Genomic DNA, 118032 nt, shown 5'->3' with positions numbered 1-118032 from the left:
TAACTTATTTAACGGCAGAGTGTTATGTGGTTTAATTTTATAAACATATTGACCACGACAAAAAAGCCACGTAAGACAGTATTATTTAAGAGGAAATTGCCAAAAAAAAAGAACTTTAGGAGAGTTTAAAAAAAAAGACAAAGCTAGTAACATAGTGTTCAAAAATACACAAATAAGCACGTTTATAAAAGATGCTTTAAATGAACATTACATTGGTAACATAATATTTCAGACATTAAGTCAAACATGCATTCGAACTCATATATCTACATTTGAGCTTACTGATTATTTTTTGTAAAAAAAAGACTTGATCAACTTTTACAAATTTGTCAAATAATTTCATTACATTTACAGCAAACATGTTGGCGACTTTTTTTTAGACAGGAATATTCTGCTAACTGCTATAAAAAAGCAAAACATGAAGATTAAGATATTAAACTGTACATTAATGTTATTTTATATCACGGCACCTTGTTATGTGGTTTATTTTATAGACATTTTGACCTCAAGAAGTAGCTACGTAAGACAGTCTTATTTATAATAAATTGCAAATAAAATGGCGTTTTCTAGTTATAGACAAGTTTTTTAAAAGACAAAGCTAGTGACATAGTGTGCAAACTAACACAAATAAGCTCTTTTATATAAGAAGATGCGTTCAAAACAAATAACAAGGGTAAATTAACAATTCAGACAATCAGTCGTGAAAACATTTGAACATATACATCTGCACCAAGGGTAACTCATTATTTCCGTAAAAAATGAACTTCATTTTTGCTATGTACACTGTTTAATTTGTACAATTATTAGTTACTGCGTAAATATTCAAGTAATGACTATTTTTTATTTATATTTTCATGAGATTATTCGATTGTGTAGAACAGTTTCTTCAAATCAGAAGCATATCTTTTGGATGAACTTTTGTAAACAGGTATATTCAAATAACTGTTATTAAACATGTAAAACACCACGATAAAACACTTAACTGGACAATTATTCTTCCTTTGATAACGGCGCACTTGTATGTAGTTTAGTTTTGTAAATAATATTTCCTAAAAATAATTAATTGCAAATAAAATGTCGTTTTTCAATTGCATGGAAAGTTTTCAACTAATCAAAGCTGGTGACAAATTATGCCAAAAAAAAAGATAGGCACTGCTAACAATAGATGCTTTAAATGATCATACAATTGGTAACGTAATATTTTAGACACAAGAAGTTGCAAAGGCATTCGAACACATGTATCTGCATTCGTGGATATTGATTACTTTGGTAAAAATATGATTGATTTCAAAAAAAATTAGTATACACTGTTTTCTATTGTACATTGATAACTTACTTCATCAATAAACAATTATTTACTATTTGTAACTATTAATTCCATTAGAATTTCAAAACTTGAAGAACACTCTCAAAAGACAAGACGCAAAAATTTCGGCGACTTTTCAGACATGAATATTCGACTGACTGTTAGAAAAACAGCATTACATCAAGATCAAGATATTTAACTGTACAGTTATGTTATCTTATATAATGGCACACTGTTATATGGTTTAATGTTGATAAACATATTAACCTAAACCAGTAGCCACGTAAGACAGTATTATTTATAAGAAATTACGAATAAAATGACGTTTTTCTATTGTTTAGAGAGTTTTAAAAAAGAAAAACTTAGTGACAATTGTGCAATAAAACACAAATAAGCATTTCTATAAAAAGATGTTTATAATAAACATAACATTGGTAACGTTGGTTTTCAGAAAACTACTCGTACACGCATTCGAACACAGATGTCTACATTTGAGCTAACTAATTATTTTTGTAAAAAAAAAGACTTTATGAACTTTAACACATTTAGTGATCACTGTGTAATATTTCTTTAATATACAATCATTGACTATTTGCTACTATTAATTTTACTAGAATTTGAAAACTTGTCAAAAAATCTAATAACATAACAGCAAATATTTCGGCGACTTTTTAGACATGAATATTCAACTGACTATTAGAAAAACAGCATTACATCAAGATCAAGATATCTAACTGTACTTTTATGTCATCAAACATAACGGCCCAGTGTAATGTTGTTTAATTTTGATAAACATATTGACCTAGACATTAAGCCACGTAAGACAGTCTTATTTATAAGAAAATGCAAAAAAAAAACGTTTTTCAATTGCATGGGAAAATTTCAACACATCAAAGCTGGTGACAAATTATGCCAAAAAAAATATAGGCACTGCTATCAATAGATGCTATAAAGGAACATACAATTGGTTACGTATTTTTTTAGACAAGAAGTCGTAAACGCATTCGAACACATGAATCTGCATTCGCGGATATTGATTATTTTTGTAAACACGAGATAAACCTCAAACAAATTTAGTATACACTGTTTTCTATTGTTCATTTATAACTTACTTCATTAATATACAATTATTTACGATTAGTAATTATTAATTTCACTAGAATTTCAAAACTTAAAGAATACTATTAAAAAATAAGACGCAAAAATGTCGGCGACTTTTCAGACATGAATATTCGACTGACTGTTAGAAAAACAGCATTACATCAAGATCAAGATATTTAACTGGACATTTATGTTATCTTATATAACGGCACATTATAATATGGTTTAATTTTAATAAACATATTAACCTAAAAATGTAGCCACGTAAAACAGTATTATTCATAAGAAATAACGAACAAAATGACGTTTTTCTATTGTTTTGAGAGTTTTGAAAAAGAAAAACCTAGTGACAATTGTGCAATAAAACACAAAAAAGCATTTCTATAAAAAGATATTTATATTAAACATAACATTGGCAACGTCGTATTTCAGACAATTACTCGTACGTACATGCATTCGAACACAGATGCCTACATTTGAGCTGACTAATTATTTTTGTAAACAAAGACTTTATGAACTTTAACAAATTTTGTGATCACTGTGTTATATTTCTTTAATATTCAATTATTGACTATTTGCTACTATTAATTTTACTGGAATTTGAAAACTTGTCAAAAATTTTAACATTAACAGCAAATATTTCGGCGACTTTTCAGACATGAATATTCAACTGACTGTTAGAAAAACAGCATTACATCAAGATCAAGATATCTAACTGTCCGTTTATGTCATCATACATAACGGCCCAGTGTAATGTGGTTTAATTTTGATAAACATATTGACCCAGACATTAAGCCACGCAAGACAGTCTTTTTTATAAGAAAATGCGAAAAAATAACGTTTTTCAATTGCATGGGAAGTTTTCAACACATTATGGTGACACATTATGCCCCAAAAAATATAGGCACTGCTATCAATAGATGCTTTAAAGGAGCATACAATTGCCAACGTAATATTTTAGACAATTAGTCGTAAACACATTCGAACACATGTATCTGCATTCGTGGATATTGATTATTTTTGTAAACATGTGATTGATCTCAAACAAATTTAGTATACACTGTTTTCTTTTAAACATTGATAACTTACTTCATTAATATACAATTATTTACGATTTGTAATTATTAATTTCACTAGAATTTCAAAAAATGAAGAATACTCCTAAAAGATAAGACGCAAAAATGTCGGCGACTTTTCAGACATGAATATTCGACTGACTGTTAGAAAAACAGCATAACATCAAGATCAAGATATTTAACTGGACATTTATGTTATCTGATATATAACGGCACACTGTTATATGGTTTAATTTTGATAAACATATGAACCTAAAAAAGTAGCCAAGTAAAACAGTATTATTCATAAGAAATAACGAATAAAATGACGTTTTTCTATTGTTTGGAGAGTTTTAAAAAAGAAAAACGTAGTGACAATTGTGCAATAAAACACAAATAAGCATTTCTATAAAAAAATGTTTATAATAAACATAACATTGGTAACGTCGTATTTCAGAAAACTAGTCGTACACGCATTCGAACACAGATATCTATTTTTGAGCTAGCTGTTTTTTTTTATAAAAAAAAAACTTGATGAACTTCAACAAATTTCGTGATCATTGTGTAATATTTCTTTAATATACAATTATTGACTATTTCCTACTATATCTCTTACTAGAGTTTGACAACTTGTCAAAAAAATCTAATAATATTAACATCAAAAATTTCGGCGACTTTTCAGACATGAATATTCAGCTGACTGTTAGAAAAACAGCATTACATCAAGATCAAGATATATAACTGTAATTGTATGTCATCATACATAACGGCCCAGTGTAATGTGGTTTAATTTTGATAAACATATTGACCCAGACATTAAGCCACATAAGACAGTCTTATTTATAAGAAAATGCGAAAAAATAACGTTTTTCAATTGCATGGGAAGTTTTCAACACATCAAAGCTGGTGACAAATTATGCCCAAAAAAAAATAGGCACTGCTATCAAAAGATGCTTTAAAGGAACATACAATTGGCAACGTAATATTTTAGACAATTAGTCGTAAACACATTCGAACACATGTATCTGCATTCGCGGATATTGATTATTTTTGTGAACATGTGATTGATCTCAAACAAATTTAGTATACACTGTTTTCTATTAAACATTGATAACTTACTTCATTACTATACAATTATTTACGATTTGTAATTATTAATTTCACTAGAATTTAAAAAAATGAAGAATACTCTTAAAAGATAAGACGCAAAAATTTTGGCGACTTTTCAGACATGAATATTCAACTGACTGTTAGAAAAACAGCATAACATCAAGATCAAGATATTTAACTGGACATTTATATTATCTTATATAACGGCCCAGTGTAATGTGGTTTAATTTTGATAAACATATTGACCCAGACATTAAGCCACGTAAGACAGTCTTGTTAAGAAAATGCGACAAAATAACGTTTTTCAATTGCATGGGAAGTTTTCAACACATCAAAGCTGGTGACAAATTATGCCTAAAAAAATATAGGCACTGCTATCAATAGATGCTTTAAAGGAACATACAATTGGCAACGTAATATTTTAGACAATTAGTCGTAACACATTCGAACACATGTATCTGCATTCGCGGATATTGATTATTTTTGTAAACATGTGATTGATCTCAAACAAATTTAGTATACACTGTTTACTATTAAACATTGATAACTTACTTCATTAATATCCAATTATTTACGATTTGTAATTATTAATTTCACTAGAATTTCAAAAAATGAAGAATACTCTAAAAAGATAAGACGCAAAAATTTCGGCAACTTTTCAGACATGAATATTCGACTGACTGTTAGAAAAACAGCATAACATCAAGATCAAGATATTTAACTGGACATTTATGTTATCTTATATAACGGCACACTGTTATATGGTTTAATTTTGATAAACATATGAACCTAAAAAAATAGCCAACTAAAACAACATCATTTATAAGAAATTACGAAAAAATTTACGTTTTTCTATTGTTTGGAGAGTTTTAAAAAAGAAAGAAGCCAGTTGTAATTGTGCAATAAAACACAAATAAGCATTGCTATAAAAAAGATGTTTATAATAAACATAACATTGGTGACGTCGTTTTTCAGACAATTACTCGTACACGCATTCGAAGATAGATGCCTACATTTGAGCTGACGGATTAATTTTGAAAAAGACAAAGCTTATGACAAATGTGCAATAAAACACAAATAGGCACTCTGATGAAAAGATGCTTTTAATGAACATTGTGTTGGAAACGTCATTTTACAGACAATTAGTCGTAAACGCATTCAATAACACATATCTGCATCTGAATATTTTTGTACACATTTTTTTTTTATGAACTTAATTTAACTGCAATTTCTTAACTTGGGGATAGAAACTCGACTTACTGTTAGAAAAAAGCAAAACGTGAAGATCAAGATATCTAACTGTACACTATGTTATGTCATATAACGGCACAGTGTCATGTGGTTTAATTTTGATAAACAGTTTGACCAAACCACGTAGCTACGTAAGACAGACTTATTTATAATAAATTGAAAACAGAATGACGATTTGCTATTGTAGGAAGAGTTTTTTGAAGTACGAAGCTAGTGACATAGTGTGCAATGAACCACAAATATGAACTGTTAAATAAAAAAATGCTTTTAATAGGAATAACATTGGTAATTTAAGAGTTCAGGCAAATAGTCGTAAAAACATTCGAACACATATATCTGCACCCAAGGTAACTGATAATCCCCCCCCCCAAATAAAAAAAGAACTTTATTGTTTTTAGTGTACACTGTTTCTTTTGTACAATTATAACTTACTACATAAATATACAAATATTGACATTTTTTTTTTCTATTTTTAGGATACTTTTTGATTTCTTGGAATAGTTTCTTCAAATCAGAAGCATACATCTTGAACAAATTTTTGTTAAACAGGTATTCAAATAACTGTTAATAAACATGCAAAACACCGCTATAAAGACAACCAACTGCACATTTAGTCTTCCTATTATAACGGCGATCTTGTATGTAGTTCAGGTTTGTGAATAATATTTACTAAACGTTAAAAGTAAAATAACAAAAAAATACTTAACTTTGAGGAAAACAATTTGGAAAGTCCATAATCACATGGCAAAACATAATACCAAAACGCATCAAAAACGAATGGACAAGAACTCATATTCCTGACTTGGTACAGGCATTTTCAAATTTAGAAAATGGTGAATTAAACCTGGTTTCATAGCGGTAACCCTCTGACTTTGGTGACAGTCTCATCAAATTCCGTTATATTTACAAAAGCTTATTTTATGAGTAATTACAAATAATATGACGTTTTTTAATTGCATGGGAAGTCTTCAACACATCAGAGCTGGTGACAAATTATGCAAAAAAAAATAGATAGGCAATGCTATTAATAGATACATGTATCTGCATTTATGGATATTGATTATTTTTGTAAAACAATTATTGATCTGAAACAAATTTAGTATATACGGGTTTCTATTGTATTTTGATAACTTACTTCATTAATATACAATTGTTGACGATTTGTAATAATTAATTTTACAAAAATTTTAATACTTAAGGAATACTCTCATTAGATTTGACGCAAAAGTTGCGGCAACTTTTCCAGACAGGGATAGTCGAATGACTATAAGAAAGAAAGCTTAACACCAAGATCAAGGTATTTCACTGTACATTTATCATGTTTATGTTATCTTATATAACGGCAGAGTATAATGTGGTTAAATGTTGGGAAACATATTGATGAAAAAAAGTAGCCACGTTATACAGTCTTATTTATAAAAAATTGCGAAAAAATGACATTTTTTACTGTTACATGTATTAGGAGGGTTTTGAAAAGACAAAACTAATGACAAATGTGCAATAAAACACAAATAAGAATATCTATAAAAAGATGCTTTTGATAAACATTACATTTGTGATGTAATATTTCAGATAAACAGTCATAAACGCATTCACACACATATATCTGCATTTGAGCTTACTGATAATTTTTGTGAAGAAAAACAAATTATGAACTTAATCAAAAGTAATTGATACAAAATGAAACTTATATATTACGTTGTTGTATTAGTGAGAATACAAGGTGTTTATCACAAATGTTAATTCACCTGATTGGGTGGAGCTTACGTTTTGATTAACATAAGGACAGTCTATTTGAAGATGTGTGTGATAAAGAGGATTGCCACTTCAATTATTATTGATTTCTAATCACCTATCATGTCACCAAACAAATTTACAAACAAAATGAGTGTATGATGTGGACAGTTCATTGATGAGTGTATAAAACACCTATATATAGATGAACTAGTCTATTATGAGCAAACCGATAAAACTCTGCCCAGTCAAGTAAAAGAAATCAAGCAGTACTTGGTGCCATTGCAAGTTTTGCTATTGCGGCAGTATATTAGTGATATAGCAAGGTGTATACTTCCTGGTGTTGCAAGTTGTACTATTGGGAAATATGAATACTTCATCGATGTGTATTAGTCAGAATACACGATGTATACTTGCTGGTGTTGCAAGTCGTTATATTGTGGAAGTTTATAAGTGAAAGTCAACTGTGTTTAATTTTACCAGTTTGGAATATATTCATTTGGTTCAGATTCAAAGTGATAAACAGTGTAAAGTAAAATCACAAAACTACTGAGCTCCGAGGAAAATTCAAAACGGAAAGTCCCTAATTAAATGACAAAAAAACCCCACATCAAACGAATGGACAACAACAACTTAACAAACAGACATTACAGGTAAAAACTCTAATTCGAAAGGTCACATTCTCGAAAAGAGAACGGGATTGTAGTTACGACATACATGTTAGGAACATATCCGATATCATTAATATAACAAATATTTCATGACGGTAAACATACTTGTGATGGCGTCCGTTAAAATTACGAAGTGATGATTTCAGCTTCCCAATGCTTCACTATTGGGAAGCTGAAACCTACTCTTTTGACGTAAATCCTAATACAGTGGCAAAATCAATAGCTCAAACATATCAAACGAAGGGATAGTGTGTGCGTTTAGCTGTGTTCATATCAATTCATTGTGCATGGAAGCATTGTACACGCATCATTGTGTCATTGTGTAATTGTGGATAATTGAACATCCCAAGGTGATATTATAAATTGGTGGATATTGTTAATACATGTTGTATATATGTGTTAACGTGTTTATACATTTTGTGTGATATTTCTTGATGCGTATTGCATAGAAATTCATTGGTGACTTTTGTGAAATAAAGTGTCTGAGGCATGTTGAATAGTGATATATTAGTGACATTGTGGATAATCAGGCCTAATACCCTATCAATCATGATATTGGATTATTGTACAACTAACAAATTAGGTGGTCAGAATGATTTTTAAAAGATTTACTGAAATAACCATTCTGATCGGTCAAAAGAGAAGGTTTTTTTCCACAACATGAAATTTTGTGTCTAGAACATAGGTGGGTTTATTTCAAAGTAATATGATAAAATAACAGATCCACTTTTTTCTTTAATAAATAAGAAGTTATGATGTTGTACTATTAACGGAGTCCCAGTTAGTTTATAACACTACAGTCGATATTAAGGAATAACTTTTACCTTATTTGATGACAACTATCAGTTAATTATATATACAATGGGGGCCTAGGTATTTTGATAAAATATGAAATTCTGAAGAAAAAAAAAGAAAAAAGATCAAGATATTTTACTGTACAGTTATGTTAACTTATTTAACGGCAGAGTGTTATGTGGTTTAATTTTATAAACATATTGACCACGACAAAAAGCCACGTAAGACAGTATTATTTAAGAGGAAATTGCAAAAAAAAAAAGAACTTTAGGAGAGTTTAAAAAAAAAGACAAAGCTAGTAACATAGTGTTCAAAAATACACAAATAAGCACGTTTATAAAAGATGCTTTAAATGAACATTACATTGGTAACATAATATTTCAGACATTAAGTCAAACACGCATTCGAACTCATATATCTACATTTGAGATTACTGATTATTTTTTGTAAAAAAAAGACTTGATCAACTTTTACAAATTTGTCAAATAATTTCATTACATTTACAGCAAACATGTTGGCGACTTTTTTTTTAGACAGGAATATTCTGCTAACTGCTATAAAAAAGCAAAACATGAAGATTTAGATATTAAACTGTACATTAATGTTATTTTTTATCACGGCGCCTTGTTATGTGGTATATTTTATAGACATTTTGACCTCAAGAAGTAGCTACGTAAGACAGTCTTATTTATAATAAATTGCAAATAAAATGGCGTTTTCTAGTTATAGACAAGTTTTTTTAAAAGACAAAGCTAGTGACATAGTGTGCAAACTAACACAAATAAGCTCTTTTATACAAGAAGATGCGTTCAAAACAAAAAACAAGGGTAAATTAACAATTCAGACAATCAGTCGTGAAAACATTTGAACATATACACCTGCACCAAGGGTAACTCATTATTTCCGTAAAAAAATGAACTTAATTTTTGCTATGTACACTGTTTAATTTGTACAATTATTAGTTACTGCATAAATATTCAAGTAATGACTATTTTTTATTTATATTTTCAGGAGATTATCCGATTGTGTAGAATAGTTTCTTCAAATCAGATGCATATCTTTTGGATGAACTTTTGAAAACAGGTATATTCAAATAACTGTTATTAAACATGCAAAACACCACGATAAAACTTAACTGGACAATTATTCTTCCTTTGATAACGGCGCACTTGTATGTAGTTTAGTTTTGTAAATAATATTTCCTAAAAATTATTAATTGCAAATAAAATGTCGTTTTTCAATTGCATGGAAAGTTTTCAACTAATCAAAGCTGGTGACAAATTATGCCAAAAAAAAATATAGGCACTGCTAACAATAGATGCTTTAAATGATCATACAATTGGTAACGTAATATTTTAGACAAGTAGTCGCAAAGGCATTCGAACACATGTATCTGCATTCGTGGATATTGATTACTTTGATAAAAATATGATTGATTTCAAAAAAATTTAGTATACACTGTTTTCTATTGTACATTGATAACTTACTTCATCAATAAACAATTATTTACTATTTGTAACTATTAATTCCATTAATTTCGGCGACTTTTCAGACATGAATATTCGACTGACTGTTAGAAAAACAGGATTACATCAAGATCAAGATATTAAATGTACATTTATGTTATCTTATATAATGGCACACTGTTATATGGTTTAATGTTGATAAACATATTAACCTAAACCAGTAGCCACGTAAGACAGTATTATTTATAAGAAATTACGAATAAAATGACGTTTTTCTATTGTTTGGAGAGTTTTAAATAAGAAAAAGCTAGTGACAATTGTGCAATAAAACATGAATGAGCATTTCTATAAAAAATGTTTATAATAAACATTACATTGGTAACGTCGTTTTTCAGATATTTACTCGTACACGCATTCGAACACAGATGTCTACATTTGAGCTGACTGATTTTTTTTTGTAAAAAAAGACTTTTTGAACTTTAACAAATTTAGTGATCACTGTGTAATATTTCTTATAATATACAATTATTGACTATTTGCTACTATTACTCTTACTAGAATTTGACAACTTGTCAAAAAATCTAATACATGTAACATTAACATAAAAAATTTCGGCGATTTTTCAGACATGAATATTCAACTGACTGTTAGAAAAACAGCATTACATCAAGATCAAGATATCTAACTGTACTTTTATGTCATCAAACATAACGGCCCAGTGTAATGTGGTTTAATTTTGATAAACATATTGACCCAGACATTAAGCCACGTAAGACAGTCTTATTTTTAAGAAAATGCGAAAAAATAACGTTTTTCAATTGCATGGGAAGTTTTCAACACATCAAAGCTGGTGACAAATTATGCCAAAAAAAAATATAGGCACTGCTATCAATAGATGCTTTAAAGGAACATACAATTGGCAACGTAATATTTTAGACAATTACATATGTAGTCGTAAACACATTCGAACACATGTATCTGCATTCGCGGATATTGATTATTTTTGTAAACATGTGATTGATCTCAAACAAATTTAGTATACACTGTTTTCTATTAAACATTGATAAATTACTTCATTAATATACAATTATTTACGATTTGTAATTATTAATTTCACTAGAATTTCAAAAAATGAAGAATACTCTTAAAAGATAAGACGCAAAAATTTCGGCGATTTCAGACATGAATATTGAACTGACTGTTAGAAAAACAGCATAACATCAAGATCAAGATATTGGACATTTATGTTATCTTATATAACGGCCCAGTGTAATGTGGTTTAATTTTGATAAACATATTGACCCAGACATTAAGCCACGTAAGACAGTCTTTTTAAGAAAATGCGACAAAAAAACGTTTTTCAATTGCATGGGAAGTTTTCAACACATCAAAGCTTGTGACAAATTATGCCTAAAAAAATATAGGCACTGCTATCAATAGATGCTTTAAAGGAACATACAATTGGCAACGTAATATTTTAGACAATTTGTCGTAAACACATTCGAACACATGTATCTGCATTCGTGGATATTGATTATTTTTGTAAACATGTGATTGATCTCAAACAAATTTAGTATACACTGTTTTCTATTAAACATTGATAACTTACTTAATTAATATACAGTTATTTACGATTTGTAATTATTAATTTCACTAGAATTTCAAAAAATGAAGAATACTCTAAAAAGATAAGACGCAAAAATTTCGGCGACTTTTCAGACATGAATATTCGACTGACTGTTAGAAAAACAGCATAACATCAAGATCAAGATATTTAACTGGACATTTATGTTATCTTATATAACGGCACACTGTTATATGGTTTAATTTTGATAAACATATGAACCTAAAAAAGTAGCCAACTAAAACAATATCATTTATAAGAAGTTACGAAAAAAATGACGTTTTTCTATTGTTTGGAGAGTGTTAAAAAAGAAAAAGCCAGTTGTAATTGTGCAATAAAACACAAATAAGCATTGCTATAAAAAAGATGTTTATAATAAACATAACATTGGTGACGTCGTTTTTCAGACAATTACTCGTACACGCATTCGAAGATAGATGCCTACATTTGAGCAGACGGATTAATTTTGAAAAAGACAAAGCTTATGACAAATGTGCAATAAAACACAAATAGGCATTCTTATGAAAAGATGCTTTTAATGAACATTGTGTTGGAAGCGTCATTTTACAGACAATTAGTCGTGAACGCATTCAATAACATATATCTGCATCTGAATATTTTTGTACAATTTTTTTTTTATGAACTTAATTTAACTGCAATTTCTTAACTTGGGGATAGAAACTCGACTTACTGTTAGAAAAAGCAAAACATGAAGATCAAGATATCTAACTGTACACTATGTTATTTCATATAACGGCACAGTGTCATGTGGCTACGTAAGACAGACTTATTTATAATAAATTGAAAACAGAATGACGATTTGCTATTGTAAGAAGAGTTTTTTGAAGTACGAAGCTAGTGACATAGTGTGCAATGAACCACAAATATGAACTGTTACAGTACTTGCAACCTTAGGCGTTACTGTTTGACGTGAACTTGACTGATCGGTGAATGATCGGTGACGGATGTTTGACTGATCGATGACTGATCGGTGATCGGTGACCCATAGGATCCGTCAGATAAGTCAAATTACCTATGTGGGAGTTACCGTGACAACGGTCATCGATCGATCAGTAAATCAAATACATGCACGGATCGGACGGATACGTATATATATCAAACTCTTATGTAAACCGAATTCAACAGTGTTTACGATCCATGAACGCGGACCTCGACGAAGACACCATAATTTACACGTTAATTTGGTTGCAATAAAAAAGTAAAAATAGTATAACAGTTATATTAGATGCTTAATTAAAGCGTTAAATTGTTTCTGTTGATTAATAGTTTTGTATTAAATTGTAAACATTAGAAACATATATAATACATAATATGTCTCAGTTTTAACATGAACTTCTTCCTACGAAAATGCCGATAATCCGCCATTATACATAAACTTTTATTTTTGTGAAATAAGTATGCAGTTATTAATTTATTTTGATACAAATTATTAACCGTCATATGATTTCAGTATTTTTTGTACATCGCGATTGGCTGTTAAAATATGGTTACTTAGAGGAAACAGATATTAAATTTTTGTACGTGTTGCCTAAAATGCAAATATTTTTTTTCATTTTACTGAAAACTATTGACCACCATTGAATTTTTGTACTTTTTATAGTTTAGAATAGATTTTTTTCATGAAATTCAAAGAATGTCAGAGAAATTAAACTGAAATTTTATTTGCATTGTTTAAAATAACCCAAATTAGTCTTCTTTTTATTAAATATGATACTATTTTATTTGAAATCAGTTATTTTTACCATCTTGAGACAAGTATTCTAATCAGAATTGATATATAATGAGAATTAAAATACTTAAACTTTTATCTTTTGTGGAATAAGAATGCAGCTATTGATTTATTTTGATACAAATTATTAACCGTCATTTGATTTCTGTACTTTTTGTACATCACGATTAGCTGTTCTTCATCAAATATGGTTACTTTTAGGAAAAAAATACAAAATTTTTGTACGCATTGCCTAAAATGCAAATATTTCTTCAATATACTGAAAATTATTGACCGCCTTTGAATTTTTGTACTTTTTATAGTTTAGAATAGGTTTTTTTCATGAAATTTAAAGAATGTCAGAGATATCATACTAATTTTTTTTTCGCAATGTTTAAAATAACCCAAATTATTTTTCTTTTTAATTAAAAATGATACTATTTTATTTGAAATCAGTTATATTTACCATCTTGAGACAATTATTCTAATCAGAATTGAGAAATAATGAGAATAAAAATACTTAAACTTTTACTTTTGTGGAATAAGAATGCAGCTATTGATTTATTTTGATGCAAATTATTAACCGTCATATGAGTTCAGTCCTTTTTGTACATCATGATTGGCTGTTCTTCATAAAATATAGTTACTTTAAGGAAAAAGATACAAAATTTTTCACCAGGATTGGCTGTTCTTCATAAAATATGCTTACTTTAAGGAAAAAGATTTTAAAATTTTGTACGTGTAAAAATTTTTGACGGCCATTGGATTTTTGTACTTTTTATAGATTAAAATAGTTGCTTTTTTATGAAATTAAAAGAGTGTCAGAGAAATCATACTAAAATTTTATTCGCGTTGTTTAAAATAACCAAAATTAGTCTTCTTTTTATTAAAAATGATGCTATTATAATTGAAATCAGTCATTTTTACCATCTTGAGACAAGTCTTCTAATCAGTCTTTAGATATACTGAGAATTTAAATACTAAAACTTTCATTTTTGTGGAATAAGAATGCAGTTGTTGATTTATTTTGATATAAATTATTAACCATCATATGATTTCAGTACTTTTTGAACATCAAGATTGGCTGTTCTTCATAAAATATGCTTACCTTAAGGAAAATGATATTTGATTTTGTACGTATTGCCTAAAATGGAAATATTTCTTCATTTTACTAAAAAATATTGACCGCCATTGGATTTTTTGTACTTTTTATAGATTAGAACAGTTTTTTTCATGAAATTCAAAGAATTTCAGAGAAATGATACTAAAATTTTATTCGCATTGTTTGAAATAACCCAAATTATTCTTCTTTTTTATTAAAAATGATACTATTTTATTTGAAACCAGTTATTTTTTACCATCTTCAGACAAGTATTCTAATCAGATTGAGATATAATGAGAATAAAAATACTTAAACTTTTTTTTTTGTGGAATAAGAATGCAGCTATTGATTTATTTTGATACAAATTATTAACTGTCTTATGATTTCAGTACTTTTTGTACATCACGATTGGCTGTTCTTCATAAAACAGGGTTACTTTAAGGAAAAAGATAATCAATTTTTGTACGCGTTGCCTAAAATGCAAATATTTCTTCATTTTACTGAACATTATTGACCGCCAATAAATCTGCTTAAAATTATTAACCGCCATATGATTTCATTACTTTTTATTTATCAAGATTGGTTGTTCTTCATAGATTACGCTTACTTTAAGGAAAAAGATATTATTTTTTTGGTACGCATTACTTAAAATGAAATTATTTCTTCTCATATTGGAAAATATTGTAATTTCAATTGCAATCAGTTGTTATAAATGATTTTCATATTTTTTGAAGAAAATGTGAATTATCCAAGAATAAACCTGCTTAAAATTATTTCTTTCTTTTTAAAGAATTATATTTACCACCATTTTTGTACTTTTCATTGTTTAGGAGTAGTTTATAAAGGTAAAAAAAAGACAATCAGAAAAATATAATATATAATGTTGTTTGCATTGTTTGAAATTATTCATATTTCCTGTTAAAAAAACAGCATTTATTTTTGTAATTTGTTATTTTAACGGCTTCGATTGTGAAAGGAATATAGAAACATTTTTCAATAACCGATTCTTTCATGTTGTTTTTCCCAGAGTATGTTTGGAAAATAATAAAATCAAAATCGCGATGTAGACACCGTTTTAAAACTCGCCGGGTTTGAAAATATATTACCTAAATAAAACGAAAAAGACCATTCTTTAATAAAGATATTTTAATTCAGGTTTTATCTGTACATTTCTTTTCATTCCAATGCATAAAACTTTGCTAAATAATTAATAAACAAAGTGTATCATTGAACGTTCGATTTTCACGAGTCGCCATTTTTATTAAATTAAACGAAACTAAGATTCCGTAATTTGTATTAGTTTATCATGTGACGTATCCAGGTTCAATCCGTCATCAAGGTCGGTCGGTACTATTCGTCCGATCAGTCCGATCAGTCAATTACTTTTCCTATAAGTCTGACGGATTGCTGACGTGAGTTTGACGCGAACTTGACTGATCGGTGACTGATCGATGACCGCTGATTGATCGCTGAAATAGTAACGCCTAAGGTTGCAAGTACTGTATATAAAAAAATGCTTTTAATAGGAATAACATTGGTAATTTAAGAGTTCAGGCAAATAGTCGTAAAAACATTCGAACACATATATCTGTACCAAAGGTAACTGATAATCCCCCCCCCCCCCAAATAAAAAAAAGAACTTTATTGTTTATAGTGTACACTGTTTCTTTTGTACAATTATAACTTACTACATAAATATACAAATATTGACATTTTTTTTTTCTATTTTTAGGATACATTTTGATTTCTTGGAATAGTTTCTTCAAATCAGAAGCATACATCTTGGAAAATTTTTTGTAAACAGGTATTCAAATAACTGTTAATAAACATGCAAAACACCACTATCAAGACAACCAACTGCACATTTAGTATTCCTATTATAACGGCGATCTTGTATGTAGTTCAGGTTTGTGAATAATATTTACTAAACGTTAAAAGTAAAATAACAAAAAAATACTTAACTTTGAGGAAAATCAATTTGGAAAGTCCATAATCACATGGCAAAACATAATACCAAAACGCATCAAAAACGAATGGACAAGAACTCATATTCCTGACTTGGTACAGGCATTTTCAAATTTAGAAAATGGTGAATTAAACCTGGTTTCATAGCGGTAACCCTCTGACTTTGGTGACAGTCTCATCAAATTCTGTTATATTTACAAAAGCTTATTTTATGAGTAATTATAAATAATATGACGTTTTTTAATTGCATGGGAAGTCTTCAACACATCAGAGCTGGTGACAAATTATGCAAAAAAAAAATAGATAGGCAATGCTATTAATAGATACATGTATCTGCATTTATGGATATTGATTATTTTTGTAAAACAATTATTGATCTGAAACAAATTTAGTATATACGGGTTTCTATTGTATTTTGATAACTTACTTCATTAATATACAATTGTTGACGATTTGTAATAATTAATTTTACAAGAATTTTAATACTTAAGGAATACTCTCATTAGATTTGACGCAAACGTTGTGGCAACTTTTCCAGACGGGGATAGTCGAATGACTGTAAGAAAGAAAGCTTAACACAAAGATCAAGGTATTTCACTGTACATTTATCATGTTTATGTTATCTTATATAACGGCAGAGTATAATGTGGTTAAATGTTGGGAAACATATTGATAAAAAAAAGTAGCCACGTTATACAGTCTTATTTATAAAAAATTGCGAAAAAATTACATTTTTTTACTGTTACATGTATTAGGAGGGTTTTGAAAAGACAAAACAAATGACAAATGTGCAATAAAACACAAAGAAGAATATCTATAAAAAGATGCTTTTGATAAACATTACATTTGTGATGTAATATTTCAGATAAACAGTCGTAAACGCGTTCACACACATATATCTGCATTTGAGCTTACTGATTATTTTTGTGAAGAAAAACAAATTACGAACTTAATCAAAAGTAATTGATACAAAGTGAAACTTATATATTACGTTGTTGTATTAGTGAGAATACAAGGTGTTTATCACAAATGTTAATTCACCTGATTGGGTGGAGCTTACGTTTTGATTAACATAAGGACAGTCTAATGAGTGTATGATGTAGACAGTTCACTGATGAGTGTATAAAACACCTATATATAGATGAACTAGTCTATAATGAGCAAACCGATAAAACTCTGCCCAGTCAAGTAACAGAAATCAAGTAGTACTTGCTGCCATTGCAAGTTTTGCTATTGCGGCAGTATATTAGTGATATAACAAGGTGTATACTTCCTGGTGTTGCAAGTTGTACTATTGGGAAATATGAATACTTCATCGATGTGTATTAGTCAGAATACACGATGTATACTTGCTAGTGTTGCAAGTCGTTATATTGTGGAAGTTTATAAGTGAAAGTCAACTGTGTTTATTTTTACCAGTTTGGAATATAGTCATTTGGTTCAGATTCAAAGTGATAAACAGTGTTAAGTAAAATCACAAAACTACTGAGCTCCGAGGAAAACGGAAAGTCCTTAATTAAATGACAAAAAAACCCCACATCAAACGAATGGACAACAACAACTTAACAAACAGACATTACAGGTAAAAACTCTAATTCGAAAGGTCACATTCTCGAAAAGAGAACGGGATTGTAGTTACAACATACATGTTAGGAACATATCCGATATCATTAATATAACAAATATTTCATGACGGTAAACATACTCGTGATGGCGTCCGTTAAAATTACGAAGTGATGATTTCAGCTTCCCAATGCTTCACTATTGGGAAGCTGAAACCTACTCTTTTGACGTAAATCCTAATACAGTGGCAAAATCAATAGCTCAAACATATCAAACGAAGGGATAGTGTATGCGTTTAGCTGTGTTCATATAAATTCATTGTGCATGGAAGCATTGTACACGCATCATTGTGTCATTGTGTAATTGTGGATAATTGAACATCCCAAGGTGATATTATAAATTGGTGGATATTGTTAATACATGTTGTATATATGTGTTAACGTGTTTATACATTTTGGTGTGATATTTCATGATGCATATTGCATAGAAATCCATTGGTGACTTTGTGAAATAAAGTGTCTGAGGCATGTTGAATAGTGATATATTAGTGACATTGTGGATAATCAGGCCTAATACCCTATCAATCATTATTTAACGGCAGAGTGTTATGTGGTTTAATTTTATAAACATATTGACCACGACAAAAAGCCACGTAAGACAGTATTATTTAAGAGGAAATTGCAAAAAAAAAGAACTTTAGGAGAGTTTAAAAAAAAAGACAAAGCTAGTAACATAGTGTGCAAAATACACAAATAAGCACGTTTATAAAAGATGCTTTAAATGAACATTACGTTGGTAACATAATATTTCAGACATTAAGTCAAACACGCATTCGAACTCATATATCTACATTTGAGCTTACTGATTATTTTTTGTAAAAAAAAGACTTAATCAACTTTTACAAATTTTTCAAATAATTTCATTACATTTACAGCAAACATGTTGGCGACTTTTTTTTTAGACAGGAATATTCTGCTAACTGCTATAAAAAAGCAAAACATGAAGATTAAGATATTAAACTGTACATTAATGCTATTTTATTTCACGTCACCTTGTTATGTGGTTTATTTTATAGACATTTTGACCTCAAGAAGTTAAGCTACGTAAGACAGTCTTATTTATAATGAATTGCAAATAAAATGGCGTTTTCTAGTTATAGACAAGTTTTTTAAAAGACAAAGCTAGTGACATAGTGTGCAAACTAACACAAATAAGCTCTTTTATATAAGAAGATGCGTTCAAAACAAATAACAAGGGTAATTAACAATTCAGACAATCAGTCGTGAAAACATTTGAACATATACATCTGCACCAAGGGTAACTCATTATTTCCGTAAAAAAATGAACTTAATTTTTGCTATGTACACTGTTTAATTTGTACAATTATTAGTTACTGCATAAATATTCAAGTAATGACTATTTTTTATTTATATTTTCAGGAGATTATCCGATTGTGTAGAATAGTTTCTTCAAATCAGAAGCATATCTTTTGGATGAACTTTTGTAAACAGGTATATTCAAATAACTGTTATTAAACATGCAAAACACCACGATAAACCACTTAACTGGACAATTATTCTTCCTTTGATAACGGCGCACTTGTATGTAGTTTAGTTTTGTAAATAATATTTCCTAAAAATAATTAATTGCAAATAAAATGTCGTTTTTCAATTGCATGGAAAGTTTTCAACTAATCAAAGCTGGTGACAAATTATGCCAAAAAATAGATAGGCACTGCTATCAATAGATGCTTTAAATGAACATACAGTTGGTAACGTAATATTTTAGGCAATTAGTCGTAAACGTATTCGAATACATGTATCTGCATTCGTTGATATTGATTATTTTGGAAAAAATATATTTAAGGAATGACTGTAATAATTTTTCTCTCTATGAAGAAATAACATAAAAAAATTTGGTGTTTAATGAATAACGCGCGTAGCGGGTTATTTAACAGTGTGCACCACATTTTCATGTTATTTGGAATAGACAGAAAAAATAGTACAGTCATTTTTTATAATTTCATTCTAAATTCCATTTTAAACCTTAGAAACACATGAAAAAACGTTGAAAACGTTACGGACACATGACTAAATTATGTCTATGGGATCATAACAAAATAACGTCAGCCAATCAGAAGACGCGTTACATCTAAAATTAAATTATTTGAACGTACACAAATTTAGCATACACGAAATTATATTGTACATTGATAAATAACTTCATTAATATACAATTACTGACGATTTGTAACCATTAATGTCACTATAATTTCAAAACTTGCGAAATACTCTCACAAGATAAAACACAACAATTTCGGCGACTTTTTCAGACGGTAACATTCAAATGACTGTTAGATAAGAAGCATTACATATAGATCAAGATATTTAACTGTACATTTATGTTATCTTATATAATGTCACACTGTTATATGGTTTAATTTTGATGAATACATAAATCTTTAAAAGTAGTCAGGTAAAACAGTATTATTTATAAGAAATAACGAATGAAATGACGTTTTTCGATTGTTTGGAGAGTTTTAAAAAGAAAAATCTAAAGACTATTGAGCAAGAAAACACAAATAAGCATTTCTATAAAAAAGATATTTATAATAAACATAACATTGGTAACGTCGTATTTCAGACAATTACTCGTACTGTTTGGTGAGAAATTATGCCAAAAATAATTAGGCACTGCTATCAATAGATGCTTTTAATGAACACACACTCGGTTACGTAATATTTTAGACAATTAGTCGTAAACGCATTCGAACACATGTATCTGCATTCATGGATATTGATTTTTTTTGTAAACATATGATCTCAAACAAATTAAGTATACACTGCTTTTTATTGTACATTCATAACTTACTTCATCAATAAACAATTATTTACGATTTGTAATTATTTATTTTCACAAGAATTTGAAAAATTGAAGAATACTCCTAAAGATAAGACGCAAAAATTTCGACGACTTTTCAGACATGAATATTCGACTGACTGTTAGAAAAACAGCATACCATCAAGATCAAGATATTTAACTGGACATTTATGTTATCTTATATAACGGCACACTGTTATATGGTTTAATTTTTATAAAAATATTAAACTAAAAAAAAGTAGCCAACTAAAACAGTATTATTTATAAGAAATTACGAATAAAATGACGTTTTTCTATTGTTTGGAGAGTTTTAAAAAAGAAAAAAGCTAGTGACAATTGTGCAATAAAATACAAATAAACATTTTTATCAAAAGATATCTATAATAAACATAACATTTGTATCGTCGTATTTTAGACAATTACTCGTACACGCATTCGAACACAGATGCCTACATTTGAGCTGACTAACTATTTTTGTAAACAAAGACTTTATCAACTTTAACAAATTTAGTGATCACTGTGTAATATTTCTTTAATATACAATTATTGACTATTTGCTACTATTAATTTTACTAGAATTTGAAAACTTGTCAAATAGTCTCATAACATTAACAAAAATCATTTCGGCGACTTTTCAGACATGAATATTCGACTGACTGTTAGAAAATCAGCATTACATCAAGATCAAGATATTTAACTGTACGTTTATGTCATCATACATAACGGCCCAGTGTAATGTTAACTGTACATTTATGTTATCTTATATAATGGCACACTGTCATATGGTTTAATGTTGATTAACCTAAACCAGTAGCCACGTAATTCAGTATTATTTATAAGAAATTACGAATAAAATGACGTTTTTCTATTGTTTAGAGAGTTTTAAAAAAGAAAAACTTAGTGACAATTGTGCAATAAAACACAAATAGGCATTTCTATAAAAAGATGTTTATAATAAACATAACATTGGTAACGTTGGTTTTCAGAAAACTACTCGTACACGCATTCGAACACAGATGTCTACATTTGAGCTAACTGATTATTTTTGTACTTTATGAACTTTAACACATTTAGTGATCACTGTGTAATATTTCTTTAATATACAATCATTGACTATTTGCTACTATTAATTTTACTAGAATTTGAAAACTTGTCAAAAAATCTAATAACATTAACAGCAAATATTTCGGCGACTTTTCAGACATGAATATTCAACTGACTATTAGAAAAACAGCATTACATGAAGATCAAGATATCTAACTGTACTTTTATGTCATCAAACATAACGGCCCAGTGTAATGTGGTTTAATTTTGATAAACATATTGACCTAGACATTAAGCCACGTAAGACAGTCTTATTTATAAGAAAATGCAAAAAAATAACGTTTTTCAATTGCATGGGAAAATTTCAACACATCAAAGCTGGTGACAAATTATGCCAAAAAAAATATAGGCACTGCTATCAATAGATGCTATAAAGGAACATACAATTGGTTACGTAATATTTTAGACAAGTTGTCGCAAACGCATTCGAACACATGAATCTGCATTCGCGGATATTGATTATTTTTGTAAACAAGAGATAAACCTCAAACAAATTTAGTATAAACTGTTTTCTATTGTTCATTTATAACTTACTTCATTAATATACAATTATTTACGATTAGTAATTATTAATTTCACTAGAATTTCAAAACTTAAAGAATACTCTTAAAAAATAAGACGCAAAAATTTCGGCGACTTTTCAGACATGAATATTCGACTGACTGTTAGAAAAACAGCATTACATTAAGATCAAGATATTTAACTGGACATTTATGTTATCTTATATAACGGCACACTGTAATATGGTTTAATTTTGATAAACATATTAACCCAAAAATGTAGCCACGTAAAACAGTACTATTCATAAGAAATAACGAATAAAATTACGTTTTTCTATTGTTTGGAGAGTTTTAATAAAGACAAACCTAGTGACAATTGTGCAATAAAACACAAATAAGCATTTCTATACAAAGATATTTATAATAAACATAACATTGTTACGTCGTTTTTCAGACAATTACTCGTACACGCATTCGAACACAGATGCCTACATTTGAGCTGACTAATTATTTTTGTAAACAAAGACTTTATGAACTTTAACAAATTTAGTGATCACTGTGTTATATTTCTTTAATATTCAATTATTGACTATTTGCTACTATTAATTTTACTAGAATTTGAAAACTACTGGACGAAAAAACGTCTGTCCATACCAGTAACAGTCGTTCTAAGACTGATAATGTTTGTTAAAGTTGTAACAGTTGTTAAATTTCACTGCTGCAGTTATTTTGTAACTGTCCCAACTTGAAAAATGTTTGTCTACAACATAAATCGACTGTAACAACGCAAGAAATAACTGTCACGGTCATTAAAGGACTGATACAACTATTTCAAAGTTGTAACAGTTGATTTACAACTGTCCCAACTCGAAAAACGTTGCAACAGTCATAAATAAACTGACTAAACGCCTAAAGGGTTGTCACAGTCGTAATAAAACTGATGAAACCATTAGAAAGTTGTAACAGTCATTTAATTACTGTCCCAACACGGAAAACGTTGAATCAGTCATGAATAAACTTTTTAAACGCAGAAAAAGTTGTAACAGTTAAAATATGATAGCTACAACCATTGTATAGGCATAGCTAATTTATAAGCGTAGCAACTTCCAAACATTACTCTTCATGTACACTCACAAGTCGCGGATAGAAAATGTTTAACAGTCAGGGATAAAGGTTCAATTATTTGTAAAACAATTTTACTGTGTGAAATATGAGGTTGTGACAAAGAGAAACAACTAACACTCCCATTTATTACATTAATTTTAGATAGATATTGATTTAAAAAAAAAGTATTTTGAAATACTTGCCGCTGAACACATTTTTGTATTCGTCGGTTATTAAGTGAATGTGATGAATTTATATATATTTTTAACATTTCCTCGCCCTTATCTCTTCGAACAAATAAAATCGAAACCAGAACAACATACCTGCAATTTCACTAAATGAAAGATAACTACTATGATTATAAAAGAAAAATCGAAAAACGTTCCCCAATATATTTGTAACCAAATGTATCTTTATAACTGAATTAAACGTTTACAGTTTTTAATATTATCTAAATAACAATTTAATTATTTTTCATTAAATTAGTTAGGTGTAAAATCATTCATGCATACACGGTTGTTTTCAATACCCGTATTTTACGAATCACATTACTTCATAATAACGCTCAATATACATGATATACTCTAAACTTAGCGGGGAACTCCTAATACACACACTTGTCAAACTTATCCCCATATAAAACTGCTTTTTATTTGCTTGAGGGCTTATTTCACACACTTATTCTGAGCTTTTATTTGGGGCTACATTTTTGTCTTGTAAAATTAAAAATATTGCCGTATTAACCATTTTTATTTCTATACATGTAAATAAAAATTATCAGATATTTAACACATCTTTTGCAGCTATGGAAAACAAATCTTAAATCTATCTGAATTTAATTTATTTTATTTTATCGTATTGTATTTTTGAATAGTTCAATATTAACTCGACTTTGTATTGTATTTTATACGGAATGGTCTATTTAAAGTTCAATTGTAATTGATACACATGATACATGTAAATAGCACGTCAGCATTCATGATTGAGGTAAAAAAATATTATCACTCGCGAGATAAATTCATATTTTCAGCGGATTTTTCGAAAACAATTTACCATACATATGTAAATACTAGTAGATGGACGTACTGTACAAAACCCGACAAAATAACTAGTGCCAGTGAAAGTTCAAATGTTCAAAACAAGAAAACTCGCATTGTTTCAGACAGGGAAATCAGATCTTCTTTTGTTTTTTCACATCACGGTTTAGAACTTGATGTATTCTATAGACTCCGGTCTTATCAAATTCTAAACACTGACAACTTTCTCTTACAATGTATGTGGTCTCAGTTGATCAGATGTACTAACGTTTATCCAAAATATTTTCCCATTTCAAATTATTTAATCCTATAATTGCTTGTACAATAATGACTTATTATTCAATCAGTAACGAAAACTAACAATGTTACTAGATGCACAGACAATATTTTGGGTCCCTTTATAGTTTTTTGTTTGGTGTAAGCCGATGCTCCATGTTGAAGGCCAAGGGGCGGATCCAGCAATTTTAAAAAGGGGGTTTTTCTAACCCAGGACAAAGGGGGGGGGGGGTCCAATTGCATGTACCCATTCAAATGCCTTGATCGTCCAAAAACAAAAATTGTAAGGGTTCCGCGTCAATGAAAATATTCCACTTGATACTATCTTTTGATTGTGAGAAGCTTCTGTCCAAGTTTAGTAAAAATCTAGGATAGTTTATGAATCTAATAAATGTTTAAAAAGTTTAACTGCAGACTGTGTGTAATTTGAACTGGAAGAAAAATTAAGTCCATTTATAAGTAAAATACAGATACACAGGCATGACAGGTACAAAATATTAACAAAATTTCTTCTAAATACTAGCTTATGATCATAAACAAGCTTGTGTCTTAGTTTGGTACAAATTAAAAGTCGCATAAGAAAGTAATTTTTTTTTTTTAAATTTAACCACAGATCGATGTGTTGTTTCCCGGCAGAAAATCTAAGTCCTGGCATTTATAAGTAAAATACGGAAAAAATGGATTTATTTTTTTACAAAATTTACTTCAGTATATAAGCTTTTGATCATAAACAAGCTTCTGTCCAAGTTTGGTACAAACCCAGGAGTTTAAGAAAGTTATTAAAATTTAAAAAACCACAGAGTGTATGTAATGTTTCCACCATGAAAAACTAAGTCCATTTTTAAGTAAAATACGGAAAAAATGGAATTTTATTTTTACAAAATTTACTTCTGGATACTATCCTACATGTCCTATGATCACGAACAATCTTCTGTCCACGTTTGGAAGTAATTCAGTATAGTTTAAGAAAGTTATTAAAATTTCAAAAACTTTAACCACACAGTGAATATTTGTGGACGCCGCCGATACCTACGACGACGGAAAGTAGGATCGTTTAGTCTCGCTTTTTCGACACCCCGACCCCCCCCCCCCAATTCTGGATCCGCGCTTGAGGCCATACATTGACCTATAATGGTTTAGTGTGTTATACATGTACGACTTTGTAATGCTTATTGTGTTTATAGAAAACAATGGGAAAATGTTGCTTGACATCTTGGGAAACATATTTAGAAGGCATTTATTCAAATGCAGATAGAATGGATTTGTGTAGAAAAAACATGAATAAGGGCAGATGATCAACTATTATAGTACAAGTCTTTGATTAACCACAATATATTTGTCATCACTGACGTATCAATGTTGCTTTTATATACATGGTATAAAAATCAAACTTGGGTTTCTCATCTAAACTTGTTTACATCGTGTTACATCATCCAATATGGCTAGACCTGTTATAGGTTTTTCATTATCACACTTATGCGGAACTGAATTTGCTCATTGTTAAAGGATACATACAGTTACTAACAATTACATCACTTTGTTTACGGTTGATGGTTGTCTTATTGAAATTCATACCACATCTCCTTATTCTGGTTATCATACAGTATACATGTTATACCACTGTCCCAGGTTAGGAGCCGGGGAGGGTTGGAATCCTGCTTACATGTTTAACCCCGTCACGTTATTTGTGAATGTGCCTGTCCCAAGTCAGGAGCCTGTAATTCAGTGGTTGTCGACTCGTTTGTTTATGTGTTATATATTTGTTTTTCGTTCATTTTTTTACATAAATAAGGCCGTTAGTTTTTTCGTTTGAATTGTTTTACATTGTCTTATCGGGGCCTTTTATTGCCGACCATTCGGTATGGGCTTTGCTCATTGTTGAAGGCAGTACAGTTACCTATAAATGTTAATGTTTGTCATTTTGGTCTTTTGTGGATAGTTGTCTCATTGGCAATCATACCACATCTTCTTTTTAATATGTTATTCAAGACTACAATACCTAGTATTATCAAATGAATTATAAATGAATTATAAGATTTGTTTATAGTTGTCAGACTTTTGTTATCAAAAAGCAGCTACATCATGTACATGTGTATAATCAATATGGTAGACATGATCACTGGTGTCAGATGTAAACAAGAGACTGTGCAAATGCTGAAATGTCATGTCTGCTTTACCTACATGTATGAAGGTTTTACTACAAGTATCACACAAACTTTCAATTTTCATAAGCTTTGAAAATGAAGTTGCAGTCAAATTAACCATGCCAGACAGATGATGTACACCCTACAAACTGACATTCCATACCCAAAATTTAGTGATTTATACTGTCTGTGAAATAGACTTAACATTCTTAACATCCAAACCATGAAAACTAACTTATGAATATCCAATGATATGCCAAAAATAGTGATCCTATATATATATATATATATATATATGTCATGCATGTACATGTAGACTAGTTTATACTGTAGCATCTAAGAAACATTTGGAAATACATGTAGATCAAACCACAAAAACTAAAGATTAGATATAGGAAGATGTGGTGTGAGTGCAAATGAGACAACTCTCCATCCAAATAACAATTTAAAAATTAAACCATTATAGATTAAAGTACGGCCTTCAACACGGAGCCTTGGCTCACACCGAACAACAAGCTATAAAGGGCCCCAAAATTACTAGTGTAAAACCATTCAAACGGGAAAAACCAACGGTCTAATCTATATAAACAAAACGAGAAACGAGAAACGAGAAACATGTATATATTACATAAACAAACGACAACTACTGTACATCAGATTCCTGACTTAGGACAGGTGCAAACATTTGCAGCGGGATTAAACGTTTTAATGGGCCCAAACCTTCTCCCTTTTTCTGAAACAATAGCATAACATCACAACATATAAAAACATACGATAAAATATCAATTGGCAGACTTAACTCAATCAAAAAACGTATGATTGTTCATTTGAACCATGATATTTTCATTGAGGTCAAAGTCTGATGTGTCTTGCATTTAGACATATATTCACACTCATTTCATACACCAAATAAAGTTGACCTACTTTTCCTTCTGCTTGTAGTATTTAACATGTGTGAGAAACAAATTTGACAAATTACATGCAACTGAAGTAACCTTAATCACTGATCCATGAAATGAAGTCAGGATCAGGCCAACCCTGCCTGACAGACAATGATACATGTACACCTTTCAAGATACATGTACCATGAAAAACCTCAATTAATATACATTTAAGACTTAAAGTGTATTTCACTGTGACTGTTCAAGCAGTAATATTTTTTTTTCAAACATTTACATGTACATGTACATATGTACATGAAGTGTACCGTGAACTCTAGGTAAAGTGCAATGGACAAATCACTAACAGAAACTTCATAACATAAGGACGTATCCAGGCCTTTCAGCTTCTTAAATGTATCTTGTGAAGCTTAAATACAAAACGGTACGCTGTAGCCACTGCCAGATTGTATAAAAATGATAAATACATATTTCTTGCATGCATGTACTTCAACTTTTGTTGCAGGAGGGATAATAAAATTATACTTTAAAGTACATGCATGGTTTGTTTGCTTCAAATCCTGGCCACTAATCATGCTAAATAAGATTTTTATTTAATTCTAATTCAGACTTAAATAATTCAAGTACAGCAAACAGTCATGTGACACAAAACAATTGACACGGACTGCACAAGACCCTCATAGTTGGTTAAGATCTTTTTACACACCCTGGACATGCTGGCGGTAGTTAACAATTGCAATGCCAACATAAACTTCAGATGTGATATACATGTACATGTACTGTTTTGTAAATTTCACTGAAACTATATTAAAATGACTGATTATCCACTAATTAAAAGTATTCATGAATTCAGATATGATGCACTATTATTAGAGGTCGGTCATTTAAAGACGTATCAACCGTATCATATACGTTGACGTATCCGCATCTGCAGATATACCAAAAAACAGTATATGATCCCGAGCTTTAATTTTCTGTACTTTCAATAATACAAATGGGCGACTGATTAATTTCTAATGCAATAAGGAAATTTCGATTTTTTGTGGAATATGTTACATGGATAGTTGGAATAGTTTACAGGCACGATATGAGTGACTACGGTAAAATCGTTTGTTTGTGTATGAACTTGGGCTCACGTAGCATTGACAAAATTGAAATTGTTAATTGTTGAGTGATACTCAGTACTTTCTATTACCTTTAATGATAAAATCGCAAATGAACAATATTCAAAGTTCGTTACATGTATATAAGTAGTACATTTGATTTTTTTTGTATTTATTCATAATTTATAAGAACTTGAAATATTTGTTTACTATATTATTAGAGGATTGTATACGATATTCGTGTACCTGCTCTACATTTGCTCATTTTTAAGGGCATGTAAAAGTAGTTGATAGAACCCCTTATTCTTTTTTACAAAACACCACCATCACAAATATTGAAAGTGTATGTTTGATTGTTTCGAAGAGATTGGAATTAGTTTTTTCCTAAATAAAGTACGGTTTTATTAATAAGCTCGGGATCACATAATACTTTTTATATATTTGCAGATGCGGATACGTCAACGTATCTGATACGGTTGATACGTTTGTAAATGACCGACCTCTAGAAGTAGTATTCACTAAAACTATGCATTTTTATTATTCCAAATTGCTATTTCAAATGAATAATTATCCTGGGTATTCATGGAATTCAGAAACAATGAACATGTATGATTGCACTACATGTATTTTATTAATATTCACTGCAACTACGAAATTTTGTTATTCCAAATCTACAATTGATCATGATAATCCAAGGTAATTAGTCCTCCAGTAATGTGGTCCTCCTTTAATAAAATTTGTAAGTTTCCTATTTGTACAAGGCACAATTTTCTTCTTGTCCAATTTAATCAGAACATCACATCATCATCATGGAATAATGCTGCACGCCATGTTCATAATTTCCAAAAACAATAGATAACTAGCATTAAATAATGAATTAATCCATTGTTTCACAATTTGCAGCTATACGAGTGACTCAGTGACATCTACATGTATATTGCCTATGCATCAAAGTGCACGTTTCCTATGCATCAAAGTGCACATGTACTAGCAGGCGTCATATTCTAAGTGGGAATCATGGTCAAACCAATACATATTCAGTATGATTCTACAAAATAAAATATACATTTAGACTCTAGTACAGTAAATGTTGAACTATTATAAATATATATAATACTACATGTACATGCATATACATTGTGTGCAATAATAAGAAAGTAAATTACAATAACTGTATTTACCTAGATAAAACTAGCACTTCTCATTTCATTGACTGAATTTTTTTAGCACTAATACAATTCTATTTTCAAGTCACTATTAACAAGAAGAATAAATCTGTTAACATGGTTAAGGGGGTTTAAATTCTATATAGTGTTGCCTTTTTTCCTGCATGAATGATTTTTTAAGTGTGATTGTGTACTTTCATTGAAGGGTTACTATCTTTTTTAGGCTCACACCATACTTTAATTCATCAATTCTTTAAAGTCAGACATCATGGACATAGTTATTCCTCTCTAAAACAACACAACAGGTTATTTCTTTTGTTCAATTTTAATTATGTTTATAATTTAATATGAATTATATTGATACTACAAACATGACAAAGAAAAGTTTAAGGAATGAAAAAATAAATAAATAAAGAAATGCACTGTTACTATATACATGTACGAGATGATATTGACTTTACCTTTGTCCAGTGCATATAATGAATAAACCTTTGTGAAGTAAATATATTGTTCCAAGACTTAACCATCCCTTGCAGAAATAAATCCTGACATTTTTTTTAATCAGGATATCTCAAGATTATCCTGGGATATCCTGAAAATATCCTGTAAAGCATTTAGCCCTTTTTCTAGGGAAAAAAATAATGGGAGAATTTCAGGAAATGTCAGGACTTTCAAATCAAGCAGCTTTAAACTAGGGGAATTCTCAGGATATCTCAAGACTTTAAAAAATAAATATAATATAGACCAGGATATGTCAGGACTTTTCCTTCAACATTCATCCAACTTTCAGATACTTTACAAATTCTTTCTGAATGCAAAAAAAAATTAAAGTCCTGGATGATTCCTGGCATTGAGACTTAAGAAATAATATAATCTATATCACAAATTCAACTAAATAAGAAAGAAAATCTTTGGGATTTACATTATCTGTTGTTTGTTAAAAAAAGTATATATATTCTGACACATGAAAATAGTGTTTTAGCCAGGATTTGTGTAGGGTTAGACAATAGTCATTAGTGGGAAGAAACTAAAACTATTTTGTCAAACATTTTTGAAATACACAAGTTATTAATGGCATAGTGCAAAGATTATTGGTGTTAATTAAAGATATTAAACATATTTTGACAGTTAACTTATTTACACAGTTACTGCTTTTTTTCCTGTTCATGGAAGCATAACGAGGACAGTATTCCAAAATAGATTTTTGCAATAAAAACAGCAGGGTGTCCAAGAAACTCCAGAGCTTGTCTATCATAACATCCAATTTACTTCAGAGTAATCATTGGTCTATTAGCCTAAGCAGGTTAAGATGACACATCAATAATAAATCACATTCCGAACTATTTTGGAAGTGTTGAAAAACACATAATTTAGTCATTGCCGTATATATGCAAAGTGTTTGGTTTTATTTACAATACCGGTGGTACATTTTATTGTTTTAAAACTGGTAACACTGCGTGTGGGACTGTCACTGCCGTTACTGGTTTGCTGCAAGAAGGTTTTTTTTACTCTTCCTTTCCCTAAAGATGTAAATTCTAATTTTCTCCAAGTTCACATATGTGCCTTTCTATCAATTGTCGTCCGGCATATAAATAACTTAGAAAAATATCAGATCAATGATAGATAGGCCCAACGACAGACGTTTCTCAACGTATGTACAATGTAAACAAACCTTGACCTCGTGGTTTTAATCGTACTGAACAGTTCGACCCTAAAAATACCTTCCAAGTGAGTCCACTTGTTTATTAACATGCATCATGTGCCGTTTAAACTAAAGATTATATTTTTATTATACTTAATAAAACTGCATATTAATAAATATTTGTTTGCGACACCCTTGATTTATTTTCATACTTCCGTTACGGCACAGATCAACTTCTGGCCGATATTATCTGGGGCGAGATTGTCACAGTCTCAACGTCAGCGTAAGTGCACTCTTGGGTAATACGTCACCAAAATATAGATTACGCTGATGGAAACACGGAAAAGACATTTCCAGGCAGAAAGATTTCAGATAAGTGCATTACAAATTTAATTTAACATGACAGACATATGTATATTATAAAATATAATTTGTTGAGGAACTATGATTTTTGTTATGGTTTCTTTGCAACATCAGAAAGTCTGAAAGCATATTTGAAAATTTATTTTTAATTATATAAACAAAATGAATAATTGTTTCCACATATGATTATTGGTAGTTACCTAAAATTTATAGTTTTTGAATTGTTTGAATTGTTCTTTTGTGAAAATAATAAGTAGCCAGTTTTTTTAATCTTCAGGTTATAGAAAGGGGGAGAGTTTTGAAATGAATTTGATTCCTCAAGAGCTTCCGATGTAGTTTTTAAACAGGCAACAACATTTCAATTGAAATTTATTGCTTTAAAACATCTAGAACAATTGATTCTTTGTGGATTTTCTTTATACTTTTAGGGGATTGAATGATTAAATATCAAAATGGAGCTCAGCTGCCAGTTTTGATAGTAAAACAGATTCCGTGGAGATTTCAGTTACATTTATTCAGCGATTCTACTTGGAAGAACAGAGACAACAAAATATTACAGAAAGAAGCAGAAACTTTACATGTATCCTTTTATATTATTATATCTGACGCATAGTTAGGCCATTGAAAAATAATTGATGGTTTCCCCTAACCCGACCGGGTCATATTTTAACCGCCGGGTCATTAAATTTTATTGCAAAAAAAAAAAAAAAAAATATAATAAAAAAAAAAAAAAAAAAAAAAAAAAGAGACAACTTTTAAAAAGTGAAAAAGTGTTGAAAATAAGCAGGTTTATAGTTCCACTACAGAAACAATACATATAGATATAAAATTATGCATGGTAACAAAAAAAAAACCTGCCTGCCGGGTCTTTTAAATTTTCCCATGTTAGGGGAAACCAACAATTAATTTTCCATGGCCTTACTTTAGTTTTAATATTGGGTGGGTACTGCGGCAGATCCAGCCATTTTAAAAAAGGGGTGGGGTTCAAACTATGTACTATAAACCCTTTCAAATGCATTGATCTTGCTAAAAAAGGGTGGGTTCCAACTCCCCCCCCCCCCCCGAATCCTCTCCTTGATCCTCCACTGGCGTACCATTTGTATGCCCCACCTACGATAGTAGAGGGGCATTATGTTTTCTGGTCTGTGGCTCCGTTGGTTCGTCCGTCTGTGCGTCCGTTCGTTCAGGTTAAAGTTTTTGATCAAGGTAGTTTTTGATGAAGCTGAAGTCTAATCAACTTGAAACTTAGTACACATGTTACTTATTATATGATCTTTCTAAGACTTTTGACTTCAATTTCACCGTCCACTGAACATAGAAACTGAAAGTGGAAGTTTCAGGTTAAAGTTTTGGGTCAAGGTAGTTTTTGATGAAATTGAATTCCAATCAACTTGAAACTTAGTACATATGTTCCCTATAGTATAATCTTTCTAATTTTAATGCCAAATTAGATTATTACCCAATTTCACGGTCCATGGAACATGCAAAAGGATAGTGCGAGTGGGGCATCCGTGTACTTTGGACACATTCTTGTTATTGGTAATTTAAGATAACAATATGGGCATTAAGCAATTCAATATGACCAACAAGTTTGCTTATTAGTACTAGAATCTAATTTAATAGTTAAATAATCATTAAATACAAGGCATTTTTTTTAATCTGAACTTCAACAGCCTTTGAGATAAGCTATTTAACATGGCCAATACAAATACTCATTTGTACTTATTTTTCATACAACTACAATTCTTGCTTTAAATAAATAAATTGATATTTACTACATGTAACGTAATTCAAACAGTCAATTGGGGTTGATATCTTGCATTAAATAGGATAGTGACCGCCATTGACAGTAAAACCTCGTTCGACTCACTAAACAAGCCCCTGTGTACCAAAGCAAACATCTATCTTATCAGTGGCATAATCAGGGGAGGGTTCTAATTTTTTTTTGATAATCAATGCATTTGGATAGGGACATATAGCTGGATTCCCCTTTATCATGGGTTTTAAACCCCTTTTTGAAATGGCTGGATCTGTCCTTGATTAGAATAAGTAAATATGGATTTAAAATAATTTAAGAAAATATTTGCAATAGAAAAAAATGTGCATTAAAAATGATACCAGGGCAAACACCTACCTTATCAGTTGTGTATTCAGGGGAGGGTTCTGGGTTTTTTTTGTGGACAATCTATACATTTGAATAGGGACATGTAGTTGAACCCCCTTTTATTATCCAGGGTTGGGAACACCCCTTTTTGAAATGGCTGGATCTGCCCTTGTTTAAAATAAGGAATATGGATTCAAACTAATTTAAGAAAATATTTGCAATAGAAGAAAAATGTGCATTAAAAAAGGATTTTACTCAAATTTTGTAATTTCTTATAAATAGAATTCATGCAAGACATTTATTGGTCCTGAAGTAAGGACATTCTAAGGATATTCACAGGATATTCTCAGGATATACCAGGACCAACTAAATGCAAGCAAATCTAATCCTGACAAACTGAGGACATTGTCAGGATATTCACAGGATATACCAGGATTATCCCAGGGCTTACTCAATGCAAGCAAATCTGTAAATCCTGACATCAGGATAATTTCCTCAGACCAGGACCTGAGGAATCCTGAGCACAGGATTATCACAGGATTTTCTACTAGGATATTTATGGTCTGGACTGTCTCTGGATATCCCTGGAATATCCTTGTTCCAATACCGTCCCATGTTTAACCCTATCTCAGGATCAGGATATCTCAAGATTGCCCTGTGATTTTTCTCAAGATTATCCTGAGATATCCTGGGGATATCTTGTGATATCCTGCACCATTTTCGCAAGGGATCCCAGTTATAAATGTTTTAAATCCTCGAGTTTAATAATTTTAACATCTTTTGTGTTACCCTGAATACTTTTTACTTATTAATTTCTTATTGCAGCTTGCATTAAATAATGCTTTGCAGTTCATACAACACTTTTTGTTTATTCAATTTAGTAATTTACCCAATTTTATTTTAATAAATAAATATTCAAATTACTTTTAAAATTTGAATTTTTATATCCAAAATAATAGTATATCCTGCTGTTTCATATTTCTCTTAAATTATAATTTGGTTTGAAAAAGTTATCAAAATTTTGAAGAGGACAATTTTAATCATGATAATTTGTGAACATTATTATACCAATGTCATTATTAAATATCACCCCAGGGCAATAAACTATAGCATGTATAGTGTCTTTATTTGTATATTAGCTACATCATGTATATAAGAATTTCTTATTAATACCTATCAGATATCCAGTGTTAACATCCTGATTATTACCTATTTTAATGTCACATTTGCATGGTCATATTCAGTGTAAATACAAATATTTTAATTGTTTATTTGTTTTAAAATATTTTGAGCTTCATAAAATACTTTAAAAAGTTTATACCATGTTACCATAAAACAAATGCATACAGACATGACAGATTTTTTTGTTATGTTTTCCTGACATATTGAATTTTAACATAAAGTGATTATCATGATTAAGTAGAGAATGCAAAAAATCAGCAATCGTACGTGAATGCACATGATCAAAGGAGATGTGGGATATATCAATGATGCATCAACCCAACAGTTACATGTAGGCAACAATAAAGTAACCAACACATATTAAATTGAATGTGTGTCAAAAAATATGACTGGTGATTAGAAGGTCCTTAATAATTGCGGAATAAATAAAAAGACCATTGAATGTTACTAAGTTAGATAACATGTATGGCACAAATAAATTTTGAAAATTTTTTTTGCTAACAGGGCACAATTTATATAAAAATTTCACATGAAAATATATAGTTTAGGTTCAAAGTATTAACAAATTATAGTGATTTAATATAAATTCTATGTTAAATCTAAAAAGAATAAAATTATGATGCTAGCTTTGCTCTTTTAATATTTGTTTTTTTAAACAATGTAGTACATGATAAAACAATTACTAATTGAATTAGCACAATTTGTTTAATCAAAAGTGTTTAAATGGCAACTGTTTATGATTCTGTGCTTTGTTCCAGGAACATTTGTTTAATAATATTGTTTTATTTTAATCATTGTTAAACCATTTCTAAAATATCTATTCACTTTCAATGCCTGAGACTGCCCTGCTATTATCAAAAATATATATTTTAATGTTTTGTTGTCCATGATTTGAGAATTAATTAAAATCTAAATGAAAGTTGACACTTGCTAAATAAGTCATTATCTAATCGTAAAGTAAATAATTTTCATAACATTTTATGATCAAATCATATGTTTTTGTACTATGCATGTTTTTTTTAATGGAAATTGTGACATCACAATGCATTCTTAATCGAACAAAAACTATCAGCTGATAAAGCAAAACCAGGGAAATACTAGTAATCCAGCATAAGCATGATAAGAAACACATTTATATGGATAGGTACATGTAAAGATCGCTTGGTTGTTGGTTATAAAACGTCCAGTGACAAGTATTTCATGCAAATTTAGGACCTGAGTTAGCAATACATTAACATACAATATGTACACTTCATGATTTATAGGTCAGTGTTACATCCAGAACTTTTCACAAGGGACAGGGTCGCTGACTGCCCTTAGGGGCACAGATCCAGTCATGCTTGAGTGATTCCCTATATAATCGACCAAATTTTTCCCACAAAAAGGGGAAGATATAGAGTAACCTTTTCTGTATTCCACTCAGGGTGATGTATGCAAAATAATTAAGGGAATAAATGACATACACATGATAATAGGGGGAGGGGAACGGTGTCCTTTATGTCCGACTTTCAATGATTTATTTGATGCACAACTTTAACATTCATGACATTGAAGCTCAAAGCCTATATTTTCCGTGGAATATGCAACTTTGCAGGAGTGTGGTATTCATGGGATGTATTTATTCTCGTGTGTAAATAGAGGTGGTGGTTAATGTGTATAAACAATCAATATTAGTGCATTAACTGACAATATATATATTCACACTGAAAAGTGGGTCGTCTGATATAGGCGGAACAGTACAGACTAAACTAAAGTAAAGTAAAGTAAGGTAATATCTATAGATATAGCCTATCGGAGTATCTAAATATAGATTCCGTTGTATCAGTGGCGGAACCAATCATTTTAAAAAGGGGGGTCCAACTATATGTCCCCATTCAAATGCATTGAGCGGCCAAAAAAAGGTCAAATGTATTGAGCGGCCAAAAAAAGGAAGGGTTCGGACCCCCCCCCCCTTTTGGATCTGACAATGAGAACAAATTGTAAGATCTGTAAGCCGATACATGTGCACATTTTCACTTCAAAATTATGAATCCATGATTAATCGATAGACATGCTTTAAAATATTGATAATTTCTACTCACCGATTGTAATTTCCAGCTCAGATTATTGAACATGTGGTCTAACATCTGTAGCTACCTGTGTAAAAATAGTTTGCCGACCTGAAGTCCGGGGTTTTTTGCCGACAAAAAATTAAAGAGGGTAAATCGTTTACGGTGAAGAATTGTTTTCCGTTTTTAATGAAACTTGACAGATTTAACTAATTATTTTTTTAAATCATCGGAAATGTCCTTTTTGTTGTAATTCGAATTAAAACTGTTTGATTATGCTGTACAATATAGGCAACTTAGCCATAATCTTAAAATTTATTTTAGGTACACCCTTGTACATTTTTCTATTGCGCAGAATTTATCAAAACTTTGTCAAGTATAAATTTGAATGAATTCATTGTCATCTTCTCATTCACTGTTCTCATTCTTCTGCAATAATATTAAAATTCTATTTAAAACGATAGCTTCTGGTTTTCAAAACCAGTTATGAACGAAAATGTTATAAAACAGATATTATAAAATAAAAATTAAGGATACCAGAAGGATTATTTAAAGTCAAACGCACATTAACCCTTTCGGCGCCAAAACGACATTTTTGTCGTTTACCGCTAGCACGCCAAAACGACATTTTTGTCGTTTTTCAGTAGAACATACATACCATTAAAAACGTATATAAAAAACTTCATTTGACTGCCGAAACCATATTAGGTTTAAAGAAAAATAATTGACTTTGTTCTGTTATTCAAAAATAAACATAAAAGTCTCAAATTATTTATTGAATTTTGGGGTTGAAAACTATTTTTTTCTGAGATAATGTGCAAACTTTTACACAATCTATACTCCAATTATAAACTTTGTATGCCTTTATTTATTAAATTAACTGAATGAAATTAGCTCACATGGTTGACTGTAAAAAAAAAGTTGTTATTTTATTTTTAAATTGTAACGTTTTTCTGAATGACGTCATAAAAAATGATGCTGTGTGTGACGTTTATGCGGATTAAAGTGGCAGGTACTTGATATTACTGGAAACGTTTTGCAGTAATACCATTGAGTTTTTACCGATTTTTACAATGTGAAGTGTAACAGTTACAGATCGAAAATCATTCGACAATTTTTTTAATAGTTTGTTGTTTGTAAATTTATTCAATAAAACTGTTAGTTCAAATTTAGAAGGTTAGCTCTGCAAATATAGTCGGTAGAATTCGGGAATATCTCTTTTTAAATGCACTATTTTACCTATCAAATTTACCCATGTGGGGTTGGCTTAAACGTGGTTTGACTTCACTAGTTTTAAAAACAACAAATATTTAAGTTTTAACTTATAATGAATAACTTTGACAATGTCGGTCTTCTCATTGTAAAATAATATTCTGCTAAAACCAAATAAACTGGACCCGGATTTTTGTATTTATTATTCTAATACTTAATTATGGCATACAATCTGCATATTCCGCCTTATGTGTCCATGTGTCTCACTTTGTTGTCAATTCAATATTAGAATACATATTCATTTTTGAATTAAGATCGTGTTTTGATTTACCCATCACTTACTGAGTATTTTTGGATTTATTTTTGTCCTTTGTTACTGTGTTTTTTTTGGTGCTTGGTTCAATTTTGACAAGCAAAGCTCTTTATAAAAGTTTTTTTTCTATCTGTTCTAATATAAAACTGGTACCCGACAGTTCAAGATTAGAGGAGGGAATAAATGCCTACAAAAAATGCTGAGTTGTTCCAAAGCCAAGAAGAAGCCATTGGCAAAGTGGCTGTCGTATCACATACCTTTGTTTTCGTGTTTTTTTTTTTTTCGATCCTGCAATGCTTAAAGCTAAAACATGTCATGCTCATATCATTTGAAATGTTTCACATTGAATTATATAGTGACCAATCGTGCATACGAAAAGAGAGGTAAAAGATACCAAAGAGATAGTCAATATCACAAGTCAATGCCATCGCAAAAAAATAATACTGACCACAAGACAAGTTAAATTTACACAGAAAGAAAAGATTACTATTAAAAGACTGAACAACATCAAAAACTGGGAGAGATCATATATACATAACTATTGTATAAGGCAGTACGACGACCCGTAGCCTTGTAACCATAAGTACAGCTATCATGACTTATTATAACGAACTCTTTCAAATATATTACTGGTGCCAAAAGAAATATATTAGCAGCCAATTTATACTTTTGCTTTTAGTGTTTGAAATATCGTATAATGCATATGTCCGACTATCTTCTTCTCAGACTGTAAGTTGACCTCGACATATATCTTTGTAAATTTGTTTGTGTACTGGAGTTAAAGTCTCATTTTCACTGAGTCTGGCATGCATGGATCTCTTTTTAAAATTGAGAGAAGGGCTTTTAGTGTAAGTCGACCAGTTTGTGATTATAATGTGTGCATTTATTAAAATCAAATTCATTACTTGAAGAATTAATCACAGTAAAAAGGAAAGTACATCGTCCGTAATTATGATTGGAGTAAACTATTGGTATCAACATTTACCTCTTTTATTTCATTAAACTTCAAACTAACTGTGTACATGTACTAGTAATTAGACACTATACATCATGATATAGGAATCAATGAAGGAAAACAGTTCAAGTATTTAGGGCTATATCTATTTTAACGAAATCCCTAAATAAACTCTTGTCAAAAGAATGTGTCTATACGATGAGATAGTTTCTCCTCATTTCTGCCGATATGACACCAGAGAAAAAGGGTTTCATATCAGATTTTCGATGTCAACGATCGTAACAAGAAACAAAATTATTTTAGCGACAGGCCCCATTTACTGACATAACTGAGGTTAAGTCAGACATGTAATTAGCACAGCAAAGTATTTCTTAAACCTGTACCTTAATTGTACACTTTTTTTAAAACAGTATCTGGAAAAAAATCGGCTTTCTCTATATAAAAATGTCAAGACAGTTTGAACCACAGATATTAATACATTAAATTTAGACACCAAGTGCTGCATAAATAAATATTTAGTGAAATTATGAAAATTCGCATGCCGTTGACATGTAAAACATTAATTGATTTGAATTATAGAATACCAAAAAAATAAATAATTTTAGGCTATATAAAAAAAGTAGCAAAATGAATGCTAAATATTCACAACTACATGTACTGGTCTAGTCAGAAAAGTGACATTCTTCAAAACCACACCGGCAAATCAAAATGAAATATAAGTCACCCAATTGTAATGTTAAAGCAAACTTATTTTTCAGAAAAAAGATAGGTTATTGTTGTGTATTAATGAAATATTTGCCGCAAAGCAATTTATTACTCAATAAGTTGAGACTCAAGTTATATGATGGTTGAATTATTACAATGCTATATACTGGTATCCGTAATTTTGTAGAGATATGCAAAGATCTGCAAAGTGTGCAGTCGAACTTTTCATCGATGGTGCTTAAGAAAAAACAGACCTGCGCCAAGTATGAAGAAACTGAGAACACTGCTCGTTTTTTTTTAATCATTTGATGATATCAAATCTTACATTTGGTGATGCTTTATAGAGGGGAGTAAAGAGAGGGGGTAACTACACGAAAGAAGGCGAAATAAAATTGCCATTTAACGATGAACGAACAATTGAAACTATCTTGCACGTTGATCTTTTTACCGATTTCACAAATTACGATGAATAACGACAACCTTTTTCACGGCTACACGTGGAATAAAAATATCATAACATGTTGCACGAAAATAACCGTTTAGCACCCTCTTCATATCAAAATACAGAAATTAAGATATATTTTTATCAATATATCTTCATTGTTAATAATGATATCCATCTAGCTATAAAAATCTTCATTTATTTCCATATTATCGGGTGTTTCAAATAGTATTTTAGAAAAGAATAAATAAAAAAAAATAAACTTCGAATTCTAGCCTGAAAATTAAACAAAAATCACTGGAAATACGCATTCGCTACGTGAACTCAAGTTAATTCAAAGGTGGCCGGAGATATGGGACATTTCTCCGCATATATGAGATGTCCAATTAATCGATTAAGGAGGATAGCGTGCATGTGCTTGTAGGTAATGTGTTGACGTTACGTTACGTATCATTTAAGTAACGTCATTGAAATATGTATGGCAACGTAACCATGAAAAAAAACAACGGCAACAAATGGAAAACGACAAACAACGATCGCAAAATAAACGAATAAACAGCAAAACAAGTTTACAATCGCACAATAGACGATAATAGTATAAGTAATGGACTATTTCACAACAAAATCAAATCTTGAGAGCCGGGTGAGACGTGATTTGTTTTACACTGATGGCCGACTACCGTTACGCTTAAATATTTGTATTAAAACATTTACCGACTGTATCAACCTAAGAAGTGTTTGTTTTAAACATTTAACGACTGTGTCAACCTTTTATAAGTTGTTATAAACATTTAATGACTGTGCCAACCTTAAGAAAGTTGTAACAAATATTTAACGACTGTCCCAACTCTAAAAACGTTGTGACAAACATTTTTTGACTGCATCAACGTCTGAAAAGTTGACACAAACAAATTTTAACTGTCCCAACTATTAAAAGGTTGGGACGGTCATTATGCAACTGCCGCAACTATTAGAAAGACTGTAATAAATAGATTTTGACTGTGACAACACCGTAAACCACTGCAACAGTTCTGAAATGACTGATGGTAGCATTTTTTGACACTCACAACCCGTAGAAAAGTTGGGACAGACATAAATAAACTGTTACAACGAAATATGACAGATTTGACAGTCATTACTGGCCTTTTACAGACTAAGACAGTCGTACAACGACTGTTACTGGTATGGACAGTTGTTTTTTCGTCCAGTAGTGATACATTTTGGTGTGATATTTCATGATGCATATTGCATAGAAATCCATTGGTGACTTTGTGAAATAAAGTGTCTGAGGCATGTTGAATAGTGATTTATTAGTGACATTGTGGATAATCAGGCCTAATACCCTATCAATCATTATTTAACGGCAGAGTGTTATGTGGTTTAATTTTATAAACATATTGACCACGACAAAAAGCCACGTAAGACAGTATTATTTAAGAGGAAATTGCAAAAAAAAAGAACTTTAGGAGAGTTTTAAAAAAAAAGACAAAGCTAGTAACATAGTGTGCAAAATACACAAATAAGCACGTTTATAAAAGATGCTTTAAATGAACATTACATTGGTAACATAATATTTCAGACATTAAGTCAAACACGCATTCGAACTCATATATCTACATTTGAGCTTACTGATTATTTTTTGTAAAAAAAAGACTTAATCAACTTTTACAAATTTGTCAAATAATTTCATTACATTTACAGCAAACATGTTGGCGACTTTTTTTTAGACAGGAATATTCTGCTAACTGCTATAAAAAAGCAAAACATGAAGATTAAGATATTAAACTGTACATTAATGCTATTTTATTTCACGTCACCTTGTTATGTGGTTTATTTTATAGACATTTTGACCTCAAGAAGTTAAGCTACGTAAGACAGTCTTATTTATAATGAATTGCAAATAAAATGGCGTTTTCTAGTTATAGACAAGTTTTTTAAAAGACAAAGCTAGTGACATAGTGTGCAAACTAACACAAATAAGCTCTTTTATATAAGAAGATGCGTTCAAAACAAATAACAAGGGTAATTAACAATTCAGACAATCAGTCGTGAAAACATTTGAACATATACATCTGCACCAAGGGTAACTCATTATTTCCGTAAAAAAATGAACTTAATTTTTGCTATGTACACTGTTTAATTTGTACATTTATTAGTTACTGCATAAATATTCAAGTAATGACTATTTTTTATTTATATTTTCAGGAGATTATCCGATTGTGTAGAATAGTTTCTTCAAATCAGAAGCATATCTTTTGGATGAACTTTTGTAAACAGGTATATTCAAATAACTGTTATTAAACATGCAAAACACCACGATAAACCACTTAACTGGACAATTATTCTTCCTTTGATAACGGCGCACTTGTATGTAGTTTAGTTTTGTAAATAATATTTCCTAAAAATAATTAATTGCAAATAAAATGTCGTTTTTCAATTGCATGGAAAGTTTTCAACTAATCAAAGCTGGTGACAAATTATGCCAAAAAATAGATAGGCACTGCTATCAATAGATGCTTTAAATGAACATACAATTGGTAACGTAATATTTTAGGCAATTAGTCGTAAACGTATTCGAATACATGTATCTGCATTCGTGGATATTGATTATTTTGGAAAAAATATATTTAAGGAATGACTGTAATAATTTTTCTCTCTATGAAGAAATAACATAAAAAAAATTGGTGTTTAATGAATAACGCGCGTAGCGGGTTATTTAACAGTGTGTACCACATTTTTATGTTATTTGGAATAGACAGAAAAAATAGTACAGTCATTTTTTATAATTTCATTCTAAATTCCATTTTAAACCTTAGAAACACATGAAAAAACGTTGAAAACGTTACGGACACATGACTAAATTATGTCTATGGGATCATAACAAAATAACGTCAGCCAATCAGAAGACGCGTTACATCTAAAATTAAATTATTTGAACGTACACAAATTTAGCATACACGAAATTATATTGTACATTGATAAATAACTTCATTAATATACAATTACTGACGATTTGTAACCATTAATGTCACTATAATTTCAAAACTTGCGAAATACTCTCACAAGATAAAACACAACAATTTCGGCGACTTTTTCAGACGGTAACATTCAAATGACTGTTAGATAAGAAGCATTACATATAGATCAAGATATTTAACTGTACATTTATGTTATCTTATGTAATGTCACACTGTTATATGGTTTAATTTTGATGAATACATAAATCTTTAAAAGTAGTCAGGTAAAACAGTATTATTTATAAGAAATAACGAATGAAATGACGTTTTTCGATTGTTTGGAGAGTTTTAAAAAGAAAAATCTAAAGACTATTGAGCAAGAAAACACAAATAAGCATTTCTATAAAAAGATATTTATAATAAACATAACATTGGTAACGTCGTATTTCAGACAATTACTCGTACTGTTTGGTGAGAAATTATGCCAAAAATAATTAGGCACTGCTATCAATAGATGCTTTTAATGAACACACACTCGATAACGTAATATTTTAGACAATTAGTCGTAAACGCATTCGAACACATGTATCTGCATTCATGGATATTGATTTTTTTTGTAAACATATGATCTCAAACAAATGAAGTATACACTGCTTTTTATTGTACATTCATAACTTACTTCATCAATAAACAATTATTTACGATTTGTAATTATTTATTTTCACAAGAATTTGAAAAATTGAAGAATACTCCTAAAGATAAGACGCAAAAATTTCGACGACTTTTCAGACATGAATATTCGACTGACTGTTAGAAAAACAGCATACCATCAAGATCAAGATATTTAACTGGACATTTATGTTATCTTATATAACGGCACACTGTTATATGGTTTAATTTTTATAAAAATATTAAACTAAAAAAAAGTAGCCAACTAAAACAGTATTATTTATAAGAAATTACGAATAAAATGACGTTTTTCTATTGTTTGGAGAGTTTTAAAAAAGAAAAAAGCTAGTGACAATTGTGCAATAAAACACAAATAAACATTTTTATCAAAAGATATCTATAATAAACATAACATTTGTATCGTCGTATTTTAGACAATTACTCGTACACGCATTCGAACACAGATGCCTACATTTGAGCTGACTAACTATTTTTGTAAACAAAGACTTTATCAACTTTAACAAATTTAGTGATCACTGTGTAATATTTCTTTAATATACAATTATTGACTATTTGCTACTATTAATTTTACTAGAATTTGAAAACTTGTCAAATAGTCTCATAACATTAACAAAAATCATTTCGGCGACTTTTCAGACATGAATATTCGACTGACTGTTAGAAAAACAGCATTACATCAAGATCAAGATATTTAACTGTACGTTTATGTCATCATACATAACGGCCCAGTGTAATGTTAACTGTACATTTATGTTATCTTATATAATGGCACACTGTCATATGGTTTAATGTTGATTAACCTAAACCAGTAGCCACGTAAGACAGTATTATTTATAAGAAATTACGAATAAAATGACGTTTTTCTATTGTTTAGAGAGTTTTAAAAAAGAAAAACTTAGTGACAATTGTGCAATAAAACACAAATAAGCATTTCTATAAAAAGATGTTTATAATAAACATAACATTGGTAACGTTGGTTTTCAGAAAACTACTCGTACACGCATTCGAACACAGATGTCTACATTTGAGCTAACTGATTATTTTTGTACTTTATGAACTTTAACACATTTAGTGATCACTGTGTAATATTTCTTTAATATACAATCATTGACTATTTGCTACTATTAATTTTACTAGAATTTGAAAACTTGTCAAAAAATCTAATAACATTAACAGCAAATATTTCGGCGACTTTTCAGACATGAATATTCAACTGACTATTAGAAAAACAGCATTACATGAAGATCAAGATATCTAACTGTACTTTTATGTCATCAAACATAACGGCCCAGTGTAATGTGGTTTAATTTTGATAAACATATTGACCTAGACATTAAGCCACGTAAGACAGTCTTATTTATAAGAAAATACAAAAAAATAACGTTTTTCAATTGCATGGGAAAATTTCAACACATCAAAGCTGGTGACAAATTATGCCAAAAAAAATATATAGGCACTGCTATCAATAGATGCTATAAAGGAACATACAATTGGTTACGTAATATTTTAGACAAGTTGTCGCAAACGCATTCGAACACATGAATCTGCATTCGCGGATATTGATTATTTTTGTAAACACGAGATAAACCTCAAACAAATTTAGTATAAACTGTTTTCTATTGTTCATTTATAACTTACTTCATTAATATACAATTATTTACGATTAGTAATTATTAATTTCACTAGAATTTCAAAACTTAAAGAATACTCTTAAAAAATAAGACGCAAAAATTTCGGCGACTTTTCAGACATGAATATTCGACTGACTGTTAGAAAAACAGCATTACATTAAGATCAAGAAATTTAACTGGACATTTATGTTATCTTATATAACGGCACACTGTAATATGGTTTAATTTTGATAAACATATTAACCCAAAAATGTAGCCACGTAAAACAGTACTATTCATAAGAAATAACGAATAAAATTACGTTTTTCTATTGTTTGGAGAGTTTTAATAAAGACAAACCTAGTGACAATTGTGCAATAAAACACAAATAAGCATTTCTATAAAAAGATATTTATAATAAACATAACATTGTTACGTCGTTTTTCAGACAATTACTCGTACACGCATGCGAACACAGATGCCTACATTTGAGCTGACTAATTATTTTTGTAAACAAAGACTTTATGAACTTTAACAAATTTAGTGATCACTGTGTTATATTTCTTTAATATTCAATTATTGACTATTTGCTACTATTAATTTTACTAGAATTTGAAAACTTGTCAAAAAATTTAACATTAACAGCAAATATTTCGGCGACTTTTCAGACATGAATATTCAACTGACTGTTAGAAAAACAGCATTACATCAAGATCAAGATATCTAACTGTACGTTTATGTCATCATACATAACGGCCCAGTGTAATGTGGTTTAATTTTGATAAACATATTGACCCAGATATTAAGCCACGTAAGACAGTCTTTTTTATAAGAAAATGCGAAAAAATAACGTTTTTCAATTGCATGGAAAGTTTTCAACACATTATGGTGACAAATTATGCCCAAAAAATATAGGCACTGCTATCAATAGATGCTTTAAAGGAACATACAATTGCCAACGTAATATTTTAGACAATTAGTCGTAAACACATTCGAACACATGTATCTGCATTCGTGGATATTGATTATTTTTGTAAACATGTGATTGATCTCAAACAAATTTAGTATACACTGTTTTCTTTTAAACATTGATAACTTACTTCATTAATATACAATTATTTACGATTAGTAATTATTAATTTCACTAGAATTTCAAAAAATGAAGAATACTCCTAAAAGATAAGACGCAAAAATTTCGACGACTTTCCAGACATGAATATTCGACTGACTGTTAGAAAAACAGCATACCATCAAGATCAAGATATTTAACTGGACATTTATGTTATCTTATATAACGGCACACTGTTATATGGTTTAATTTTGATAAACATATGAACCTAAAAAAGTAGCCAAGTAAAACAGTATTATTCATAAGAAATAATGAATAAAATGACGTTTTTCTATTGTTTGGAAAGTTTTGAAAAAAAAAAATATTGACAATTGTGCAATAAAACACAAATAAGCATTTCTATAAAAAGATATTTATAATAAACATAACATTGGTAACGTCGTATTTCAGACAATTACTCGTACACTCATTCGAACACAGATGCCTACATTTGAGCTGACTAATTATTTTTGTAAACAAAGACTTTATGAACTTTAACAAATTTAGTGATCACTGTGTTATATTTCTTTAATATACAATTATTGACTATTTGCTACTATTAATTTTACTAGAATTTGAAAACTTGTCAAAAAATCTAATAACATTAACATCAAAAATTTCGGCGACTTTTCAGTCATGAATATTCGACTGACTGTTAGAAAAACAGCATTACATCAAGATCAAGATATCTAACTGTACGTTTATTTCATCAAACATGACGGCCCAGTGTAATGTGGTTTAATTTTGATAAATATATTGACCCAGACATTAAGCCACGTAAGACAGTCTTATTTATAAGAAAATGCAAAAAAATAACGTTTTTCAATTGCATGGGAAAATTTCAACACATCAAAGCTGGTGACAAATTATGCCAAAAAAATATAGGCACTGCTATCAATAGATGATATAAAGGAACATACAATTGGTAACGTAAATTTTAAGACAATAAGTCGTAAACGCATTCGAACACATGAATCTGCATTCGCGGATATTGATTATTTTTTTGTAAACACGAGATAAACCTCAAACAAATTTAGTATACACTGTTTTCTATGTTCATTTATAACTTACTTCATTATTATACAATTATTTACGATTAGTAATTATTAATTTCACTAGAATTTCAAAACTTAAAGAATACTCTTAAAATTTAAGACGCAAAAATTTCGGCGACTTTTCAGATATGAATATTCGACTTACTGTTAGAAAAACAGCATTACATTAAGATCAAGATATTTCACTGGACATTTATGTTATCTTATATAACGGCACACTGTAATATGGTTTAATTTTGATAAACATATTAACCTAAAAAAGTAGCCAAGTAAAACAGTATTATTCATAAGAAATAACGAATAAAATGACGTTTTTCTATTGTTTGGAGAGTTTTAAAAAAGAAAACCCTAGTGACAATTGTGCAATAAAACACAAATAAGCATTTCTATAAAAAAATGTTTATAATAAACATAACATTGGTAACGTCGTATTTCAGAAAACTACTCGTACACGCATTCGAACACAGATGTCTACATTTGAGCTAACTGATTATTTTTGTAAAAAAAAGACTTTATGAACTTTTACACATTTAGTGATCACTGTGTAATATGTCTTCAATATACAATCATTGACTATTTGCTACTACTAATTTTACTAGAATTTGAAAACTTGTCAAAAAATCTAATAACATTAATAGCAAAAATTTCGGCGACTTTTGAGACATGAATTTGCAACTGACTGTTAGAAAAACAGCATAACATCAAGATCAAGATATCTAACTGTACTTTTATGTCATCAAACATAACGGCCCAGTGTAATGTGGTTTAATTTTGATAAACATATTGACCCAGACATTAAGCCACGTAAGACAGTCTTATTTTTAAGAAAATGCGAAAAAATAACGTTTTTCAATTGCATGGGAAGTTTTCAACACATCAAAGCTGGTGACAAATTATGCCAAAAAAAAAAAATAAAAGCACTGCTATCAATAGATGCTTTAAAGGAACATTAGATTGGCAACGTAATATTTTAGACAATTACATATGTAGTCGTAAACACATTCGAACACATGTATCTGCATTCGCGGATATTGATTATTTTTGTAAACATGTGATTGATCTCAAACAAATTTAGTATACACTGTTTTCTATTAAAAATTGATAACTTACTTCATTAATATACAATTATTTACGATTTGTAATTATTAATTTCACTAGAATTTCAAAAAATGAAGAATACTCTTAAGAGATAAGACGCACAAATTTCGGCGAATTTCCAGACATAAGTATTCGACTGACTGTTAGAAAAACAGCATAACATCAAGATTAAGACATTTAACTGGACATTTATGTTATCTTATATAACGGCACTCTGTTATATGGTTTAATTTTGATAAACATATGAACCTAAAAAAGTAGCCAAGTAAAACAGTATTATTCATAAGAAATAACGAATACAATGACGTTTTTCTATTGTTTCGAGAGTTTTCAAAAAGAAAACCCTAGTGACAATTGTGCAATAAAACACAAATAAGCATTTCTATAAAAAATGTTTATAATAAACATAACATTGGTAACGTCGTATTTCAGAAAACTACTCGTACACACATTCGAACACAGATGTCTACATTTGAGCTAACTGATTATTTTTGTAAAAAAAAGACATTATGAACTTTAACACATTTAGTGATCACTGTGTAATATTTCTTTAATATACAATCATTGACTCTTTGCTACTATTACTCTGACTAGAATTTGACAACTTGTCAAAAAATCTAATAACATTAACATCAAAAATTTCGGCGACTTCTCAGACATGAATATTCAACTGACTGTTAGAAAAACAGCATTACATCAAGATCAAGATATCTAACTGTACTTTTATGTCATCATACATAACGGCCCAGTGTAATGTGGTTTAATTTTGATAAACATATTGACCCAGACATTAAGCCACGTAAGACAGTCTTATTTTTAAGAAAATGCGAAAAAATAACGTTTTTCAATTGCATGGGAAGTTTTCAACACATCAAAGCTGGTGACAAATTATGCCAAAATAAATATAGGCACTGCTATCAATAGATTCCTTAAAGGAACATACAATTGGTAACGTAATATTTTAGACAATTAGGCGTAAACACATTCGAACACATGTATCTGCATTTGTGGATATTGATTATTTTTGTAAACATATGATTGATCTCAAAAAAATTAGTATACACTGTTTTATATTGTACATTGATAACTTACTTCATTCATATACAATTATTTACGATTTGTAATTATTAATTACACTACAATTTCAAAACTTGAAGAATACTCCTAAAAAATAAGACGCAAAAATTTCGGCGTCTTTTTCAGACATGAATATTCGGATGACTGTTAGAAAAACAGCATTACATCAAGATCAAGATATTTAACTGGACATTTATGTTATCTTATATAACAGCACACTGTAATATGGTTTAATTTTGATAAACATATTAACCTAAAAATGTAGCCATGCAAAACAGTATTATTCATAAGAAATAACGAATGCAATGACGTTTTTCTATTGTTTAGAGAGTTTGAAAAAAGAAAAACTTAGTGACAATTGTGCAATAAAACACAAATAAGCATTTCTATAAAAAGATGTTTATAATAAACATAACATTGGTTGCGTTGGTTTTCAGAAAACTACTCGTACACGCATTCGAACACAGATGTCTACATTTGAGCTAACTGATTATTTTGTAAAAAAAAGTCTTTATGAACTTTAACACATTTAGTGATCACTGTGTAATATGTCTTTAATATACAATCATTGACTATTTGCTACTATTAATTTTACTAGAATTTGAAAACTTGTCAAAAAATCTAATAACATTAATAGCAAAAATTTTTAGCGACTTTTGAGACATGAATTTGCAACTGACTGTTAGAAAAACAGCATTACATCAAGATCAAGATATCTAACTGTACTTTTATGTCATCAAACATAACGGCCCAGTGTAATGTGGTTTAATTTTGATAAACATATTGACCCAGACATTAAGCCACGTAAGACAGTCTTATTTTCAAGAAAATGCGAAAAAATAACGTTTTTCAATTGCATGGGAAGTTTTCAACACATCAAAGCTGGTGACAAATTATGCCAAAAAAAAATATAGGCACTGCTATCAATAGATGCTTAAAAGGAACATACAATTGGCAACGTAATATTTTAGACAATTACATATGTAGTCGTAAACACATTCGAACACATGTATCTGCATTTGCGGATATTGATTATTTTTGTAAACATGTGATTGATCTCAAACAAATTTAGTATACACTGTTTTCTATTAAACATTGATAACTTACTTTATTAATATACAATTATTCACGATTTGTAATTATTAATTTCACTAGAATTTAAAAAAAATGAAGAATACTCTTAAAAGATAACACGCAAAAATTTCGGCGACTCTTTATACATGAATATTCGACTGACTGTTAGAAAAACAGCATAACATAAAGATCAAGATATTTAACTGGACATTTATGTTATCTTATATAACGGCACACTGTTATATGGTTTTATTTTGATAAACATATGAACCTAAAAAAGTAGCCAAGTACAACAGTATAATTCATAAGAAATAACGAAAAAAATGACGTTTTTCTATTGTTTGGAGAGTTTTAAAAAAGAAAAACCTAGTGACAATTGTGCAATAAAACACAAATAAGCATTTCTATAAAAAAATGTTTATAATAAACATAACATTGGTAACGTCGTATTTCAGAAAACTACTCGTACACGCATTCGAACACAGATATCTACATTTGAGCTAGCTGTTTTTTTTTTTTTATAAAAAAAAGACTTTATGAACTTCAACAAATTTAGTGATCACTGTGTAATATTTCTTTAATATACAATTATTGACTATTTGCTACTATTACTCTTACTAGAATTTGACAACTTGTCAAAAAATCTAATAACATTAACATCAAAAATTTCGGCGACTTTTCAGACATGAATATTCAACTGACTGTTAGAAACACAGCATTACATCAAGATCAAGATATCTAACTATACTTTTATGTCATCATACATAACGGCCCAGTGTAATGTGGTTTAATTTTGATAAACATATTGACCCAGACATTAAGCCACGTAAGACAGTCTTTTGTTTAAGAACATGCGACAAAATAACGTTTTTCAATTGCATGGGAAGTTTTCAACACATCAAAGCTGGTGACAAATTATGCCAAAATAAATATAGGCACTGCTATCAATAGATGCCTTAATGGAACATACAATTGGTAACGTAATATATTAGACAATTAGTCGTAAACACATTCGAACACATGTATCTGCATTCGCGGATATTGATTATTTTTGTAAACATATGATTGATCTCAAAAAAATTTAGTATACACTGTTTTCTATTGTACATTGATAACTTACTTCATTAATATACAATTATTTACGATTTGTAATTATTAATTTCACTACAATTTCAAAACTTGAAGAAAACTTTTAAAAAATAAGACGCAAAAGTTTCGGCGTCTTTTTTAGACATGAATATTCGACTGACTGTTAGAAAAACAGCATTACATTAAGATCAAGATATTTAACTGGACATTTATGTTATCTTATATAACGGCACACTGTAATATGGTTTAATTTTGATAAACAAATTAGCCCAAAAATGTAGCCACGTAAAACAGTATTATTCATAAGAAATAACGAATAAAATGACGTTTTTCTATTGTTTGGAGAGTTTTAAAAAAGAAAACTTAGTGACAATTGTGCAATAAAACACAAATAAGCATTATATAAAAAGATGTTTATAATAAACATAACATTGGTAACGTTGCATTTCAGAAAACTACTCGTACACGCATTCGAACACAGATGTCTACATTTGAGCTAACTGATTATTTTTGTTAAAAAAAAAGACTTTTTGAACTTTAACAACTTTAGTGATCACTGTGTAATATTTCTTTGATATACAATCATTGACTATTTGCTACTATTAATTTTACTAGAATTTGAAAACTTGTCAAAAAATCTAATAACATTAACATCAAACATTTCGGCGACTTTTCAGACATGAATATTCAACTGACTGTTAGAAAAACAGCATTACATCAAGATCAAGATATCTAACTGTACTTTTATGTCATCATACATAACGGCCCAGTGTAATGTGGTTTAATATTGATAAACATATTGACCCAGACATTAAGCCACGTAAGACAGTCTTATTTTTAACAAAATGCGAAAAAATAACGTTTTTCAATTGCATGGGAAGTTTTTAACACATCAAAGCTGGTGACAAATTATGCCAAAAAAAATATAGGCACTGCTATCAATAGATGCTTTAAAGGAACATACAATTGGCAATGTAATATTTTAGACAATTAGTAATAAACACATTCGAACACAAGTATCTGCATTAGCGGATATTAATTTTTTTTGTAAACATATGATTGATCTCAAACAAATTTAGTATACACTGTTTTCTATTAAACATTGATAACTTACTTCATTAATATACAATTATTTACGATTTGTAATTATTAATTTCACTAGAATTTCAAAAAATGAATAATACTCTTAAAAGATTAGACGCAAAAATTTCGGCGACTTTTCAGACATGAATATTCGACTGACTGTTAGAAAAACAGCATAACATCAAGATCAAGATATATAACTGGACATTTATGTTATCTTATATAACGGCACACTGTAATATGGTTTAATTTTGATAAACATATTAACCCAAAAATGTAGCCACGCAAAACAGTATTATTCATAAGAAATAACGAATACAATGACGTTTTTCTATTGTTTAGAGAGTTTGAAAAAAGAAAAACTTAATGACAATTGTGCAATAAAACGCAAATAAGCATTTCTATAAAAAAAATGTTTATAATAAACATAACATTGGTAACGTCGTATTAGAAAACTACTCGTACACGCATTCGAACACAGATATCTACATTTGAGCTAGCTGGGTTTTTTTTTAATAAAAAAAAGACTTTATGAACTTCTACAAATTTAGTGATCACTGTGTAATATTTCTATAATATACAATTATTGACTATTTGCTACTATTACTCTTACTAGAATTAGACAACTTGTCAAAAAATCTACTAACATTAACATCAAAAATTTCGGCGACTTTTCAGACATGAATATTGAACTGACTGTTAGAAAAACAGCATTACATCAAGATCAAGATATATAACTGTACTTTAATGTCATCATACATAACGGCCCAGTGTAATGTGGTTTAATTTTGATAAATATATTGACCCAGACATTAAGCCACATAAGACAGTCTTATTTATAAGAAAATGCGACAAAATAACGTTTTTCAAGTGCATGGGAAGTTTTCAACACATCAAAGCTGGTGACAAATTATGCCAAAATAAATATAGGCACTGCTATCAATAGATTCCTTAAAGGAACATACAATTGGTAACGTAATATTTTAGACAATAAGTCGTAAACACATTCGAACACATGTATCTGCATTTGTGGATATTGATTATTTTTGTAAACATATGATTGATCTCAAAAAATTTTAGTATACACTGTTTTCTATTGTACATTGATAACTTACTTCATTCATATACAATTATTTACGTTTTGTAATTATTAATTTCACTACAATTTCAAAACTTGACGAATACTCCTAAAAAATAAGACGCAAAAATTTCGGCGTCTTTTTCAGACATGAAAATTCGGCTGACTGTTAGAAAAACAGCATTACATCAAGATCAAGATATTTAACTGGACATTTATGTTATCTTATATAACGGCACTCTGTAATATGGTTTAATTTTGATAAACATATTAACCCAAAAATGTAGCCACGCAAAACAGTATTATTCATAAGAAATAACGAATACAATGACGTTTTTCGATTGTTTAGAGAGTTTGAAAAAAGAAAAACTTAGTGACAATTGTGCAATAAAACACAAATAAGCATTTCTATAAAAAGATGTTTATAATAAACATAACATTGGTTGCGTTGGTTTTCAGAAAACTACTCGTACACGCATTCGAACACAGATGTCTACATTTGAGCTAACTGATTATTTTGGTAAAAAAAAGACTTTATGAACTTTAACACATTTAGTGATCAATGTGTATTATTTCTTTAATATACAATTATTGACTATTTGCTACTATTAATTTTACTAGAATTTGAAAACTCGTGAAAAAATCTAATAACATTAATAGCAAAAATTTCGGCGACTTTTGAGACATGAATTTGCAACTGACTGTTGGAAAAACAGCATTACATCAAGATCAAGATATCTAACTGTACTTTTATGTCATCAAACATAACGGCCCAGTGTAATGTGGTTTAATTTTGATAAACATATTGACCCAGACATTAAGCCACGTAAGACAGTCTTTTTTTTTAAGAAAATGCGAAAAAATAACGTTTTTCAATTGCATGGGAAGTTTTCAACACATCAAAGCTGGTGACAAATTATGCCAAAAAAAAATATAGGCACTGCTATCAATAGATGCTTTAAAGGAACATACAATTGGCAACGTAATATTTTAGACAATTACATATGTAGTCGTAAACACATTCGAACACATGTATCTGCATTCGCGGATATTGATTATTTTTGTAAACATGTGATTGATCTCAAACAAATTTAGTATACACTGTTTTCTATCAAACATTGATAACTTACTTCATTAATATACAATTATTTACGATTTGTAATTATTAATTTCACAAGAATTTCAAAAAATGAAGAATACTCTTAAAAGCTAAGACGCAAAAATTTCGGCGACTTTTCAGACATGAATATTCGACTGACTGTTAGAAAAACAGCATAACATCAATATCAAGATATTTAACTGGACATTTATGTTATCGTATATAACGGCACACTGTTATATGGTTTAATTTTGATAAACACATGAACCTACAAAAGTAGCCAAGTAAAACAGTATTATTCATAAGAAATAACGAATAAAATGACTTTTTTCTATTGTTTGGAGAGTTTTAGAAAAGAAAAACCTAGTGACAATTGTGCAATAAAACACAAATAAGCATTTCTATAAAAAAGATGTTTATAATAAACATAACATTGGTAACGTCGTATTTCAGAAATCTACTCGTACACGCATTCGACCACAGATCTCTACATTTGAGCTAGCTGGGTTTTTTTTTTTATAAAAAAATGACTTTATGAACTTCAACAAATTTAGTGATCACTGTGTAATATTTCTTTTATATACAATTATTGACTATTTGCTACTATTACTCTGACTAGAATTTGACAACTTGTCAAAAAATCTAATAATATTAACATTAAAAATTTCGGCGACTTTTCAGACATGAATATTCAACTGACTGTTAGAAAAACAGCATTACATCAAGATCAAGATATCTAACTGTATTTTTATGTCATCATACATAACAGCCCAGTGTAATGTGGTTTAATTTTGATAAACATATTGACACAGACATTAAGCCACGTAAGACAGTCTTATTTATAAGAAAATGCGAAAAAATAACGTTTTTCAATAGCATGGGAAGTTTTCAACACATCAAAGCTGGTGACAAATTATGCCAAAAAAAATATAGGCACTGCTATCAATAGATGCCTTAAAGGAACATACAATTGGTAACGTAATATTTTAGACAATTAGTCGTAAACACATTCGAACACATGAATCTGCATTCGCGGTTGTTGATTATTTTTGTAAACACTATATAAACCTCAAACAAATTAAGTATACACTGTTTTCCATTGTACATTGATAACTTACTTCATTAATACACAATTATTTACGATTTGTGATAGTCATTTTCACTAGAATTTCAAAAAATCAAGAATACTCGTAAAAGATAAGACGCAAAACTTTCGTCGACTTTTCAGACATGAATATTCAACTGACTGTTAGAAAAACAGCATAACATCAAGATCAAGATATTTAACTGGACATTTATGTTATCTTATATAACGGCACACTGTTCTATGGTTTAATTTTGATAAACATATGAACCTAAAAAAGTAGCTAAGTAAAACAGTATTATTCATAAGAAATAACGAATAAAATGACGTTTTTCTATTGTTTGGAGAGTTTTAAAAAAGAAAAACCTAGTGACAATTGTGCAATAAAACACAAATAAGCATTTCTATAAAAAAAATGTATATAATAAACATAACATTGGTAACGTCGTATTTCAGATATTTACTCGTACACGCATTCGAACACAGATATGTACATTTGAGCTAGCTGGTTTTTTTTTATAAAAAAAAAAGACTTTATGAACCTCAACAAATTTAGTGATTACTGTGTAATATTTCTTTAATATACAATTATTGACTATTTGCTACTAATACTGTTACTAGAATTTGACAACTTGTCAAAAAATCTGATAACATTAACATCAAAAATTTCGGCGACTTTTCAGACATGAATATTCGACTGACAGTTAGAAAAACAGCATTACATCAAGATCAAGATATCTAACTGTACTTTTATGTCATCATACATAACGGCCCAGTGTAATGTGGTTTAATTTTGATAAACATATTGACCCAGACATTAATCCACGTAAGACAGTCTTAATTTTAAGAAAATGCGAAAAAATAACGTTTTTCAATTGCATGGGAAGTTTTCAACACATCAAAGCTGGTGACAAATTATGCCAAAAAATAAATAAAATAGGCACTGCTATCAATAGATGCTTTAAAGGAACATACAATTGGCAACGTAATATTTTAGACAATTAGTCGTAAACACATTCGAACACATGTATCTGCATTCGCGGATATTGATTATTTTTGTAAACATGTGATTGATCTCAAACAAATTTAGTATACACTGTTTTCTATTAAACATTGATAACTTTTTTCATTAATATACAATTATTTACGATTTGTAATTATTAATTTCACTAGAATTTCAAAAAATGAAGAATACTCTTAACAGATAAGACGCAAAAATGTCGGCGACTTTTCAGACATGAATATTCGACTGACTGTTAGATAAACAGCATAACATCAAGATCAAGATATTTAACTGGACATTTATGTTATCTGATATAACGGCACACTGTTATATGGTTTAATTTTGATAAACATATGAACCTAAAAAAGTAGCCAAGTAAAACAGTATTATTCATAAGAAATAACGAATAAAATGACGTTTTTCTATTGTTTGGAGAGTTTTAAAAAAGAAAAACCTAGTGACAATTGTGCAATAAAACACAAATAAGCATTTCTATAAAAGAATGTTTATAATAAACATAACATTGGTAACGTCGTATTTCAGAAAACTACTCGTACACGCATTCGAACACAGATATTTATTTTTGAGCTAGCTGTTTTTTTTTTTTATAAAAAAAAGACATTATGAACTTCAACAAATTTAGTGATCACTGTGCTATATTTCTTATAATATACAATTATTGACTATTTGCTACTATTACTCTTACTAGAATTTGAACTTGTCAAAAAATCTAATAACATTAACATCAAAAATTTCGGCGACTTTTCGGAAATGAACATTCAACTGACTGTTAGAAAAACAGCATTACATCAAGATCAAGATATCTAACTGTAATTTTATGTCATCATACATAACGGCCCAGTGTAATGTGGTTTAATTTTGATAAACATATTGACCCAGAAATTAAGCCACATAAGACAGTCTTATTTATAAGAAAATTCGAAAAAATAAGGTTTTTCAATTGCATGGGAAGTTTTCAACACATCAAAGCTGGTGACAAATTATGCCCAAAAAATATAGGCACTGCTATCAATAGATGCTTTAAAGGAACATACAATTGGCAACGTAATATTTTAGACAATTAGTCGTTAACACATTCGAACACATGTATCTGCATTCGCGGATATTGATTATTTTTGTAAACATGTGATTGATCTCAAACAAATTTAGTATGCACTGTTTTCTATTAAACATTGATAACTTACTTCATTACTATACAATTATTTACACTAGTAGCACGATTTCAGTCTGAAACGGCCATTTTGGTCTGATCACATCTTGATTGACTGGATTTACCGCTAGAGAAATTCGTCAAGATATTTCATATCGTTTAGTCGCCGTTCAGATCGATAGCCTCATCAGGTAAATCAGTTCGTTAAGGCGTATCAAGACGGAAAAGACTGAATCGTCTAGCGGGTTGTTTAGACCCGTTAAGACCGTGTCAGACCAAAACAGACCATGGATACAAAATTACGTTCAACATGTTCAGACCCTGTTTAGATCCGTTTAGTATACCGGTTTGATAACACGAGTTGCGCCCCTTCTACTCGATAATGCATTTTAGATTAATTTGTATATATGTTTTTTTATATTAGGATTTGTTTGAAGTATATTTTGATTAATTACAATGAAAAATTAAATCTTCTGTTGATTCTTTATTTCTTTTCTTGTTTTGTCGAGGAACTAATAAATTATTCGTCTATATATGTTGTTTATTTTTTAATAAATGTTAGTTTATATAAATGTATATTGGTAATGAAATGCAAGGACGTATGTTAATTGTATACACACCAGAATGTATGCCATAAACCTTAAAATGTTGTGAACACTGGTGAAAATGTTTTTCGTATTTGAAGATTAGTAAAGGAAAATCCTGAACGTAACCTAAAAAAGTTAAGGATCCACAGAAATGCACCGGAGGCAAATTAACACATGCATATTTTGGTTTTATGTATGACATTTGCTTTAATTCGTTTTCTGTTGATATATGTCCTAGTTAACCGTTGAAGCTGTTGCTTTTTGTTTGCATGTGTATTAATTTAGTAAGATTTACTCTATTTAAGTTGGAAAAAAATATTCCCGACATCCGGAAATTCGAAATAAGACTTCTCGGATCCCGAAACCTGATCATCATACTGCCTTCATTCAGTCTCTGTCGGGACAGTGTTAACGTATCACCGTATAATATTCATTTTCTAATCCATATGATAGGTATACTGTACTTAGTATACATATGGCGTTAACTTAAACAAAATGTATTTTAGTTAAAATGGTCGAGTTCGATGGCACGTGCTAGTAATCAACCGGGTCAACAGGTAACAAAATCAATGATCCGTAACGTAAGAAAGTACATGCCTATTATATATTACAATTACTCTCATCATCATTCTTAATAGAAAGGTGCCGTAGGGCTAAACGTTAATAAAGAATTAATGAATTTGTGTATACACGTATTAGTGATGTCTGATCGTCAGTTTTTAATATACATGCTTATGTTTTCAAGATTTTAAATTGAGCAAAAAAACATGTACTGTTCGGAAGTTTGTTAAGTATTCAAAAGAAACTTTTCGCTTCTCTACGTATATAGTTTACAGAGTATTCCTTTAAATTATGTCAGTTAAATAAAGTAGTGTGTATTTGTATTCTATTTATTTTGCTAATTGTATCATTATAATATTCATTTTGTATTTTACTACTATATATACTTTAAGTTGAAGTGTGATTGATTGTTGGTTGTTAAAAGTCCAGTGGCAAATATTTCATGCATTTTCAGGACCAGCTGTAAGTTGAAGACATATATGGAACTCACCGTTGTAGTTTTCACGTGTTATAATAGATAATTAATTTCTAAAATATCGAAACATAAAGGAGGCAAGGCGCATGGAATACCCGCACTTATCAGTTCTTTTCTCTGTTGTGTCTTAAAAAAATAATGTTTTTTTTTTGTTTTTTGTATTTGTTTATATAATTTACGATAACTGCGGTGTATACGTGCTGTCAGACGAAAGATAAATATGTGCCCTTTAAATGTCTTTTTTACCATGGATCGCTTGCTTTCGTCGTATTGAATGGAAGCTGCGCTCAAAGTACTAATTCGTTGGCGTATAACGACCAACCATGATGTGAACAATCTTCTAAAGATTAATTTTGAAATGTCTGACATTGTAAAAGTTCGACTACAGTAAAACTTGTAAAATGCATTTTTTTGTACAAAAAACACTTCATTTTGTTATAAAAAAATTTAGTTCGATAAAACCTTTTTTTTTCATACATTTTTTGTTCGATTTAAAGCCAATGTTATCATTAACTACGTTTCAATATTATTTTACAAATATTTTATCATATTCCATCCAAAATAAGAGACTAATTTTTCATGTTTTAAAAAATTAAGGTGTTGCAATACTTTTTTCTATGTGTATATATGTTTCTGCATGGGTGATTTGTACAGTTATATAAATACAGATTTAATGTTTTTACAAAATGCATTCATTTACACGTAATGAACGAATTTGGTAATTGTCATTGTTTGTCGGGAATACACGTACTTGTAATAATTATCCATTCATTTGACTGTTTTTCTCCGAGGGCTAATCATAACCTATGCCATATGGCATGGAGAGATTAATAGAATAGTTTGAAAGGGTTTAAGCTATTTTTCAGGCGATACCTATTTGTGCCAAAAAGTAACTCATTTGCGCCACAACTTAATTGCGCCAATACTTCTTTGGCGCAACTTAATTTTCAAAACTACTAGAACACACCCGCGAAATCGCGGGCATTCAGAGCGTATTTGAAAGGATGTAAGGTGTTGTAGGAAGAATTTTGTAAAAGATTTAATGACTTGAGAATTTCAGGAAAAGTATCAAAAGTCATAGGTACTTGGGAACAGGAAAATGTTTTTTTTAACCCTCCTCCTTTATTTCCAAAATTCCCATTTTTTGTTTCCTATTAATTTCATTATGAACATACATTTAGTGTACATGTATTATGAACATTCCAGTCAGGAGCCTGTAATTCAGTGGTTCAGTGATATTTGTTTTTCGTTCATTTCTTGTACATAAATAATGCTGCTAGTTTTCTCATTTGAATTGTTTTACATTGTCATTTTGGGGCCTTATACATCAGACTATGCAGTATCGGCTTTTGCTTATTGTTGAAGGCCGTAAGGTGACCTTTAAATGTTAATTTCGGTGTCATTTTGGTCTCTTGTGGAGAGCTGTCTCATTGGCATTCATACCACATCTTCTTTTTCTTTGTAAAACATTTAGTGACTTGAGAATTTCAGAAAAGGTATCAAAAGTCATAGGTAATTTGGGACAGGATAATTGTTTTTCTAGCCCGGCTCCTCCCTTTTCCACAAAAAAATCTTTTTTTTTTTTACCTCTATTAATTTTAATGACACATAGATAATTTTAGCGCTTATCTGTATATTATGAACATTCATTAAAGGGGGGATCGGGGCAGAGGCGGATTTAGGGGGCCCAAACCCCCCTCCTTTTCTGGAAAATAATTGGTTGCTTATACAGGGAATCACTGAAGCATAACTGGAGCGAGCCCCTCTAAGGCAGTCAACAGGCCCCTGCGTATGAAAATTTCTGGATTCGCCACTGCGGAGGTGCCCTGATCCCAATATCCCGGGCTTAAAAACATGAAATTCCGAGGTTCTGAAATTATTATACAAATTAAATATCTCGACATCCCGAAATTCGAAAAAAGAAATCCCGGATCCCGAAATGGTCAATCCTGAAATTTCGATCTTACCGAAAACACCCGTTCCAGACGTTCCTAAAGTGTATTTTTCTTTTTACAGTCAATTCTCAGTTTTGATCCACAGCGGTCATTGATATATTATTCAGACCCTCTCTATTAAATAAACCCTGTGACTGCCGTGGATAGTAAACTTGAAAATGATATCAGACAGAAAATACACTTAATTCGTAGTATATGTATTTGTTTCAAAGTAAAAAGAAAAACGCAAACCGGAGGTCTAATCTGACTTAAATTTCGTCAGATGACGGATATTAGACAGAAAATACACTGTATTCGTAGTATTAATGTATGTTCAAAGCCTATACAGAAAAACGCAAACCGGAAGTCTAATCTGACTTAAAATTTCGCTTAATGACGGAAACATATCCGGACGTCTTTTTTCTCGTTTTTCACCCAAAATAACTCAATCTGAATAATCATATGAAGGGATGACAAATGCGATTATGCACTGTACCCATAGGACACAGAGGCATGATGATTAATTTATTGTGGAAAGAAGAGAAGCGACACCCAAAATGAGGTCTTCTCTTTTAATAGTATAGCTAGGTATCATTTGCGCCAATAAAATAATCATCTAATTGCGCCAATTTTTTTTTTAATTATATAAAATAACTAAATGATTGACTTCCCTCCTTCTTTATCCGGGCTTGGGATCGGCAGTTTACCGACTGGCGGAGTTAAAGTCATTTTAATAACAAAAAGTATGCTGAATTAAAACGTTCACTTGTATATATATACACAGTTACACCTTAAAATGTCTCTGTACATCATTGAACTAAAGGCTGGTATTTGTAGTTGAGAATAGACACATATATAATGTCCTATCTTGAAGCCATGCATGTATAGTATAAAGTTGTTTGAAATATTTTGGACAAATTTTTATAGATACCAGCAAAAACTTCCTCTTGTTATTTTAAATTTTAAATTAGCTACGCATCCTAATAAAATGATCCCGCTTTCTGGATCGTTACACAATACAAAGTCATCATCTTTGTTTGTAACAAAACCAATAGCATCCACTATTCAGTGGAATTCTGCTGGAATTTAAGTTGAAGTTTTCTTCTCTCTATATTCATTTACTGACGCACATATTTTAAATCTTTCTTTTCTTAATTTTCTTCTTCAATTTTGAAGAGCTCTGGATTTATTATTTTTTTAAGGTAGCTCTGACAACATATCATTTGCTTTTCTGTTGCTTTAGGTAAAAAAATATTTACAGGTAAATATGGCGCAATTTCATTTAATTAATTGGTAAAAAATAAAGGTTCCGTCGTCAGCATTCACGCCGACTTATTCAGCATTTAGGTTCAGTCTGTGGTTAAAGTTTTGTTTTACGTCAAAATCGTTGTCAAACATAATGGAATTTCGGGAAATTGGGACATTGGCTTTTTTATGTCCAAAACACAGTATCCAGGGGAAAATTTTGCATATATTTATTTTTATTTTTCCGTATTTTACTACTAGATGGACTTCGTTTTTCCTGAACAGTTAATTTCATGTTTTGTCTGAGGTTAAAAAATTTTGTGCAGCCATCAATAACCGGTTTGTTTAACCGTACAGTTGCAAGTTAAATGCATATATCCATGCAGGTCAAGATCATGATAATGATAAATGAATGTTGAAACTATTTTGTTCTACATGGCGCTGGACTTTCACTCGTTTGTTCAAAATGCAAGTCAGACTGAGAGCATGTATATATCTTATAAGTGGTTGTGGCTTTTTTCCACCTATTTTCAAACTTGAAAGGAGACCTCTTTCAGCGACACGAGTCTGGAACATGTACATGTGGCAGTTGCGAGTAATAGCTATATAAATATAAAAGAGAAGATGTGGTATGATTGCGAATGAGACAACTGTCCAAAAGAAACCAAACTTACACAGACATTAACAACTATATGTCACCGTACGGCCGTCAACAATGAGCAAAGCCCATACCGCACAGTCCGCTATAAAATACATTTCAAAGATACTATAATTAGAATGAAAGGTTATAGAGTATATTAGACGTACTTACAAAATATGTCATCTTGTAGAATGTGATTTCACAAATATATTATTTTCAAATTCGCTGTCCAAGTGAACGTAAAATCAGTTACACACATTTTTCATGCTATAAATCCATTTCAACAATATCATTTCAAACACACTAGCTTGCATTTTCATTAATTTAAATAATACAAATTCAGCTAAATTTTGTTTATTCCCATCAACAGAGAAATCTCACACTTATCCTAGACGTTAATAATACTCATGCACTTCAATTTTATTAAATAATTTATTGATACGGATGACAACACTTTAAAAATACAGTTACATCAGGGTGTAAAAAAAGTGAATTTGTTTTAATTTGAATTCAAAGATAGATTAAACGGTAGCTTTAATAGTGAAATGTACTATTTTTTGAAGACTCGCCTAAATGTATGTTGCATAGATGTATTTGACCCCAACAATTTTATTAAGATCATGCTGTAAATTATATTTATAAAACCATTCATTTGTAAATACCGCATATATCTGCTCGCTGTTTGAATATAGAAACTTGTCGATTTTATAATATTGAGACATATCCGAGATTTTGTAATATGTGTGATAAACAAGTAATTGAAGATGAATATCATTTTATTTTAGTATGTGAAAAGTATAATGAACTTCGAAAGAAATTTATCAAACCATATTGTTGGAGGAAACCGTTGAGTCATAAACTTATAAGACGATCAATGCATTTGAACGGGGACATATAGTTAGAACTCGCCCCTTTTTTGTGTGTGATCGGTTGGGACCCCAATACAGGCTCATAGTATTTTGAAGCATTTTTGAAGTAATCAAATATAATAAACCAGAGACATATATAACTTGTAATTTATGTCTCTAAATGGACGAATGATAATTTTTACGAAAAGAAAGAAAAAGCAAGTCTATCCGAAAGGTGATTGTCTATTTGATATTTAAAAGGAAAATGTATAACTATAGTGTGTTCATTGTAAACTTAAACCATAATGCATAGAATTGTCTCTGCATGTTTATAACAGTCACAAGTCACTTCTAGAATTAAAGGTCAGCGATCGATTAAAAATTCGTGCAATTATATTTTGTCAAAATTTTCCAGAACACGTTAAATTTAATATCAGAGCCATATAATACATGTTTTACATCTTTGACTATTATGCTAGTAGACTAGTATAGTTTTCTCAGGTTATATTCTCCGTTGATATGTATCTTTCCTTTAAAGTCTTGTTTTTTTTCTCTAACACTTTAGAATAGTATATAGGGACCACTTCCGAAAATAATCTTTCAAAATGCAAATTTAAAACTTGTATGTCAAATAATTTGACCACATGACAAAAAATTCTACAATAAACATTGGTCACGCTCGACAGATTTCGATATGTGCCGTTACAATAGCCAGTGTACACGCATCAGCGCACACATGTATGTCAAATAGGTCTGATTGGAGGAATGTTTCCGAAAACACGCCTACCTCAAACTAATACCCAATCAAACGCCTTTACCAGAAACATAAATAATACATGGAGATTTGGTTGCGTATTATATTCTTTTATTATTTTATTATTTACTTAATCTTAAATTTTTTACTTTTTTTATTCATTTATTTATCCAAATTTTTGCTTTTAAATTTTTGTTTTTATTAAACTTTCTTATCATTCTAAATTATTTAAATTACCACATGGTAAAAATATTAAATTATTTAATGCCCAAAAAGGCGCAAGCCAGGGCCGACCGTGCAAGGGCTGTATAGCCAGTCAAGGTCGTTAAAAACTTCCATTGGTTGGTTGCGTATTCAACATTTGAAAAAGTTTATAAAACTCTTTAATTCGAGCTAAGAAGCAAAGAATATGCCCGAAATGCAAGTTTCCCAATAAATTTCAGCTATCTAGTGATGAAAATAAATTAAAAAAAAAAATACAAATTAAAAGTTTTCGAGTTATATAACTATAAGTCTTTTATCTGGCAAGAACAACCCAATTTAGCGGACAAGCAGTCAAGTTATTCTTTTTGCTGTTACTGAATATACCAAGAAAGAAAATAAATCCCGATATTAATTTGAAACTTTGTTACTGAATACTTTTCCAAGAACATATTCACATATCTTGGTAACATGCATGTCGGAACAGAACATTTTCTTGTGACGTCCAGTAGCATATATATAACGTGCATGTTGGAACAGAAAATTTGGCATACAGTACTTCAGAACGATGTTCACATTATAATACATTATACCCAACAATTGTGATGACGAATTCCTTCTAACTATACAAATCCTTGGTTCAATGTAAAAATGTATATAATTTTAAATTGCAACTATCTATAGTTCCGTAACTTTCTATCAGAGACATATGCTATGTATTATATGTCTCTGTTTCTATCAAGGCGTATAAAAGAATGGTCGTTAAGTGCGTATATATATATTTTTGTTAAATCAATTTTTCTTGTATGTTTCAAACTGGCCTTCACTTTTGACAACGAGTACTTACATTTCCCCAAATTTTCCATTGGAAAAAATGTGTAAGCAAATTTTTATTTTATCAAATCTCTTTTTTGGAATTATTTAAATTTTTATGAATAATATTCTTTACAACAGAAATGTTATTTATAAACAGTAATGACTAGTGTATCACTATCGGACACGCAGGACAGAGATGTATATTATCAAATGATTACCTATGCACCTGAAAGTTTAAAATGGAAAGATTCAAGTTTTCGGTCGTGTACACTGACAGAAGTGAAATGATGCATGAACTTGCAAGTCCGACAAGAAATCGCTTGAATACCTGGAGGTGTCACCTGCCAATACATCTGGGAGTAATACCTTTAGCCATGCTGGTGATCAGACAAGGGAAGGTCTGAATTTATTTAAATAAGTTTATTACATAAAAGAATTATGGACAAATTAGATTTTTGAAAACAATTTTCACGGAACGTCAGGGTAATACTTGTACAAGACATTAGTTAATTTTATTTGCTTTACATTAAAGTAAATAAACCCAATTTAGGAGCCTGTTATTCAGTGGTTGTCGTTTGTTTATGTGTTACATCAAGGATTTGTATAGTGAGACACTATACAAATCCTTGGTTACATATTTGTTTTTGTTCATTTATTTTCATAAATAAGGCCGTCAGTTTTCTCGTTTGAATCGTTTTACTTTTTCTTATCGGGGCCTTTTATGGCTGACTAGGCGGTATGGGCTTTGCTCATTGTTGAAAGCTGTACGGTGACCTATAATTGTTAATGTTTGTGTCATTTTGGTCTTTTGTGGAGAGTTGTCTCATTGGCAATCATACCACATCTTCTTTTTTATATTTAAATAGTCTCCCCTTAATTTTTTGTCTGTAGTGTTTTTGTTGATTGCTGTTTATCACATATTTGTTTGTTTGTAGCTCATATATACTAGTATAAATCAAGTTGTCATCACTGTTGGGTTCTCGTCTGAATTTTTTACATTAACTCTGTTAGAAGCCTAGCTCTTTTCAAGCAGAGCCATTTATAGGGTGCTCATCATGAAGTTTAAGTTTTTGGTCTTTGCTGAAGGATGTGCAGTGACCTATTATATAGTGACTAAAAAGAAAATCACTTGGTCTACATGGTTTATAGTTTAAGTTATGAAAGTCGTCTCATCAAAATTCATACCCAGAGGTGGATCCAGGGGGAGGGTTTAGGGGGTTGGAACCCCCCTTTTTTGGACGATCATGGAATGGGGACATATAGTTGGACCCCCCCTTTTGTCTTGGGTTGGGAACCCCCCCCCCCCTTTTTTTAAATGGCTGGATTCACCCCTGATACCATATCTCCTTAGGCAAAAAAAAAATTATGTTTGTTTCCAACATGTTCAATGAAGCTTACAGCTTCTGAGAAACAATTCAAACATTGATGACCTTCTGCTGTTGTCTGCTCTGTAGTCGGGTTGTTGTCTTATTGGCACATTCCCCATTTCAAGTCTCTAATTTCATTACGAAGTATCTGAGAAACAAACCTAACCATGTTAACATTGTATTAAACTGAAATAACCTAAATCACTTAAATTATCCATGAAATAAAATTAAGGTCAGGTCAACCTAACCTGATAGACAAGTAGACCTTGCAAGGTACTCATATACAATAAAATGTATCCAATTACATATAATAAAATGTAACAGTATATTTTACACTCATTCACTGAACCAGCTCTTTTAGCTTTTATAAATATAATCTCTATTAAAAATAGCTTACAGCATCACCCCAAGACTGTAATACATATTTCTTGCATATATACAACCAACTTTCATGACTTTCATGTAAGGCGAGACAAAATAAATTGATACTTTGAAGTACATGTATTGTTTAATATGTTCGACTACTACATGTACTAGTATAAAATGCCAGTTTCAGAATGAACAGTAATTTAGAAGATTGTCAACATACATGTAGATTCATTCAGACTATTTGAACTACAAATGTATACAGCAAGCTGTCATTTGACTCTAAGTCCAACCAACAACCGTGCCAGGGCTGTAAAGCTTTTTTAGGTTGGTGAAACCTCCATAATCATGCATATATGACACTAACCAATAGTGACGGACCGTGACAGACCCTCACGAAAGGTCAAAAAGGTTTAACACTTCCAGCTGGTGGTACATGAAGCCAACAGTAGCAACGCCAGCACAGAAATTCTTATTATATCCAAATTCTTATTTTAAATGTATAATTATCCAAGGTGAATTCAGATATATATGATCATGATGATGCACTTGTAGAATTGACAATGATCATGATGATTGTAAGATAATCACTGAAACCAGAGACATATAATACAATTATATGTCTCTGCTGAAACTATGAATTTCATTATTCCAATTTCCTACTTTTTTTCATATGAATTTCAAGTTTGCTATTTGTTCAATTCACAATTTCCTTTTTGTCCAATCAGAACATCCCATCAACATCATGGCATAATGCTGTTAGCTTTATCAACGTTATTTCCAATTGCAATAAGTAACTCAAAATTATGAATGAATCCACCGTTTTGCAATTTACAGCTACAGAGGTGAGGTACCGTATGAGAGTAATTTAGTGACACTATATATTTCCTATGTATATATGATATATATGCCCCTTCATAATCTTGCTGGGAATCATGCTCAAACCAATGTGATATCTTATCTACAAAAAAAATTTACATTAAGAATTAAGTATTTATAACTTGTATTACATGCGACTTCTATAACATGTATAAAATTAAATAAGTCAATAGCATAGATACTATTTTATATACTACTGTCAATTCAGAAATTAATGTGAGGTTTTTATTATTGCGAAAAATGCGACTGAGTTGTAAACGCAATAATTTAAACGCACATTTTGTGATATTTTATATGAATTAAACAGGATTTTTCACAAAATCTTAAAAATTAAAATCGCATTTAAGTCTAAAATGAAAAATTCGCAATAATTTGCAAGCAATAATTTCTGAATTTACAGTAACTACATGTATTTGATTTGTGATATTTGTAGTAATAATAATTCAACAAATTCTTTTAATAATACTTTTTTTATTTCAAAATAGAATTTGTAGAATTTTACTACATACATGACAAAGCAATGGTATGCATAGATTATAACATGTTATATTTAAGTTCTACAAAATTTAGAGCAAAACAAACCATTGATAACAATTCAGGGGCGAGTCCAGCCATTTTGAAAACCAGGACAAAGGGGGGGGGTTCCAAGTACATGTCCCAATTCAAATGCATTGATCCTCAAAAAGAGAAAGGGTTCCAACCCCTGGAACCCCCCTCTGGATCCGCGCCTGCAATTTAATGAAACATGCCTGGAAAATTATCTTAAATTTCTTATCACAAAAGTGTAAAAAATTGTCGTTAAGGACGCAATGCTGTCACATCATTTGGAATCAGGGCACAATATCAATATACTCTTTTTTTCGCCCCCAGCAATTTAGAGGTTATTGCATATGCAAACCCAAGCTTTGAAGGTATTCATAACAAATATGTGACAAATTATAATTATTGTACATCACCCACCAGTGGCTACATAAATAGGTGCATCATCATTGTAACATAAATGTGAAGATTGGTTGGTTATGAGTTATAAAAAATCCAGTGACAGATATTTCATGCAAATTTTAGGACGTGACAGTTATCAATACATTATTAAACAAACAATAAATATGAATATGTAGGGTTACTCTAGTCCAAATAATTATGACGTTTGGCAAGGCTATTAAAAAAATTTTCTGGGACGCCTTCCTACAACGTCCTAGGAAGGCGTCCCAGAAAAAAAATAAAATAGCCTTGCCAGACGTCATAATTATTTTGACTAGGGTTACTCCATCAGGGGGTTAGGTCTGGTAATAGGCCCCCCTCCCCCCACAACCAAACCATTGTGAATACACACAATGGTTTAGGCAATAAACAGGTGTGTATCCAGCCCTTTTTAAAAGGGAGGATTTAAACCATAGTTTATATGTACCTTTTTCAAATCATGCATTGATCTTCCAAAAAGGGGGGGGGGGGTCCAATCATAGGAATAATTTTTTTTTAAAGCCCAAATTCTTACTTTGCCTTTGAACAAGTTACTGTACAAGAATGTGGTGTATTAGAAAGTCAATTCATACCTGTATGCACAAATGTAACAAATGTAAACATCTTTCCTTCAAACTCTTGGCCGGATCAATGATTATTCTCATGTCTGATAGGCATGTTTTAAAATATTATTCATTTCTACTCACCAATTGTAATTTCCAGCTCAGCTTATATTGTGCTGTAGTGTCCATCTACCATCATGGCATGTCAACGAATTTGTGTAAAATAAATTTGCCATTGGAAGATGCCGACATGCGACAAGTAAAGAGGGTACGGTAACGTTCAATCGTTTACGGGCATATTTTCCGTTTTAAATCAAACTTGTCAGATTTGATTAATTTCAAACTTTATCTTTTAACAAAGTCTTCTGGTGTGTAATATTTTGTTTATAAAAGGCCCTCGAATTATAGACTAAGTGAAAAATAAAGATAGAAAGTCAAACGCATGAGTCTGGCAAAAATGAACGGACAATGGCATGACAGTAAACGGAAAACGAGAAAAGACATAGATTCTAGTTATATTTATATTTTTTCCCTGCCTCACTCAAATGCAATTTATATAGCCAACATTAAAAGTTAAATGAATGCATTCATTTACAATATTAAAAAATGTTACATCTTAAATTTAATTAAACATAATTATTAAGATCACGTGTTTTCAAGTGTTCACGCACAGGCACTTGTCTCAAGCTTACATTCAATGAATAAATGTTATTTCGGCAATCTGTTGAATTTTTTTTAGTCATTTCGCGGCAGTTTGTTCAGCAGTATGACTTTGAGCTATTTTTTAAAATATATACAAAACATGTTAAATAGGATGTAGTAAGAATTCAAATTGAATATTTTTTTTATTTAATAAACATGATTAAAAGGACGTGGTAGACTTTCAGTTAACAACATAAACCGTCTTCTTTCTAACTTTTATTTTATTTTTAAAAGGGGAGCAACCCCTGATAAACAATGGGAAAGTTTCACTCGTTTTGTGTCCAAATGATTAAAATCTAAACACGACTGGACACGGTCTGACAACATCTTGACGTAACTTTTTATCCATGGTCTGTTTTGGTCTGACATGGTCTTAACGGGTTCAAACAACCCGCTAGACGATTCAGTCTTTTCCGTCTTGATACGCCTTAACGAACTGATTTACCTGATGAGGCTATCGATCTGAACGGCGACTAAACGATCTGAAATATCTTGACGAATTTTTCTAGCGGTAAATCCAGTCAATCAAGATGTGATCAGACCAAAATGGCCGTTTCAGACTGAAATCGGGCTTCTAGTGTTACGATTTGTAATTATTAATTTCACTAGAATTTCAAAAAATGAAGAATACTCTTAAAAGATAAGACGCAAAAATTTCGGCGACTTTTCAGACATGAATATTCAACTGACTGTTAGAAAAACAGCATAACATCAAGATCAAGATATTTAACTGGACATTTATGTTATCTTATATAACGGCACACTGTTATATGGTTTAATTTTGATAAACACATGAACCTAAAAAAGTAGCCAAGTAAAACAGTATTATTCATAAGAATTAACGAATAAAATGACGTTTTTCTATTGTTTGGAGAGTTTTAAAAAAGAAAAACCTAGTGACAATTGTGCAATAAAACACAAATAAGCATTTCTATAAAAAGATATTTATAATAAACATAACATTGGTAACGTCGTATTTCAGACAACTACTCGTACACGCATTCGAACACAGATGCCTACATTTGAGCTGACTAATTATTTTTGTAAACAAAGACTTTATGAACTTTAACATATTTAGTGATCACTGTGTTATATTTCTTTAATATACAATTATTGACTATTTGCTACTATTAATTTTACTAGAATTTGAAAACTTGTCAAAAATCTAATAACATTATTAGCAAAAATTTCGGCGACTTTTGAGACATGCATATCCAACTGACTGTTAGAAAAACAGCATTACATCAAGATCAAGATATCTAACTGTACGTTTATGTCATCATACATAACGGCCCAGTGTAATGTGGTTTAATTTTGATAAATATATTGACCCAGACATTAAGCCACGTAAGACAGTCTTATTTATAAGAAAATGCCAAAAAATAACGTTTTTCAATTGCATGGTAAAATTTCAACACATCAAAGCTGGTGACAAATTATGCCCAAAAAAATATAGGCACTGCTATCAATAGATGCTATAAAGGAACATACAATTAGTAACGTAATTTTTTAGACAATAAGTCATAAACGCATTCGAACACATGAATCTGCATTCGCGGATATTGATTATTTTTGTAAACACGAGATAAACCTCAAACAAATTTAGTATACACTGTTTTCTAATGTTCATTTATAACTTACTTCATTAATATACAATTATTTACGATTAGTAATTATTAATTTCACTAGAATTTCAAAACTTAAAGAATACTTTTAAAAAATAAGACGCAAAAACTTCGGCGACTTTTCAGACATGAATATTCGACTGACTGTTAGAAAAAACAGCATTACATCAAGATCAAGGTATTTAACTGTACATTTATGTTATTTTATATAACGGCACACTGTTATATGGTTTAATGTTGATAAACATATTAACCTAAACCAGTAGCCACGTAAAACAGTATTATTTATAAGAAATTACGAATAAAATGACGTTTTTCTATTGTTTGGAGAGTTTTAAATAAGAAAAAGCTAGTGACAATTGTGCAATAAAACACGAATGAGAATTTCTATAAAAAGATGTTTATAATAAACATTACATTGGTAACGTCGTATTTCAGACATTTACTCGTACACGCATTCGAACACAGATGTCTACATTTGAGCTGATTGATTTTTTTTTGTAAAAAAAGACTTTTTGAACTTTAACAAATTTAGTGATCACTGTGTAATATTTCTTATAATATACAATTATTGACTATTTGCTACTATTACTCTTACTAGAATTTGACAACTTGTCAAAAAATCTAATAACATTAATAGCAAAAATTTGGGCGACTTTTCAGATATGAATATTCAACTGACTGTTAGAAAAACAGCATTACATCAAGATCAAGATATCTAACTGTACTTTTATGTCATCAAACATAACGACCCAGTGTAATGTGGTTTAATTTGGATAAACATATTGACTCAGACATTAAGCCACGTAAGACAGTCTTTTTAAGAAAATGCGACAAAATAACGTTTTTCAATTGCATGGGAAGTTTTCAACACATCAAAGTTGGTGACAAATTATGCCTAAAAAAATATAGGCACTGCTATCAATAGATGCTTTAAAGGAACATACAATTGGCAACGTAATATTTTAGACAATTAGTCGTAAACACATTCGAACACTCGATCTGCATTCGCGGATATTGATTATTTTTGTAAACATGTGATTGATCTCAAACAAATTTAGTATACACTGTTTTCTATTAAACATTGATAACTTACTTCATTAATATACAATTATTTACGATTTGTAATTATTAATTTCACTAGAATTTCAAAACATGAAGAATACTCTTAAAAGATAAGACGCAAAAATTTCGGCGACTTTTCAGACATGAATATTCGACTGACTGTTAGAAAAACAGCATAACATCAAGATCAAGATATTTAACTGGACATTTATGTTATCTTATATAACGGCAAACTGTTATATGGTTTAATTTTGATAAACATATGAACCTAAAAAAGTAGCCAACTAAAACAATATCATTTATAAGAAATTACGAAAAAAATGACGTTTTTCTATTGTTTGGAGAGTTTTAAAAAAGAAAAAGCTAGTTGTTATTGTGCAATAAAACACAAATAAGCATTGCTATAAAAAAGATGTTTATAATAAACATAACATTGGTGACGTCGTTTTTCAGACAATTACTCGTACACGCATTCGAAGATAAATGCCTACATTTGAGCTGACGGATTAATTTTGAAAAAGACAAAGCTTATGACAAATGTGCAATAAAACACAAATAGGCACTCTTATGAAAAGATGCTTTTAATGAACATTGTGTTGGAAACGTCATTTTACAGACAATTAGTCGTAAACGCATTTAATAACATATATCTGCATCTGAATATTTTTGTACAAATTTTTGTTTTTATGAACTTAATTTAACTGCAATTTCTTAACTTGGGGATAGAAACTCGACTTACTGTTAGAAAAAAGCAAAACATGAAGATCAAGATATCTAACTGTACACTTTGTTATTTCATATAACGGCACAGTGTCATGTGGTTTAATTTTGATAAACAGTTTGACCAAACCACGTAGCTACGTAAGACAGACTTATTTATAATAAATTGAAAACAGAATGACGATTTGCTATTGTAAGAAGAGTTTTTTGAAGTACGAAGCTAGTGACATAGTGTGCAATGAACCACAAATATGAACTGTTATATAAAAAAATGCTTTTAATAGGAATAACATTGGTAATTTAAGAGTTCAGGCAAATAGTCGTAAAAACATTCGAACACATATATATGCACCCAAGGTAACTGATAATCCCCCCTCCCCCAAATAAAAAAAAGAACTTTATTGTTTTTAGTGTACACTGTTTCTTTTGTACAATTATAACTTACTACATGTACATCAATATACAAATATTGACAATTTTTTTTTCTATTTTTAGGATACTTTTTGATTTCTTGGAATAGTTTCTTCAAATCAGAAGCATACATCTTGGACAAATTTTTGTAAACAGGTATTCAAATAACTGTTAATAAACATGCAAAACACCGCTATCAAGACAACCAACTGCACATTTAGTCTTCCTATTATAACGGCGATCTTGTATGTAGTTCAGGTTTGTGAATAATATTTACTAAACGTTAAAAGTAAAATTATAACAAAAAAATACTTATCTTTGAGGAAAATCAATTTGGAAAGTCCATAATCACATGGCAAAACATAATACCAAAACGCACCAAAAACGAATGGACAAGAACTCATATTCCTGACTTGGTACAGGCATTTTCAAATTTAGAAAATGGTGAATTAAACCTGGTTTCATAGCGGTAACCCTCTGACTTTGGTGACAGTCTCATCGAATTCCGTTATATTTACAAAAGCTTATTTTATGAGTAATTACAAATAATATGACGTTTTTTAATTGCATGGGAAGTCTTCAACACATCAGAGCTGGTGACAAATTATGCAAAAAAAAATAGATAGGCAATGCTATTATTAGATACATGTATCTGCATTCATGGATATTGATTATTTTTGTAAAACAATTATTGATCTGAAACAAATTTAGTATATACGGGTTTCTATTGTATTTTGATAACTTACTTCATTAATATACAATTGTTGACGATTTGTAATAATTAATTTCACAATAATTTTAATACTTAAGGAATACTCTCATTAGATTTGACGCAAACGTTGCGGCAACTTTTCCAGACGGGGATAGTCGAATGACTGTAAGAAAGAAAGCTTAACACCAAGATCAAGGTATTTCACTGTACATTTATCATGTTTATGTTATCTTATATAACGGCAGAGTATAATGTGGTTAATTGTTGTGAAACATATTGATGAAAAAAAGTAGCCACGTTATACAGTCTTATTTATCAAAAATTGCGAAAAAATGACATTTTTTACTGTTACATGTGTTAGGAGGGTTTTAAAAAGACAAAACTAATGACAAATGTGCAATAAAACACAAATAAGAATATCTATAAACAGATGCTTTTGATAAACATTACATTTCTGATGTAATATTTCAGATAAATAGTCGTAAACGCATTCACACACATATATCTGCATTTGAGCTTACTGATTATTTTTGTGAAGAAAAACAAATTACGAACTTCATCAAAAGTAATTGATACAAAGTGAAACTTATATATTACGTTGTTGTATTAGTGAGAATAAAAGGTGTTTATCACAAATGTTAATTCACCTGATTGGGTGGAGCTTACGTTTTGATTAACATAAGGACAGTCTATTTGAAGATGTGTGTGATAAAGAGGATTGCCACTTCAATTATTATTGATTTCTAATCACCTTTCATGTCACCAAACGAATTTACAAACAAAATGAGTGTATGATGTGGACAGTTCACTGATGAGTGTATAAAACACCTATATATAGATGAACTAGTCTATTATGAGCAAACCGATAAAACTCTGCCCAGTCAAGTAAAAGAAATCAAGTAGTACTTGCTGCCATTGCAAGTTTTGCTATTGCGGCAGTATATTAGTGATATAACAAGGTGTATACTTCCTGGTGTTGCAAGTTGTACTATTGGGAAATATGAATACTTCATCGATGTGTATTAGTCAGAATACACGATATATACTTGCTGGTGTTGCAAGTCGTTATATTGTGGAAGTTTATAAGTGAAAGTCAACTGTGTTTAATTTTACCAGTTTGTAATATATTCATTTGGTTCAGATTCAAAGTGATAAACACTGTAAAGTAAAATCACAAAACTACTGAGCTCCAAGGAAAATTCAAAACGGAAAGTCCCTAATTAAATGACAAAAAAAAACCCACATCAAACGTATGGACAACAACAACTTAACAAACAGACATTACAGGTAAAGACTCTAATTCGAAAGGTCACATTCTCGAAAAGAGAACGGGATTGTAGTTACGACATACATGTTAGGAACATATCCGATATCATTAATATAACAAATATTTCATGACGGTAAACATACTCGTGATGGCGTCCGTTAAAATAACGAAGTGATGATTTCAGCTATCCAATGCTTCACTATTGGGAAGCTGAAACCTACTCTTTTGACGTAAATCCTAATACAGTGGCAAAATCAATAGCTCAAACATATCAAACGAAGGGATAGTGTGTGCGTTTAGCTGTGTTCATATAAATTCATTGTGCATGGAAGCATTGTACACGCATCATTGTGTCATTGTGTAATTGTGGATAATTGAACATCCCAAGGTGATATTATAAATTTGTGGATATTGTTAATACATGTTGTAAATATGTGTTAACGTGTTTATACATTTTGTGTGATATTTCATGATGCATATTGCATAGAAATCCATTGGTGACTTTGTGAAATAAAGTGTCTGAGGCATGTTGAATAGTGATATATTAGTGCCATTGTGGATAATCAGGCCTAATACCCTATCAATCATGATATTGGATTATTGTACAGCTAACAAATTAGGTTGTCAGAATGATTTTTAAAAGATTTACTGAAATAACCATTCTGATCGGTCAAAAGAGAAGGTTTTTTTCCACAACATGAAATTTTGTGTCTAGAACATAGGTGGGTTTATTTCAAAGTAATATGATAAAATAACAGATCCACTTTTTTCTTCAAGAAATAAGAAGTTATGATGTTTACTATTAACGGAGTCCCAGTTAGGTTATAACACTACAGTCGATATTAAGGATTAACTTTTACCCTATTTGATGACTACTATCAGTTAATTATATATACAATGGGGGCCTAGGTATTTTGATAAAATATGAAATTCTGAAAAAAAAAAGATCATGATATTTCACTGTACAGTTTTGTTAACTTATTTAACGGCAGAGTGTTATGTGGTTTAATTTTATAAACATATTGACCACGACAAAAAGCCACGTAAGACAGTATTCTTTTAGAGGAAATTGCAAAAAAAAAAGAACTTTAGGAGAGTTTAAAAAAAAAGACAAAGCTAGTAACATAGTGTGCAAAAATACACAAATAAGCACGTTTATAAAAGATGCTTTAAATGAACAATACATTGGTAACATAATATTTCAGACATTAAGTCAAACACGCATTCGAACTCATATATCTACATTTGAGCTTACTGATTATTTTTTGTAAAAAAAAGACTTTATCAACTTTTACAAATTTGTCAAATAATTTCATTACATTTACAGCAAACATGTTGGCGACTTTTTTTTTAGACAGGAATATTCTGCTAACAGCTATAAAAAAGCAAAACATGAAGATTAAGATATTAAACTGTACATTAATGTTATTTTATATCACGGCACCTTGTTATGGGGTTTATTTTATAGACATTTTGCCCTCAAGAAGTAGCTTCGTAAGACAGTCTTATTTATAATAAATTGCAAATAAAATGGCGTTTTCTAGTTATAGACAAGTTTTTTTAAAGACAAAGCTAGTGACATAGTGTGCAAACTAACACAAATAAGCTCTTTTATATAAGAAGATGCGTTCAAAACAAATAACAAGGGTAAATTAACAATTCAGACAATCAGTCGTGAAAACATTTGAACATATACATCTGCACCAAGGGTAACTCATTATTTCCGTAAAAAAATGAACTTAATTTTTGCTATGTACACTGTTTTAAATATTCAAGTAATGACTATTTTTTATTTATATTTTCAGGAGATTATCCGATTGTGTAGAATAGTTTCTTCAAATGAGAAGCATATCTTTTGGATGAACTTTTGTAAACAGGTATATTCAAATAACTGTTATTAAACATGCAAAACACCACGATAAAACACTTTACTGGACAATTATTCTTCCTTTGATAACGGCGCACTTGTATGTAGTTTAGTTTTGTTAATAATATTTCCTAAAAATAATTAATTGCAAATAAAATGTCGTTTTTCAATTGCATGGACAGTTTTCAACTAATCAAAGCTGGTGACAAATTATGCCAAAAAATAGATAGGCACTGCTATCAATAGATGCTTTAAATGAACATACAGTTGGTTACGTAATATTTTAGGCAATTAGTCGTAAACGTATTCGAATACATGGTTCTGCATTCGTGGATATTGATTATTTTGGAAAAAATATATTTAAGGAATGACAGTAATAATTTTTCTCTCTATGAAGAAATAACATAAAAAAAATTGGTGTATAATGAATAACGCGCGTAGCGGGTTATTTAGCAGTGTGTACCACATTTTCATGTTATTTCGAATAGACAGAAAAAATATTACAGTCATTTTTTATAATTGCATTCTAAATTCCATTTTAAACCTTAGAAACACATGAAAAAACGTTGAAGACGTTACGGACACATGACTAAATTATGTCTATGGGATCATAACAAAATAACGTCAGCCAACCAGAAGATGCGTTACATCTAAAATTAAATTATTTGAACGTACACAAATTTAGCATACACGAAATTATATTGTACATTGATAAATAACTTCATTAATATACAATTACTGACGATTTGTAACCATTAATGTCACTATAATTTCAAAACTTGCGAAATACTCTCACAAGATAAAACACAACAATTTCGGCGACTTTTTCAGACGGTAACATTCAAATGACTATTAGATAAGCAGCATTACATATACATTGTAGATCAAGATATTTAACGGTACATTTATGTTATCTTATATAATGTCACACTGTTATATGGTTTAATTTTGATGAATACATAAATCTTTAAAAGTAGTCAGGTAAAACAGTATTATTTATAAGAAATAACGAATGAAATGACGTTTTTCGATTGTTTGGAGAGTTTTAAAAAGAAAAATCTAAAGACTATTGAGCAAGAAAACACAAATAAGCATTTCTATAAAAAAATATTTATAATAAACATAACATTGGTAACGTCGTATTTCAGACAATTACTCGTACTGTTTGGTGGGAAATTATGCCAAAAATAATTAGGCACTGCTATCAATAGATGCTGTTAATGAACACACACTTGGTAACGTAATATTTTAGACAATTAGTCGTAAACGCATTCGAACACATGTATCTGCTTTCATGGATATTGATTTTTTTTGTAAACATATGATCTCAAACAAATTTAGTATACACTGCTTTTTATTGTACATTAATAACTTACTTCATCAATAAACAATTATTTACGATTTGTAATTATTTATTTTTACAAGAATTTGAAAAATTGAAGAATACTCTCAAAAGATAAGACGCAAAAATTTTGACGCTTTTTCAGACATGAATATTCGACTGACTGTTAGAAAAACAGCATTACATTAAGATCAAGATATTTAACTGGACATTTATGTTATCTTATATAACGGCACACTGTAATATGGTTTAATTTTGATAAACATATTAACCCAAAAATGTAGCCACGTAAAACAGTATTATTTATAAGAAATAACGAATAAAATGACGTTTTTCTATTGTTTGGAGAGTTGTAAATAAGAAAAAGCTAGTGAAAATTGTGCAATAAAACACGAATAAGCATTTCTATAAAAAAATGTTTATAATAAACATTACATTGGTAACGTCGTATTTCAGACAATTACTCGTACACGCATTCGAACAAAGATGTCTACATTTAAGCTGACGATTTTTTTTTGTAAAAAAAGACTTTTTGAATTTTAACAAATTTAGTGATCACTGTGTAATATTTCTTATAATATACAATATTTGACTATTGCTACTATTACTCTTACTAGAATTTGACAACTTGTCAAAAAATCTAATAACATTAGCATCAAAAATTTCGGCGACTTTTCAGACATGAATGTTCAACTGACTGTTAGAAAAACAGCATTACATCAAGATCAAGATATCTAAGTGTACTTTTATGTCATCAAACATAACGTCCCAGTGTAATGTGGTTTAATTTTGATAAACATATTGACCCAGACATTAAGCCACGTAAGACAGTCTTATTTATAAGAAAGTGCGAAAAAAATTACGTTTTTCAATTGCATGGGAAGTTTTCAACACATCAAAGCTGGTGACAAATTATGCCCAAAAAAATATAGACACTGCTATCAATAGATGCTTTACAGGAACATACAATTGGTAACGTAATATTTTAGACAATTACATATGTAGTCGTTAACACATTCGAACACATGTATCTGCATTCTTGGATATTGATTATTTTTGTAAACATGTGATTGATCTCAAACAAATTTAGTATACACTGCTTTTTATTGTACATTGATAACTTACTTCATTAATATACAATTATTTACGATTTGTAATTATTAATTTCACTGGAATTTCAAAACTTGAAGAATACTCTCAAAAGATAAGACGCAAAAAATTGACGCTTTTTCAGACATGAATATTCGACTGACTGTTAGAAAAACAGCATTACATCAAGATCAAGATATTTAACTGGACATTTATGTTATCTTATATAACGGCACATTATAATATGGTTTAATTTTAATAAACATATTAACCTAAAAATGTAGCCACGTAAAACAGTGTTATTCATAAGAAATAACGAACAAAATTACGTTTTTCTATTGTTTTGAGAGTTTTAAAAAAGAAAAACCTAGTGACAATTGTGCAATAAAACACAAATAAGCATTTCTATAAAAAGATATTTATAATAAACATAACATTGGTAACGTCGTATTTCAGACAATTACTCGTACGTACACGCATTCGAACACAGATGCCTACATTTGAGCTGACTAATTATTTTTGTAAACAAAGACTTTATGAACTTTAACAAATTTAATATTCTTATTGACTATTTGCTACTATTAATTTCACTAGAATTTGAAAACTTGTCAATAAATCCAATAACATTAACAGCAAATATTTCGGCGACTTTTCAGACATGAATATTCAACTGACTGTTAGAAAAACAGCATTAAATCAAGATCAAGATATCTAACTGTACGTTTATGTCATCATACATAACGGCCCAGTGTAATGTGGTTTAATTTTGATAAACATATTGACCCAGACATTAAGCCACGTAAGACAGTCTTTTTTAGAAGAAAATGCGAAAAAATAACGTTTTTCAATTGCATGGGAAGTTTTCAACACATTATGGTGACAAATTATGCCCCAAAAAATATAAGCACTGCTATCAATAGATGCTTTAAAGGAACATACAATTGCCAACGTAACGACAATTAGTCGTAAACACATTCGAACACATGTATCTGCATTCGTGGATATTGATTATTTTTGTTAACATGTGATTGATCTCAAACAAATTTAGTATACACTGTTTTCTTTTAAACATTGATAACTTACTTCATTAATATTCAATTATTGACTATTTGCTACTATTAATTTCACTAGAATTTGAAAACTTGTCAATAAATCCAATAACATTAACAGCAAATATTTCGGCGACTTTTCAGACATGAATATTCAACTGACTGTTAGAAAAACAGCATTAAATCAAGATCAAGATATCTAACTGTACGTTTATGTCATCATACATAACGGCCCAGTGTAATGTGGTTTAATTTTGATAAACATATTGACCCAGACATTAAGCCACGTAAGACAGTCTTTTTTATAAGAAAATGCGAAAAAATAACGTTTTTCAATTGCAAGGGAAGTTTTCAACACATTATGGTGACAAATTATGCCCCAAAAAATATAGGCACTGCTATCAATAGATGCTTTAAAGGAACATACAATTGCCAACGTAACGACAATTAGTCGTAAACACATTCGAACACATGTATCTGCATTCGTGGATATTGATTATTTTTGTTAACATGTGATTGATCTCAAACAAATTTAGTATACACTGTTTTCTTTTAAATATTGATAACTTACTTCATTAATATTCAATTATTTACGATTTGTAATTATTAATTTCACTAGAATTTCAAAAAATGAAGAATACTCTTAAAAGATAAGACGCAAAAATTTCGGCGACTTTTCAGACATGAATATTCGACTGACTGTTAGAAAACAGCATTACATCAAGATCAAGATATTTAACTGGACATTTATGTTATCTTATATAATGGCACACTGTTATATGGTTTAATGTTGATAAACATATTAACCTAAACCAGTAGCCACGTAAGACAGTATTATTTATAAGAAATTACGAATAAAATGACGTTTTTCTATTGTTTAGAGAGTTTTAAAAAAGAAAAACTTAGTGACAATTGTGCAATAAAACACAAATAAGCATTTCTATAAAAAGATGTTTATAATAAACATAACATTGGTAACGTTGGTTTTCAGAAAACTACTCGTACACGCATTTGAACACAGATGTCTACATTTGAGCTAACTGATTATTTTTGTAAAAAAAAAGACTTTATGAACTTTAACACATTTAGTGATCACTGTGTAATATTTCTTTAATATGCAATCGTTGACTATTTGCACCTATTAATTTTACAAGAATTTGAAAACTTGTCAAAAAATCTAATAACATTAACAGCAAATATTTTGGCGACTTTTCAGACATGACTATTCAACTGACTATTAGAAAAACAGCATTACATCAAGATCAAGATATCTAACTGTACTTTTATGTCATCAAACATAACGGCCCAGTGTAATGTTGTTTAATTTGGATAAAAATATTGACCTAGTCATTAAGCCCCGTAAGACAGTCTTATTTTTTAAGAAAATGCGAAAAAATAACGTTTTTCAATTGCATGGGAAGTTTTCAACACATCAAAGCTGGTGACAAATTATGCCAAAATAAATATAGGCACTGCTATCAATAGATTCCTTAAAGGAACATGTAATTGGTAACGTAATATTTTAGACAATTAGTCGTAAACACATTCGAACACATGTATCTGCATTTGTGGATATTGATTATTTTTGTAAACATATGATTGATCTCAAAAAAATTTAGTATACACTGTTTTCTATTGTACATTGATAACTTACTTCATTCATATACAATTATTTACGATTTGTAATTATTAATTTCACTACAATTTCAAAACTTGAAGAATACTCCTAAAAAATAAGACGCAAAAATTTCGGCGTCTTTTTCAGACATGAATATTCGGCTGACTGTTAGAAAAACAGCATTACATCAAGATCAAGATATTTAACTGGACATTTATGTTATCTTATATAACGGCACACTGTAATATGGTTTAATTTTGATAAACATATTAACCCAAAAATGTAGCCACGCAAAACAGTATTATTCATAAGAAATAACGAATACAATGACGTTTTTCTATTGTTTAGAGAGTTTGAAAAAAGAAAAACTTAGTGACAATTGTGCAATTAAACACAAATAAGCATTTCTATAAAAAGATGTTTATAATAAACATAACATTGGTAGCGTTGGTTTTCAGAAAACTACTCGTACACGCATTCGAACACAGATGTCTATATTTGAGCTAAATGATTATTTTTGTAAAAAAAAGACTTTATGAACTTTAACACATTTAGTGATCACTGTGTAATATTTCTTTAATATACAATCATTAACTATTTGCTACTATTAATTTTACTAGAATTTGAAAACTTGTCAAAAAATCTAATAACATTAATAGCAAAAATTGCGGCGACTTTTGAGACAGGAATTTGCAACTGACTGTTAGAAAAACAGCATTACATCAAGATCAAGATATCTAACTGTACTTTTATGTCATCAGACATAACGGCCCAGTGTAATGTGGTTTAATTTTGATAAACATATTGACCCAGACATTAAGCCAGGTAAGACAGTCTTATTTTTAAGAAAATGCGAAAAAATAACGTTTTTCAATTGCATGGGAAGTTTTCAACACATCAAAGCTGGTGACAAATTATGCCAAAAAAAATATAGGCACTGCTATCAATAGATGCTTTAAAGGAACATACAATTGGCAACGTAATATTTTAGACAATTACATATGTAGTCGTAAACACATTCGAACACATGTATCTGCATTCGCGGATATTGATTATTTTTGTAAACATGTGATTCATCTCAAACAAATTTAGTATACACTGTTTTCTATTAAACATTGATAACTTACTTCATTAATATACAATTATTTACGATTTGTAATTATTAATTTCACTAGAATTTCAAAAAATGAAGAATACTCTTTAAAGATAAGACGCAAAAATTTCGGCGACTTTTTAGACATGAATATTCGACTGACTGTTAGAAAAACAGCATAAAATCAAGATCAAGATATTTAACTGGACATTTATGTTATCTTATATAACGGCACACTGTTATATGGTTTAATTTTGATAAACATATGAACCTAAAAAAGTAACCAAGTAAAACAGTATTATTCATAAGAAATAACGAATAAAATGACGTTTTTCTATTGTTTGGAGAGTTTCAGAAAAGAAAAACCTAGTGACAATTGTGCAATAAAACACAAATAAGCATTTCTATAAAAAAATGTTTATAATAAACATAACATTGGTAACGTCGTATTTCAGAAAACTACTCGTACACGCATTCGAACACAGATCTCTACATTTGAGCTAGCTGTTTATTTCTTTATAAAAAAAAGACTTTATGAACTTCAACAAATTTCGTGATCATTGTGTAATATATCTTTAATATACACTTATTGACTATTTGCTACTATTACTCTGACTAGAATTTGACAACTTGTCAAAAAATCTAATAATATTAACATCAAAAATTTCGGCGACTTTTCAGACATGAATATTCAACTGACTGTTAGAAAAACAACATTACATCAAGATCAAGATATCTAACTGTACTTTTATGTCATCATACATAACGGCTTAGTGTAATGTGGTTTAATTTTGATAAACATATTGACCCAGACATTAAGCCACGTAAGACAGTCTTATTTTTAAGAAAATGCGACAAAATAACGTTTTTCAATTGCATGGGAAGTTTTCAACACATCAAAGCTGGTGACAAATTATGCCAAAATAAATATAGGCACTGCTATCAATAGATGCCTTAAAGGAACATACAATTGGTAACGCAATATATTAGACAATTAGTCGTAAACACATTCGAACACATGTATCTGCATTCGCGGATATTGATTATTTTTGTAAACATGTGATTGATCTCAAACACATTTAGTATACACTGTTTTCTATCGTACATTGATAACTTACTTCATAAATACACAATTATTTACGATTTGTGATAGTTAATTTCACTAGAATTTCAAAACTTAAAGAATACTCTTCAAAGATAAGACGCAAAAATTTCGGCGACTTTTCAGACATGAATAATCGACTGACTGTTAGAAAAACAGCATTACATCAAGATCAAGATATTTAACTGTACATTTATGTTATTTTATATAACGGCAAAGTGTTATATGGTTTAATGTTGATAAACATATTAACCTAAACCAGTAGCCACGTAAAACAGTATTATTTATAAGAAATTACGAATAAAATGACGTTTTTCTATTGTTTGGAGAGTTTTAAATAAGAAAAAGCTAGTGACAATTGTGCAATAAAACACAAATGAGCATTTCTATAAAAAAATGTTTATAATAAACATTACATTGGTAACGTCGTTTTTCAGATATTTACTCGTACACGCATTCGAACACAGATGTCTACATTTGAGCTGACTGATTTTTTTTTGTAAAAAAAGACTTTTTGAACTTAAACAAATTTAGTGATCACTGTGTTACATTTCTTTAATATACAATTATTGACTATTTGCTACTTAAAATTTTACTAGAATTTGAAAACTTGTCAAAAAAACTTATAACATTAACATCAAAAATTTTGGCGACTTTTCAGACATGAATATTCAACTGACTGTTAGAAAAACAGCATTACATCAAGATCAAGATATCTAACTGTACTTTTATGTCATCAAACATAAAGGCCCAGTGTAATGTTGTTTAATTTTGATAAACATATTGACCCAGACATTAAGCCACGTAAGACAGTCTTATTTATAAGAAAATGCAAAAAAAGAACGTTTTTCAATTGCATGGGAAAATTTCAACACATCAAAGCTGGTCACAAATTATGCCAAAAAAAATATAGGCACTGCTATCAATAGATGCTATAAAGGAACATACAATTGGTTACGTAATTTTTTAGACAATAAGGCGTAAACGCATTCGAACACATGAATCTGCATTCGCGGATATTGATTATTTTTTTGTAAACACGAGATAAACCTCATACAAATTTAGTATACACTGTTTTCTATCGTTCATTTATAACTTACTTCATTATTATACAATTATTTACGATCAGTAATTATTAATTTCACTAGAATTTCAAAACTTAAAGAATACTCTTAAAAATTAAGACGCAAAAATTTCGGCGATTTTTCAGACATGAATATTCGACTGACTGTTAGAAAAACAGCATTACATTAAGATCAAGATATTTAACTGGACATTTATGTTATCTTATATAACGGCACACTGTAATATGGTTTAATTTTGATAAACATATTAACCCAAAAATTTAGCCACGTAAAACAGTACTATTCATAAAAAATAACGAATAAAATGACGTTTTTCTATTGTTTGGAGAGTTTTAAAAAAGAATACTTAGTGACAATTGTGCAATAAAACACAAATAGGCATTTCTATAAAAAGATGTTTATCATAAACATAACATTGGTAACGTTGCATTTCAGAAAACTACTCGTACACGCATTCGAACACAGATATCTACATTTGAGCTAGCTGTTTTGTTTTTTTTATAAAAAAAAGACTTTATGAACTTCAACAAATTTAGTGATCACTGTGTAATATTTCTTTTATATACAATTATTGACTATTTGCTACTATTACTTTTACTAGAATTTGACAACTTGTCAAAAAATCTAATAATATCAACATAAAAAATTTCGGCGACTTTTCAGACATGAATATTTAACTGACTGTTAGAAAAACAGCATTACATCAAGATCAAGATATCTAACTGTACTTTTATGTCATCATACATAACGGCCCAGTGTAATGTGGTTTAATTTTGATAAAAATATTGACCCAGACATTAAGCCACGTAAGACAGTCTTATTTTTAAGAAAATGCGACAAAATAACGATTTTCAATTGCATGGGAAGTTTTCAACACATCAAAGCTGGTGACAAATTATGCCAAAATAAATATAGGCACTGCTATCAATAGATGCCTTAAAGGAACATCCAATTGGTAACGTAATATATTAGACAATTAGTCGTAAACACATTCAAACACATGTACATGTATCTGCATTTGTGGATATTGATTATTTTTGTAAACATATGATTGATCTAAAAAAAAATTAGTATACACTGTTTTCTATTGTACATTGATAACTTACTTCATTCATATACAATTATTTACGATTTGTAATTATTAATTTCACTACAATTTCAAAACTTGAAGAAAACTCATAAAAAATAAGACGCAAAAATTTCGGCGTCTTTTTCAGACATGAATATTCAGCTGTCTGTTAGAAAAACAGCATTACATCAAGATCAAGATATTTAACTGGACATTTATGTTATCTTATATAACGGCACACTGTAATATGGTTTAATTTTGATAAACATACTAACCCAAAAATGTAGCCACGCAAAACAGTATTATTCATAAGAAATAACGAATACAATGACGTTTTTCTATTGTTTAGAGAGTTTGAAAAAAGAAAAACTTAGTGACAATTGTGCAATAAAACACAAATAAGCATTTCTATAAAAAGATGTTTATAATAAACATAACATTGGTAACGTCGTATTTCAGATATTTACTCGTACACGCATTCGAACACAGATGTCTACATTTGAGCTAACTGATTATTTTTGTAAAAGAAGACTTTTTGAACTTTAACACATTTAGTGATCACTGTGTAATATTTCTTTAATATACAATTATTGACTATTTGCTACTAATAATTTTACTAGAATTTGAAAACTTGTCAAAAAATCTCAAAACATTAACAGCAAAAATGTCGGCGACTTTTGAGGCATTAATATTCAACTGACTGTTAGAAAAACAGCATTACATCAAGATCAAGATATCTAACTGTTCTTTTATGTCATCATACATAACGGCCCAGTGTAATGTGGTTTAATTTTGATAAACATATTGACCCAGACATTAAGCCACGTAAGACAGTCTTATTTTTAAGAAAATGCGACAAAATAACGTTTTCAATTGCATGGGAAGTTTTCAACACATCAAAGCTGGTGACAAATTATGCCAAAAAAAATATAGGCACTGCTATCAAAAGATGCCTTAAAGGAACATACAATTGGTAACGTAATATATTAGACAATAAGTCGTAAACACATTCGAACACATGTATCTGCATTTGTGGATATTGATTATTTTTGTAAACATATGATTGATCTCAAAAAAAATTAGTATACACTGTTTTCTATTGTACATTGATAACTTACTTCATTCATATACAATTATTTACGATTTGTAATTATTAATTTCACTACAATTTCAAAACTTGAAGAAAACTCATAAAAAATAAGAAGCAAAAATTTCGGCGTCTTTTTCAGACATGAATATTCGGCTGACTGTTAGAAAAACAGTATTACATCAAGATCAAGATATTTAACTGGACATTTATGTTATCTTATATAACGGCACACTGTAATATGGTTTAATTTTGATAAACATATTAACCCAAAAATGTAGCAACGCAAAACAGTATTATTCATAAGAAATAACGAATACAATGACGTTTTTCTATTGTTTAGTGAGTTTGAAAAAAGAAAAACTTTGTGACAATTGTGCAATAAAACACAAATAAGCATTTCTATAAAAAGATGTTTATAATAAACATAACATTGGTAGCGTTGGTTTTCAGAAAACTACTCGTACAAGCATTCGAACACAGATGTCTACATATGAGCTAACTGATTATTTTTGTAAAAAAAGACTTTATGAACTTTAACACATTTAGTGATCACTGTGTAATATTTCTTTAATATACAATCATTAACTATTTGCTACTATTAATTTTACTAGAATTTGAAAACTTGTCAAAAAATCTAATAACATTAATAGCAAAAATTGCGGCGACTTTTGAGACAGGAATTTGCAACTGACTGTTAGAAAAACAGCATTACATCAAGATCAAGATATCTAACTGTACTTTTATGTCATCAAACATAACGGCCCAGTGTAATGTGGTTTAATTTTGATAAACATATTGACCCAGACATTAAGCCAGGTAAGACAGTCTTATTTTTAAGAAAATGCGAAAAAATAACGTTTTTCAATTGCATGGGAAGTTTTCAACACATCAAAGCTGGTGACAAATTATGCCAAAAAAAATATAGGCACTGCTATCAATAGATGCTTTAAAGGAACATACAATTGGCAACGTAATATTTTAGACAATTACATATGTAGTCGTAAACACATTCGAACACATGTATCTGCATTCGCAGATATTGATTATTTTTGTAAACATGTGATTCATCTCAAACAAATTTAGTATACACTGTTTTCTATTAAACATTGATAACTTACTTCATTAATATACAATTATTTACGATTTGTAATTATTAATTTCACTAGAATTTCAAAAAATGAAGAATACTCTTTAAAGATAAGACGCAAAAATTTCGGCGACTTTTTAGACATGAATATTCGACTGACTGTTAGAAAAACAGCATAAAATCAAGATCAAGATATTTAACTGGACATTTATGTTATCTTATATAACGGCACACTGTTATATGGTTTAATTTTGATAAACATATGAACCTAAAAAAGTAACCAAGTAAAACAGTATTATTCATAAGAAATAACGAATAAAATGACGTTTTTCTATTGTTTGGAGAGTTTCAGAAAAGAAAAACCTAGTGACAATTGTGCAATAAAACACAAATAAGCATTTCTATAAAAAAATGTTTATAATAAACATAACATTGGTAACGTCGTATTTCAGAAAACTACTCGTACACGCATTCGAACACAGATCTCTACATTTGAGCTAGCTGTTTATTTTTTTATAAAAAAAAGACTTTATGAACTTCAACAAATTTCGTGATCATTGTGTAATATATCTTTAATATACACTTATTGACTATTTGCTACTATTACTCTGACTAGAATTTGACAACTTGTCAAAAAATCTAATAATATTAACATCAAAAATTTCGGCGACTTTTCAGACATGAATATTCAACTGACTGTTAGAAAAACAACATTACATCAAGATCAAGATATCTAACTGTACTTTTATGTCATCATACATAACGGCTTAGTGTAATGTGGTTTAATTTTGATAAACATATTGACCCAGACATTAAGCCACGTAAGACAGTCTTATTTTTAAGAAAATGCGACAAAATAACGTTTTTCAATTGCATGGGAAGTTTTCAACACATCAAAGCTGGTGACAAATTATGCCAAAATAAATATAGGCACTGCTATCAATAGATGCCTTAAAGGAACATACAATTGGTAACGCAATATATTAGACAATTAGTCGTAAACACATTCGAACACATGTATCTGCATTCGCGGATATTGATTATTTTTGTAAACATGTGATTGATCTCAAACACATTTAGTATACACTGTTTTCTATCGTACATTGATAACTTACTTCATAAATACACAATTATTTACGATTTGTGATAGTTAATTTCACTAGAATTTCAAAACTTAAAGAATACTCTTCAAAGATAAGACGCAAAAATTTCGGCGACTTTTCAGACATGAATAATCGACTGACTGTTAGAAAAACAGCATTACATCAAGATCAAGATATTTAACTGTACATTTATGTTATTTTATATAACGGCAAAGTGTTATATGGTTTAATGTTGATAAACATATTAACCTAAACCAGTAGCCACGTAAAACAGTATTATTTATAAGAAATTACGAATAAAATGACGTTTTTCTATTGTTTGGAGAGTTTTAAATAAGAAAAAGCTAGTGACAATTGTGCAATAAAACACAAATGAGCATTTCTATAAAAAAATGTTTATAATAAACATTACATTGGTAACGTCGTTTTTCAGATATTTACTCGTACACGCATTCGAACACAGATGTCTACATTTGAGCTGACTGATTTTTTTTTGTAAAAAAAGACTTTTTGAACTTAAACAAATTTAGTGATCACTGTGTTACATTTCTTTAATATACAATTATTGACTATTTGCTACTTAAAATTTTACTAGAATTTGAAAACTTGTCAAAAAAACTTATAACATTAACATCAAAAATTTTGGCGACTTTTCAGACATGAATATTCAACTGACTGTTAGTAAAACAGCATTACATCAAGATCAAGATATCTAACTGTACTTTTATGTCATCAAACATAAAGGCCCAGTGTAATGTTGTTTAATTTTGATAAACATATTGACCCAGACATTAAGCCACGTAAGACAGTCTTATTTATAAGAAAATGCAAAAAAAGAACGTTTTTCAATTGCATGGGAAAATTTCAACACATCAAAGCTGGTCACAAATTATGCCAAAAAAAATATAGGCACTGCTATCAATAGATGCTATAAAGGAACATACAATTGGTTACGTAATTTTTTAGACAATAAGGCGTAAACGCATTCGAACACATGAATCTGCATTCGCGGATATTGATTATTTTTTTGTAAACACGAGATAAACCTCATACAAATTTAGTATACACTGTTTTCTATCGTTCATTTATAACTTACTTCATTATTATACAATTATTTACGATCAGTAATTATTAATTTCACTAGAATTTCAAAACTTAAAGAATACTCTTAAAAATTAAGACGCAAAAATTTCGGCGATTTTTCAGACATGAATATTCGACTGACTGTTAGAAAAACAGCATTACATTAAGATCAAGATATTTAACTGGACATTTATGTTATCTTATATAACGGCACACTGTAATATGGTTTAATTTTGATAAACATATTAACCCAAAAATTTAGCCACGTAAAACAGTACTATTCATAAAAAATAACGAATAAAATGACGTTTTTCTATTGTTTGGAGAGTTTTAAAAAAGAATACTTAGTGACAATTGTGCAATAAAACACAAATAGGCATTTCTATAAAAAGATGTTTATCATAAACATAACATTGGTAACGTTGCATTTCAGAAAACTACTCGTACACGCATTCGAACACAGATATCTACATTTGAGCTAGCTGTTTTGTTTTTTTTATAAAAAAAAGACTTTATGAACTTCAACAAATTTAGTGATCACTGTGTAATATTTCTTTTATATACAATTATTGACTATTTGCTACTATTACTTTTACTAGAATTTGACAACTTGTCAAAAAATCTAATAATATCAACATAAAAAATTTCGGCGACTTTTCAGACATGAATATTTAACTGACTGTTAGAAAAACAGCATTACATCAAGATCAAGATATCTAACTGTACTTTTATGTCATCATACATAACGGCCCAGTGTAATGTGGTTTAATTTTGATAAAAATATTGACCCAGACATTAAGCCACGTAAGACAGTCTTATTTTTAAGAAAATGCGACAAAATAACGATTTTCAATTGCATGGGAAGTTTTCAACACATCAAAGCTGGTGACAAATTATGCCAAAATAAATATAGGCACTGCTATCAATAGATGCCTTAAAGGAACATCCAATTGGTAACGTAATATATTAGACAATTAGTCGTAAACACATTCAAACACATGTACATGTATCTGCATTTGTGGATATTGATTATTTTTGTAAACATATGATTGATCTAAAAAAAAAATAGTATACACTGTTTTCTATTGTACATTGATAACTTACTTCATTCATATACAATTATTTACGATTTGTAATTATTAATTTCACTACAATTTCAAAACTTGAAGAAAACTCATAAAAAATAAGACGCAAAAATTTCGGCGTCTTTTTCAGACATGAATATTCAGCTGTCTGTTAGAAAAACAGCATTACATCAAGATCAAGATATTTAACTGGACATTTATGTTATCTTATATAACGGCACACTGTTATATGGTTTAATTTTGATAAACATACTAACCCAAAAATGTAGCCACGCAAAACAGTATTATTCATAAGAAATAACGAATACAATGACGTTTTTCTATTGTTTAGAGAGTTTGAAAAAAGAAAAACTTAGTGACAATTGTGCAATAAAACACAAATAAGCATTTCTATAAAAAGATGTTTATAATAAACATAACATTGGTAACGTCGTATTTCAGATATTTACTCGTACACGCATTCGAACACAGATGTCTACATTTGAGCTAACTGATTATTTTTGTAAAAGAAGACTTTTTGAACTTTAACACATTTAGTGATCACTGTGTAATATTTCTTTAATATACAATTATTGACTATTTGCTACTAATAATTTTACTAGAATTTGAAAACTTGTCAAAAAATCTCAAAACATTAACAGCAAAAATGTCGGCGACTTTTGAGGCATTAATATTCAACTGACTGTTAGAAAAACAGCATTACATCAAGATCAAGATATCTAACTGTTCTTTTATGTCATCATACATAACGGCCCAGTGTAATGTGGTTTAATTTTGATAAACATATTGACCCAGACATTAAGCCACGTAAGACAGTCTTATTTTTAAGAAAATGCGACAAAATAACGTTTTCAATTGCATGGGAAGTTTTCAACACATCAAAGCTGGTGACAAATTATGCCAAAAAAAATATAGGCACTGCTATCAAAAGATGCCTTAAAGGAACATACAATTGGTAACGTAATATATTAGACAATAAGTCGTAAACACATTCGAACACATGTATCTGCATTTGTGGATATTGATTATTTTTGTAAACATATGATTGATCTCAAAAAAAATTAGTATACACTGTTTTCTATTGTACATTGATAACTTACTTCATTCATATACAATTATTTACGATTTGTAATTATTAATTTCACTACAATTTCAAAACTTGAAGAAAACTCATAAAAAATAAGAAGCAAAAATTTCGGCGTCTTTTTCAGACATGAATATTCGGCTGACTGTTAGAAAAACAGTATTACATCAAGATCAAGATATTTAACTGGACATTTATGTTATCTTATATAACGGCACACTGTAATATGGTTTAATTTTGATAAACATATTAACCCAAAAATGTAGCAACGCAAAACAGTATTATTCATAAGAAATAACGAATACAATGACGTTTTTCTATTGTTTAGTGAGTTTGAAAAAAGAAAAACTTTGTGACAATTGTGCAATAAAACACAAATAAGCATTTCTATAAAAAGATGTTTATAATAAACATAACATTGGTAGCGTTGGTTTTCAGAAAACTACTCGTACAAGCATTCGAACACAGATGTCTACATATGAGCTAACTGATTATTTTTGTAAAAAAAGACTTTATGAACTTTAACACATTTAGTGATCACTGTGTAATATTTCTTTAATATACAATCATTGACTATTTGCTACTATTAATTTTACAAGAATTTGAAAACTTGTCAAAAAATCTACTAACATTAATAGCAAAAATTTCGGCGACTTTTGAGACATGAATATTCAACTGACTGTTAGAAAAACAGCATTACATCAAGATCAAGATATCTAACTGTACTTTTATGTCATCAAACATAACGCCCCAATGTAATGTGGTTTAATTTTGATAAACATATTGACCCATACATTAAGCCACGTAAGACAGTCTTATTTTTAAGAAATAGCGAAAAAAAAACGTTTTCAATTGCATGGGAAGTTTTCAACACATCAAAGCTGGTGACAAATTATGCCAAAAAAAATATAGGCACTGCTATCAATAGATGCTTAAAAGGAACATACAATTGGCAACGTAATATTTAAGACAATTAGTCGTAAACACATTCGAACACATGTATCTGCATTCGCGGATATTGAATTTTTTGTAAACATGTGATTGATCTCAAACAAATTTAGTATACACTTTTCCTCTATTAAAAATTGATAACTTACTTCATTAATATACAATTATTTACGATTTGTAATTATTAATTTCACTAGAATTTCAAAAAATGAAGAATACACTTAAAAGATAAGACGCAAAAATTTCGGCGACTTTTCAGACATGAATATTCGACTGACTGTTAGAAAAACAGCGGAACATCAGGATCAAGATATTTAACTGGACATTTATGTTATCTTATATAACGGCACACTATTATATGGTTTAATTTTATAAACATATGAACCTAAAAAAGTAGCCAAGTAAAACAGTATAATTCATAAGAAATAACGAATAAAATGACGTTTTTCTATTGTTTGGAGAGTTTTAAAAAAGAAAAACCTAGTGACAATTGTGCAATAAAACACAAATAAGCATTTCTATAAAAAAATGTTTATAATATACATAACATTGGTAACGTCGTATTTCAGAAAACTACTCTTACACACATTCGAACACAGATATCTACATTTGAGCTAGCTGTTTGTTTTTTTTATTATAAAAAACAGACTTTATGAACTTCAACAAATTTAGTAATCACTGTGTAATATTTCTTCAATATACAATTATTGACTATTTGCTACTATTACTCTTACTAGAATTTGACAACTTGTCAAAAAATCTAATAATATTAACATCAAAAATTTCGGCGACTTTTCAGACATGAATATTCAACTGACTGTTAGAAAAACAGCATTACATCAAGATCAAGATATCTAACTGTACTTTTATGTCATCATACATAACGGCCCAGTGTAATGTGGTTTAATTTTGATAAACATATTGACCAAGACATTAAGCCACGTAAGACAGTCTTATTTTTAAGAAAATGCGAAAAAAAAAACGTTTTTCAATTGCATGGGAAGTTTTCAACACATCAAAGCTGGTGACAAATTATATAAAAAAAAAAAAAAGGCACTGCTATCAATAGATGCTTTAAAGGAACATACAATTGGCCACGTAATATTTTAGACAATTAGTCGTAAACACATTCGAACACATGTATCTGCATTCGCGGATATTGATTATTTTTGTAAACATGTGATTGTCTCAAACAAATTTAGTATACACTGTTTTCTATTAAACATTGATAACTTACTTCATTAATATACAATTATTTACGATTTGTTATTATTAATTTCACTAGAATTTCAAAAAATGAAGAATACTCTTAAAAGATAAGACGCAAAAATGTCGGCGACTTTTCAGACATGAATATTCGACTGACTGTTAGAAAAACAGCATAACATCAAGATCAAGATATTTAACTGGACATTTATGTTATCTGATATAACGGCACACTGTTATATGGTTTAATTTTGATAAACATATGAACCTAAAAAAGTAGCCAAGTAAAACAGTATTATTCATAAGAAATAACGAATAAAATGACGTTTTTCTATTGTTTGGAGAGTTTTAAAAAAGAAAAACCTAGTGACAATTGTGCAATAAAACACAAATAAGCATTTCTATAAAAAAATGTTTATAATAAACATAACATTGGTAACGTCGTATTTCAGAAAACTACTCGTACACGCATTCGAACACATATATCTATTTTTGAGCTAGCTGGGTTTTTTTTTATAAAAAAAAAACTTTATGAACTTCAACAAATTTAGTGATCATTGTGTAATATTTCTTTAATATACAATTATTGACTATTTGCTACTATTACTCTTACTAGAGTTTGACAACTTGTCGAAAAAATCTAATAACATTAACATAAAAAATTTCGGCGACTTTTTAGACATGAATATTCAACTGACTGTTAGAAAAACAGCATTACATCAAGATCAAGATATATAACTGTAATTGTATGTCATCATACATAACGGCCCAGTGTAATGTGGTTTAATTTTGATAAACATATTGACCCAGACATTAAGCCACATAAGACAGTCTTTTTTTTAAGAAAATGCGAAAAAAGAACGTTTTTCAATTGCATGGGAAGTTTTCAACACATCAAAGCTGGTGACAAATTATGCCCAAAAAAATATAGGCACTGCTATCAATAGATGCTTTAAAGGAACATACAATTGGCCACGTAATATTTTAGACAATTAGTCGTAAACACATTCGAACACATGTATCTGCATTCGCGGATATTGATTATTTTTGTAAACATGTGATTGATCTCAAACAAAGGAGTAGGTCCGGTAAGACCCCTTTTTAGCCACAAAATATAGCAGTTTTACAAAATTGTTAACATGTCAATTTTTAGATATCTATTACACAGTAGAATGATTCTGCTACATAAATATGGGATGTTTTTGACAATACAATGCACATGTATTGGGTACTAGCACCATTAAGTCATGCTAAATTACTGAAATCTTCACAATTCCAGCATTTTGGTTAAATTTTAGACGGTTTCCGTGTAAAACGAAAGTGGCCGCATTCGTGTTCATCCAAAATATTGCAATGGAAGTTGTATGTGATGATAATACATAACATAAATAAAGATTGAGGATGAACACGGATGCGTCCACTTTCGTTTCTGACAAAAAAACATCTGAAAAGTGACATTTTTTCGCATATTTGGTAGATTTTTCATATTTCAGCTTGAATCGGATCGTTTTTAATGACTAAATAAGTAAAAATCTTTCACATAAGTTATTTGAATCATATGAAATAGACACTTAAGTGTTTATAAAGTGGTCAAAATCTTTCGTCAGATGAAACTGAAATTTGAGGCAAAAATCGGTCCTAACCGGACCTACTCCTTTAGTATACACTGTTTTCTATTAAACATTGATAACTTACTTCATTACTATACAATTATTTACGATTTGTAATTATTAATTTCACTAGAATTTCAAAAAATGAAGAATACTCTTAAAAGATAAGACGCAAAAATTTCGGCGACTTTTCAGACATGAATATTCAACTGACTGTTAGAAAAACAGCTTAACATCAAGATCAAGATATTTAACTGGACATTTATGTTATCTTATATAACGGCCCAGTGTAATTTGGTTTAATTTTGATAAACATATTGACCTAGACATTAAGCCACGTAAGACAGTCTTTTTAAGAAAATGCGACAAAATAACGTTTTTCAATTGCATGGGAAGTTTTCAACACATCAAAGCTGGTGACAAATTATGCCTAAAAAAATATAGGCACTGCTATCAATAGATGCTTTAAAGGAACATACAATTGGCAACGTAATATTTTAGACAATTAGTCGTAAACACATTCGAACACATGTATCTGCATTCGCGGATATTGATTATTTTTGTAAACATGTGATTGATCTCAAACAAATTTAGTATACACTGTTTTCTATTAAACATTGATAACTTACTTCATTAATATACAATTATTTACGATTTGTAATTATTAATTTCACTAGAAGTTCAAAAAATGAAGAATACTCTAAAAAGATAAGACGCAAAAATTTCGGCGACTTTTCAGACATGAATATTCGACTGACTGTTAGAAAAACAGCATAACATCAAGATCAAGATATTTAACTGGACATTTATGTTATCTTATATAACGGCACACTGTTATATGGTTTAATTTTGATAAACATATGAACCTGAAAAAGTAGCCAAGTAAAACAGTATTATTCATAAGAAATAACGAATAACGAAAAAATGACGTTTTTCTATTGTTTGGAGAGTTTTAAAAAAGAAAAAGCCAGTTGTAATTGTGCAATACAACACAAATAAGCATTGCTATAAAAAAGATGTTTATAATAAACATAACATTGGTGACGTCGTTTTCAGACAGTTACTCGTACACGCATTCGAAGATAGATGCCTACATTTGAGCTGACGGATTTATTTTGAAAAAGACAAAGCTTATGACAAATGTGCAATACAACACAAATAGGCATTCTTATGAAAAGATGCTTTTAATGAACATTGTGTTGGAAACGTCATTTTACAGACAATTAGTCGTAAACGCATTCAATAACATATATCTGCATCTGAATATTTTTGTACAAATTTTTTTTTTATGAACTTAATTTAACTGCAATTTCTTAACTTGGGGATAGAAACTCGACTTACTGTTAGAAAAAAGCAAAACATGAAGATCAAGATATCTAACTGTACACTTTGTTATTTCATATAACGGCACAGTGTCATGTGGTTTAATTTTGATAAACAGTTTGACCAAACCACGTAGCTACGTAAGACAGACTTATTTATAATAAATTGAAAACAGAATGACGATTTGCTATTGTAAGAAGAGTTTTTTGAAGTACGAAGCTAGTGACATAGTGTGCAATGAACCACAAATATGAACTGTTATATAAAAAAATGCTTTTAATAGGAATAACATTGGTAATTTAAGAGTTCAGGCAAATAGTCGTAAAAACATTCGAACACATATATCTGTACCAAAGGTAACTGATAATCCCCCCCCCCCCAAATAAAAAAAGAACTTTATTGTTTTTAGTGTACACTGTTTCTTTTGTACAATTATAACTTACTACATAAATATACAAATATTGACAATTTTTTTTTCTATTTTTAGGATACTTTTTGATTTCTTGGAATAGTTTCTTCAAATCAGAAGCATACATCTTGGACAAATTTTTGTAAACAGGTATTCAAATAACTGTTAATAAACATGCAAAACACCGCTATCAAGACAACCAACTGCACATTTAGTCTTCCTATTATAACGTCGATCTTGTATGTAGTTCAGGTTTGTGAATAATATTTACTAAACGTTAAAAGTAAAATAACAAAAAAATACTTATCTTTGAGGAAAATCAATTTGGAAAGTCCATAATCACATGGCAAAACATAATACCAAAACGCATCAAAAACGAATGGACAAGAACTCATATTCCTGACTTGGTACAGGCATTTTCAAATTTAGAAAATGGTGAATTAAACCTGGTTTCATAGCGGTAACCCTCTGACTTTGGTGACAGTCTCATCAAATTCTGTTATATTTACAAAAGCTTATTTTATGAGTAGTTACAAATAATATGATGTTTTTTAATTGCATGGGAAGTCTTCAACACATCAGCGCTGGTGACAAATTATGCAAAAAAAAAAATAGATAGGCAATGCTATTAATAGATACATGTATCTGCATTTATGGATATAGATTATTTTTGTAAAACAATTATTGATCTGAAACAAATTTAGTATATACGGGTTTCTATTTTATTTTGATAACTTGCTTTATTAATATACAATTGTTGACGATTTGTAATAATTAATTTCACTAGAATGTTAATACTTAAGGAATACTCTCATTAGATTTGACTCAAACGTTGCGGCAACTTTTCCAGACGGGGATAGTCGAATGACTGTAAGAAAGAAAGCTTAACACCAAGATCAAGGTATTTCACTGTACATTTATGTTATCTTATATAACAGCAGAGTACAATGTGGTTAAATGTTGGGAAACATATTGATAAAAAAAAGTAGCCACGTTATACAGTCTTATTTATAAAACGTTGCGAAAAAATGACATTTTTTTACTGTTACATGTATTAGGAGGGTTTTGAAAAGACAAAACTAATGACAAATGTGCGATAAAACACAAATAAGAATATCTATAAAAAGATGCTTTTGATAAACATTACATTTGTGATGTAATATTTCAGATAAACAGTCATAAACGCATTCACACACATATATCTGCATTTGAGCTTACTGATTATTTTTGTGAAGAAAAACAAATAACGAACTTAATCAAAAGTAATTGATTCAAAGTAAAACTTATATATTACGTTGTTGTATTAGTGAGAATACAAGGTGTTTATCACAAATGTTAATTCACCTGATTGGGTGGAGCTTACGTTTTGATTAACATAAGGACAGTCTAATGAGTGTATGATGTGGACAGTTCACTGATGAGTGTATAAAACACCTATATATAGATGAACTAGTCTATAATGAGCAAACCGATAAAACTCTGCCCAGTCAAGTAACAGAAATCAAGCAGTACTTGCTGCCATTGCAAGTTTTGCTATTGCGGCAGTATATTAGTGATAAAACAAGGTGTATACTTCCTGGTGTTGCAAGTTGTACTATTGGGAAATATGAATACTTCATCGATGTGTATTAGTCAGAATACACGATGTATACTTGCTGGTGTTGCAAGTCGTTATATTGTGGAAGTTTATAAGTGAAAGTCAACTGTGTTTAATTTTACCAGTTTGGAATATATTCATTTGGTTCAGATTCAAAGTGATAAACAGTGTAAAGTAAAATCACAAAACTACTGAGCTCCGAGGAAAACGGAAAGTCTCTAATTAAATGACAAAAAAAACATACATCAAACGAATGGACAACAACAACTTAACAAACAGACATTACAGGTAAAAACTCTAATTCGAAAGGTCACATTCTCGAAAAGAGAACGGGATTGTAGTTACGACATACATGTTAGGAACATATCCGAAATCATTAATATAACAAATATTTCATGACGGTAAACATACTCGTGATGGCGTCCGTTGAAATTACGAAGTGATGATTTCAGCTTCTCAATGCTTCACTATTGGGAAGCTGAAACCTACTCTTTTGACGTAAATCCTAATACAGTGGCAAAATCAATAGCTCAAACATATCAAACGAAGGGATAGTGTGTGCGTTTAGCTGTGTTCATATAAATTCATTGTGCATGGAAGCATTGTACACGCATCATTGTGTCATTGTGTAATTGTGGATAATTGAACATCCCAAGGTGATATTATAAATTGGTGGATATTGTTAATACATGTTGTATATATGTGTTAACGTGTTTATACATTTTGGTGTGATATTTCATGATGCATATTGCATAGAAATCCATTGGTGACTTTGTGAAATAAAGTGTCTGAGGCATGTTGAATAGTGATATATTAGTGACATTGTGGATAATCAGGCCTAATACCCTATCAATCATTATTTAACGGCAGAGTGTTATGTGGTTTAATTTTATAAACATATTGACCACGACAAAAAGCCACGTAAGACAGTATTATTTAAGAGGAAATTGCAAAAAAAACAAACTTTAGGAGAGTTTAAAAAAAAAGACAAAGCTAGTAACATAGTGTGCAAAAATACACAAATAAGCACGTTTATAAAAGATGCTTTAAATGAACATTACATTGGTAACATAATATTTCAGACATTAAGTCAAACACGCATTCGAACTCATATATCTACATTTGAGCTTACTGATTATTTTTTGTAAAAAAAAGACTTTATCAACTTTTACAAATTTGTCAAATAATTTCATTACATTTACAGCAAACATGTTGGCGACTTTTTTTTTAGACAGGAATATTCTGCTAACAGCTATAAAAAAGCAAAACATGAAGATTAAGATATTAAACTGTACATTAATGTTATTTTATATCACGGCACCTTGTTATGTGGTTTATTTTATAGACATTTTGACCTCAAGAAGTAGCAACGTAAGACAGTCTTATTTATAATAAATTGCAAATAAAATGGCGTTTTCTAGTTATAGACAAGTTTTTTAAAAGACAAAGCTAGTGACATAGTGTGCAAACTAACACAAATTAGCTCTTTTATATAAGAAGATGCGTTCAAAACAAATAACAAGGGTAAATTAACAATTCAGACAATCAGTCGTGAAAACATTTGAACATCTGCACCAAGGGTAACTCATTATTTCCGTAAAAAAATGAACTTAATTTTTGCTATGTACACTGTTTAATTTGTACAATTATTAGTTACTGCATAAATATTCAAGTAATGACTATTTTTTATTTATATTTTCAGGAGATTATCCGATTGTGTAGAATAGTTTCTTCAAATCAGAAGCATATCTTTTGGATGAACTTTTGTAAACAGGTATATTCAAATAACTGTTATTAAACATGCAAAACACCACGATAAAACACTTAACTGGACAATTATTCTTCCTTTGATAACGGCGCACTTGTATGTAGTTTAGTTTTGTTAATAATATTTCCTAAAAATAATTAATTGCAAATAAAATGTTGTTTTTCAATTGCATGGAAAGTTTTCAACTAATCAAAGCTGGTGACAATAATGCCAAAAAATAGATAGGCACTGCTATCAATAGATGCTTTAAATGAACATACAGTTGGTAACGTAATATTTTAGGCAATTAGTCGTAAACGTATTCGAATACATGTATCTGCATTCGTGGATATTGATTATTTTGGAAAAAATATATTTAAGGAATGACTGTAATAATTTTTCTCTCTATGAAGAAATAACATAAAAAAAATTGGTGTATAATGAATAACGCGCGTAGTGGGTTATTCAACAGTGTGTACCACATTTTTATGTTATTTGGAATAGACAGAAAAAATAGTACAGTCATTTTTTATAATTTCATTCTAAATTCCATTTTAAACACATGAAAAAACGTTGAAGACGTTACGGACACATGACTAAATTATGTCTATGGGATCATAACAAAATAACGTCAGCCAATCAGAAGACGCGTTACATCTAAAATTAAATTATTTGAACGTACACAAATTTAGCATACACGAAATTATATTGTACATTGATAAATAACTTTATTTATATACAATTACTGACGATTTGTAACCATTAATGTCACAATAATTTCAAAACTTGCGAAATACTCTCACAAGATAAAACACAACAATTTCGGCGACTTTTTCAGACGGTAACATTCAAATGACTGTTAGATAAGCAGCATTACATATAGATCAAGATATTTAACTGTACATTTATGTTATCTTATATAATGTCACACTGTTATATGGTTTAATTTTGATGAATACATAAATCTTTAAAAGTAGTCAGGTAAAACAGTATTATTTATAAGAAATAACGAATGAAATGACGTTTTTCGATTGTTTGGAGAGTTTTAAAAAGAAAAATCTAAAGACTATTGAGCAAGAAAACACAAATAAGCATTTCTATAAAAAGATATTTATAATAAACATAACATTGGTAACGTCGTATTTCAGACAATTACTCGTACTGTTTGGTGAGAAATTATGCCAAAAATAATTAGGCACTGCTATCAATAGATGCTTTTAATGAACACACACTTGGTAACGTAATATTTTAGACAATTAGTCGTAAACGCATTCGAACACATGTATCTGCATTCATGGATATTGATTTTTTTTGTAAACATATGATCTCAAACAAATATAGTATACACTGCTTTTTATTGTACATTAATAACTTACTTCATCAATAAAAAATTATTTACGATTTGTAATTATTTATTTTTACAAGAATTTGAAAAATTGAAGAATACTCTCAAAAGATAAGACGCAAAAATTTTGACGCTTTTTCAGACATGAATATTCGACTGACTGTTAGAAAAACAGCATTACACCAAAATCTAGATATTTAACTGGACATTTATGTTATCTTATATAACGGCAATGTGTTATATGGTTTAATTTTTATAAACATATTAACCTAAAAAAAGTAGCCAACTAAAACAGTATTATTTATAAGAAATTACGGATAAAATGACGTTTTTCTATTGTTTGGAGAGTTTTAAAAAAGAAAAAAGCAAGTGACAATTGTGCAATAAAACACAAATAATTTTTTTTATCAAAAGATATCTATAATAAACATAACATTTGTATCGTCGTATTTCAGACAATTACTCGTACACGCATTCGAACACAGATGCCTACATTTGAGCTGACTGACTATTTTTGTAAACAAAGACTTTATAAACTTTAACAAATTTAGTGATCACTGTGTAATATGTCTTTAATATACAATTATTAACTATTTGCTACTATTAATTTTACTAGGATTTGAAAACTTGTCAAATAGTCTCATAACATTTACAAAAATCATTTCGGCGACTTTTCAGACATGAATATTCGAGTGACTGTTAGAAAAACAGCATTACATCAAGATCAAGATATTTAACTGTACATTTATGTTATCTTATATAATGGCACACTGTTATATGGTTTAATGTTGATAAACATATTAACCTAAACCAGTAGCCATGTAAGACAGTATTATTTATAAGAAATTACGAATAAAATGACGTTTTTCTATTGTTTAGAGAGTTTTAAAAAAGAAAAACTTAGTGACAATTGTGCAATAAAACACAAATAAGCATTTCTATAAAAATATGTTTATAAAAAACATAACATTGGTAACGTTGGTTTTCAGAAAACTACTCGTACACGCATTCGAACACAGATGTCTACATTTGAGCTAACTGATTATTTTTGTACTTTATGAACTTTAACACATTTAATGATCACTGTGTAATATTTCTTTAATATACAATCATTGACTATTTGCTACTATTAATTTTACTAGTATTTGAAAACTTGTCAAAAAATCTAATAACATTAACAGCAAATATTTCGGCGACTTTTCAGACATGAATATTTAACTGACTATTAGAAAAACAGCATTACATCAAGATCAAGATATCTAACTGTACTTTTATGTCATCAAACATAACGGCCCAGTGTAATGTGGTTTAATTTTGATCAACATATTGACCCAGACATTAAGCAACGTAAGACAGTCTTATTTTTAAGAAAATGCGAAAAAACAACGTTTTTCAATTGCATGGGAAGTTTTCAACACATCAAAGCTGGTGACAAATTATGCCAAAAAAAAATATAGGCACTGCTATCAATAGATGCTTTAAAGGAACATACAATTGGCAACGTAATATTTTAGACAATTACATATGTAGTCGTAAACACATTCGAACACATGTATCTGCATTCGCGGATATTGATTATTTTTGTAAACATGTGAATGATCTCAAACAAATTTAGTATACACTGTTTTCTATTGTACATTGATAACTTACTTCATTAATACACAATTGTTTACGATTTGTGATAGTTAATTTCACATGAATATCCAATTGATAGTTAGAAAAACAGCATTACATCAAGATCAAAATATCTAACTGTACTTTTATGTCATCAAACATAACGGCCCAGTGTAATGTGGTTTAATTTTGATAAACATATTGACCCAGACATTAAGCCACGTAAGACAGTCTTATTTTTAAGAAAATGCGACAAAATAACGTTTTTCAATTGCATGGGAAGTTTTCAACACATCAAAGCTGGTGACAAATTATGCCAAAATAAATATAAGCACTGCTATCAATAGATTCCTTAAAGGAACATACAATTGGTAACGTAATATTTTAGACAATTAGTCGTAAACACATTCGAACACATGTATCTGCATTTGTGGATATTGATTATTTTTGTAAACATATGATTGATCTCAAAAAAAATTAGTATACACTGTTTTCTATTGTACATTGATAACTTACTTCATTCATATACAATTATTTACGATTTGTAATTATTAATTTCACTACAATTTCAAAACTTGAAGAATACTCCTAAAAAATAAGACGCAAAAATTTTGGCGTCTTTTTCAGACATGAATATTCGGCTGACTGTTAGAAAAACAGCATTACATCAAGATCAAGATATTTAACTGGACATTTATGTTATCTTATATAACGGTACACTGTAATATGGTTTAATTTTGATAAACATATTAACCCAAAAATGTAGCCACGCAAAACAGTATTATTCATAAGAAATAACGAATACAATGACGTTTTTCTATTTTTTAGAGAGTTTGAAAAAAGAAAAACTTAGTGACAATTGTGCAATAAAACACAAATAAGCATTTCTATAAAAAAGATGTTTATAATAAACATAACATTGGTAACGTCGTATGTCAGACAATTACTCGTACACGCATTCGAACACAGATGTCTACATTTGAGCTGACTGATTTTTTTTGTAAAAAAAAGACTTTATGAACTTTAACACATTTAGTGATCACTGTGTAATATTTCTTTGATATACAATCATTGACTATTTGCTACTTTTGATTTTACTAGAATTTGAAAACTTGTCAAAAAATCTAATAACATTAACAGCAAAAATTTCGGCGACTTTTCAGACATGAATATTCAACTGACTGTTAGAAAAACAGCATTACATCAAGATCAAGATATTTAACTGGACATTTATGTTATCTTATATAACAGCACACTATATTATGGTTTAATTTTGACAAACCTATTAACCTAAAAATGTAGCCACGTAAAACAGTATTATTCATAAGAATTAACGAACAAAATGACGTTTTTCTATGGTTTGGAGAGTTTTAAAAAAGAAAAACCTAGTGTCAATTGTGCAATAAAACACAAATAAGCATTTCTATAAAAAAGATGTTTATAATAAACATAACATTGGTAACGTTGGTTTTCGGACAGTTACTCGTACACGCATTCGAACACAGATGCCTACATTTGAGCTGATTAATTATTTTTGTAAACAAAGACTTTATGAACTTTAACACATTTAGTGATCACTGTGTAATATTTCTTTAATATACAATTATTGACTATTTGATACTATTAATTTTTCTAGAATTGACAACTTGTCAAAAAATCTAATAACATTAACAGCAAAAATTTCGGTGACTTTTCAGACAGGAATATTCAACTGACTGTTAGAAAAACAGCATTACATCAAGATCAAGATATCTCACTGTACTGTTATGTCATCATACATAACGGCCCAGTGTAATGTGGTTTAATTTTGATAAACATATTGACCCAAACATTAAGCCACGTAAGACAGTCTTATTTATAAGAAAATGCGAAAAAATAACGTTTTTCAATTGCATGGGAAGTTTTCAACACATCAGAGCTGGTGACAAATTATGCCCAAAAATATAGGCACTGCTATCAATAGATGCTTTACAGGAACATACAATTAGTAACGTAATATTTTAGACAATTAGTCGTAAACACATTCGAACACATGTATCTGCATTCGCGGATATTGATTATTTTTATAAACATGTGATTGATCTCAAACAAATTTAGTATACACTGTTTTCTATTGTACATTGATTACTTACTTCATTAATACACAATTATTTAGGATTTGTGATAGTTAATTTCACGAGAATTTCAAAACTTAAAGAATACTCTTCAAAGATAAGACGCAACCATTTCGTCGATTTTTCAGACATTTATATTCGACTGACTGTTAGAAAAACAGCATTACATCAAAATGAAGATATTTAACTGTACATTTATGTTATCTTATATAACGTCACACTGTTATATGGTTTAGTTTTGATAAATATATTCACATAAAAAAGAAGCTACGTAAAACAGTATTATTTATAAGAAATAACGAATAAATTGACGTTTTTCTATTGTTTTAAGAGTTTTAAAAAAGAAAAACTTATTGACAATTGTGCAATAAAACACAAATAAGCACTTCTATAAAAAGATATCTATAATAAACATAACATTGGTAACGTCGTATTTCAGACAATAACTCGTACACGCATTCGAACACAGATGTCTACATTTGAGCTGACTGATTATTTTTGTAAACAAAAACTTTATGAACTTTAACAAATTTAGTGATCACTGTGTTATATTTCTTTAATATACAATTATTGACTTTTTGCTACTATTAATTTAACTAGAATTTGAAAACTTGTCAAAAATCTAATAATATTAACATCAAATATTTCGGCGACTTTTTAGACAGGAATATTCGACTGACTGTTAGAAAAAAAGCATAACATCGAGATCAAGATATTTAACTGTACATTTCTGTTATCTTATATAACGGACCAGTGTAATGTTGTTTGATTTTGATAAACATATTGACTAAGACATTAAGCCACGTTTGACAGGCTTATTTATAAGAAATTGCGAATAAAATGACGTTTTTCAATTGCATTCGAAGTTTTCACCAAATCAAAGCTGGTGACAAATTACTCAAAAAAAAAGATAGGCACTGCTATCAATAGATGCTTTAAATGATCATACAATTGGTAACGTAATATTTTAGACAATTAGTCGTAAACGCATTCGAACACATGTATCTGCATTCGTGGATATTGATTATTTTGTAAACATATGATTGATCTCAATTTTTTTTTAGTATAATACACTGTTTTCTATTATACATTGTTAACTTACTTCATCAATAAACAATTATTTACGATTTGTTAGTATTAATTCCACTAGAATTTCAAAACTTGAAGAATACTCTCAAAAGATAAGAGGTTGACATTTCGGCGACTTTTTCAGCCATGAATATTCGACTGACTGTTAGAAAAACAGCATTACATCAGGATCAATATATTTAACTGTATATCTATCTTATCGTATATAACGGGGAACTGTTATATGGTTTAATTTTGATAAACATATTACCCTAAGAAAAGTAGCAACGTAAACAGTATTATTGATAAGAAATTACGAATACAATGACGTTTTTCTATTGTTTGGAGAGTTTTAAAACCGAAAAAAGCCAGTGAAAATTGTGCAATAAAACACAAATAAGCATTTATATTAAAAGATATCTATAATAAACATAACATTGGTATCGTCGCATTTCAGATAATTACTCGTACACGCATTCGAACACAGATGCCTACATTTAAGCTGACTGATTATTTTTGCAAACAAAGACTTTATGAACTTAAACTAATTTAGTGATCAATGAGTAATATTTGATATACAACTATTGACTATTTGCTACTATTAAATTTACCAGAATTTGAAAACTTGTCAAAATATCTCATAATATTAACAACAAACATTTCGGCGACTTTTTTAGACATGAATATTCGACTGACTGTAAGAAAAAAAGCATAACATCGAGATCAAGATATTTAACTGTACATTTCTGTTATCTTATATAACGGACCAGTGTAATGTGGTTTGATTTTGATAAACATATTGACCCAGAAATTGAGTCACGTATGACAGTCTTATTTATAAGAAATTGCGAATAAAATGACGTTTTTCAATTGCATGGGAAGTTTTCAACTAATCAAAGCTGGTGACAAATTACAACAAAAAAAAAAGGTAGGAACTACTAGCAATAGATGCTTTAAATGATCATACAATTGGTAACGTAATATTTTAGACAATAAGTCGTAAATGCATTCGACACATGTATCTGCATTCATGGATATTGATTTTTTTGTAAACATATGCATGATTGATCTCAAACAAATTTAGTATACACTGTTTTCTATTGTACATTGATGACTTACTTCATCAATAAACAATTATTTACGATTTGTAATTATTAATTCATGTAGAATTTCCAAACTTGAAGAATACTCTCAAAAGATAAGACGCAAAAATTTCGGCGACTTTTTCAGCCATGAATATTCGACTGACTGTTAGAAAAACGGCATTACATCAGGATCAAGATATTTAACTGTACTTTTATGTTATCTTATATAGCGGGGAACTGTTATATGGTTTAATTTTGATAAACATATAATACTAAGAAAAGTAGCCACGTAGAACAGTATTATTTATAAGAAATTACGAATAAAATGACGTTTTTCTATTGTTTGGAGAGTTTTAAAACAGAAAAAAGCCAGTGACAATTGTTCAATAAAACACAAATAAACATTTATATCAAAAGATGTTTATAATAAACATAACATTGGTAACGTCGTATTTCAGAAAATTACTCGTACACGCATTCAAACACAGATGTCTACATTTTAGCTGATTGATTATTTTTGTAAACAAAGACTTTATGAACTTTAACACATTTAGTGACCACTGTGTAATATGTCTTAAATATACAATCATTGACTATTTGCTACTATTAATTTTACTAGAATTTGAAAACTTGTCAAAAAATCTAATAACATTAACAGCAAACATTTCGGCGACTTTTTCAGCCATGAATATTCGATTGACTGTTAGAAAAACAGCATTACATCAGGATCAATATATTTAACTGTATATCTATGATATCGTATATAACGGGGAACTGTTATATGGTTTAATATTGATAAACATATTAACCTAAGAAAAGTAGCAACGTAAACAGTATTATTGATAAGAAATTACGAATAAAATGACGTTTTTCTATTGTTTGGAGAGTTTTAAAACAGAAAAAAGCCAGTGAAAATTGTGCAATAAAACACAAATAAACATTTATATTAAAAGATATCTATAATAAACATAACATTGGTATCGTCCCATTTCAGACAATTACTCGTACACGCATTCGAACACAGATGCCTACATTTAAGCTGACTGATTATTTTTGCAAACAGAGACTTTATGAACTTTTACACATTTAGTGACCACTGTGTAATATGTCTTAAATATACAATCATTGACTATTTGCTACTATTAATTTCACTAGAATTTGAAAACTTGTCAAAAAATCTAATAACATTAACAGCAAAAATTTCGGCGACTTTTCAGACATGAATATTCAACTGACTGTTAGAAAAACAGCATTACATCAAGATCATGATATCTAGCTGTACGTTTATGTCATCAAACATAACGGCCCAGTGTAATGTGGTTTAATTTTGATAAACATATTGACCCAGACATTAAGCCACGTAAGACAGTCTTATTTATAAGAAAATGCGAAAAAATTACGTTTTTCAATTGCATGGGAAGTTTTCAACACATCAAAGCTGGTGACAAATTATGCCAAAAAAAATATGAGCACTGCTATCAATAGATGCTTTAATGGAACATACAATTGGCAAGGTAATATTTTAGACAATTAGTCGTAAACACATTCGAACACATGTATCTGCATTTGCGGATATTGATTATTTTTGTTAAAATGTGATTGATCTCAAAAACATTTAGTATACACTACTTTCTATTAAACATTGATAACTTACTTCATTAATATACAATTATTAACGAACTGTAATTATTAATTTCACTAGAATTTAAAAAAATGCAGAATACTCTTAAAAGATAAGACGCAAAAATTTTGGCGACTTTTCAGACATAAATATTCGACTGACTGTTAGAAAAACAGCATTACATCAAGATCAAGATATTAAACTGTACATTTATGTTATCTTATATAACGGCACACTGTAATATGGTTTAATTTTGATAAACATATTAACCCAAAAATGTAGCCACGTAAAACAGTATTATTCATAAGAAATAACGAATAAAATGACGTTTTTCTAATGTTTGGAGAGTTTTAAAAAAGAAAAACTTAGTGACAATTGTGCAATAAAACACAAATAAGTATTTCTATAAAAAGATGTTTATAATAAACATAACATTGGTAACGTTGTTTTTCAGAAAATTACTCGTACACGCATTCGAACACAGATGTCCACATTTGAGCTAATTGATTATTTTTGTTAAAAAAAGACTTTATGAAATTTAACACATTTAGTGATCACTGTGTAATATGTCTTTAATATACAATCATTGACTATTTGCTACTATTAATTTTACTTGAATTTGAAAACTTGTCAAAAAATCTAATAACATTAACAGCAAAAATTTCGGCGACTTTTCAGACATGAATATCCAATTGATAGTTAGAAAAACAGCATTACATCAAGATCAAGATATCTAACTGTACTTTTATGTCATCATACATAACGGCCCAGTGTAATGTGGTTTAATTTTGATAAACATATTGACCCAGACATTAAGCCACGTAAGACAGTCTTATTTTTAAGAAAATGCAAAAAATAACGTTTTTCAATTGCATGGGAAGTTTTCAACACATGAAAGCTGGTGACAAATTATGTCAAAAAAATATAGGCACTGCTATCAATAGATGCTTTACAGGAACATACAATTGGTAATGTAATATTTTAGACAATTAGTCGTAAATACATTCGAACACTTGTATCTGCATTTGCGGATATTGATTATTTTTGTAAACATATGATTGATCTCAAAAACATTTAGTATACACTGTTTTCTATTGTACATTGATAACTTACTTCATTAATATAAAATTATTTACGATTTGTAATTATTAATTTCACTACAAGTTCAAAACTTGAAGAATACTCTTAAAAAATAAGACGCAAATATTTCGGCGACTTTTCAGACATGAATATTCGACTGCTAGTTAAAAAACAGCATTACACCAAGATTAAGATATTTAACAGGACATTTATGTTATCTTATACAACGGTACACTATAATATGGTTTAATTTTGATAAACATATTAACCTAAAAATGTAGCCACGTAAAACAGTATTATTCATAATTAAAAACGAACAAAATGACGTTTTTCTATTGTTTGGAGAGTTTTAAAAAAGAAAAACCTAGTGACAATTGTGCAATAAAACACAAATAAGCATTTCGATGAAAAGATATTTATAATAAACATAACATTGGTAACGTCGTATTTCAGACAATTACTCAAACACGCATTCGAACACAGATGCCTACATTTGAGCTGACTAATTATTTTTTTAAACAAAGACTTTATGAACTTTAACAAATTTAGTGATCACTGTGTTATATTTCTTTAATAAACAATTATTGACTATTTGATACTATTAATTTTACTAGAATTTGAAAACTTGTCAAAAAATCTAATAACATTAACAGCAAAAATTTCGGCGTCTTTTCAGACATGAATATTCAACTGACTGTTAGAAAGACAGCATTACATCAAGATCAAGATATCTAACTGTACTGTTATGCCATCATACATAACGGCCCAGTGTAATGTGGTTTAATTTTGATAAACATATTGACCCAGACATTAAGCCACGTAGGACAGTCTTATTTATAAGAAAATGCAAAAAAATAACGTTTTTCAATTGCATGGGAAGTTTTCAACACAACAAAGCTGGTGACAAATTATGCCAAAAAAAATATAGGCACTGCTATCAAAAGATGCTATAAAGGAACATACAATTGGTAACGTAATTTTTTAGACAAAAAGTCGTAAACGCATTCGAACACATGAATCTGCATTCGCGGATATTGATTATTTCTGAAACACGAAATTGATCTCAAACAAATTTAGTATACACTATTTTCTATTGTTCATTTATAACTTACTTCATTAATATACAATTATTAACGAACTGTAATTATTAATTTCACTAGAATTTCAAAAAATGCAGAATACTCTTAAAAGATAAGACGCAAAAATTTCGGCGACTTTTCAGACATAAATATTCGACTGACTGTTAGAAAAACAGCATTACATCAAGATCAAGATATTAAACTGTACATTTATGTTATCTTATATAACGGCACACTGTAATATGGTTTAATTTTGATAAACATATTAACCCAAAAATGTAGCCACGTAAAACAGTATTATTCATCAGAAATAACGAATAAAATGACGTTTTTCTATTGTTTGGAGAGTTTTAAAAAAGAAAAACTTAGTGACAATTGTGCAATAAAACACAAATAAGTATTTCTATAAAAAGATGTTTATAATAAACATAACATTGGTAACGTTGTTTTTCAGGAAATTACTCGTACACGCATTCGAACACAGATGTCTACATTTGAGCTAATTGATTATTTTTGTTAAAAAAAGACTTTATGAAATTTAACACATTTAGTGATCACTGTGTAATATGTCTTTAATATACAATCATTGACTATTTGCTACTATTAATTTTACTTGAATTTGAAAACTTGTCAAAAAATCTAATTACATTAACAGCAAAAATTTCGGCGACTTTTCAGACATGAATATCCAATTGATAGTTAGAAAAACAGCATTACATCAAGATCAAGATATCTAACTGTACTTTTATGTCATCATACATAACGGCCCAGTGTAATGTGGTTTAATTTTGATAAACATATTGACCCAGACATTAAGCCACGTAAGACAGTCTTATTTTTAAGAAAATGCGAAAAATAACGTTTTTCAATCGCATGGGAAGTTTTCAACACATGAAAGCTGGTGACAAATTATGCCAAAAAAATATAGGCACTGCTATCAATAGATGCTTTACAGGAACATACAATTGGTAACGTAATATTTTAGACAATTAGTCGTAAATACATTCGAACACTTGTATCTGCATTTGCGGATATTGATTATTTTTGTAAACATATGATTGATCTCAAAAACATTTAGTATACACTGTTTTCTATTGTACATTGATAACTTACTTCATTAATATAAAATTATTTACGATTTGTAATTATTAATTTCACTACAAGTTCAAAACTTGAAGAATACTCTTAAAAAATAAGACGCAAAAATTTCGGCGACTTTTCAGACATGAATATTCGACTGCTAGTTAAAAAACAGCATTACACCAAGATTAAGATATTTAACAGGACATTTATATTATCTTATACAACGGTACACTATAATATGGTTTAATTTTGATAAACATATTAACCTAAAAATGTAGCCACGTAAAACAGTATTATTCATAATTAAAAACGAACAAAATGACGTTTTTCTATTGTTTGGAGAGTTTTAAAAAAGAAAAACCTAGTGACAATTGTGCAATAAAACACAAATAAGCATTTCGATGAAAAGATATTTATAATAAACATAACATTGGTAACGTCGTATTTCAGACAATTACTCAAACACGCATTCGAACACAGATGCCTACATTTGAGCTGACTAATTATTTTTTTAAACAAAGACTTTATGAACTTTAACAAATTTAGTGATCACTGTGTTATATTTCTTTAATAAACAATTATTGACTATTTGATACTATTAATTTTACTAGAATTTGAAAACTTGTCAAAAA

At 29.5% G+C, this 118032-nt stretch overlaps 1 long non-coding RNA gene across 1 annotated transcript; it reads left to right on the top strand.

Moving 5' to 3' along the window:
• Positions 1 to 30899: 30899 nt before the first annotated feature.
• LOC134684167 (uncharacterized) lies at positions 30900 to 106638 on the top strand. Its single transcript, XR_010101190.1, has 11 exons — positions 30900 to 30990; positions 43857 to 43928; positions 76731 to 76904; positions 77457 to 77554; positions 80431 to 80502; positions 81641 to 81727; positions 102046 to 102117; positions 102786 to 102868; positions 103136 to 103852; positions 105267 to 105338; positions 106460 to 106638. It is a non-coding gene; the product is annotated as an uncharacterized LOC134684167 (long non-coding RNA).
• Positions 106639 to 118032: the final 11394 nt, after the last annotated feature.

The sequence above is a fragment of the Mytilus trossulus genome, chromosome 1 (assembly GCF_036588685.1).
Source record: "Mytilus trossulus isolate FHL-02 chromosome 1, PNRI_Mtr1.1.1.hap1, whole genome shotgun sequence".
Classification (NCBI taxonomy): Eukaryota; Metazoa; Mollusca; class Bivalvia; order Mytilida; family Mytilidae; genus Mytilus; species Mytilus trossulus.
This window is presented reverse-complemented; position numbering and strand designations above follow the sequence as displayed.